The following is a 121,896-nucleotide window of genomic DNA, read 5'->3' as shown; positions in this document are numbered from 1 at the left end:
GCTGCAAGATTCAGCTATAGAACTACAGAAAGCAGGGGGTTGAGGCTGGCAGGAAACTTTTGGGGTTTGTGAACTGCTTTGGAACTTTTTGTGGTCAAACAAGTGCTACAAACACATTTCTGGTGCTGCCTCTGCAGAGATCTTAGAGGGCAGGAAATCAGCAGGAAAGGTGGCAAGAAAGAGAGAGAGAGAGAGAGAGAGAGAGAGAGAAAGGAGAGAGAAGTGAAGAAATCTTTGATCTTCTTGTCTGCAGTTCTGTCTCTGTCTAAACAGTTAATGTGGATTAACTCTGTAGTGTGATGAGGAAGACCTTTCCCTCCCTTTCAAATTGTGGGAACCAAGGAGAAACTGGTTTCTTCCACCCCAACTAAAAGTAAGTAATGGAGAAGAACTGAGAGAAGGCTGACTTCCAGACCCAAGAGTAGGGCAGGGCAACTGTCAGGGTTCCGACGGATGCCCTAATTAAATCATGGTTTAATTAGGGCATTGGTCACAACCCTGACAGCAACTATGGCCTCTTTATGTGGCTTTCAACTTCCAGAATTCCCCAGCCAGCAAGAAGAAGGTTACCCGTTCTTTGGCTCTTTGGGTGGGATTTTCTCCCAAGGGATCACCTCCAGATGTTCTTCTCACGTTTTGTTCTTTGGGAGTTGTAGGTGATATTTGAGGACTGACATTTGCTTGGGCTGTAAGTGAATGTTATTATTGTTTACATATCTTTTTTGTTGGTTGGTTTCTAAGGATTCAATTTAACACCGACTCTCTAGAAGTTATAGTTAAACGTGTAGTTTAACTACTAATGATAATTAACTGATTTGTAAACAAGAAGTAGAAGATGTTATGACTGCAATCTTTGTCCCAAATATGCTTTCTTTCAAAAGGCAGCTGGACAGAAGAAAGTCCTTTGGGACAACCATCACCTGGATGACTAAGAATCTCCATAGACTGCAATCTTTTTTTTCTCTATTTTTAAATTAAGGAGATATATACAAAGTGTGTTAAGTGAACGAGGGAGAGATACTAACGATCTTCAGGCATTTGTTCAATTTATATCTTTTGTTTGGGTTGAATTTTCAAGGCATCTTATGGCATCAAGCGTGCAATCAACACAAGAGAAGATAGGATCATGGCAAACAGGCCCATCCATAACATACCGTAAAATATACATGAGCAATAAAACAAAATGCTTGTTTGTAGAAATGTTATGAAGTAAATCTTAATGGGAAAACAATAAATGCAATTTAGTGACAGCAAAAAAAGACATATGAGAAATACAAGGGGTACAGGAAGCATTCAGGACTTCAAGGAAATGAATTTAGACATTACATGAAATGTTAGAATGTTAGTTGTCTCCTAAATGTGTTGAGCTTCAATTGCTTTCAAAATCCTGCCAATTTGTTGGGGAAGGGAGGTACTTACAACCATTCACTTGACAACTGTTCAAAGCTAAAATGACCCTGAAAAAGTGACATACAAGTGGTCCTCACACTTATGACCATCATAGCATTCCCACGGTCACATGATCAAAATTCAGGCAGTGGGCAAGTGGCATGTATATACAATGGTTGTAGGATCCTGGTCATGTGATCACCATTCTGGGACCTTCCCAGATGGCTTCCGACAAACAAAGTTAATGGCAGAATCCGAAGTGGTGCTAACAACCACTTGATTCCCTTTAAAACTGTCGTCATTTGCATAACAAACATAGCAAGAAAGATTATACTGCTGGATGCAACTCACATAAGAACCACTTTGTTCAGCAACAGAAACTCTGGTCCCAATTGTGTTTGTAAATCAAGGACTATGTCTAACAATTTAGTTTCAAATTAGCAATATCTGGCAGTTACATAGCAATGTAGGATACCGTACATTTCTAAAAATCAATGTCTCTGAATTTGTGGGGGGTAGCCAACTTTGGGTCTGTTATTCTCTCCAAGCCTAGCAATTTACCTGTGAAAATTACGGTATTATCAAGAAAATGTCATAGACTTGTCCGGACAGTTGCCTGGGATCAAGACTGACCTGAAGGCACACACCAATAAAACCTTGCTCTGGGCCCTGTACTGATCCTGCCAGGTTATCTTTGTTCACTTTAAGGACAATCTCATTCTCTTTGGATTGGTCAGAAATACATCCCAAAGTGAGTAAGGTAAGGGTGAGAATTCAACAGAGCTCTTTTTGGAAGCTGCATCGATGTGGATCATTTGGATTTATGCTCCTTAAGCCATTGTTAAAAATGCAGGATTATTATCAAGAAAAAAAGGTGTTATCTGGCACACTTGTTAGAGGTTGGGGCCATTTTGTTTATTTTGTACAGTAGGTCTCTAAAATGTTCTTCCAGGAAGTGCTACAGGCAGTCCTTCTTTAGAATCTATTTCAGAATGACACGTTTGGAAGGGGTCATTTAGACCATGGCTTACACACACACACACACACACATACATACACAAACACACCAGTCGGTTAAGATATTGTATTGCAAAGCTGTCAGAAGTCCAAAAACTTTAGCCTGCTTTCTGACATTAAAAAAATACAGAATATTTGAATGAAGACTACTTCATTACAGACAAACCAATAAAACTGGGGTATCCTATTAACAAAGGCAGTTTCTGTTTTTTTAACCTTGGTTTTTTTCACCCCACCTTGGTTGACTATAATTTGCTGCCCCCAACACTATATTGTGATGGAACTATTTTTTAAAAAATTATTTTTTACAAATGATCTCCAGCTCAGTCTTCAGTGTTTCCAAGTACAGTTGGAAGTCCTTGTCATCTAAACTTTGCAAAGCTACTGCTTTGTCATGACATGGAGCAAATGGACAGGGAGAAAGTTCTTTTTGACCCCTAGAACCAAGATCATCTAGTGCAGCTAATCCACAGAAGATTTAGAAAAGACAAAAGAAAGCACTGTCTTAAGAGTACACGATTGGCCTGTGGAATTCATTACATGATGTGGTGATGGGCATAAAGTCAGATGGTTTTAAAAGGGAGATAAATTCAAAAGGGAGACAAATTAGACAAATTCAAGGAAGACTTCCAAGGTCTCTTCTAACTTTGTTGTTCTGTTATTCTGTTAAGGAAGATAGCAATAGCAATAAGACTTGTATAACCCTTCACAGCCCTCTCTAGGCAATTTACAGAGTCAGCATATTGTCCCCAACAATCTGGGTCTTCATTTTACCGACCTTGGAAGGATGGAAGGCTGAATCAACCTTGAGCCAGTGAGAATCAAACTGCTGGCAGTCAGCAGAATTAGCCTGCAATACTGCATTCTAACCACTGTGCCACTATGGCTCTTCGTCTGTCAGACAAATGTCTAAATGTCTATTAAGGACAAATGGTCTTAAATAATCAATGCTACTTTGGGGATGGGACATGGAGCTCACAAGTACCAGATTAAGGGGACGATCCAGGAGAAAAGGTTTCCTCAGATATAGCTGGGTAGCCATTGTAAGAAACATATCCTAGGCTAAGATAGGTCCTAGCTTGGTCCATGAAGGCTTTCCTTGAGTTCTTATGAACCTGACTTGAGTAATATGTATACAAGTAGTCCTTGACTTATGACTGTAATGGAGCTTGGAATTTCCATTGTAAGTCATAACTGTTGTGGCCCGCCAGCAGCCTGTGCAGATCGTGGCTGATCCCGACGACGAGGAGGCTGGTATGGGGTCGCGCCAGCAGCCTGCGCAGCCGGCGCTCGCGTCGGACAGTGAGGAGGCTGAAGAGGATGTGGTGCCAGAGGCAGAGACTCAGCCACGGCCTTCAGAACCTCCAGAGGCTCCTTCAAGTGGAGAGAGCAAAGTGGAGGAGCTCTCCTCAATGCTCGAGCACGCAGGGCTGCCAAAAGGCAGGAGTGGCTACTCAGGAGGAGGAGGTCTCCTTGAGAGTAAAGCTTGAGGATACTTGGCCACTCCCTTAGCCTATTTAAGTCACACACAGTTAGTAAGTTTCTTGCTGGAAACAACTTGTAATTATCATTAGAGCATTTTTGGAAAAGTTTTATCGTATCTTGTTTTCTGGGCTAGTTGCCAACCTTTGCCGGACTTTGGTTTATTCTTGCTACTTAATAAATTTGATAAGGACCGTTGGTGTGTGTCAATATCCTCGGGAATCTGGAGCTGGGGCAGAACAATAACAATCATAAATCAAGGCACCCATTTGACTGATCTGATTTTATGACATTTTTTTGCAATAGTTGTTAAGTGAATGCTGCAATCGTAAAGTGAGTCACTGTATTGCTATGTTTTTTGCTAGTTTTTTGCTAGTTTCCAGAAAAAAAATCATAAATCATGTCACACGACTGGCTATAAAGGCAAGCCAGTTGCCAAATGCCCATAAAGTGGTCACAGGAAGGTCTGTCTGTAATTTTGAATGGTTGCTAAGCATGGTCATAAGTCAAGGACTGCCTATATTAAATCCTTTCTTTATATGAAGCACTTTCCAATGGAGAGCTGCTGCTCAAGATTCAAAGGACTAACAATGACCACTGTACCTTAGGCTGTGGATGAGAGTTATTCACTGTATAAATGCTGGAGAAGTAGAGTTGACAAGAGGGCAATGCATTGTTGCTAAGCAATTCCATTCTTTTTTTTTTAATTTAAAATTTTTATTTCTCATAAACACATTTACATGTACAGTCATTTGTCCATCATTTTTCATTCATCTTTTCTTTTAATTTTAATTTTTACTTTTTCGGGGCTGCTCTTTTACCCTTTACCTTTACTCCAACCTTTCTTCTTCTCCTCCCCTTCTCTTCCTTCCTCTTTTTCCTCCTACTTCCTTCATTCTTCCTCTCCTTCTCTTTCCTACTTCCCCTTCTCTTCCCCCACTCCTCTCTTCTTCCCCCCTTCTAACCTTCTCTTCTACTCCTCTTTCCCCTCCCTTTTCTTCCTCTCCTTTTCCCTTTCTTCTTTCTCCTCTCCTCTTCTCCCTTCCTCTCTCTCTACTCCTTCCCCTCTCTCCTGTTGTTTCCCTTTTCAGTTAAATCTAAAGTGGTATTAGAGCAGCCCCGATTTTCTAATTATCTTTATTCTCATTTCAATTTCTTATTCCATTATTATTTATTTTTATTTCATCATTTGCGTACATTTTTATAAACTCTCACTTTTTCCCTTTTACCCCCCTCCCCTTTCTCCTTTTACTTGGCATCCTCTGGGTTTCTATTTTTCTAATTGTTTTCTCCCATCTATTCTCTTTCTATTTTGTCTCTATATCCTTATTCATATTTCCTTTCTAACCAATCATAACATTTATCCCATGTCTTGAAATACATCGACTCCTCTTTATCTTTTATTCTCAATGTTAATCTATTCATTTCTGCACATTATAAAATTTTCTTTATAATTTCTCCTTCCAGCAGGATTTTATCTGCTTTCCAGTTTTGTGCAAATACAATTCTAGCTGCTTGAAGGCTCCAGTTTCTGCCTATGTCCTTGTCTGGGGCCCTGGAAAAAAAATAAATCTTTTTCTGCTCACCAATCTGTTGAGGGAAGCAGATATGGAAGTTCTTCCTTATTTCTGAGAGAAATGACATTGTGGTGCAGAAGTGGAGGTACTAATTTAGGATTGGGAGACCAGAATACTGGTTCTCCATCAGCCATGGAAGTTCCTTGAATGACTTTTGAGGTTCATCACTCTCTTTCATATAACCTCCTGGGGCGATTGATGTGGGGAAAAATAGGAACAAGGAGTGCTATGAAGCCTATAAGAAAGGTGGGATATATAATCCATCAATCAATTGCTCTATTCTTCTCACTGTTGTATTAATATGCAATTGTTGACAACAAAAATGTTAGCATAATTTGTGCTTTTTTCCAATGGCTAATCATAATGTGCCTCAGCAATGAGGTTTGCATGTAGCCAGTCCATTCAGCTTGACCATGGGACAATTTTAGGGCAGCATTTGATAGATTTTCCCACTAGGCATCACTAACAGGAAAGACATCCACCAATGATGGAAAGTGTGATGTAGTGTGGCTGGGGGCTTAGGATGGAGGGCAGGTGCAGATGCTCCTTGCCAGCAACCTATATCTCAGGCTATTTCTGAATATGAGTTTATTGATCTTCTAGGAAACTGGTAAACCTATGTCCAAAAGTAGTCCACCTAATAGGTTGGTGGGGCAGAAGAGGAGTCTGAGCTGATGTGGGAGGCAGTTTGCATAGCACTTAGAGAGCATTCCGTGATTCCTTTATATCTCACCAACTTTCAGTTAAGGTCAGAGGTGGGTTTCAGCAGGTTCTGACGAGTTCTGGAGAACCGGTAGCGGAAATTTTGAGTAGTTTGGAGAACCGGTAGTAAAAATTCTGGCTGGCCCCACCCCCATCTATTCTCTGCCTCCCAAGTCCCAGCTGATCAGGAAGGAATGGAGATTTTACAGTATCTTTCCCCTGGAGTGGAGTGGGAATGGAGATTTTACAGTATCCTTCTCTTGCCACACCCACCAAGCCACACCCACCAAGCCACGCCATGCCCACCAAGCCACACCCACAGAACCGGTAGTAAAAACATTTGAAACCCACCACTGGTTAGGGTATATTTGGACACAGGTTTACTGGTCTTCCTATCACTTGGGGTGGAGTTGAAAATTAGCCAGACTTTTACCAATTTCTCAACAGCTTCCAAATTGCTGAGGAGTTGGTACCACTTGGTTGTGGTTTTCAGCACCCAGAAGTATCTCATGGACTATGTATCAACTTTCTTCTTTTTCATTTGTTGTAAACATTTCTAAAGCCCTTTCTATATTTTGCTTATTTCATTCTCCTCTATTGCTTTGAAGATCTTGACAATTTAATATAAAGCAGTGCATTTTATACTTGCTTGATATAAAAAAATGATTAAGGTTATAAAGAGAGGAGAAGAGGAAGAGGACTCCAGACTTCAAATGGCCCAGTGCCTGTTCAGAAAGTGCTTTTCCAAGTACGGCAAAATGTAAAATGTTCTTTCAGCCTCCTATAATTTAGTGCTATACAGGTAGTCTTTGACTTACAACGGTGCTGAAAAAAGTGACTTATGGTTGTTTTTCACACTTATGACCGTTGCAGCATCCCCGTGGTCATGTGATCGAAGTCCGGATGCTTCACAACTGATGGTTGTAGTGTCTCGGGGTCATGTGATCATCTTTTGTGACCTTCTGACAAGCAAAGTCAATGGGGAAGCCAGATTCACTCAACAACTGCATGATTCCTTTAACAACTGTGGTTACTTACTTAACAACTGTGGCAAGAAGGGTCATAAAACAACTGTCTTGCTGAGCAACAGAAATTTGGGACTCAATTGTGGTCGTAAGTTGAGGACTACTTGTACTACCTCTTGAGGGATATCAGAATTGGTTGATCCTGGGAAAATGTGATTTCCAAGAATTGCCCCTGTTTTACCAACTTAGTGTACCCACTATGATACAACCTGCTCTAGGCAAGTGATTGTATTGCAGTAGTTGCGAATATCTGTAGCTCTGGTGTAGGGTGAGAGTGAAGGTTCGTTCTCCGAGCTTGTGGGTTGGTTTCTGGACATTTCGTTACTACTAGTAAGATGTTACTAGGAAACATCTTCAGTGGAGTTTAGGGGATATCAGTGTCGGTGTTCTGTCTATATATTTATATTTCTGGAATATAAAGTTAATTCCCAGAAATATCTAGTTAATTCCCAGAAATATAATGAATGATGGGCAATCTATTTTGTTGCAAATTCATTTCATTTTGCATTTATTTATTTATTTATTTATTTATTTATTTATTTATTTATTTATTTTCATTTCTAATTTCATGCGATTTGCTGAAGATCTTAGATGTTTGGAGTTTTGAACCTGGGCTCATGACTCAGTCTCCTCTCCTGTCTTTGCAGACATTATGGGTTGCTGCTACAGTTTAGACTATGATGATGACTGGGCTATAGATGCTGAGATTTGTGAGGTGTGTCACTATCCTATTGATCCAGCCACCAAGCCGCAGGTGAGAAATCTCATTTATTGCTCTGGTATGCTCATCCCATAACTCCTTTTTGAAAACAGGTTGGGGACCTATTGAATGTATGGTATACTTTATTGTCCTGTATAACGCCATGTTTCCCAACCTTGGCAGTTTTAAGGTGCCCATTTTAAAACTGCCAAGGTTGGAAATACTGGTATAAAGTCTCACCCCAAAGCAGTGGTGAAATCCAAAATTTTTTACTATCAGTTCTGTGGGCGTGGCTTGATGGGCATGGTGTGGCTTGGTGGGCATGGCTTGGTGGGTGTGGCAGGGGAAGGATACTGCAAAATCCCCATTCCCTCCCCACTCCTGGGAGAAGGATATTGCAAAGTCCCCATTCCCACCCCACTCTGGGGCCAGCCAGAGGTGGTATTTGCCGGTTCTCCAAACTGCTCAAAATTTCCACTATCAGTTCTCCAGAACCTGACAGAACCTGCTGGATTTCACCTCTGCCCCAAAGGTTCTCCACCCAGATTTATGTATTCCAACTTTTCTTTCAAATACGTGTTTGGTCTCTGGCCAAGTTTTATACCTGATTTCACAGCGGACAGGATCAATTTTCATTTTAGCCAGATCAGGAAATATGGAGCATCATAAGATTATCTAATAATAATAATAATAATAATAATAATAATAATAATAATAATAATAATAATAATAATAATAATAATAATAATAATAATAATAATTTCATTTGGGTGAGGAAGAAGCATTTTAATTCCGGCTTTCTTCCATCACATTTGAAAATGGTTCTATCTCACTTTTCACCTCTCTTGCAATTAAAGCATCTTTGATTTCAGTTAGCATTGTTTCTCCTGCAGAGACCCACTTTAAATGGTTCTGAGTTGCACACTCCTCTGTTGCCAGCCGAAGGGATTCCTCCTCCTAGTTCACCCCTTCAAGGTAAGTGTTTTATTTTTCCTTTCAACTTTGGATGTTGGCCAAGGCTGTGCAAAGACTATCTGGATTTCTTAGCAATGCAATAAATCTGTGGCATTTTAGGATTGGTTGGCAAGTCGAGGGGATGGGGCAGTGATGAAATCCAAATTTTTTACTACTGGTTCTGTGGGCATGGCTTGGTGGGTGTGGTATGGCTTGATGGGCGTGGCAGGGGAAGGATCCTGCAAAATCCCCATTCCCTCCCCACTCTGGGGCCAGCCAGAGGTGGTATTTGCTGGTTCTCCGAACTACTCAAAATTTCCGCTACCAGTTCCCTAAACTGCTCAAAATTTCTGCTACCGGTTCTTCGAATTACTCAAAATTTCTGCTACCAGTTCTCTAAACTGCTCAAAATTTCTGCTACCGGTTCTCCGAACTGCTCAAAATTTCCACTACTGGTTCTCCAGAACCTGTCAGAACCTGCTGGATTTCACCCCTGGGTTGGGGGCAAACGTAGGGCAGAGAACAAAATAAGGGGACCGCATCAACAGGTGGGAGAGATTGCAGAAGTGTGGGCCACATCTTATGAAAATTGTTGGTCAAACTTGTTGCTCAAATATATTCAGAAGAATATTCAGATGAATCTCTCCTATGCTCCATTCCTCTAACCATACCCCATTGTTTCAGTGTTTCAGTTGGGTCAATTTTTGCTTTTTTAGTGGCTCTTGGGTGTGTTTGAAAATGTTGAAAAAACATGGGTGCCCTGTTAAAATGGCTGCCAGGGGAACAAAAGCAATTCCCAAGCAGAACACTTTTGGCCCTTGCTTAGGTCTCCCTCCACTAATACGGGTCTCTATTAATATAATTCTTTGGCATGTCAAAAGTCAGACTGGGCAAGAAGTCTGATGCTCATAGAGGTGTCTGTGACATATTGACACTCATTGCACCACACTGGGGACCTCAAGGACAATTCTGTCCTTTTTTATTTGCAAGCATACTCAAAAAGCTTATTACTTTTCCAAGCATTAATAAAATAAGGATAATTTCAGAATAAGCTTAAAAGATTCTAGAATAAAGCTGGGAAAAACAAAGATAAGCACACTTTCTATATACAAATTTTGCCTTGAACTCAAAGGCAAAAACTTTACCTTTGCCAAATTCTAATAGACTACCAGCAAGATAAAAGCCAAGCTAAATCTCCCATTCCTTACTATAGTAGAACTGTGGCTAATCCTTGAGTCTGAACAAGGTGTGTGTGCATCAGTGGTGGGTTCCTCCCGGTTCGGCCCGGTTCTGCCGAGCCAGTAGTGGTGACGATATGACGTCACCAAACCGGTTCTCTTTGTTTGGGAGCTGGGCCCTCCTGCCGGCCCCTGAATTATTCTTACCTTTTATTTGGCCCCGCCCCCAATCTATTCACTGCCTCCCGAGTCCCAGCTGATCGGCTAGAAGGAAAAAAACTGTTTAAACTCTTGCCCTGGGGCTTCAAAGGGCCGCCCTACGGCTGATCAGTGTTAGAAGGCAGTGTGGTGGTAGACCAGGATGCTCCAAGAACAAATGGGTAGACCGGTACAGCTCTGCAAGCAGTTAAAAGCCTGGTAGACCAGTACCTCTGCTAAATCCTAAAGAATTGTCACATGACCATCAAACCACGCCCACAAAATAAGCCACACCCATAGAACCGGTAGTAAAAATTTTTAGAATCTACCCCTGATGTGCATGCATGTGCGTGCATTCCTTCAGGTCAATTTTTGACTTCTGGTGACCACCTGGACAAGTCTCTGTAGTTTTTTTAGCCATTTTTTTTCAGAAGTGGTTTGCCATTGCCTCCTTCCTAGGGCTGAGAGAGGTTGACTGGCCCAAGGTCACCCAGATGGCTTCGTGCCTGAGGAGGGACTGGAACATATAGTTTTCTGGTTTCTAAAATAGTGCCTTAAAACTACATCAAACTAACTGCCTTTGCTGATAACCCCAACCAGTGGTGGGTTTCAAAATTTTTTACTACAGGTTCTGTGGTTGGTGGGCGTGGCATAGACTGGTGGGCGTGGTTTTGTGGGTGTGGCAGGGAAAGGATACTATAAAATCTCCATTCCCACCCCACTCCAGGGGAAGGATACTGCAAAATCCCCATTTCCTCCCGACCAGCTGGGACTTGGGAGGCAGAGAATAGATGGGGGCGGGGCCAGTCAGAATTTTTACAACCGGTTCTCTGAACTACTCAAAATTTCCGCTACCGGTTCTCCAGAACTGGTCAGAACCTGCTGAAACCACCTCTGAACTCAACTCTTATTTGTAAGACTAAGTGGACAGTAGCAGGCTAATTTGCTGTTATTTTTTCTTCTTTCAGCAAACTTTCATTCCTTGATATAAATGACATATTATTCCCAACTTTTCAAAAGCATGTCTTTTCAACAAATATTTTACTAGGGGCAATAAATGCATGTACTTCCTTTAATTGTTCACCATTTATGTATAATTCTTTGCAATTCTTTGCTCTCCTGTTAGACACACATACCTTGACATCTGATAGATTAATTTCGGATTCAGATTCCTTCCTACATCAGAATAATCTTTACAACTGTTGCTGCAATAATCTGTAGTCTGTCAACAATATAGCATTGTTTACATGCCTACACATTTGTCTGCAACCAATACACGTCTTATGTCACAAACAGCATTTTAGAAAATATTTTCCATAAACTCATTCAAAAGCAAAAATGACAATATGATTTATTCCTTGCTCAAATATTAACTACCGTATTTTTGAAGTATAAGACGCACCTTTTTCCCCACTAAAAGAGGCTGAAAATTTGGGTCCGTCTTATACTCCAAATGTAGCTTTTTTGAAGCTTTTTTTCATGAGGTTTTTTTTAATGAGGCGCTAACGAGACAATAGCCATAGCCAGAGATCTTCCCAGCTTTGCCTGCTCCCTTGACTCTCTGCTGGGCTTTAACCAGGCACTGGCAGTGAAGCGATCTCCATGCTTTGCTCCGACTCAGCTGTTCTTTAGAAGCTTTTTTTCAGCCCTAATTAGGTGCTAGCCGAGTGAAGCGATCTCCCCTCTCCCTTTGCCTGCTTTTCTCATTGCTGCTTCCTCTCAGCTGTGCCTTAGAAGCTGTTTTTTAACCCCAAGCAGGGGATAAAAAAACCAGCAAACTAATGTGCTGAAGTTGACCAGACTAAGGACGCTAGCCAGATTAATAGGTAGGCAGTTTTTCCCCCCCTATTTTCCTCCCCAAAAACTAAGCTGCATCTTATACTCCAGTGCGTTTTATACTCCGAAAAATACTAAGCATTTAAGTGATTCTCATACTCTTTGCTTCTGTCATATACCACTCTTATTGTTTTCAGCAGTCAACCAATTCCACATTCCATAACTATTTGCTTTAGGATACACTTTCTCTAAACCAACAAATTAATGATAAACTTCCTCACATTCATACATGCTTTGATGACCTGCTGAAAAGGACACATCTGTTCCACCCTGCCTAGCATAAAGTCACACTGCACTTTCTCAATTTTGATGATTGGGATGGGGAAGAAATGGTGGTAGTGACAGATTTTATTTTCCTGGGCTCCAGGATCACCACAGATGGGGACTACAGCCAAGAAATTAAAAGACGCTTGCTCCTGGGTGGAAAGCTATGGCAAATATAGATAGCATACTAGCAATAGCAATAGCACTTAGCCTTATATACCGCTTCATAGTGCTTTACAGCCTCTCTAACTGGTTTTACAGAGTCAGCATATTGCACCCAACAATCTGGGTCCTCATTTTTTTTTAAACACATTTTTTCTTTTCTTTTAATACAAAACATTCCATCATTCATGAAACACTGTGTTGTCTGGGTACAATTTTTTTGTGTCATAACAATTAAATCTTACCACCATGTTAATTATTTATATCTACTCTGATTTTAATATTAATGCTTAATACTTAACATATCTATTATTATAACATTTCTCTTCTTAACTTATTTAACTTTATTATACATTTTATATTTATTCTCTAACCATTGATAAAATAAATTGTAATAATCAGATTCTTCCTTTCCCTTAATTGCAAGTGTTAATCTATTCATTTCTGCACATTCCAATATTTTCTTAATCACGTTTTCATCTACAGGTATCCCTTTATCTTTCCAATTCTGTGCAAATACAATTCTAGCCACAGTTATTACATGAATAATCAAGTATACATTTTCTTTACTATAATTCCCTGGTAAAATCCCGAACAGGAATATCTCAGGTTTTAAATCAATATGCTGCTTCGTCATCTTCTCCAACTACATACGAATTCTTGCCCAGTATTTTTTTTGCTTCTACACACATCCACTGCATATGAAAATACGATCTCGGTGTCTGATGGTATTTCCAACATTTATCTTTATCTTGATTTATCTTTAAACATTTTTGCCAGTCTTTCAGGTGAAAAATGCCATCTATAAAACATCTTGTACAGATTCTCCTTGTATGCGGTTGATATAGTTAACTTATAATTCCTATCCCATAATTGCTGCCATTTATCTAGCTCTATCATATGTCCAATATTTTTTGCCCTTGCTATCGTTGTTTCTTTAACTTGTTCTTCTTCTAATTTGATACTCAATAAATAACTATACAATTTTCTTATTACTCCCTCATCTGTTCCTGTTAATATCTTGTCTAATTCTGTCAATTCCATATAAAAGCCATATAATTTTGCATCTTTTTCATATCTAGATTGTATTTTTATTTATTTATTTGTCAAGAACGTATTAGGTAATTTATATATGTATAAGCATGAATTGAATATATAAAATAGATACAAATAGAGGAAACATTAGGACAGGGACGGTAAGCAGGCTGGTGCTCTTATGCACACCCCTTACAGATCTCTTAGGAATGGGGTGAGGTCAACAGTAGACAGTCTTAGGTTAAAATTTTGCGGGTTTGGGGATGAAACCACAGAGTCAGGTAGTGTATTCCAGGCATTGACCACTCTGTTGCTAAAGTCATATTCTCTGCAATCGAATTTGGAGCGGTTCACTTTAAGTTTGTATCTATTGTGTGCTCATGTATTGTTGTGGTTGAAGCTGAAGTAATCATTGACAGGTAGGACATTGTAGCAGATAATTTTATGAGCTACGCTTAGGTCAGACCGAAGATGGCGTAGTTCTAAGTTTTCTAGGCCCAGAATTTCAAGTCTGGTGGCATAAGGTATTTTGTTGCGAGCAGAGGAGTGGAGGACTCTTCTTGTGAAATATTTCTGGACAAGTTCAATTGTATTAATGTCCGATATGCAGTGCGGGTTCCAGACAGATGAGGTGTATTCGAGAATTGGTCTAGCAAATGTTTTGTATGCTCTTGTTAGTAGTGTGATATTACCGGAGAAGAAGCTATGCAAGATTAGGTTTACAACTCTTTTTGATGATGTTGTTACAGTGGGCTTTGGCACTTAGTTCATTAGATATGAGTACTCCAAGGTCCTTGACAGAGTGAGAGTCATCTACAAGGTCGTGTCTACACAGCTTGTATTTTGTGTTCTAATTCTTTTTGCCAATGTGTAAGACAGAGTATTTGTTGGTTGAGATTTGGAGTTGCCAATTGTTTGACCATTCCGACACAAAGTCAAGGACTTTTTGAAGGGTAGCAGCATTGTTGATTGTATTAAATATTTTGACATCATTGGCAAAGAGAATGCAGTTGCTTATAATATGATCGCAAAAATCATTTAGGTATAGTATGAAAAGTGTTGGTCCTAGAACGCTGCCTTGGGGGACACCGCTATTAACAGGTGCATGATTTGATAGGGCGCTCCCTATTTTGACCACTTGTTGTCTGTTTGACAGGAACACAGCTATCCAATTATGTAGGGGTCCGGAGATGCCATAGGATTTTAGTTTTAGAAGTAGTTTGTCATGTACCACTGAATCAAAGGTTTTACAGAAGTCTATGTAAATTGCTTTGCCCTGATCGAGATTTATAGTCCATAAATTTTTCCAGTGTAGGAGTTGTAGATTACAGGATAATTTTTTTCTGAAACCAAATTGTTTATTAGAGAGTAGATTGTTTGTTTCTAGATGGAGGGTAATGGATTGGTTAATGATTGATTCCATGACTTTGCAGGTGATGCAGCATAAAGAGATTGGTCTGTAATTTTCAACTAGGCTAGGGTCTCCTTTTTTCAAAGGATTTTTCAAAGATTATGCTTAGGGGTTCTGCTATAGCAGTGGAAAGCTTTTTTAAGAAGTATGCACATAGTCCATCAGGTGCAATAGAGATGGTTTTAGTCTATGTGGTGCCTTTTCAGCATTATCTTCTGTGAAATCTAATTGTGTTAGCTCGTAGTTATTTGTGGTACAACTAGGGAATGTTGAGCATGAGCCACTGCTGTTTACAAAGAGTGAGCCGAAGAATGTGTTGAAGAGGCTTGCTTTAACTGCTTCAACATTGCATTCTTTACTGTTAGGTCCTTTTAGGGGCGGGATGGATCTCAAGTCTTTAAGTTTGTTGTTTACAAAATTATAGAAGGTGCGGTTTGATCTCGTGTGCAGGAGGTTCTCTTCTTGTTTGGTGTGGTAATTGGTGCTTTCAGTCTTTATTTGGTGGCATATATTTTTGTAGTGGCTTTTAAAGTTAGCTACATAGCCAGTTTTGTTTTTTCACCAGAGGAATTTTTTTTGGGGATTGGAGCTTTCTTATTGATATGGATAATTTGTTTTTCCTGGTTTTGATGGTGATTAGTGGTACATATGGTTTAATAATTATTGATTTTGAACAAGAAAATGTTATAATGGTCTTCAGCAGTGTTACAGCCAGAGAATAGAATTTGCCAATCAAGAGATGAGAGGTGGAAGTCTATGAGATCATAGTTGGCTTTTTTGAAGTTGTAGTTTTGTGTTTTTGAAGTTGTAGTTGTAGTTTGCAGTTGTGTATACCACACCATATCAATGCCCTGTTTTTCCAAATCTTGTTTCATTTTAAGTTTCCCCTTTTCTGACAAAATGTCCTTATATCTAACAATATTTACCATATTAATAATATTTGGATGTACAAGTGCTTCCATTGTCGAAAGCCAAACTGGTATCTTCAAATAATGTTGTTCTCTAATTTTCTCCCATACTACTAATAAAGCATTTCTTATATAATGTCTTTAAAAGTAACCATGTATCTTATTTTTCCCATACCATAAAAAGGCATGCCAACTCAATTGCAAGTCATGTCCCTCCAATGTCAATAATCTTGTATTTCTCAATACAATCCATTCTTTCATCCATGTTAACACTGCTGCCTGGTAGTATAGTTCCCAGTTTGGTAGTCCAAATCCTCCTCTGTTTCTCGCATCTTGTAACAGTTTTAAGTTGATTCTCGCCTTCTTCCCCTGCCATATAAATTTCACTATTATTTTGTTCAAATTTTCAAAATATTTTTTCTCCATTTTTTTCGGAATTTTTTGGAATAAAAACAATGGCCTTGGTAGTATGTTCATCTTAATTGTTGCTATTCTTCCTATTAACAATAATTGCAAATTTTTCTATCTCTCCAAATCTGTCTCAATTTGTTTTATTTATTATAATTATCTTCCTTAATCATAACACATCTTGCTGTTGGTTGAATCCCTAAGTATCTTACTTTTTAATCTGAATATCTAACTTCTGCATTAACTCCCTTTTCTGTTTCTCTGTAGCGTTTTTCACTATCTTAGTTTTCTCTTTATTAATTTTCAATCCTGCCACCTCACCATATTCTTCTATTCTTTCTAATAGTTTTGGCCCTGTTTCTTGTGGATTTTCTAAAATAAACACCAAATTGTCTGCAAATGCCTGTAGTTTATATGCCTCTTTTTTTAATTTCCATACCTTTTATCTCTTTATCCTGTCTTATATTTCTATTTAATACTTCCAGTGTCAGTACAAATAATAGTGGAGATAGAGGACATCCCTGTCTTGTACCTTTCATAATAGTCAATTATGAAAGTCAACCTTGAGCCTGGTGAGATTTGATCTGCCAAACTGCTGGCAGCCGGTGATCAGCAGAAGTAGCCTGCAGTTCTGCACTCTAACCACTGCGCCACCGTGGCTCAATACTAAAAAGCAGAGACATCACCCTGCCAACAAAAGTGCGTATAGTCAAGGCGATGGTTTTCCCAGTTGCAATGTATGGCTGTGAAAGTTGGACCATAAGGAAGGCTGAGCGCCAAAGAATTGAGGCCTTTGAACTCTGGTGCTGGAGAAGATTCCTGCGAGCCCCTTGGACTGCAAGGCGATCCAACCGGTCAGTCTTGGGGGAGTTAAACCCTGACTGCTCTTTAGAAGGCCAGATCCTGAAGATGAAACTCAAATACTTTGGCCACCTACTGAGAAGGAAGGACTCACTGGAGAAGAGCCGAATGCTGGGAAAGATTGAGAGCAAAAGAAGAAGGAGATGGCAGAGAACGAGGTGGCTGGATAGAGTCACTGAAGCAGTCGGCGTGAGCTTAAATGGACTCCAGAAGATGGTAGAAGACAGGAAGGCCTGGAGGAACGCTGTCCATGGGGTCGCAATGGGTTGGACACGACTTCACGACTAACAACAACCATCTTTTATACTCATTCAGTTTGGCATTACCTTCCAAGGCCGAGTAATGCCCATGTAGTTTTGCAAATTTCTTACTCCTATCCCTGGATATAAGAATAATAGCAGGGTTTTTACAGTCACAGACACAGTCATCACATGTGTGTTAAATACATTGCACAGATGATTCATAAGCATATTTTAACACTTCTCCAGTTATATTGCCTACACCTGTAGCCTTATTTTTGACATACTCACAACATTCATGGCTTCCTTTTCCTTCTTTTTGAATATTGATTGCATTTCTTTTGATTCCATTCTTCAATGTACCGCTATCTTTCCCATATAAATATTTAAAATACTCCTTTCAGGTTTCCCTCTCTTCAATTAACTCCAGGTGATTTCACCACTTACAGTTTTTTAAATTGTTTCACTGTATTGCAGGCTTCTGACCTAGCTCTCTTCACCCACTGAAAACAACATTTTGTGTAGAAGATGACCAGGCTGAGTCCCAGGGAGGGGGTCAAACATGTCATAAGACACGAGTCCCTGCTTGTCCGCAAGAGATTCAAGTCCAGCGCCCCTTGAATCCCTCTCTTATCTCCTGTTCATTTCCCTTAACTGCCAGGTGGTCAGATTCTTGTAGAGAGCTTAAGGTTGCAATAAATCTTTATAATCATATGAATCTACCTGAATTGCCTGAAAATTTTATATATATGTATGTATGTGTATGTAAATATATATGTGTGTGTGTAAATATATATATATATATATATAAATACTTATACATACATACATATATATGTGTGTGTATGTGTATGTATGTATGTGTATATATATGTATGTGTATATGTGTGTGTGTGTATAAAGGTAAAGGTAAAAGTTCCCCTTGCACATATGTGCTAGTCGTTCCTGACTCTAGGGGGCGATGCTCATCTCCGTTTCAAAGCCGAAGAGCCAGCACTGTCCAAAGACGTCTCCGTGGTCATGTGGCTGGCATGACTAAACGCCAAAGTCGCACGGAATGCTGTTACCTTCCCACCAAAGGTGGTCCCTATTTTTATTTTTCTACTTGCATTTTTTACATGCTTTTGAACTGCTAGGTTGGCAGAAGCTGGGACAAGTAATGGGAACCCACCCCATTATGCGGCACTAGGGATTTGAACCGCTGAACTGCCGAACTTTCGATTGACAAGCTCAGCATCTTAGCCACTGAGCCACTGCATCCCTTATACACACACACACACACACACACACAAACACACACACACACACATATATACATATACACACAGAGACACATACATACATGTGTGTGTGTGTGTGTGTGTGTGTGTGTATTTCTTGACTCATTTGTTCCAGCAGCCATTCTCTTCAATATACCTCCTTTTATTCTCAGCCTCTTTTATGTCTGCATTCTCACCATATCCTTCCCCATGGTCTTCACACATGCCCATAGTCTTCTGCAATGTAACTCATTTCCTTCTATTCCTAGCAGCCTTTACTCAGAAACCTGTTTTGTGTTTATGCCCTTTTTTAGATAAACTGGTGGTTGCCCTCTATGATTATGAATCAACTCATGAAGGAGATCTGCTACTTCGGACAGGAGAACAGCTGAGGATAGTAGAAGAGTAAGCTGGTTCCCACTGTGGGGCACAATGTGATTCATCAGCAAAAGGAATTAACTGTCTGAAAAGAGCTAAGTTGCATTGAAGGCTTGCATTCCACTAGGAAGTGCAGCTTCTAATCACGTTATTATCAGTAATATTGGCCAATGAGGATTTAGACATACATTTATACTGTGAAAGGTTTCTAAGTGGGCTCTGAGAGCTCAAGATTAATTCAGCTCAACTGATATAAAACTGCAAAGCCTTGTAAGTATGTATGTGTACACACACATGCAAACACATACAAACATGAACCAAAACGATGTGAGAATTCCATGTTTTTGTCATGGTTGAATTCAGTCCCTGAGTATGGATTTTCTACCAAGGCACACAAATTCATTTACTGCCTCTAACCGTTCGTATATGCATAAGTTGTGAAGTGTATTAAAAAAAGCACGATTGGCAGGCTGCAATAGCCATCTTGATCTATTGGACCCCCTGCTCTCCCCAGTGGATTCTCTGGTGTTGGAGTACATCCCACCCAAGTTCACTGCCCTGAGTGGAGGGATGGTAGTGAGGTTCCTTTTGATAAAACACAAAAATTCATTATGCAAAAATTATACTGTGATAATGGGAAGGACTACTGCCTGGTGTCCAGCTGACATGGCTAAAGGAACACAAGCTGGAAGAAGGAGGAATAAGGGTTGTCCAAACCTCCATTGGGTTCATTCTCTGCCTTTGTCTCTTGGGTAGGGATGGGGTTGAAGAATAAGGAGATGGACAGACAACTCTTCTCTCTTTTAGGACAGGGGAATGGTGGAAAGCTCAGTCTCTCACCACAGGACAAGTGGGCTACATACCATGCAACTTTGTCGCCAAGTTGAACACACTGGAGCAAGAGCCGTGAGTAGGAAGAATTGTTCTTCTCCATGCCCGTTAGCCACAAACAGGTTGTATTTTTAAGGGTATCAAAACAGGTAGTCCTTGAGTTACAACCATTCATTTAGTGACTGTTCAAAGTTACGATGGTGCTGAAAAATGTGACAGCTGGTCCTTGAACTGTAGTCATGTGATCATCCTTTGCGACCTTCGTAGCCAGCTTTTGACAAGCAAGGTCAATAGGGAGCCAGTGCAAGCTGCACTGGCTCCTTATTGGTCTCCGGTCACAACTCAAGGTGTTGGTTATTACCTACATGGCTCAGAGCCAGGTTATCTTCAAGACCGCCTTCTGCCGCATAGCTCCCAGTGACCGGTAAGATCCCACAGAGTTGGTCTCCTCCGGGTCCCATCAACTAAACAATGCCGTCTGGTGGGCCCGTGGGGGAGGGCCTTCTCTGTGGCTGCCCCAGCTCTCTGGAACCAGTTACCTCCTGAGGTCCGGACCATCCCCACCCTATTGGCCTTCCGAAAAGCGGTGAAGACCTGGCTTTTCCGGCAGGCCTGGGGCCGTTGATCTCACTCTTGTGATCTGGTGAGATCCGGCCAGGAATGGCGTGAATGAGTTTTTAATGTTCTTAATGTTTTTAATTTTTAAATGTTTTTTATAATGATTTTTTAAAATGTATTGTGAGCTGCCCTGAGTCTTCGGAGAGGGGCGGCATATAAATTGAATTAATTAAATTAAATTAAATTAAAGGTCATGATTCCATGGCACCTTACTTAACAACCATGGCAAAACAGGTTATGAAATCAGATGTGATCACCTGATGCTTCATTTAACTATCACCACTTAACAACAAATCTTTTGCTTCTAATTATGATTGTAAATCAAGGACTGAATGTAATGATAAGGGCTTAAACTTCAGGCCAAATCCTGCTTATTCAAGTTCAGGCTATTGGTAAATGAATGTATTGATAAATCTGTCTAACTGTTGGTTGCATTAAGAAAGTTTCATTTTTATTGTTTTAACAGAATGCAAATGTTACTTTTGCAGGTAAACTACTAAAGAAATGCATGTGTTTTTGTATGTTTTATATATTTTTCTGTGGAATGAAAATTAGTGTTTTTATTGTACTTTTTTAAAAAAATGTAGCCACTCACACAAATACAGTTAGTCCTTGACTTACAACAGCACTGAAAAAAGTGACTTATGACCATTTTTCACACTTATGACTGTTGTAACATCCCCATGATCCTGTGATTTACATCCAGATGCTTGACAATTGACTCATATTTTTGACAGTTGCAGTGTCACAGGCTCATGTAATCAATCACCTTTTTGCAACCTCCTGACAAGCAAAGTCAATGGGGAAACCAGATTCACTTAACAATAATGTCACTAATTTAACAATTGCAGTGATTCACTTAACAAATTTCTCACTTACCAATATAAATTTTGAGCTCAATTGTGGTCATAAGTTGAGGACTTTCTGTATATTCAATTGCTAAAGCTGAGTCCTTCTCTGTCAGCTCAGCTCCTCTTCTCCAACCATAAGTATAAACCCAATAAAAGGAGTTAGATGTCCACATTCCTAATGTGTGGTCCAACAATCTCAATCTCAGCAACTATGGACTTCAGCTCCTAGAAATGGGAATTCTAGAACCAACTATAAGAGGTGGTCTTACAGCTTTAGAAGGCACCAGGTTAGAGAAGACTGAGCCAGGGAGACCAAGGAAGAAGATAATGCTATCACAGACTATTTCATTGATCCTACAAATTTCTATTGTGAAACAAAACAAATGAATAGCAAATCTGAGTAGAACTCACAAAAGGTGCAGAAATTTGCATATATCACAAGAACATGTGAACAAATGGATCCAGGAAACTAGAAACCGGTCAGCCTGATATCAATATCTGGGAAGTTTCTGGAAAAGATAATCAAGCAACGAATCACCAAACACCTAGAGGCAAACGAAGTCATAACCAAAAGCCATCATGGGTTTGTCAAAAACAGATCATGCCAGACTAATCTTATTGCATTCTTTGACAAAGTGACAAAATTACTGGACCAGAGAAATGCTGTGGATATAATTTACTTGGACTTTAGTAAGGCATTTGATAAAGTAGACCACGGGTGTCAAACTTGATCATGTCAAGGGCTGCATCATGACGTATTGCAACGTTTTTTGCCTTTACGGAGCCAGGGTGGGCGTGGCATGCAAGTGATGTATCCGGCCTGCGGGCCGTCAGTTTGACAAGCCTGAAGTAAACCGTAACCTACTACTTGATAAGATAGAAAAAGGTGGATTAGACAGCATCACCACCACATGGATTCATAACAGGCTGACCAACTGCACTTAACATGTAGTCCTCAATGGAACTGCATCTACATGGAGGGAAGTATGCAGTGGGGTACCCCAAGACTCTGTCTTAGGCCCAGTACACTTCAATATCTTAATCAATGATTTAGATGAGGATATAGATGGGAAACTTATCAAATTTGCAGACAACACCAAGCTGGCAGGAATAGCCAACACTCCAGAAGATAGGCTTAAGATACAGGAGGATCTTGACAGACTTGAACAATGGGCCCTATCTAACAAAATAAAATTCAATGGTGAAAAAGTAAGGTTCTACATTTAGGCAAGAAAAACCAAATGCACAGGAATAGTATAGGCAGTGCCTGGTTCAATAGCAGTAATTATGAGAGGGATCTTGGAGTTCTGGTGGACAATCACTTAAACATGAGCCAGCAGTGTGCTACAAGCTGCCAAAAACCACAGTGCGATCCTAGGTTGCATTAACAGAGGGATCGTATCAAGATCACATAAAATGTTAATACCACTTTATAATGCCTTGGTAAGACAATACTTGGAATGCTGCATTCAGTTTTGGTCGCCACAATGTAAAAAAGATGTGGAGACTCCAGAAAGAGTGCAGAGAAGAGCAACAAAAATGATTAGGGGACTGGAGGCTAAAACATATGAGGAACGGTTGCAGGAACTGGGCATGTCTAGTTTAATGAAAAGAAAGACCTGGGGTGACATGATAGCAATGTTCCAATATCTCAGGGCTTGCCACAAAGAAGAGGGAGTCAACCCATTATCCAAAGCACCTGAAGGCAGAACAAGAAGCAGTGGGTGGAAACTAATCAAGGAGAGAAGCAACCTAAAACTAAGGAGAAATTTCCTGACAGAACAATTAATCGGTGGAATAGCTTGCCTCCAGAAATTGTGAATGCTCCAACACAGGACATTTTAAAGAAAAGATTGAACAACCATTTGTCTGAAATGGTATAGGGCTTCCTGTCTGAGTCGGGGGCGGGGGGAGGTTGGACTAGAATACCTCCAATATCCCTTCCACCTCTGTTATTCTCTTATTCTGTTATGTTTAGCCTCACACCAAATTCATCAACCATTTACTTTCTCAGCCCTTCAAGGTAGGCCAGGTCAAGAAACAGACCCCATAACACACTTTTGCTATGGGGTATGATAAAAGTATCTTGAAAGACTGACCAAGATTCTCTTACATCCAAGAGAGTCAAGACAGGATTAACTTGAGTTTCTTCTTCATGCCCAGCTCTGTTTGAGGTTAAGCTGACATTTTTCTTCTTCAAGATCATCCTCATACTTTTCTACCCCACGGAAGTAGATGGCTCCTTTTTTTTACCAAAAGACATCCATCTGCTTGAATCATTTTGGCTGATGAGATTTGAGGGTGTGCTGTGGACACCACAAGGGACGTAGTCACAGGGATTTTGGACATTGTGGTACCACACTGGTGGCTTGACTGCAAGATGTTCCTCAGAAGCTATACTTGGAGAGTATTTAAAGGTTACACAAAAAACACAACATCCATCTTGATCCATCAGGATCGTGGTCTAGTCCTCACTGACAAGTACAATTCCTTGGGGTGCTTACTTTCTGTGCTCTAAAGGTGAGGAAGATTTTTCTCAGGGTAAAATGGTCCCAACCTAATTCTTGTGTTTTATCTTTCACCACTTAATTGAGTCCTTCCACCTTGTTGTTGCTTGTCCTTTTCATCTCCTTTCTTCCATCTTTCCCAACAGTCTGGACTTTCTTTCTTTTTTCCCCCCCAAAGGTTTATTGGATTTTTATTTTTAAACATATATCAACATCAATACATGAACAGTGTGGCCTCTGAGTACGGTTCATATTAATACAAATAACAACAGTCAATTTTTACATTAATCAAATTTATATAATCCTAATATTAATGTACTTGATTATTTTAAAGTAGTTATTCAATATTTCAGTGTTCCATTCTAATGTCAATGATCTTGAACATACATAGTAATACCATCTTTCAAACTCCCAACTTTCCATCTAATTATTACTTATTTTCAATTTATATAGAAATTATAACTTAATATTCCCCCTAATTCTTATTTCTACCTCTATTCTGGCTTCTAGTCAGGTCACTCTTACTAATCCTAATGTTAAAACACATATTTATGTTAATACATAGTTCGTCACATAAAGGTGTAAACCCTAATCCAACAGTCTGGACTTCAAAGGGAGCTGGGTATTCACCTAATATGTCAAAACATAATAATTAAAACTAATCCTTTGTGCCTCAACCAAGGAGTCTCCCCTTCAACATCAACATTTTAAGGTGTTGGTGCTTTCTTTCTTCAAAGTCCAATGTTCACTTTCACAGAGGGTCACAAGGAGCACTTTTGCTTGCACAATTCTGATCTTTGTAGTATAGACACATAGCTCTTTAATTCAACAGTAGGAAAAGAGGGACAAAATGTAGGGGTTGAAAAGATCTTTACTTGGCAAATGGTAAATGTTTTTGTTCTTAAGGCAGATGGGCTAATTTGGAAATGGTTTTGCAAGGAACAAAATATTTTGCCCTTTATATTTTTGGATTGTGTGACACTACAGTTCTCTTTTCTCTACTTTGTTCTTGTGGATAAATATAAATATATGGATCTTTTTTTTTTTTAAAAAAAGTATATTTTATAGGCTATAGTGGAAATATTTACTGTATGCAATTCTGGGAGTATTCATTTTGCAGAGCGGCCAAAAAAAAGGTTTCAAATTAAAATGTAAATGTGGCCTTTTCTTCTGTAATGAGAAATATCCTCACCTTGTTTCATTTTAAGTCAGAATAGCTGCGGTTGCTTACGTAAAACTATAGAATGCACAATGGGCTGTGGATAGAACTCTGTAATCAACAATGTGTTGTTTTTTGCAGTTGGTTTTTCAAAGCCCTGAGCAGGAAGGATGCTGAGCGCTGCCTTCTCGCTGCTGGTAATACACATGGTGCTTTCCTCATTCGAGAGAGTGAATCCACCAAAGGTAATTTGAACAGGCTCTGATCATCATTTCCTCTGTATTAGGAAAATGACAAAAATATTGGAGAGGGAAACTTAAAAACAGCTTTGGAAAAGTATAATTGGGTGCCTTACACGATAGCAGTCTTCCAATATTTGAGGGGCTGTCACAGAGAAGAGGGCAGGACAAGAACTAGTAACTAGTGGAAGCTTATCAAAGTGGAATGGGGCAACTCGCCACAACTAACTTGCTACAGCCAACTTGCCCTGGTACCCTCACTTTGTCCAATTTGCCCAGTCAACTCACCACAGGACAACTCACCACGGACAATTCACCATGGCCAACTTGCCATGGGACAACTTGCTGCAGGATAATTCAACAATTCAATTTAATTACCGTATTTTTCGGAGTATAAGACGCACCTTTTCTCCCACAAAAAGAGGGTGAAAATCTGGGTGCATCTTATACTCTGTATGTATAAGACGCACCTGGAATGTAGCCCTGCCCAGCTTCTCAAATGGAGGTTTCAGAGGCTGAAAAAAGCATCAGAAACAAAGCTTCAGAAAAGAAGTCCCCAAACAGAGCTTCAGAGGCTTTTTTTCTGAAGCTCTGTTTTGGAGGCTTTCAGAGGCATGAAAAAAAGTTTTTTCTGAAATGGAAAAAAGACACAGAGCTCACAACCAAGGAAACTGCTGCTAAAATTCATTTCTGGGAACAGCTGATTGGGGGTATTCTGGGAGGCCGATTCACCTGCCAATCAGCTTTTTTCTTATTTTCCTTCCCAAAAACTAAGGTGTGTCTTATACTCTGAAAAATACGGTATTTAAAATAATTAAAAATTATTTTAATTTTTGTCATTCACATTTCATTTTCTCCCTCCTTTGGCATCCTTTCTTTAATGATTCTATTCCACTATTTCTTCGATATTAGTATAATTCTTGTCCCACGATGAGTTGTTCTGCAGTGAGTTGGCCACGGTGAGTTGGCTGTGGCGAGCTGGCCGCAGCAAGTTGACTGTGCCGAGTTGTGGTAGACCCTACCAAAGGGAGATCCAACCTAGAATTGAGAAGAAATTTCCTTCTCAATGAGAAAAATTAATCAGTGGAACGGCTTGCCTCCAGATTTCATGGGTGCTCCATTGCTGGAGGTTTTTAAGAAGAGGTTGGACAGCCATTTGTCTGAAATGGTACAGGGCCTTCTGCTTGGGCAGGGGATTGGACTAGGAGACTTCTAAGGCTCCTTCCATCTCTCTTATTCTGTATATCCCACCAGCCCCTCTGCCAACAAACATGGGATTCCCTACACCAGAACAATCCCCCACTTTTCTCAAGAAAGTCTTTAATTCCAACACAAAAGAATATTTGCACCTATGGAGCCCCTGATGCTGTCTGAGCTTGGTTGTTAGCTTGCAGAGACATTTAATTACCCAACTAGGTTAGATGTTCAGTGTGAGGAAGAGTGGAATTTGTTTCCTTATCCTTCATGTGTTGGTAGGTGAGTGTGGTTTTCTCATTGCTAGTTCCTTGATTGGAGTATCATTTTATGCTAGAAAGCATTAAAGCTTCTCGTTAATTCCTTTATTAGCATTTTATTGGCATATTGATCATTTATGGAAAAAATTTATTTGCCTTTTAATGACTTATCCTGTATCCCAGCCACTCCCTCTGTGTTCTGCTGGGAGTGGGGGCAAGGTTGAGAACCACTTCCTTATCAGCTTCAAGGGCTTCCAGTCATGCTTACTGCTGCACAATTAGTCTGCTTTCTTGTCACCCTGTTGGCAGCCTTCCATGGGGGGGGGGGAAGAAAAAGGAGGGAGGAGAGATACTTTTGATTGACAACATGGGTGACTTCTTCTTGGAAGCAGCCAGAATCAAGACTGGCTCTATTGTTGAGCAAAGGGAAGCTGCTGGCAAGAAGAACCATGAGAGGGTTATTTAGTTTTGTTGGAAATATCAGCACCCTACTTTTCTTGCCACAAGAAAGCAACTCAACTGACAAAAAGAAGTGTGGGCTAGCCAGCTGCTGCCTCCAGGTGCATTGGAGAAGATGGTGCCCCTTTGCGGTTGCAAATGGAAGATTCGGTGGCTGCTTTAGTTTACTTTCTGATATGGAAGCTGGCATAAAATTTATGGCATACAAATAAATAAAGAAACAAATATGGGAAAGAGAGTAACCTTGAGAGCCAGTTTAGTCTAGTGCAGTGTTTCTCAAACATGGACACTTGAAGATGGGTGGACTTCAACTCCCAGAATTCCCCAGCCAGCATGCGCTGGGGTGGATAATTTTGGGAGTTGAAATCCACCCATCTTCAAGCTACCATGATTGAGAAACACGGCATTAACGTCGATATCACTTTATCCACAGGCCTCCCCCTGCCTCTGTCTGATGGCTGGCAAATCCAGACTGAGAATTTTGTTCAGTGAAATTGCAGCCTCTTGTTTGCTCTTGCACAATCTGACCTAACTCCATACTCTCTGTAACATAATTATCAATAATTGTATGTTGTTAAGCTGTGAGCTTTGTCCCTAAATGCTTTTCCCCATCCAGTTTCAGTAGCAACTTTTCAAACTGACCTATTTCATCAAAAGACAGCTTTTGTGAGCAAAAATGAGAAAAATTATTACAGCCTGCCCCTCTGAATGTTAGCTTGTATAGATTGATGTAGCTCTCTTCCTACAGTACACACTAGATTGAACCCCTCCTCATTCCCAAGTCCTTTCTTAACTGTCCCCCAAATCTCATATCCTGGCGGCTGCTTTGCAGATATCAGTAAAGTTTTCCAGGGGTGAAATGCTTCCGGTTCGGATCAGATCGCCCGATCTGGTAGTGATGGAGGCGGGTGGTTCGGAGAACCGGTAACAAAAATCCCTGCGCCCCACCCCCACCCATGCCCACTGAGCTGCACCACCTCTTCAGCCGAAAAATGCTTTTAAAAGTAAAAAAAAAAAGCCTCTGATGATCGCGCGGCTCAGCTGGGATCATCAAAGGCTTTTAAAAGCATTTTTTCTTCAACCTCTTCGGCGAAGAGGTTGTAAAAAAATGCTTTCAAAGGGCTCTGACGATCCCAGCTGAGTTGCCTGATTGTCAGAGGCTTTTAAAAGAAAAAATGCCTCTGCCGATCAGGCAACTCAGTTGGGATCATCAGAGCCTTTTGAAAGCATTTTTTTACAACCTCTTTGCCGAATTTTTTAAAAATGGTTTTAAAATTAAAAAAAAAATTGGCCACGCCCACCCAGTCATATTACCCCCACCCCCACCCCCAAGCCATGCCCACAGAACTGGTAGTAACAAATTTTAGATTTCACCACTGAAGTTTTCCATTCTTTTACTGGGAAGCTGGAGCTGGTGCTATTAAAAACTCTGTCACCAGCTTCTCTCTATCGAAGACTTGAACATGTTGGGATGAAAAGATGCAATAGTAGAGATATCAAATGCTGAGCCTCAAACTAGCAGAACTATGGGTAGTCGTCAATTTACAACCATTTGTTTAGAGACTTTCAAAGTTACAACAGCACTGAAAAAGTGATTTATAATTGGTCCTCACACTTATGACCATTGTAGCATTCCCACCAACATGTGATCAACATTTGGGTGCTTGGCAACCTGCATGTATTTACCATAGTTGCAGCATCCTAGGATTATGGGATGGGCAGCTTCTGACACGTAAAGTCAATGGGGGAAGACAGATTTGCTTAACAACTGCACAACTCACTTAAAAACTGCAGTGATTTGCTTAACAGCCATGGCAAAAAAAAAGTCATAACATTGGGGGCAACTCACTTAACAACCATCTTGCTTAGCAATGGAAATTCTGGTTGTAACTGTGGTTGTAAATCAATGACTCCTTATAAATGTATGCCTTGGGCAACTGCTCAAAAAAAGTCAAGAAGGCAGCCACAACAAAAAGAGGAAAGACTTGCCCCATTTAATCCCATAAAAGGAATGGGGGCTTTAATTGCTTCAGTGTGGCTGCCATTTGACTTTTTTGACCGCTTCCCTGTGTACACCAACTTATTTCATCAAAAGGCAGAAGCTCTTGTGAGCAAAAATGAAAAAAAAAAAAGTTAAAATGTGTCTCTCTGAACGTTAGCTTCTATAGATTGACGTAGCTCTCTTCTTACAATGCACATCTAGCTTGGATCCCTCTTCACTCCCAAGTCCTTTCTTAACTGTCCCAGCCAAGCAAGGAAGCATTTTGGAGCAAGGAAAACGATGCCTGCCTCTCTCTCTGAGAAAGGGACAGAAAAGTAACCCTGTTCTGTTTCTCCCCAGGTTCCTTCTCCCTCTCTGTGCGAGATTTTGACCAGAATCGAGGAGAAGTTGTGAAGCATTATAAGATACGAAATATGGACAACGGCGGGTTCTACATCTCTCCTCGTATCACCTTTGACAGCTTGCACAGCCTGGTAGAACATTATACCAGTAAGGCTAAAGACCCTGCTGGAGAGCCTCTTTTGGGTGGGACTGGGCTGTCTGCTTTTCTCCTACAGAAAGACTTTGGATCTCCCAATGCCGGAGATACTAATGTAGGGGCTGTCGAGTACCACATGCTTTCTGTGGTTTTAGCACCTAATGCACTAATGTAGTTGCTGTCCTGGAATTTGTACCATCCAGGGCAGTGTTTCTCAACCTCAGCAACTTTAAGAAGTGTGGACTTCAGCTCCCAGCTCCCAGCTCCCAGCTGAAGTCCACACTTCTTGAAGTTGTCAAGGTTGAGAAAGGCTATTCTAGAAGATGCTTTTTATTTGTAAAAATGGCTACACGTATAAGAAGTTGCCCTTTCTGAGGAGATTCTGGACGGCCTTCTTCCATGCCTCTCCTTGTGAAGCTTCAATGCCAGCTGCAGACGTGGTCCAGTGCCATCCCTTTGGCCTTCCTCTGATCTACTTACTCTTCTCCTTTGCCTCATCCCTTTTCATAGGTAACGCTGATGGGCTCTGCACCCGCCTTACCAAGTCCTGCCAAACTCAGAAGCCACAGAAGCCCTGGTGGCAAGATGAGTGGGAAGTGCCCAGGGAGAGCCTGAAGCTGGTGGAGAAACTGGGAGCAGGGCAGTTTGGTGAAGTTTGGATGGGTAAGTGGGGTGTGGATTCATGCATACTCTGTTCAGCCATGACCTTCAGCAACTCAATAAGCTATACTTTTATTAGAAAAGGCTTTCGTTGTTGTTGTTGTTATCCCCTCTTTATTCTTTGTATATCCTTCTATGTAATCCTTCTTCCTCCTAATTTCCCCGTAACAACAACCCTGTAAAGTGGTTTGGATTGAGAGAGAGTCACTGGTGCAAAGTCACTCAGCCGGTTTTCATACCTAAAACATTGTCTTCTGTTGATTGGCCCAAAGTCTCCCAGCCAGGGGTGAAATGCTCTCGGTTCGGACCGGATCAGGTGATCCGGTAGCGATTGTGGCAGGTGGTTCAGAGAACCAGTAGCAATGGCGGTGCGAGGCTCCGCCCACCCACCCAGGTGTCATTACTTCCTGCTTTTAAAAGGTTAAAAAAAAGGCTCTGACGATCGCACGCCACAGCTGTGATCGTCAGAGCCTTTTTTTAATCTTTTAAAAGCATTTTTTTACAACCTATTCTCCTGAATAGGTTGTAAAAAATGCTTTAAAAAAGTAAAAAAAAAAAAAGTTGGCCATGCCCACCCAGTCATATTACACCCCCCCCCCACCCGAGCCACACCCACAGAACCGGTAGTAACAAATTTTACATTTCACCACTGCTCCCAGCTGTCATTGTCTTAATTGCCTGCTATTTAAAAATTACTGAAGTAATTTTACATAATTTAAATAATTTGTTTGATGAAGTAGGATTTTCAGTTTAGACCAACTGTGCTGCTGAACTTTTAATTTAGTTTCTATTAAATTTTTTGTGGCAGGATGTGACTGCTGAAAAAACAACAGCTGTGTTGGTATCACAATGTCAACCAGATTAGTTGCAAACTTGGAGGCTACATTTGCAGAAAATGCTATGCTTGGTTAGATTCAATGTCAGTTAGCTTCTTTATGGCTTGTGTGAATCCAGCTCCTTTGATTATTGGACGTTACAAGACATTGTGCAGATTCAGGAAGTGAGTTAATTTCATATCCAAGTGAAGTATGTTGTATGAACGTAACATTTGGGTTCAAAGAGGCATGAAGGGCTCAAGGCTTGTGTCATCTGAATAGAGGCATCCTCGTGTTTGTATGCTGAAAAAGTTAAGATGGCAGTCACAATCACACAACTGAAGTCCTACTCTGTTTTTACATGGACTACGTGATACATGAAGAAAAATGCATGGCTTCAGTTGTGTGGTCCTGGCCATCATCATGACCTACGTGACCCCCTTCCCCCACAAATAGGCCTGCTGTTAGATCAAAATGGTGGAGAGGCTGTTTTGATGACCAGAAGAGCTTCCCCTTCAACGGTTGATTTATGTCCAGTAATGGGGAATTCAGGCTTAGCCCTGGACCTATATCTTCCCTCTCTCCTTCCGCAGGCTACTATAATGGCCATACAAAAGTTGCCATCAAGAGTTTGAAACAAGGCAGCATGTCACCTGAAGCCTTCCTGGCTGAAGCCAACCTGATGAAGAAACTGCGCCATGCACGCCTGGTGAGGCTCTATGCAGTGGTAACTCAAAGGCCCATGTTCATCATTACAGAGTATATGGAAAATGGTGAGCTTCTGAGAATGTTTCCTCCCATTTCACATGGATGAAGTTTGGTTCTGACTTGGAAGTGGGAAATTTTGCAGGTTCATTCTGATTCTATTAGGTATTGTTTTCTAAATGTGCTTTCCCCATTTCATATTTTTCTAGGGATAGTCTCCTCTCCTCTCCTTTCCCCTCCCTCCCTTCCCCCTCCTTTCTCTTTTCTTTTCTTTTCTTTTCTTTTCTTTTCTTTTCTTTTCTTTTCTTTTCTTCTCTTCTCTTCTCTTCTCTTCTCTTCTCTTCTCTTCTCTTCTCTTCCCTTCCCTTCTCTTCAGTGGAGCAATCCATTCAAAGATCATAAAAAGTGTTACTTTCTGATATCTCTTCTTCAACAAGCATTTTACCAGCATTGAAGTGATAAGGTGACTGGGTGGGAGAGAGCGAAGGCTAGCTTGATCATAGGGAATATATAAGATACATGTATATAAGATACATAAGGAATATATAAAAGGAAATTATTAGTGCAAAGTGCAGCAATTTATATCCATTTCAGCATATGAAAGGTCTTCCTAATGGTAAGAGCTCCACGACAATGGAGCAGTCTTCCTAGAGTCTATGGATTCTCCATCTCTAGTGGCTTTTAAGAAGCTGGAGATCCATCTGCATTGGATGGCTTAAATGGTTTTCCTATACAGTGCAGAGGGTTGGACCAAATAATACTCGGAGAGCCTTTCTGCTCTATGGTTCTTTCACATCAGAGTCTTTGGATGGAAAGCAGGAGATAATTGCAGACTTCAGATTAGCTTGTCTGGGGATGTAATGGTTACACACTTCTGGACCCATCATCTAGGGCAGCATTTGTCAACGTGTGCACTTAAGCTGTTGTGGGCTTCAATTCCCAGAATTCCTCAGACAGTATGCTGGCTGGGGAATTCTGGGAGTTGAAGTCCAGACACCTTAAAGTTGCTCTAAAGGGTTTTCCTTCATGGCTGAGTTATGGTGTTTGCCACCAGTCCTTGAGTTGACCATATATATATATATATATTTAATTTGATTTATATGCCGCCCTTCTCCGGAGACTCAGGGCGACTTACAATGCGTTAAGCAATAGCCTTCATACTTTTGTATATTTATACAAAGTCAGCTTATTGCCCCCACAAACTGGGTCCTCATTTTACCTACCTTAGAAAGGATGGAAGGCTGAGTCAACCTTGAGCCTGGTGAGATTCGAACTTGCAGAAATTGCAGGCAGCTGTGTTAATAACAGGGTGCATTAAACCACTGTACTACCAAGGCTCTATATTACTCTATATATTATATTACTATAATATATAGTACATACATAAAATTTATTTCCCCAAGTGCTGATTCTTATCCTGCTGAAGCTACCAAATGGCAGTGTCTTTATTTACTGTCTGCAGCTTTTTAAGAAAGGAGATTGGTAGACTCTCCCTTCCTTATTACCTTTCTCTCCCACCAAATATGGAAGCTAAGATGAAAATATTCCTCCAATTACTTTCCTTCACTAAGGTTGCAGCCATAGAGTAAACCAGTTTGACAGATGCATAGATAAATCTGGAAATCTAAATCTTGCTTGGAGTAGTCACACGTGTTTTGTGGAAGCTTTAAACCCAAGTGTAGGTCCTGTCTGGAGAAGTACTAAACCTAAACCCAATTCTTTTTAAGTATCCTTCAGGAGGAACACTAAACCTGTGTTCAAAACCAGTCTGGATTTTACCATGAGGTATTGTTCAGGTTGATCCAAATCTTCAAGTGGAGATTGGTTTGGAGATGAGTGGAAAACTGGTTTGAAACAACTGGACAGTCCTCGGCCTAAAATTATGTCCAGCATCCAGAATTTGGAAAGGAAGATGTAGGTTTCCATCAGCCTAAAATGCTATGTTTCCCCAAAAATAAGACCTTGTCTTATATTTTTTTGCCACCAAAAAAAGGCACTAGGTCTTATTTTTTAGGGGGGGATGTCGTCCACTGACTCACCTCACTTGCGTGTGTCATCCCTGGCCTCCTTTTTGCTGTCAGATGCCTTCAGGAACTTCTTCAGCTTCACATGGTTGCAATCAGGCCGCATAAGGCAGCTCCACCACCCCCATCCCCACCATAGTTTAATTTTTACCCGTGCACCCTGGAGTGGGCAGGGTCTTAATTGGGGCTTATTTTGGGGGTAGGGCTTATATTGGCCACATGTGTAAAAACCAAGTTAGGACTTACTTTCTGGGTAGGTCATATTTTCAGGGAAACACAGGTAGATAACAGGGATCCTTGTTGATTCTTGTTAGTACTTTCTAGGGGTCAACAGATACTTCCTAGGGATCACTTCACTGTGTACCAATGGTACACAGTGATGGCTTTGGGCTACCTGAGGAAACCATAGCTAACACAGAGCAATCAAGGATAATGTTACGTTTCTTCAGTTGTGGGTTGGGGACAAATGAAGGCATCCTGGCGACTTGGCAAAAAAGAAAAGGGGGGTGGAGATTTTGCTAGTTATGAACATCTGAACTCTAATTAGATGCAAATGGAGAAAGGTTCTAGAATTCCCATTCTGCCCCCATTTTTGATAACATAAAAATCATCTGCTCCATGGTGAAACATGGAAATTCTATGAAACTATTTCTTAGGCATTTTACAAAGATTCATTCAAATCTATTTTCCTCTTGAGTACCTGCTTAGTTATCTTGGATAAAATGGCAGTACTGAGATATTTTTCTCCAGGTTAAATGTATAGGTATACCTGTCTTCTTTTTCCTGGCTCATTTTGAGAATTGTATGAAGCACCAGCATCTTTGAGTGTTTGGTTACATCCTCAGCTATGAATTCTAGAAGCCAGTGTATGGGATCTGTTGGAGGGAAGGCCTCTCCTTTTGTGTATGTCAATTCCTAGATAACTTTTATTACAATATATACCCATTAGAAATAAAGTACAGTAAAGAATATTTCATTTTTACTCTCAGTTTTAGGAAACTCCTGTCTCCACTCCAAAGATCACCCAAATTAGGGCCCTATCAAAATTTGGCCCAGTTTGGTGGTAGAAGATTTGCAATCTTGGCTGATCTTGGAAAACTGATCAGGATTGGCCCTAATTAGGAATTGGCTGGGAGATAGCTAGGAAATCCTGGGACTGTAGCCTAAATGGGAAGTTGAAATATAGCCATAGAAGATAAGACAATGGGAAACTATTTCTGTAACATTTCCAAGAAAAAGACATGCATATTTCCATGAAATTCTCAGTAACTGGTCTTGAATGACCTTAAACAAAACTGGTGAACATTTCAAGGGATCATTGCCAAGCATTTGTCTTCTCCCAGATAAACGGAATAGAACACTGCAGAGAAGGTTTTTTTTATACTGTCACCTACTAGTATAGGTAATTCTCGACAATCGAGCCCAAAATTTAAATTGCTAAGCAAGATAGTTGTAGAGTTATTTTTGTCTGGTTTTACGACCTTTCTTGCCACAGTTGTTAAGTGAATTGCTGCAGTTTTTAAGTGAAATGTGGTTATTAAATAAATCTGGTGTCCCCACTGACTTTGCTTATCAAAAAGTCGCAAAAGGTGATCATATGGCTGGGGACATTGCAACTGACATGCCAGTTGCCAAGTGTCTGAGTTTTTATCATGTGACCACGGGAATGTTGCAACAGTCATAAGTCAAGGACTACCTGTAATACCAAGCAGGTCACCCCAGAGTAAAGTACAACTACCTGGAAATCTGCACTGAATGAAGTTCGGTAGCTGCTTATTTATATCTGTCTGTCTTGTCCATCCATCCATCCATCCATCCATCCATCCATCCATCCATCCATCCCTATCTATCTATCTATCTATCTATCTATCTATCTATCTATCTATCTATCTATCTATCTATCTCTACCTATCTATCATCATTTCTCTCTCTCTTTCTCCCTCTCTCTTTCTCCCTCCCTCCCTCCTGCCCCCTCTCTTATCTATCTATCTATCTATCTATCTATCTATCTATCTATCTATCTATCTATCTATCTATCTATTTATCTATCTACCTATCATAATCATTTCCCACCCTCATTATTATACCTCACCAGCCATCCACCTATAGTTTATCTGACCAACCATGGTAATCAAAACCAGGCCCATGTGTGAACTAAACTGATAACTGCATTCATGATGCTGACATGATGCTGATAACATGATGCTAAACCAAGGTTTTCTTAAAATAATGGGTTGCTAAGTAAACCATAATGGAAAGGTTCACACATACAAAGTCAAAACTAAATGTCTTTGGGGTGCCTTTGCCTTGCTGATACTTTAGCCTGGGACAGGATAGAGAGCAACAAAACCAGGCCAAGAATGGTGATAATGACCAATGGCAAACAGAGGGTACCACGTTGGCTCTTCCAGCAGTTTGTCCCTGCCCCTTGCTGGGGATATACAGGTAGTTCTTTACTTACAACCACAACTGAACCCAAAATTTGTGTTGCTAAGTGAGACAGTTATTAAGTGAATTTTGACCCATTTTACAACCTTCCTTGCAACACTTGTTAAGTGAATCACTGCCATTGTTAAGTTGGTAATATGGTTGTTAAGTGAATTTGGCTTCCCCATTGACTTCGCTTGTCAGAAAGTCGCAGACCGTGAACACATGACCCTGGGACACTGCAACAGTCATAAGTATGAGTCAGTTTCCAAGTGGCCTAATTTTGATCACATGATCATGGGGAATGCTACAATGGTCATAAGTGTGAAAAATGGCTTTTGTTCACTGCCATTGTAACTTTGAATGGTCACTAAATGAACTGTTGTAAGTCAAGAACCATCTGTATTCTATAATTCCCCCTGTTCTTTCAGAGCCAACCAAGTTATTTTGCACAGTTCCCTTTGCTCTAGATAGTCTGGCTTGGAAGAGATCTTGCAGGATTTGGCACAAGGCAATGGAGAAAAGGAAGGAAATGAAAGGGTCTTGCAATTTAGCTATCTACAAAAGGAGCAAAGCCTGCCAGGATACCAAAATAGCTGGGGGATCTGGGAGGGGTTTCCTGCCAGCTATTCTCTCCGTCTTCAGAAGGCTGCTGCAAGGCTAGGCTCTCTCCAGCTCTGAATTAGCCATCAGGCAGAATAACAACATGCTTAAGGGAAGGGGGTGCCACAAAGTACCACCCCTCTAGCTATCCTGCTGTTAACTCTCTCCTGGCCACAGTTTGCATTCAGCCTCCATGGAGTCTTAATGCCTTTTGTCAGTTAAGCCATGAAATAGCCAAAGGGCATCACTACTTGAGGTACCAGTTGACCTTCATCCAACTCTGGGCTCTTCTCTTTATGAATTAGACTCCTGGTGGGCTCTTGTATTTGAACTTTATAGTCCACCAAGAGTAGCCAGTTCCCTGCTGCATCCCAAAGCCAAAGGGTCAGAGCAGTGGTGGGTTCCTCCTGGTTCGCACCGGTTCGCAAGAACCGGTAATAAAAATGTTTAGTAGTTCGGAGAACCGGTAATAACATTGGCTGGCCACACCCCCAACCAGTCCCCAGCCCAGTCGCCACTCGCCCACCTCATTAGAGGCTTTTTTTTTATTATTTTATTTTTAAAAGCATTTTTTCTACAACCTCTTTGGCTGAAAAAATGCTTTTAAAAGTTTTTTAAAAAGCCTCTGATGATCGCGTGGCTCAGCTGGGGTCGTCAGAGGCTTCTGAAAACATTTTTTCTGCAACCTCTTCAGCTGAAGAGGTTGTAGGAAAAAAAATCCCTTTAAAAGCCTCTGGCGATCCCAGCAGATCTGCCTGATTGTCAGAAGCTTCTAAAAGCATTTTTTTCTGCAACCTCTTAGATTGTAGAAAAAATGCTTTTAAAAGTAAAAAAAAAAAAAGTTGGCCACGCCCACCCAGTCACATTACCCCCCCCCCACAAGCCATGCCCACAGAACCGGTAGTAAAAAATTTTAGAACCCACCCCTGGGTCAGAAGTTCTGCATGTTTGACACCAAACCTGCAACCCAGAGATTGATACACAGAACGGTAGGCAGAATCCACATGGAGGATCTCTCTGTACAGGCAGCCCTGAAATGACAAATCTTTTCCAAAATCCACTGGGCATGAGGCGGATGATAAAGGGGACAGCAGAACCCATAATTATCTTCCCTGTTAAGCTTAAAATGCACACATCCAAACTGCAGGAGGGCAGATGTGTGAACAGATTTTTTGGCTACCGATAGACTTGTGGGTGTGTGCTCTGGTTGTTAACTGGGTTGATATATTTCAGTTTAACTTTCTGTTCCTGAACGTGCATTGGGCCAAACCTTCATCATTGTGCAGCATAGTTTTTCTTTTCTTAAAGAAAAGAAAGAGAAGAGAAACAGAAACAGTCCATCAGCTTGGCTCTTGGACTTTCTGTGGTCACTTTCACCACCTGCCTGTTTTATCCCATTTAGTTAATTTCATCACCCCTCCTGATCATTTCACCAAGCTCATAGAAAGCTCCCACATTTGATTTGCCACTGGGATCTAGGATCCTTGCCCCATGTAGGTAGTCCTCATTTAGGGACTTTTCACAGGTATGATGGTGATGAAAAAGTTACTTTACAAACATTTACAACCTTCATGAGCCTGTAAAGCAAAGGACAGCTGAAATCAGATAATAAGCAAAGTTAAAGTTTCACTTAGTGACCATTTTGCTTTACCACCAAGTTGCTGGTTCCAATTATGGTTGCTAAACAAGGACTATCTGCATCCTAGAGTGCCAAAGTGATGGTGACTAGTGCCCAACAAATCTCTTGTGACAAAGAGTGTGAAAAAAAGTCTGCAGAGGACAGGGGGTCAAGAAAGTCAAGATGGCAGCCACGCTTTAATGATAGACCCTCCATACCTTTATGTGAGTTGCACGAACGTTAAAAAGGGACAAGGTTTTCACTGTGCAGCTGCAGAATTTCTTTTGACTTTTTAAATCATATCTGCGAATGCCAACAAATGATAGTAGTAACTGTTGCAGCATATGCTATCAGCTTTTACAGTGATAGAATAAAATGCCCATATCTTAAAACTGGCCATCTGGGATGCCCACAGACGTAGCCAAGCATTGGGACTAACATATGAGGCCTGGCTAATCTGACTCTCAGCAGCCATGTGCAGCAAATCAGCCGCGATGAAAAACTTTACTCTGCCTGCTATTTGACCCTCCAGTGTTGTGGAATGTGGAATTCTTGCTGATTTATCACCCTGATAAGCTAGGTCAGGGGTCTCCAACCTTGGCAACTTTAAGACTTGTGGACTTCAACTCCTAGAATTCCTCTGGGAGTTGGAGTCCACAAGTCTTAAAGTTGCCAAGGTTGGAGACCCCTGACTCCTGAGCTAGGTGATATACTAACTGATTTCCATCTCTCGCTTTGGGCTGCCAGAGTTTTAAACACATCAATGAGAACGATTTCACTCTCCACTCAGCTCAAGAGCAGGCAACTGGACAAGGGCAGGTGGCAAAATATTTTGGCTCTTGTCTGTCCAAGGGACCATCTAGCTTTTCCGCTGCTGCACTTTATTTCTGGAGTTTGAAAAGAAAACCAGAGATTTTCACTCTGGTTTAAGGCATCTGGAACATGGTCACATTTTTTTTTCCTGTGAGATTTTGCTGTCCCAGCAGAAGAAATTGGCTTTGAATCAGAACTGAGAAGAGAAGGCTAGAGGAGGGGAACACACGTGTATGTGCATACACATGTACACATCTGCTTCTCCAAATGAAGGGGTATTTTGGTCTTTTCCTAGGTTGGCAGAATACATAAAAGGAAATGGAAGGATTTTTAGTACCCCGAAAATGTGGCTTCTAAATCTGAGATGCAAATTTCTACATGATCATTAGATAGCAGCAGAGGGATACATGGCTCGCTCTATTGACCATCCTGAATTTTGCATCCTAGTGCTAATTCAGCTATAGTTTGATTATCTCTAAAAGGGATTTGGTAGAAATAACGGAGCTATACCTTCTCTAGACCTTACCTGCCACTTGCAAAGAAATAATGCTTCAAGGATATTTTAAAAAAAAACCTTATAAGCCATCTTTCCCCAGTAGATTTCCACCAGATGTGTTGGCTTGGCATTATGGGAACTGTGGTTATTACATTTGGGGAGCATCTTATAGGGATAATTTGGCATACAGCATAATGTAAAAACAGGTTTTTTTTTTTTAAAGGGTGATACACAAAGTCATTTCACTGTAGCAAAATGAAGAAATGACATTCTACCCCAATGCTGGATTAGATCTCCCCCCTCTACTGGGAATAGCAATAGTAATAGCACTTAGACTTATATACCAATTCACAGTGCTTTATAGCTCTCTCTAAACAGTTTACAGAGTCAGTTTATTTCCCCCAACAATCTGGGTCCTCATTTTACCAACCTCAGAAGGAGGGGGGCTGAGTCAACCTTGAGCTGGTGAGAATCGAACTGACGAACTGCTGGCAACCAGCAGTCAGCAGAAGTAGCCTGCAGTACTGCATTCTAACCACTAAGCCACCAATGGTGACCAGAAGATTTTTTTCCCCCTGAACCATTTTAGAATCATGGCTTCTCCAGAGACAGAACCTTCCCTCATAGCAAAAGTCTTCCATTGCTCTGGAAAGCACCATCAAGCTTTCAGCAGGCATCTTCTCCAACTTTTGTTCTCCAGATATGTTGGACTACAACTCCTAGACTCCATAGCCAGCACAGTCCTTGTCAGTCCTTGCAGTCTGGGAATCCTGGGCACTGTTGTCAGGAACAAGAGTGTTAACAGGCTATGGTAAAAAAAAAAAAAAATCAAGATGGCTGTCACAACACTGAGCCAAGCAATGTCGGCTGGCGGACCCCAGGGGGAGAGCCTTCTCTGTGGGGGCACCCGCTCTGTGGAATGAGCTACCTCCTGAAATACGACTGATCCCGGACCTCCGCACTTTCCGCAAGGCCCTGAAGACTTATTTATTCCAACAAGCTGGCCTAGCTTAAATGGTTTTAATGGGGATTTTTAATCTTTTAATTTTATTTGTTTTTTGGGTTTTAAATTGGGAATTTTTTGATTTTGTAGATTTGGGATTTTAAATTGGTAATGCCGCTGATTTAATCTATTTTAGTTTTTTCTTAACTTTTGTACTATATGTGTTTTAATTTCTGGCTGTCCACCGCCCTGAGTCCCCCTGGGGAGAAGGGCGGTATATAAGTTTAAATAAATAAATAAATAAATAATCACTACAATTGAAGCTCTTATCAACTTTTTAAACCAGAAACACCTCTGATCGAGAGCCAAATTGTCAGGTGGATGTCTTCAATTATTTCATAGATGGGAAGAGTCACTTTGCTATGTTACCAGAGAAATTGTCTAGAATAGGGATGTCCAATCTTGGCAACTTTATGGACTTCAACTTTCAGAATTCTTCAGCCCGCCACACTAAAGACTCAATAAGACATTGCAGAGTGCTCCATTGGATCTAACTGTGTAATATTTGCATGTAGCTTAGTTGATATTTGTAAATTTAAACCACCATGCAATTCACCACATCCTGTTCCAGATACTTCTCGGAGTGAAAGGGATTTATATTCACTTATATGAAAATGATTTTCAAGCCATGTCTCTTGGAACAGAAGTATATCGAATTCAGCAATGTAATTTATAAAAGCAGAATCTTGGAATTTAGCACTCCAACCTGCAGTATTCCATGAGAGAATGATTAGGGGTTTAAGGGTATCCAAGTGTCAATCTGAGTTCCCAACAGTAGCCATTATTAGAGGCCCTTCTGAAGAACTTTGGGAGTATAGGTTGTGTCATGCTGTTTGTTGCTAAGGTCAACTACTGAAGAGGCAAGCACATTCTGAGAATCGGAGACGAGAACATCAGTGTCAAAGAAGATAGCTCCAGAAATGGCATGGGACTCAAAGTCAGGCTTTTGGCTCTGCCAAGTGCTGGAATGAGGAGGGTTCATCCCTTTTACCAATTTGATCTTCAGCATCCCCATCTATCCCCCATAAGGAATTTGCAAACATTTTGTTGGGGGAATGCAATTGAGGAACCGTACTGTAGTTAAATGTTGGAAGCACATCTAAGTTCAAAGAAAGCATCGAGTGAACTTTTCCTTCAGGGAGTGGAGGAGGCTTTGTGCTTAGAATTCTTTAATTGTTGCAACAATTTTAAGAGGGCAAGAAATCTAAGGAGTTTCTTCAACATAGAACAACACGGATGAAAGAGTCTGGAACACTCACATCTGAGGAAGGAAGGGAGGGAGGGAGAGAGGGGATCAACCTTGGGAATTCTGGGAATTGAAGTCCACAAGTCTTAAAATTGCCAGGCTTCTGGATACCCCTGGTCTAGAATACAGAAAGGCTCTTCAGATTTATGTTCTAAATGTGAATAACACAAAGGAACATTTTATCATCTTTGGTGGAGATGTAAAAAAAGTTAGAACATTTCAGGTAAAACTATATATACCAATTCCAAGGATTTTAAAGATTAATATACAATTGAAATTGGAGATTTTTCTTTTGGGATTGATGGATATGATATGTACAAAAGAAGAAAGATTTGGCACAACCCACAATGGAGGAATGGTTGGTGAAGATGATGAAGCTTGCAAAGATGGCTTCATTAGAGAAAAAAAATCTACATTTATGGCTGACAAGAAATCCCTTATAGATTTTTTGTGGGAAACAAAAAAATAAATTTACAAGTTATGATTTTGATTATTAGAAAAAACGATAATAGAAAATAGAGCTTGCAGCTCTTGTAAGCATAGACTAATTTTGTATTTGTGTACTTACAACTGTGAAGAGGCACTAAGCATCTTCTGACTGGTTTTTTCCCCTTCTTCCTTTTAGGCAATCTGGTAGATTTTCTCAAAGCTGCGGAAGGCACTAAATTAACAATTTATAAGCTGCTAGACATGTCAGCACAGGTATGAACAAAATAATATAATGGGGTGAGAAGATATAAGCAGACAGAAGGCTGAGAAGAGAAAACAGTGGAAACAACCTTTATTGGTGTGTGTGGGGGGGATTGTTAATGGGTAGAAAACTTATTTTTAGGGATGAAAAGAAATGGAAGAAACAGCTTTTGCTGAACCTGGAAATTTAGTTGGCTGTAGCTTGAATCTTTCCAGAACAACAGTCCCACAAGATCCTTAAAAAGAGATCCAACCTAGAAATAAGGAGAAATGTTTTGACAGTGAAAACAATTAATCAATGGAACAGCTTGCCTCCAAAACGTGGGGTGCTCTATCACTGGAAGTTTCTAAGAGGAGATTGAACAGCCATTTGACTGGGATGGTATGAGCCCCTGCCTTGAGCAGGAGATTGGACTAGAAAGCCCCTGAAGACTTATCATCCAGCCTTATGATTCTGTGTTCTATGGTGTGTACATTATTCCATTCCATTTCTGGGTTGACCGAAAGCCTTGATTTTTCCAGGAGTGTTTGCTCCTTAAGTACAAGGCAAGCATCTCCACTTGGTAATCCCCAGGCTGAATTATCAAATTCAGTTTGTTAATTGAAGAAATCAGCCAAACCTATTGTCTAGACCAGTGTTTTTCAACCTTGGCTATCTGAAGATGCGTGGACTTCAACTCCTCTGCTGGCTGGGGGATTCTGGGTGTTGGAAGTCCACGCATCTTCAGATGGCCAAGGTTGAAAAACACTGGTCTAGAACAAGAGCATCCTGAGAGTCAGAAAGGCTGCAGGTTAAAACAGGCTCTGCGCATGAATGTGTCATGCTTCACTGTCTACCTTGGCTCAGGAGGATTCTTAAAAAGTGATTCCTGTTTTCTTCTTCATAACCCTATGAAAAGAGCAGGAATAGGACATTCACTGATTTGGGGCAGCCATTTGGGAGCAAAAGGAGGAGGATCCGAGAGGGCCGTAAATAAATAAATAAATAAGTAAATAAAGGCTAAGAGGTCGTTTCAGTCCGATTTATAGCAGGAGGGTTGTGAGGATACATGGGAAAGGAAGGGAGTGACACTTGACCTGGGTGCTTGGGCGGAAAGCTGGGGTGGAAATGCAGCACAAAAGTATGTGATGTGTATCTCCTCTTTGTCCACAAAGATAGCAGAAGGAATGGCCTTCCTGGAGAAGAAAAACTACATCCATCGTGACCTGCGGGCTGCCAATATCCTGGTGTCTGAAAGCCTCTGCTGCAAGATTGCAGATTTTGGGTTGGCCCGCATTATGCAGGACGATGAATACACTGCTCAAGAGGGTGGGTTTCTTCTGCCCCTTTGGCCTTGCAAAACTTCTTTGGCAGGGGGGTGTCAAAGAATTCAAAATGGTAGCTTCAAACACCCAATCCATTTTTAGGTGTATTGCATGTGGAAAGGAGGAGGGCTTTGATTATGCAGTCACGCTTTCTCAATCTTTTGTTAACTCCCCTTAGAAACCCTCCTGCTAAGACCTCATTCTTCTGAATGGGCAGATTAGGGTCCACAAATTATTCTGAACATGGAATTGGGGTGAGGGTGGGAGGGAAGGAGTTAGGACAGATGACCTTATGCACATATACTATGCACACCGATTCCAAAAGTGTTTCTCAACCTTAGCCACTTTAAACTGGATGGACCTCAGCTCCCAGAATTCTGGAATTGAAGTCCACACAGCTTAAAGAGGTCAAGGATGAGAAACACTGGACCAGAGTGGATTTTTAGAATGCAGGTGTGTGATGCACGCCCTTTGATGCTTGGTCAAAGGGTCAGAATCAGGGGTGAAATGCTCCCCGTTCAGACTGGTTTAGCCGAAACGGTAGCAATGGTTGCCGGTGGTTCGGAGAACCGGTAGCGATGGCAGTGCGAGGCTCTACCTGCCCACCCACCCGGTAGTCATTACTTCCTGGTTTTAACCAGGAAGTAACCTGTTTTTTACCCTCTGTGCATGCGCAGAGGGTCCGCGCAGCGTGTGCACTTCCGAACCGGTTGGGAAGGTAAGTAGATTTCACCCCTGGTCAGAATCCTTTCTCCTGATAGGAAAACTGCCCCACTGTTTTAGAGCTGCAGCTGGCTGGCTTTGAGTTGGTGTCACAGCCTGTCTCCTGAGAAAGTTGTAGCCCACCGGCTCTGCATTGTGCATCAGCCAGGAAAGCTAGCGAGAGAAAGCTCTTTGCAACCCCGATACAATGAAATATGTGATTTCGAATGCAGCTCTCTGAAGAGATCCTTGCATACTGTGAGCAAGTAAGGCTCAACCTCAGCAACTTTTAAGAGATGCAGACTTGAATTCTAAGAATTTTAAAGTATTTTAAAGACTGCAGTGATCCTGTGGGATTCTGGGGCATGTTATTTATGTAATTTGTATCCCGCCTTTATTATTTTTACAAATAATTCAAAGCAGTGCACATATCCACTATACCAGTGTTGGTGAACCTTTTCGGCACCAAGTCCCGAAACGGGAGCACATGCATGCAAGTTCCAGAAGCTGGAAGAGCAGCCGAAGATGATCTTCTGGTTTCCAGCTGGCCACCTGGTTTTCCTGTTTCTGGCGCACATGCGCGCACAAAGACCAGCTGGCCAATGTGCATGCACACACCAGAAACCAGAAGTGTCAATATTCAAATGTCAAAATTTGCCCGGGTCATGGGGGTTATGGGTGGTGGGGGGCACCGGAGCTGTCAGCAGTGGGGGAGGGAGAAGCCCCATGTGAGGGGACTCTCTGCCTGCTCCGCCTGGCCTTTCAGGGGTCCTTGCTCCTTCCTGCCCACCCCCCCCGGTCTCCGTCGGGGTGGCGGGACATCCCCACTGACGACTCGGTTCTGCAGCCCTGGACAGGGAGAAAAAGTTGGGCGGGGAATGCCGCCTCCCTCCACTGGAGAGCCAGAGCCCCTTCCTGGCCTTGGAGGGAAGGGCGTCAGCTGTCCTGGGGCTCAGGTTGGGGAGCCAGCAGACAGGAGAGCTTCACCCCAACTCTGGCCAGGATGAAACGCACCCCCCAGCCTGCCATCGTGAAAAAGCCAGCTCAGCCCCCCCTCCCATCACTTCTGCCAAGGGAGCGCAACTGCTTCCCAGTAGGCGAGCCTCTTCCCTGGCACCGGACAATGTGCCTCCTGCATGGACTCAGTTCCTGTGCCACCCCGCCACCCCAGAAGAGCAGCAGCAATGGCGGCAGCTGCAGGGTGGGGGCAGGAGTGACTGGCTGGCCCCCGCAGCCATTCCCCTGCTGATGAGCTGGACTTTCGGCGGTGTCTCCATGCATGAGGAGCTGTGTTCTCCTCCGCCATTCTTGGGGCAGCTTGGGGCAGCTTGCCTCCCCAACGGCGGCTCTTCCTCCTCCTGGCTGTTCCAGCATCCCGGCCGGGAAGCAGCAGCACAAGAATCGCTGCCGTTCCCTTGCCTCTGGCAATAGCAGGACAGCAGGCAGGACAACTGGCTGCCCAGCCAGCAAATGCTGCCCTGCTGCCCCGTGCGCCTGACCCAGCCAGGTACTCCGGACTACAGACGTGCCTTGGTGCTGCAGGCTGGAGGGCTGTGGCCGCGTATGAAGCCCGCTTGGGCAGGGAGGGAGGGAAGCCCTGGCCCACCCATCCTGGCCAGCAGCTCTGCTGCAGTGGTGGGTTGCCCCCGGTTCGGACCGGTTCTATAGAACCAGTAGTAAAACTGGCAGGAGGCTCCGCCCACTGACCCCAACAGCATCAGGAAGCTGTGCATGCGCAGAAGCGCGAGCGTGTGCACGAGCAAAGTTGCGAACTGGTAGTAAAGGTAAGTAGAACCCCCCCCTGCTCTGCTCCCCTTGGAAACGACCGTGGGGATCCCCACTCCGTGGCTTTCTGTGCTGCTCTCACTGCAATTCGCCTGCCAGGTAGGCTGCCCTGGGACCGGCATTTGTGGGGGTCGTGTGAACAGACACCCTTGCACTGGGGGACTTCTTATGTAGAGCCATTTCTCTGGGCACGCGAGCCATTGCCCATTCCTCTTCCGGGTTCCAGTGCGCCAGCCAGCTGGTATTTGCGCATGCATGCCCGCTAGAAACTGGAAGACCAGGTGGCCGGCACACATGCGTGTGCTGGAAACCAGAAGATCATTTTCCTGGCACACGCATGTGCATCAGGCGGCTGCTTTTCCGGTTTCTGCTGCTCCCATGTGCGTGAAAACCAGCTGGCAGATGCGCTGGAACCAGGAAGAGCAACGGGCAACGGTTTGCGTGCCGGGAGAGATGGCTCTGCGTGCCACTTCTGGCACGTGTGCCATAGGTTCGCCATCACTGCACTATACCTTCCTCCTCCTATGTTCCCCACAACAACCCTATTGGATGAGTTGGGCTGAGAGAGAGAGAGAGAGTAGACTGGCCCAAAGTCAGATATATAAAGATGACTGAAGGTCCAGGAACGGGAAAATTCTCTCTAGTGTGCTGATCATCAACAAAACTCTGATTTTATAGATGAGGAACATTTTTAATGATGATCAAGGACATGTGGCATAAAATGCTGGCATTCCACAGTGTGCAGCTCCTTCTTGTGGCCGATGCAATGAAATCTACCAGTTTTCCTTCTGGGAAAAATTAGTATTTCTTTTCCAGCCTTCCAACTCTCCTGATTGGCTGGAGCTCAGTTCCTGAATTCGCAAGCCATAGAGCTAAGGGAATTCTGGGAATTGAAGTACAGAGGGAAACAAGTAGGTCTACTCTGCACCAAGATATCATTCTTACTCTCTTAAGATTTCTTCCTTCAGGAGCAAAGTTCCCAATTAAATGGACAGCCCCGGAGGCCATCAATTATGGAATATTCACCATTAAATCAGATGTCTGGTCATTTGGGATTCTACTGACTGAGATAATCACTTATGGCCGGATCCCTTACCCAGGTCAGTAAGTAGCGAACTATTTCCATTTGTGATCTATATGAAATAAGTTTGCCTTTGTCTAAGGCAGGGTTTCTCAAACTTGGGCAGCTTTAAGATTTAGGGATTTCATCTCCCAGAATTCCCTAGCCAGTCATGGAATTCTGCAAGCTGAAGTCCACACACATCTTAGTTGCTGAGTTAAGAAACTCTGCTGTAAGGTAGAAATTCTGGAGGAAGCATCACCACACCTTTTTGGGTGTAGGAAGAAATATCCTTCAGGGTTCAGCTCCAAGTGGGGAAAAAGACACTGGAAACATGGAGACTGCTTGGAAAGATGGTTTAATGGTGGACAGGATCACATGGTTTGAGTTCCTGAACAGAAAAAAGGGTCGAGATGCAGCGAGTCCCCGGGTTTTATGTCCTCTCTGGCTTTGAACTTCCTGGGGCCCAGAAAGAGTATCCTGATTGGTTGTCAGACTCCCAGTGGGTGGGGGTCTTAGCTAGCCTTGCTGGCTGATGTAATCTTCCCAGGTGCCATGTGGTGAGTTTCTGTTGTTAGATGGGTCCTATTGTGTTGCAGATGATGGTCCATTGATAAAGACTGGGTTTCTGCCTCTGGCCCATTGACAAAAGGGGGGGGAGGCAGGAAGGTGGGAGCTGCTTCGTCTTTAAAACATGCTTCTCCATTTCTCATACAGGGAAACATAATATTCTGCCTTTTTAATATTTCCTAAAATATTTCATTCTTCTAGGAAAGGGGTGGGTGCTAACTTCCTACATGGGGATGCTTTATGATGTGTTGGCTTTGTGGGGGGAATCGCCCTACCTGGACCCCATCCCCATTCTCATTTGCTGCCTCTCTTACGACTCCAGGAATGAGCAATCCAGAAGTCATCCAAAACCTGGAAAAAGGGTACCGGATGCCACATCCGGACAACTGCCCAGAAGAGCTGTACAAACTGATGTTGCAGTGTTGGAGAGATAACCCAAAGCAACGCCCGACTTTTGAGTTCCTGAAAGGGGTCCTGGAGGATTTCTTCACTGCCACGGAAGTACAATATGAGCAGCAGGTGTGAAGATGCTTCAAGCCGAGATCCATGGGACACTATTCTCACAAACCAGCAGAAAAGACACTCTTGAAGACTTTGCCTTGCATCCAAGATGGCGGGGAGGGGGGGGTACGATGGAGAAGAAGGGCTTATTCGGATCCCAATGACTTCCTGAGGAGTTCATGGCTAATCTCATGGCAAACTTCCCCCTTTTTTTCAAAAGGAAAAGAAAACTAATGTTCAAAGGTGCCCAGAGGAACTGAGACAGAGTTCTTGCACCTGCTCAGCAAGCAGAAGCGAGCTTTTTTTATTACTACTTTTCGCGTCAGCTGCTCTGTAGGAGGCACGTGCACCTGGTATAGGTAGTCCTCGACTTATGACCGTGCTGAACCTGGCAATTCCGGTTGTAAGTTGTGACAGTCGCAAAGCAAAATCACCCACGTGACCAGACCTGTTTTTTTTTATGGCCATTTTGCGGTCATAAAGCAAAAGCTGTGGTCATTAAGCGAGTCCATTTTTGCTAGTTTTTTCCCCAGAAATTTAAAGTGAATGCTGGTTTTCAGCAAAACCGTTGTACATGGCAATCATGTGATTGTGGGGGAGGGGCAACATCAAAACTTCAAATCTACCAGTAGGTTATAAGTAGTTTTTTTATTTTTATTATATATATATATATATAAATTTGATTTATATGCCGCCCTTCTCCGGAGACTCAGGGCGGCTTACAAAGCGTTAAGCAATAGCCTTCATACTTTTGTATATTTTTACAAAGTCAGCTTATTGCCCCCACAAACTGGGTCCTCAATTTACCTACCTTAGAAAGGATGGAAGGCTGAGTCAACCTTGAGCCTATAATTTGATCTTTTCTAAATGCACACGTGCTTAATACATTGTAAGTTATACATGCAAAAGTCTGCGCTTTCAATTGTATACGATCGGTTTTGATTTAAGTTTTAAAATTCCTCATGAGTTTTTTTTTTCAAAAGAACAGAAGGTGCAGTAAATTTAAATAGAATATGTCCCAGAAAAAACAGCTCATAGAGCAGGGGAAGCTTAAAAAAAGGAAGGGCAAATCGTCTAAAGCAGTGTTATAATATTATAATAATATATATAATATTATATATATAATACTATATATATATATATATATAATATTATATATATAATACTATATATATATATATATATATATATATATATATATATATATATATATATATATATATATATATATATATATATATATATGTTTTCTCAGGTTTTCGCGGGTGTTTGTATGTAGGTCTTTGGTTATTCGGGTCTTCTCCCACGTAAAATTGGAAGTGTCTTGGCGACGTTTCGACGAAGTCTCATTCGTCATCTTCAGGCTGGTGTTCTCGGCTTCGTGCTTCCAAGAGCAATTGCTCCTGGAAGCACGAAGCCGAGAACACCAGCCTGAAGATGACGAATGAGACTTCGTCGAAACGTCGCCAAGACACTTCCAATTTTACGTAGGAGAAGACCCGAATAACCAAAGACCTACATATATATATATTATATTATAATTATATAATATATAATATAATAATATATATTATTATATATATATTATATATTATAATATATATTATATATAATGTTTCCCCGCTACAGGCTTGAAAATCAAAGATTATTTGCTGGAGGGCGGGGGGGGGGGCGTCCGCCGCTTCGCAGGGGATATAACCAGAGGAATGTCTCCCCCTCCTGTGAAAAATGGTACTAGTTCATCCTAAAGACACCCCTCTATTTCTCCTGCCACAGTGGTACAATCCGAGCAACTCCTCGCTTGCTCGATCTAACTTCTTGTCGCCAAACGCCCCGCCCTTCCAGGCTTCCCATTGGCCGTGAGCGGGATGCCTCCACTTGTGATAGGCTAGTGGGCGGGGAAGGGTTGTCTGAGGGCCGCCCTCTCTTCCCTGCCCAGGCGGGCTCGGTTGCGTGGCGGGACTCTGGTCTGGACTGAGGCGCCGTCGGGACGCGGCGGCGGCGGCGGCGGAAAATGGCGCTGACTCAGGGGACCAAGCGGAAAGTCTGCTACTATTACGACGGTGAGTGAGGGGCTCCGCGTTGGGAGGGCGGGGCTTAGGGAGGAAGAGGAGGGGCCAGGGAGGGGGGAGGGGGCGGTGGTAGAAGGGGGACTACACCTCCCATCATCCACAGCGCTCCCGGGGACCGCCTGCTGCATCCCCTCATCGACCATCGGAGCTTTCTGGCTGCTTCGGGAGTTGTAATCAATCTTCCCCGAGCGGGCGATCCTTCCTTGGGTGCCTGGACTCCATCTCCCATGCTTCCCAGCCGGAGGCGGATCGGGGCCGGGGGGGGAGGGGCAGGGGCGAGGAAAGCCCGGTTTTTTTTTAGGGGGGGGTATGGGCACGTGGGTGAAGGTGGGGAAGCCTGATGGAGGCGGAAAAGGGCTTCCGCTCTCGGCACAACAGCCCTGAGAGGTGGGACAGGCTGAGCGTCGGAGGGAGGGAGGGAGGGAGGGAGGGACTCCAGGGGAGGTGGGGGGAGCAGTGACCCCCAATTAATTATGGGGTGGGGGGGGAAGGACCTGGTTGGCAAAAGCCTCGTGAAGCCGGCCCGGATTTGCACCCTCGCATGGCAGGGGAAAGGGGGCCCCGCTGGGAACGGGGTGGGGTGGGGTGCCTGTGTGCGTGTGGACCGTGCAGGGCCTGGGGGCGAAGGCTGGCCCTGGGCTGCCAGGAGAGTTCAGATGAACAGTGTGGGAAGGGACCTTGGAGGTCATCTAGTCCAGCCCCCCACCCCCTCACCCACCCAAGCAGGAGATCCTACACCAGCGATGGCTAACCTTTTTGTTGTCGCGTGCCAAAAGTGGGGCTCCAAAAGGAGGGAGGGATTCACGTGTGTGTGTGTGCCCACACCCATAATTCAATGCCCCCCCTGCACATGCACGCGCAGCCCCTCCACGGCCCCCGCTTTTGGCACACAACGGCAAAAAGGTTACCGGTGGGCCCAGTAGGCCCATTTTTCGCCCTCCCAAGGCTCCAGAGGCTTTCTTGGAGCCTGGGGAGGGCAAAAACAGCCTTCCCCACCTCCCCGGAGGCCGGAAACGGCCCGTTTCCTGACTTCCAGTGGGCGCAGAAGGCCCGAAAATTAGCTGGCCAGCACGCGCATGCGAGCTGGAGCTGAGCTAGGACAACGCTCGCGTGCCCATAAATATGGCTTTGCATGCCACCTGTGGCACGCGTGCCATAGGTTCGCCATCACAGTCCTACACCATTCCTGACAAATGGCAGTCCGGTCTCTTCTTGAAAGCCTCCAGTGATGAAGCTCCCACAACTTCCGAAGGCAACTTCTGTTCCATTGGTTGATTGTTTTTACTGTCAGAAAATTTCTTTTTATTTCTAAGTTGAATCTCTCCTTGGTCAGTTTCCATCCATTATTCCTTTTCTAGCCTTTAGGTGCTTTGGAAAACAGCTTGGGGGGTCCCTTCTTTGTGGCAGCCCCTCAAATATTGGAAGACTGCTACCGTGTCTCCCCTGGTCCTTCTCTGCACTAGACTAGCCAGGCCCAGTTCTGCAAGAGCCTCTCTGCCCTTTGCACGTGGAAAGGGAACTAGGGTCAGGCAGGGATGTCGGGAGGGTGGAGGGGAAGGAAGAGAGCCTTGGGGCAGCGTGGGAGAAGCCATCAAGGCGACGGACCCCCCAAAGGGACCCCTGATGTAAGGCTGGGGGCTGCCCGGTTGCAGGGAGGGCTTTGATCAGAAGAAAAACATCCCCTAACAGTGGCTAGTGCTTAGTGGCAGGCCCGTTTGGGGTTTTCTGCCGCCATGAAGGAAGACGATTTTAAGCCTAGGGAATTCCTGTCCTAGCTTTGTCTGGGCTCTGTCCTTCTCCACCACTAGCAGCAACCTTGTAGGTCATGGATGTTCCAAATTTTCTCAGGATTATTCTCTGGGCACCTGATGAAGTATATCCATAAACACTTATACGAGAAGAAATGACTTGGCATGTAATATACGGCTCACAATAGCCTTGGTGGGTAGGCCAGGTCCGAAATGAGAGAGCCTAGTGGCCCCAAGTAACTTCCACGACTGATTTGAAGAGAGGCTCCCAGTTCTGATCCAACACCGACTGCAACACTGGAAAGAGTTTACCGAGCTGACTGGAGGAGTCTTTCTACTCGCTGTAAGCATGTAGGATCAAGCTCAGGATGTGAAGAAGGAGAAGAGCCAGGGCAGCCATTGAGAGAAGGAGCGCTGGATGGGATGTTTCAAGAAGCCAAGGGGCAGCTGGTAGCACGTTGGTAGGGAATGAGATGGAATAGTGCTGTCCAACTGTATTGGAAAACCATCTGGAGATTTAGCAGAGCTGAAAAAGAGGAGAGAGCTGGGTGTGGACAGAGGAGGAAGTTGGTGGAAAATGAAGGAAAGGTGGTTGGTTTTACTATTGTGGCATTGGCCATGAGCGGGATGCACCTCCTTTTAAGTTCCATTGTCCTACGCCAAAGCAGCTCTTGGGCCTGCAATGGTTGCAAGGGAGAAGGGGGAACAGCTTTGTGTCCTGTGTTTTCTGGATGAGGATAGGTCTGAATTGGACTCTAGGGCTTCCCCGGCTTCTTAAGCTAAATTCTGACTTGAGTGATCTCCATTTCTATGCCCTGTCTTCTCTGGCCTCGGAGCTGAAGATGTTTATCCTTGGAAGAGGCTCCTGGTTCTTTCTCAGGCCACATATTTCCTGTTGTCACAAAAGCAATCCCTGTTTCCCATGTTAGCCTGGGAAATTAGGCCTGCTTCTAGAAGGGGAATTGGTTTGCTGGGAATCACTTCTTCATCTCAGCCTCCATGGATGGTGTTTTCAAAGAAATGCTAGGGCCTTGTTTGCCAGGAAGGCAGGCCATTTTTTTTTTTTATTTGATTTATATGCCGCCCTTCTCCGGAGACTCAGGGCGGCTTACAATGCGCTAAGCAATTTTCCAGGGCAAATATGCACAACTGATGTTTGCTTCAGGCCATGTGCTTCTTGGGATCCGAAGCAGCTTGCAACTTTCCTGTGTCTCCAGGAGGATGTTCTCAATTGGACCAAAGGTCCATCTAGAGTAGGGATAGTCATCTTGTAGAGCAGGGCTGTCAAACTCCTGGCCCCTGGGCCGGATGCGTCGCGTGCTGGCCATGCCCACGCCCTGTTTAGCAAAGGGGGAAAAAGTCCCGATGCGGCACGTGATGCCGCCATGACAATGTGAGTTTGACACCCCTGTTGTAGAGGTTTAAAAGTAATCAGTAGTTTTCTGGCTTTTGGGCAGGAAATGTTTGAAAATGATAATGCAAACTCTAAAATAGGCTCTGTGTTTGTCTGTGTGTATGAATGCATAAATAAATACCTGTAAGAGTAAGGAAAAGAGCATTCCCAAAGCTCTCTTCAAAAACACTACATTGTGGTTCCATCTATGATTATGAGATAGCCCTGTACTACTATAACAGTAATACAGGTAGTCCTCAGCTTATGACCGTAATGGAGCCTGCCCATTATTTATTGTGATGCCCATCACATGACCAGAGCCATTTTTATGACCTTTTTTGCAGCAATTGTTAAGTGAACCTATTTTTTGTTATCAACTGGTTTTGCAGAAAATGAGAAGTCAATGCCTATTATTGGCAAAATGTCATAAAACATGATCACAGGACTGCAGGGCGCTAAATGTGGGCCATTTGCCAAGTGCCCCAGATGTGGTCATGAGGCTGGGGATTGGTCACCATACTTTTGAAACTAGGTCCTAATTACTCCATGGTATGAAACTAAGCGACTGGTCATAATTTGACCACTTTCTGGACCGGGACGCCCTGCGCACGGTCACTCACGCCCTTGTTACCTCCCGGTTGGACTATTGTAATGCTCTCTACATGGGGCTCCCCTTGAAGAGCACTCGGAGGCTCCAACTGGTCCAGAATGCGGCCGCGCGGGTGGTTATGGGTGTAACCCGTTGCGCCCACGTGACACCTCTCCTGCGTGAGCTGCACTGGCTCCCAGTGGTCTTCCGGGTGCAATTCAAGGTGTTGGTCACCATCTTTAAAGCACTCCATGGCACAGGACCCGGGTACCTTCGAGACCGTCTTCTGCCACCAATAGCCTCCCACCGGCCAGTCCGCTCCCACAGAGAGGGTCTCCTCAGGGTGCCATCGGCCAAGTCATGTCGGCTGGCGACACCCAGGGGGAGGGCCTTCTCTGTGGGAGCCCCAGCCCTGTGGAATGAACTGCCCCCGGAAATTCGTAAGATTTCTGACCTCTGGGTGTTTCGCTGCGCACTCAAGACCCTATTGTTCCGCCAGGCTGGGTTAGCAACATAATTTTAAATTGGATGTTTTAAATTTTGGGGGTTTTAAATTAAGCCAAATTTATTTAATATTTTTAAATTATTTTAAATTGATGTCTATTCTGTTTTTAAATAGGCTGTACACCGCCCTGAGTCCTTCGGGAGAAGGACGGTATAGAAATAAAATTATTATTATTATTATTATTATTATTATTATTATTATTATTATTATTATTATTATTTATTGGTTAATCTTTAGTGGGATTCACAGCCTTTGAGGCTGGTTAATAGCTCAGCAGCTCGAGTCCTAACCAAGGACCTAGGAACTGTTAAGGTATCGTCGGAGGATGTAAGCTGTTCCGAGTAAGGTGGTTTTTTGTAGAGTCAAAATGTTCAAGTCCGGCAAATTTAGAATTTCTAAATAGCGGGGTAGCCCTTTGGGTATTGCTCCAAGGGCTCCAATTACAATCGGGACAACACACGATTTCTTTTTCCACAGTCGCTCAACTTCAATTTGTAAGTCCCGGTACTTTGTGATTTTTTCTTGCTGCTTATCTTCAATTCGTGCATCACCAGGTATTGCAATGTCAATGAACCATTATTATTATTATTATTATTATTATTATTATTATTATTATTATTATTATTATTATTATGTGCTACATGTAAATCAAGTAATCCAGGCATTTACTGTATATGGTGGCCCAGTCCAGGCTTAAAGGCTTTTTCATGTAAGAACTCCATGCCAGTTTGAAAACGTCTCTAGACCAGTATGATCCACATCACCCCTGTTCATCAGCAGAACTGATTTATTTTTGGCTTGGCAGCATTCTACTTGAAACCACAGATGAATGCTGTTTACTTGCTTATGGAAGTACTGTGACTTAATGAAACTCAATGGTGGATTTCCCCATTAGGAGGAGCTCTTGCCTCACCCTTTCCCTGCTCCTGGTCCTGGCAGGGCAGAGTTGGCTTAGTGGCTTCACAAGTCCCTTGCCTTCAGGATCCCTTTGGAGTTTTTGCCCTTGACCCAGAGGTATGCAAAGCCTGTTCAATAAGGATGTGTGTGTCTGTGTGTATTAATTGATTTTATTTTCCTTTCTCTTTAGTGGCCTCAGGGATTTTGTTGCTGTAGGAGCAGTATGTTGATTTTTTTCCCCTCCTTGTTCTGAATGTTGTGAGGCAAATAGCAGTGAGGAGAGTCACAGAGGGCTTTTGATTGCCCCTTGAAAGATTAGGGCAGTCTTTCTCAAACTTGGCAACTTTAAGATGTGTGGACTTCAACACCCACACAATCGATGGCTGGCTAGGGAATTCTGGGAGTTGAAGTGCACACAACTTGAAGTTATCAAGTTTGAAAAATACTAAATTAGAATGTGAAAGTGGTCCTATAGTCGGCCTACCCATCTATCCTTGGCACAGAGGGCTTTGCTTAGCTTACTTAGCACTCTTTTATAGGTAATAATCAATTTACAACCATTTGCTTAACAGTCAAAGTCACAACAGCAACTGAGAAAAATTGCTTATAATCAGTCCCTGCGCTTATGATTGGTCCTTGCAGCATCCCTGCTGTCACATGAGTGCCACTTACAAGCTTCCCAGGGGGTTTCTGACAAGCAAAGTCCGTGGGGGAAGACAGATTCGCTTAATGACTGCACAAGTTGCATAATGATCACTGCCAAAAAAGGTTGTAAAATCGAATGCGGCTTATTTAATAAGTGCATCGCTTTGCAGCAGAAATTCCAGTCCCAATTGTAGTTGTAAGTTGAGGACTAACTGTACCCTCTTCCACTCAGAAGCACATTGCTAACCCAGTTCTCCAACTGAAGGACTCTTGAGAGCTGTGAACTTCTTCCAAGATTCTCAGCAATGGCTGTATTGGCTGGGGAATTTTGGATGTTGGGCTCCATGGTCTTTAAAAAATATTCTGTGTGTTTCATTTGGACTGTCTCTTTTGGAGTGAAGTGAGGTTTTCTTATAAAGTGAGGCAGGATTGGATCTGCTTAGTATTTTGACGGAGATATCCAAGGCTTATAGGTTCCAGTGGGGAGGTCAAAAGAGATTCCTTGAAAGAAACATTGGCAAATGACTTCTGTTGTTGCCAAGAAAACAATGTGGAGGTTTCCATGAAATTCAGTAGGAGCTGAGAATTCCTTCCAGCTTAAGGAATTCTTTACCTGTTTATAGCTGCAAGGGGAAGCTGCTGCAGGCGGCTGCTTATTATTGACAAAGTCATATTGTATGGAGGTGTTGCATTTTGGGGTCCATCCCAATCCTCTTGCCAAATTCTTATATTCTGAAGCACTTTTCTGAAACAGCTGTCTGTTCTCTGAGGCTGCTGAGGAAGGCCTTTTCTTCCCTCGCTTTCTGTAAAAGAGAGCTGGGACAACTTGGAGCAGTTGGTAGTTGAACCCTGTCCCTTAGCTGAGAAAGGCTGAATCAGCAGGGTCTCAACATGCTTTAAGGGGGCCTGATTGACGCTTTGGGCCACAGCATGAGTTCTGCCTGATATATTGAATAAAGCAAAGTTCACAACAACACAGAAATCAAAACAGAGCTCATTGTATTACAATTTATGTTTATTCATTTGAATAACATAAACATTTTGAGGAACACTACTTGGGGATATTCATCACTTTGCTTCTGCTTTTTGTATGATGGTGGTTGCTTGGTGATGTTGTAGGAAGTTAGCACCCACCCCTCTCCTGGAAGAGTGAAATATTTTAGGAAATATGAAAAAGGCAGAATATTATATTTCCCTGGGAGAAGCATGTTTTGAAGCAGCTCCCATCTTCCTGCCCCCACCCTTTGTCAATGGGCCATTAAGGCCTGGGCCAGTCTATTCTACATAACAAAGATCTACCTCCTTCAGGCAGAGCCATAGTAGGAATTGCCAAAGATCCAACAAAGATAGGATTAGCCCTCTACACAATAGCAGCAGAAACTCACCACATGTGACCTGGGAAGCACATGTGACCATCAGCCAGCAAGGCCCCCACCCCCTGGGAGTCTGACAACCAATCAGGAAACTCTTTCTGGGCCCCAAGAAATGCAGAGCCAGAGAGAGCATAAAAACCCGAAGATTTACTGTATCTGCCCTTTTCTGTTCAGGAACTCAAGCCATGTGATCCTGTCCACCATTAAACCATCTTTCCAAGCAGTCTCCATGTTTCCAGTGTCTGTTTCCCCACTTGGAGCAGAACCCAGAAGGATGTTTCTTCCAACAATGTTTTGGAATTGTCTGCTGCCCTGGTGGGAAATTGCTTTTATTGAATTGAATTGTGCAAGTTTTGGGCACGGTTGAAAAGATTTTTTACTTGTACTGGATTCTACAAACGAAATTGTGAGTTGATTCAGAACACCTGCTACCATGCAGTCAATGTCTCTGTAAAATGTGATGGCACCTCTGTCATGAACAAAGGGTACGTGCATGTGGGCTTCAGAATTCCTCCGCTCTGCAGTTCTCCTTTTGAAGGATGGTTTGGGGAGCTAGCTCACATCCCATTTTCATCTCACTTGCAGCAGAATTCAGAAGAGTTAAGAAGCTGCCCTGCCGATTACCTACACTCAAGGTCTGGGAGTTGAAGTCCAAACTTCATAAAGTTGACTAGGTTGAAAAAAACACTGCTCAGGGAAATAGTCCTTCCTCAGGAAACCTATTAAACTGAGGACTGAAGCTGTATTTGTACACAGGACAGTTCTTGCTTTGATGATGTTACCTACTTAAGTTATGAAATGACTGCAAGAAAACAAGCTCAGAGAGCACCAAGAGTTCCACAGTTCAACCCTGAACTCTTCTATTGGAACAGATCTTTTAACTCAAAACTCCTGTATTCCTCTCCACCCCCCCTTGTTATGCTGATGGCCATTCTTAAATTCCTTTCTAACATTTCATTAGGTTCACATTGTCATGATAATGTTGTACTCCCCTCCTCCCCTCTTTTCTTTGCCTCTTAGGGGACATTGGAAACTATTACTATGGTCAAGGTCACCCCATGAAGCCTCACAGGATCAGGATGACTCACAACCTTCTTCTCAACTATGGTCTTTACAGAAAAATGGAAATTTACGTAAGTTTTTTTTAAAACTGAACATTAAATTCTTCACCCACTGTTACTGACTGGGGCTTGTGGCTCAGAAAGAAGGAGAGCTACTACAAGGGAGTGTCCCCCATCACCCCACCTGGAGGCAGCGATCAAGAAGGACCAGTGGAAATTGATCCCATCTAGGGCTGAATCCTGACTGGAAGGGATCCTGGTCATCTCTTTATTTGAGGCTTTTTGTGGCTGCTCAAGCGCCCCTTTTTCAAGAACCTCAATACAGTCAGAGGTATGCTTGAACAATGTTCAGAAGTGACAGCCTTACCAAGTTCTCCTCCTCCTTTCTCTGTCATTTCAGCGACCTTACAAAGCAAGTGCCGAGGAGATGACCAAATATCACAGTGATGATTACATTAAATTTCTGCGGTCAATTCGCCCAGATAACATGTCCGAATACAGCAAGCAGATGCAGCGATGTGAGTGAAAGTGGACGGTGTTTTATATTTGCTTGGAAATCCTCAGACATGCTTGGCTAAAAACGGGCCCCTCGGTGGGTTTTTTTTGGGGGGGGGAAGGGTTAATGCGCTGATAAGGCTTATAGCAGCAAGGATGGATGATATCGCCACTGTAAAAATCCATTTGCAATATCTTATCCATCAGCCCTTAAACGAGGCTTCTGATCCCAGTTGGGAAAAGCCTGGCCTGACATAGAATGTGTGGTGCTTTCAGGTGGGATGACAAACTGGCAAGCCTTTGGTGTTGCTGGGACCCCACCACCTCTTTGTGGATGAGAAGAGAAAATGAGCAATTCCCTTGTTTTCAATACATTTGCCCTTCCTTCGGAGGGTGACTTGTTAATATCCACTGTTTGTGTGCCAGGGAAAGTTTGGTCAGTCATGCAAAAAAACAGGTTTAGGCTTAAGAAGGCATAGATCCTTCTTGGAACGTTTTGTTGCTTGGGTTGAGTTAAAGCTTGAGAAATGGTGTGCAGTGCAAATATTCATCCTTCTACCCAAGGTGGGATTTCTTAACCACAGCAACTTTAACTTATGTGGACTTTAACTCCCAGAATTCCCCAGCCGGCACTTTGGATGACCCTACTTCCCTGTGGTCCTCCTTCCCTGCCTAAGTACTAACCATCTTGAAGCTCCAGAGTGGAGTTCCGCCAAGCTCTTAAAGCTGTCAGTTGGCTAGAGCTCCAGCAGGTGGCGCCACCTCCTAGCATTGTTAAATGCCAATGGACAGCTTGAACAAAATCTGATATCTCACTTTCATTAATGAGCAGCTTGTGTGGGGTTTTTTTTCCCTGTAAGCAAGATATCTCAATGCAGTTGCTCAGTTTTTGCCTCATGTTCCTAGATCACTTGGACTCCAGTGGAAGGACAGCTTTATTGCACTGGTTCACAAATTATATATTTATGTTTATCAAATTTAGAGGCTGTCCATCTCACTCACAGAGCAGCTCTGGGTGATGTACAGTTAAATCTCTCCTTCCTTGTCCTCCTTTATCAGTTTTCCAAACATAAAAGGTACAAAGGCAAAGGTTCCCTTCCCACATATACGCCAGTCGTTCCCGACTCTAGGGGGCGGTGCTCATCTCCGTTTCAAAGCCAAAGAGCCAGCCCTGTCCAAAGACATCTCCGTGGTCATGTGGCTGGCATGACTAAATGCCAAAGGCGCACGGAACGCTGTTCCCTTCCCACCAAAGGTGGTCCTTATTTTTCTACTTGCATTTTTTACCTGCTTTCGAACTGCTAGGTTGGCAGAAGCTGGGAAAAGTCACGGAAGCTCACCCCGTTATGCGGCACTAGGGATTTGAATTGTTGAACTGCTGACCTTTCAATCTACAAGTTCAGTGTCTTAGCCACTGAGCCACCACGTCCCTTTTCCAAACATATTCCCACACAAATCTCTATTGTTCTGGGGGGTTTTGTTTTTGTTTTCAAATTCCGATATTTCTATTTCTCTTTTTGGCTGAAATCATTGATGTGTTTTGATTAAACAAGGACTTCTCCTGTTGCTTTCTTTTTCAAGTCAATGTTGGAGAAGATTGCCCTGTGTTTGATGGACTGTTTGAATTCTGTCAACTTTCTACAGGAGGGTCTGTTGGTAAGAAGCAATCGCAATTTTAAAAATAAAAACCTCAAAGGATGTACCCTACTAACTGCGCTGCTTGTTTTACTGAGGACCTCACTTTCATTATGGAATTGCAGACTGTGTGTTCTGACATCTGATTCCTGCTCCTTTTAGGCCAGGCGATGATGTGCAAAGTTGCTCTGAATTTAAAATGTCCCTTTGAATGCAAAGTATTTCAGACATTTTGGAAAAATGTCAGGATATTAATACAGGTACTCTCAACTTAGAACCACAATGGGGCCTTGTTCTGTTGCTGAACAAGGTGGTCATTAAGTGAGTCAGGTCCAATTTTATAACTTTTTTTGCCATAGTTAAGCAAATCTCTGCAGCTAAATGAATCACATGGTTATTAAGCCAATCTGGCTTTCCCCATTGGCTTCGCTTGTGGGAAGCCAACTGGAAAGGTTGAAAATGGTGATCACATGATTTGGGATGCTAAACCATCATAAATATATGCCTGTTGCCAAGCCCCCAAATTTTGATCATGTGATCATGATGATGGTGCAAGGACTAGTCATAAGTTACTTTTTTCAGTGTCATTGTAACTGAACAATTGATTGTAAGTCAAAGACAGCCTGTTGTCCTCTCAAGCTCACAAAAGCTTATGCCTTTTAAGAAAATTTGTTAAGATGGAAAAGAGGCTATCAGAATCCTGATTTTTTAAACTCCTCCTATTAAGCATTTTGCTAAAGCAGCTGTTTTGAGCTTGAGACATTCTGTTTCATGCTCAGATCACTTTCAAAATGCTCAAAACAGCTGTTTCCACACAGAAATGAAGTGTTTTGGATTCAGAATAACTCTCATCAAAATGTTTTGTACATTTCACATGATAAATTCACGGATGAATGTTTCTAGAGAATGTTTTCTCTCATGCTTCCATGGATAGTAATCTCAGAATAGTATTTGTACAGATCTGGATAAATATTTAGGGATTTATGCATCCCCGAATCCAGAGCAAATTCCCTTGGTGTCTGCCAGCTTCTCTGCCTTCTCTGATTTTGATCTTTTTAGATTATTTTAATTAAAAAATAATCTGGAAAATAATAGCAAGCCAGAGCATAAAGTATAATGATGTCTTCTGGTATCATTGTAATTTGTAAAAACACCTGTGATCCACATACTTGTTCCAGGGGTGAAATCCAAAATTTTTCCCTACTGTGGGATTGGCTTGGTGGATGTGGCAAATATTGCAAAATCTCCATTTCCACCCCACTCCAGAGAAAGGATACTGCAAAATCCCCATTCCCTCTCCACTCCTGGGGGAAGGATATTGCAAAATTTCCATTTCCACCCCACTCTGGGGCCAGCCAGAGGTGGCATTTGCCAGTTCTCCGAACTGCTCAAAATTTCCGCTACTGGTTCTCCAGAACCTGTTAGAACCTGCTGGATTTCACCCCTGACTTGTTCTCTGAGCAGACTTAGAATTTAAAAATGGCTGAGGCAGCTGTCATGCTAGTCTCTAAAAGTATGTCCCCCTGCTGGGAAAAAAATCAATTTGAATCACTTGGAGCAATAAAGACCATACTGGCTGGCTAAATAAGGGAGGAGCAATCAGCGTTTTCCCCTTGGGTCTCCTTGGTGTCCATTTTGTGAGAGCGTCTACAGCTGTTCTCAAGTTGCACGCTTGCCCACCTGCCCAAAAGAATTGCCCACTTTTGCCCAGATCTTAAATGATTCTCAAAACAGGGAGAACTGGAAAGATCGGTCTTTTGACATTTTGTTGTTGCTCAGTCGCTAAGTTGTGTCAGACTCTTTGTGACCCCATGGACTACAGCAAGCCAACCCCACCCCACCTCACTGTCCTGGAATCTGCCCAAACTCACGACTACTGTGTTGATGACCCTGTCTAACCATCCCATCCTCTGCCGTCTCCTTTTTTTTACCCATTCCTTATATAACGTCTCATGTTTCATGAACATGAATGACATTGTTGGCCTGAAGTGGGGAAGGTAGCGTGGGATGTGCCCCTCCTATCCCCTGACCTGCATAACAAGGCCTGACCAGGAGTGTTCCTTGTGTCTGCTTAGAACAGTGTTTCTCAACCTTGGTAGCTTGAAGCAGCGCTGGCTGGGGGATTCTGGGAGTTGAAGTCCACCCATCTTCAAGTTCCAAGGTTGAGAAACACTGGCTTAGAAGAAAGGAAAATCCTCAGCATTGGGAATCTTGTTTCATCTAGCCTGTAGCTCTCTGTCAGAACTTAATACTCCGAAAAATCAGGGTTTGGAGAGGATTGTGACCAACACGGCTGATCCTGCCTCAGTAGCACACTTTGAGAACATATGAGCTGAGGAGACTGACTCAGGAGGATAGACTGCATATGCCTTTAGACGGGTGCATGATTCTCAAATAAATGGGTGTAAAGAGGTCATAGTTCCAGGCTTTGTAATTTGCACATCTGTTTTGGAGAGTAGCATTTTATCATGAGTTAGATAGTTACGACAGTTGTACCCCAGCACAGCACTTGGAAATAAGTGGTTGAAATCTTGGGGCCAAGTAACACAGGAGGGCATGTATTGTGAGAATGTCCATTCTTACTTACTGAAACCTAATACTATCCATCTGACTTCAGAAGCCGAGGGCATCACTCTGTGAGACCCATATTCTGGGTTCTTGTAAGTGTATACAGTCAGTTGCTTAATGACTGTTTGAAGTTACGATCAACCCCCAAAAAGGGATGTCCAGAGTTTGAAGTTCTGATGGCTATCCTTCCCGCCATGGTCACGTGATTTTGTGGGTGCTCGGCAACCAGCTTGCATTTACAACTGATCATGATTTACAACTTTTTTTCCACAGAAACTGAGGTTTACTTCTAGTTTCCAGCAAAAAAAAACAAAAAACCTCCTAATGACTTTGGTGCTTGTTTAATGACTGCTGCAAAAAAAAATATATCGTAAAATCAGATATAGTCACATGATAACCCACTTAACGATCAGCATGTCTTACAATTGTATTCTGGGCTCACTGACGATTCTAACTCAAGGACTACCAGTTGCATAGTTTCTGTTGATTGTCAATCCTGGGCATCTTGTGCCAAGCCAAAAGATCTCCAACTGTTGAAATGGCAGCCTCCCCTTTGTCCTTAATAGTGGGGAGTCTGCAGATCTCTAAATCAGGGGTAGGCAACTGTGGCCTTTTTACAACCTGTGGACTTCAACTCCCAGAATTCCTGAGCCAGCTTGGCTGTCTCAGGAATTCTGGGAGTTGAAGTCCACTGGTTGTAAAAGGGCCACAGTTGCCTACCCCTGCTCTAAATGGTACCAATAGAGGAGAATATTTGTAGTTTGGGGTCCTTGGTGCTCTCTTGATGGTTTTCTTAACAGATGTTTCATTACCAAACTAGATAACATCATCAGTACACTCTGAATGGGTCTGGTTGTGATGGCTGCTTTGTCATCTCTGCTCTCTCACTTGTTTGAAATTCTCTCCCCAGCAAGTGCAGTGAAACTAAACAAGCAACAGACAGACATCGCGGTGAACTGGGCTGGAGGCTTGCATCATGCCAAGAAGTCAGAGGCTTCTGGCTTCTGTTACGTCAATGATATCGTCCTGGCTATCTTAGAATTGCTAAAGTATGTGAAACTGCCACTTTATATTCTGGACATAAATGAGATCGTCATCTTTATGGGACACTTTAGGATGTGTGGACTTCAACTCCCAGCATTCTCCAGCCAAGCATGCTGGCTGGGAAATTTTGGGAGTTGAAGTGCACACAATGGCCAAGGTTGAGAAACAGTGCTTTATATTCTGGATCTGAATGAAATCCTCACCTTGTCAAAAATACCATATTCATCCTGTTCAGGATAAGCTGCTCGGATAGGGAAATCTCTGAGATGCTTTGCTCTCGTTTTAACCATCATGAAGGGAATTTATGTAGGAGACAGCCACAGGCCACAGATTTGAATGGGCAAGTCCAAGAAGGATTATTTGGTCCAAGAATGGCTTTCAGTGGGCATTTAGAGGAATCCCTGGAGTTTTGCAGAATCTGAGCCCAGCATGAAGCTGAGTCTTGATGGATAGAGATGGATGCTTTGTGATGCAGTTTTGCTCTCCACTCATTCTGATGGCCAAAAGGGACGCTTCCAATTGTGTTTCAGGAATGCATCCTTTTAAAAGGACCCACCCTGACACTCAAAACAGCCTGGGTGCGGAATGTGGAAACAAGATCCTTGGCAGCTACTCAGCTTCCCTAAGAGGCGGATTGATGACAGTAATTATTTCTGGAAATGAAGGAAGAGGAAACATCTCCCCCATATAGGATTCAAACGCATAGAACATATTCATCACCCTGGCTGTGTAATTTTCAGCAGTTAAGGGTGCCCTTAGGTCTCTGGCAGCTGTTTCCACCTTTCCTGGCCCCTTGGTATTATTTCGGGATGACCGTTTGAAACCTCACCAGGCTGTCAATCACGCAAGCTTTTAAAGCCTAGTGTGGCTTTGGGGACTGAATTTTAAAACGTGATAATTTTGGGTTTACTTTTGGGGGGTGGGGGGGGGGAATGTCTATGTTCCTCATGGCTGAACTTTGTTTTTGAGGTGCCAGCCTGACATCCCTTTGCAACCTCAGGTACCACCAGAGAGTGTTGTATGTTGACATCGACATCCACCATGGTGATGGTGTGGAGGAAGCCTTCTACACCACAGACCGTGTCATGACAGCGTCCTTCCATAAGTATGGGGAATATTTCCCAGGAACTGGGGATCTGCGGGTGAGAATGGGAACATGAGATGCATCTTCCTGGGCATCCAGCTCGCACACTTTCCAGGCCCTGTTAGTAACAGAGCTTTGCATGACCCTCTCTCCTTCTAAAACAAGATGATTCACGTTCTCTGGGTCAGTGGTACTAACACCTATTCCCAAATTGAAAAGTTTAATGCAACAGAAATTATGTCACAAATGTTAGTGAATGGAAGAAAGAGAGTAATCTCATTAGTTTTATTGACTGAAATAAGCTCCGATGATAACATCTGGCTGATGTTGTTTCAACTCAAAAGCTAGGTCAATTAGACCCTCAAATCCCAGATCTGTGCTCTAGATTGAAAGACATCCCAGAAATTTTCCAAAAATTACATGAGCATCTCCATTAATCCTCAGGAGTCGTCTTTGACTTGAAAAGGACAACAGCTTGTTTAAAGAACTTGTCTTTCTCATTTCCTTCTTAGAGTGCAGCCTTCTGTATACTAGGGAGAGCATGGCCTTTGTCCTAGAAAAAACTGTGTATGCCTCCAGGGGTGTGCAAAATGTTTTTAGATTAAAATTTATTTATTCTATGACTGCCTTTCCCAGCCAAGTGACTCTGGGCAGCTTACAATTCTAAAACAATAAAACAACGGAAATACAGCCTTGTTGAGTTTGAAACAGATCAGACATTTCTGGGAGAGTTGAGATGCTCCATTCCTCTTCCTGTGTATTTATTGATTATTAGATTCAAGGTCACCTCTTTAAAGATGGGCTCTGACTCGGGTCTCCCTTAGGATAGTCTGACACCTTAACCCAGTGTTTCTCAAACTTGACAATTTTAAGATGTGTGGACTTTAATTCCCAGAATTCTTCAGCCAGCATGTTGTGTTAAAGTTCACACGTTAGCGTTGGCTGGGGAATTCTGGGAGTTAAAGTCTATGCATCTTAAAGTTGCTAAGGTTGAAGAAACATTGCCTTAATTACTACACTAAACAGGCTTTCCTTTCTATGAAAAACTAAATTACCTGAGAAATACATTGTTTTGGCTTAAGAAATTGAGGGAACCCTGCAAGCATAATGTGAGTCGTAGAGTGCTCATCTCTGTCAAGATATCACCCCCTCCCTCCGGGAAATAGCTTGCTCTTACAGCTCTAAGGGAGCCAAAGAAGCTTGTGGACCAGTGGTGGGTTGCTCCCGGTTCAGCCCGGTTCAGCTGAGCCGATAGCGGTGACGCTATTACGTCACTGAACCAGTTCTCTTTCTTCGGGAGCTGGGCCCTCCTGCCCACCCCTGCGTTATTCCAACCTTATATTTCTTCTTTTTTCGCCCAGCTGAGAGGTGCGGCAGAGTGGATTGCTGCACCTCAGCTGGGCAGATTCGCAACGTGCTTGCACAAACCGAAGAGGCGATTGCGCGCAAAGCACGTGCACCAAGAGAACCGGTAGTAAAGCTGGTTAGAATCCACCCCTGTTGTGGACAATCCCTTTAGGATGTTCTGGGTGACATGATAAGGGTGTGCCATTGTTGGGCTGCAGGGCCTCTGCGAGCATCAGAATACCAACAGTCCCTGACTTGGGCATCCTCTGAAAGTGGCCCCAGCTAGTATTTCAAAAGCCGTCTTTTCTTCTTCCTAAGGATATTGGTGCGGGTAAAGGAAAATATTATGCTGTCAACTATCCTCTCCGGGATGGGATCGATGATGAGTCTTATGAAGCCATTTTCAAGCCGGTAAATGTCTTAGTCCTTGAATGCTTCTAGTTCATTTTGCAGGTGCTGCAGTTGCCTTGCTCAACTTTGCAGGCTTTGCAGATTGTGGAGGAAGTTGTAACTTCTAGCAGTGGGGATCAAAGGATCTTTGATGTCCTCTCCAACCTAGAAGAGCGGGGAAGGGGTGGGAGAACCCAATTTTTCAGGGATGAAAGAGCAAGTTTCAGACTACCTGTTCAGCACCTGGTCTTCTTCAGGTCCTGTTGGTGGGAGGAGATGGGAGGCTTGTCCCTGATCTGCATGGAAGCATAACGTGAGATTGGAGCTCCAGGTGGCTTCCATTGGGGAATAGGCTCTGTCGAAGGCATTGGGCTGGCTTTTCCACCTCTGCCAGAGGTTGTGGTGAAAAGAAAGGGGTCCTGATGGTGACTCTTCAGGTTCTATGCATTTGCTACATTATTACCACACTCAGGTGTTTGTTTTTACTGGCTAGGTGATGTCTAAAGTGATGGAGACGTTCCAGCCGAGTGCCGTTGCACTGCAGTGTGGCTCAGATTCTTTATCAGGGGACAGGTTGGGTTGTTTTAATCTGACCATTAAAGGTAAGAGGGGTTTCTTGGAAGGGGGCGAGTGGTGACTTATTCAGGGCGTCCTCAGGATGCTTTGCTGGTCAAAATCAACTGTGTGTCCTCTGAGGGGCCTCTCAATGTTTTGCAGGAGTGCAAGGAGCATCTTTGAAGGTTGGATATTTGTGTTTTATGGCACAATGAGAATCAAGGGTTCTCTTTGACACAAGGTGCTCTGAAATGCATCTCTTCCCATTGTTTCGTGGCTCACTTGGGTTGTTTCGCTCCATCATCATTCTGCTGATTTGTTGCTAAATGGAAGCTCACTTCCAACAGACTGATGCTCTTCCTTCCCCCAGGTCATGCCAAATGTGTGGAGTTCATCAAAAGCTTTAATTTGCCCACGCTGATGCTGGGAGGTGGCGGCTACACGATCCGTAATGTGGCCCGGTGTTGGACGTACGAGACGGCTGTGGCGTTGAACACAGAGATCCCGAATGGTATGGGGGAGCCTTGTTTAGCTCACCTGGGGAGGGGGGCATGGTCAGGTCCTCAGGGAATCCCAGCAGCCAGGTGAATCAGGGCAGCTGCTGAGCTGCTTGAGACTTACAGAGCCAAGCATCAGAAAACCAGCCAGCCCTGGGACTTGGGGTGAGTCTCTGGTAAAGATCAGAGTTACACTTAGAAGATGAGTTTAAGGCTTGCCCAGCATCAATATTTGTGGTGGAATCTGGCGCTGAGTTGCAGGAGGAGAGGGGTCTTTCACAAGGAGCTAAGGGACAAATCAGCCTTGAATCCTTGGTATGCAGAAAGAGGCCCTGGAAGGATCCTCTCTAAAACGTCAGGAGTTATCTGATAATTCTGCGGAGTAGAATTCTCTGCACAATTCTGTGTTTTGGTCTGGTCTGGCAAGATTCCTGTCTATGAGCGAACAGCAATAAAGAAACTATTCTGAGCAATTCGTTGTGTCGGTTTTCTGGTTCCTTGTGCCTGAGTCTTGATGCTAAGGGAACTGTGATACTACTTAAGAAATGCGTGGTAATTGCCAGTGGACATCGTTTTAGGTTTATTTGTTAATTTTACAGGAGCCAAAGTGCATTTTGCGTAATCTCCAGTTTTCTGGCAGCATCAGTCTTCTGCTTTGGTTGGGCTAGAAAGGCATGCCAGTCCCCAAAGAACCTTTTATGATCCCGTGATTATTTGATTCTGCACTTTCTTCAGTGCCATTTTGAGGCCGTGGATGCCGCCTTTGTGGCTTCCCTCCATGTTCCTTTGAATTGTCCTGATGCAGGTTTAACACCCTAACCTCCATGCTTTGAACGCTTCCACAGAGCTTCCTTACAATGATTACTTTGAATACTTTGGCCCGGATTTCAAACTCCACATCAGCCCTTCCAACATGACCAACCAAAACACCAACGAATACCTGGAAAAAATAAAGTAAGCGCGTGCATTTATTTTGGGGGCAAGGGGGTAGATTTCTGCTGAAGGGCCTCTGCTTGAATCTGATTACTCGGTTGCAGGCAACGTCTCTTTGAAAACCTGAGGATGCTCCCCCATGCCCCTGGTGTGCAGATGCAGCCAATTCCAGAGGATGCCGTGCCGGAAGAGAGTGGCGATGAAGAGGAGGAAGATCCTGACAAACGGATTTCCAGTGAGTGCCAAGCCCAGAGGGCTCTTTTCTTTCAGCTGAGGGATTTTAGAAAGATGCCTCTCAAATAAATGCTGAATATCGCTTACTCTTTTTCTTCCATCATCTTGCACCACCTTCCTCTGCTCCATCTGTATTGAGTGTATTTAGATCTTGCGGGAAGAGATTTGAAAATTGGACTGTTTTTTTACTAACTTCTAGGCTAGGATTTCTCAAGCTTGGGAACTTTAAGATGTGTGGACTTCAACTCCCAGAATTCCCCAACCAGCAAGTCCATGCATCTTAGTTGTCAAGGTTAACTTTCCTTTCCTTTCCTTTCCTCCTTTCCTTTCCTTTCCTTTCCTTTCCTTTCCTTTCCTTTCCTTTCCTTTCCTTTCCTTTCCTTTCCTTTCCTTTCCTTTCCTTTCCTTTCCTTTCCTTTCCTTTCCTTTCCTTTCCTTTCCTTTCCTTTCCTTCTTTCCTTTCCTTTCCTTTCCTTTCCTTTCCTTTCGAAAATCAATCTTGTTTTCTTTGTCCTTGATTATTCCTGGTGCCCTGTTTCATGGTCAGGGCACTCAGTATCATCATTTTACTGGTGATTGGTCATTTATGATCTTTGATGACTGGAGAGGGCCCACCACAACACAGTGTCTTCTAGTGCTTCATCACGGATACCCTTCAATGTCCATGTTCCATGCTTCAAGTGGCTAAGTTTTATTTGATGAATACTAATAGGACTGGCTGTTTCTGGCAGAGCAGACTGCAGCCTTATTGATTTATGTCTCTGTTGTTTCATGCTTCAATTACGGTAATCGTCTACTGGCTTGCAGTCCTGATTCCTCCTTGGCCCTGAGGGGTGCCATTTGGGACCCTCCACACTTCTCTTGCACTGCCCTGACACCGCCAGGCTCTTCACTGGATCTGCACTTTGATCCAAAGCCCAGATTCAATTGAAGGGGTGGAGTTTTAGCCCTCTGATTACAGTCTTCTCTTCTGCCCCATTTCTCCCACCACTGTCTTGTTCGCTCCCTATGTTCCCTTAGCAGTTTTATTGTTAGCTTAATGGCTTTTCAAAGGGATTTAATATATAGTAGTATAGCCTTTATTGTCATTGTACATCATGTATACAACGAAATTGGTTTTAGCCTCACTGGGGCAATCCATGACAAAAAATACAAACAACATAAAGAATATAAAGAATAATCCCTATGCAAGTAATCAAGGGGAAAAAAAAGAAAAAGAAAGAAAAAGAAAAACTAGTCATACGTTTCCGCGTGGAGAGATTGTGGTTGTGTTTAAGAGTCTGAAAGACCTTTTTATTTGACTGAGAAGTTACTCTGGAGTCTGTTTATCTCACCCTGTTCTTGTTAATGGTGGCAATTCCCAGGCTGGTACCTGTTTTAGTCTAATTGCAGTGGCATATGTACTCGAGATCCTGTAGGAATTTGCTTTAAATCGGTATGGGGGTTGTGTTTGGATTTATTTTACCTGTGAATAGTTGCTTCATTGGATTTTTTTGTTCGGGGATTATTTATCCTGGATGGAATTTTTGTGATTACTGAGTCATTTTGACTTGCACTGCACCTTGGGAAAACTGTGTAACCAATAAAAATAATAATAGTCATTTTTATTTTTGAAATCAGCGTTTTAAAATGTTATGCCTTATAAAACACAGTCTCTATGGATGGTCAGTATTATTACTGGTGGTGTTATCCTGCCTTTTTATTTTTATCCAGCTATCTCATGGTGACAAACATACCTAACACTTCTTCCTCCTTCTATTTTCCTCACAACAACAACCTGAGCCTGGTGGTGCAGTGGACTAAGTGCTGTTAAAGTAGCATTTAAGTTGCCAGCTGCCTGCAATTACTGCAAATTCAAATCTCACCAGGCTCAAGGTTGACTCAGCCTTCCATCCTTTCGAGGTAGGTAAAATGAGGACCCGGATTGTGGGGGCAATAAGCTGACTTTGTATAAAAAAGAACACCGCTTGGGGGGGCCCGAAAGCCCTACTAAGCACATATATACAAAAGTATGAAGGCTATTGCTTAACGCATAAGCCGTTATAAGCCGCCCTGAGTCTCCGGAGAAGGGCGGCTTATAAATCTAACTAACTAACTAATAAATAAATAAATAAATAAACCCTGTAAAGTGGGTTAGGCTGAGAGAGAGGGACTGGCCAGAGTCACACAGCTGGCTTTCATGCCAAAGCAGGGCTAGAACTCAGAGTCTTCAGGTGATTGGCCCAAAGTCACTCAGCCAGCTTTCATGCCCATGAGAACTGTAGGAATCTTCTGGTTTTTAGGCCTTCATTACTACACTAAACTGACTCTTAGTTTAGGGTTTAAATTAGGGTTTTTAATCTCAGCGTCCTTGTGTGTTGACTCCCATCTTTCCTTGTGGAAAAGTCAGTTTTTGTCAATGCACTAATGGATGGATGTCTAAGGACGAAGACTTAACTTCTTGAAGAAAAAATAGAATAATTCTAGCCTTCCTCCTGCTCTGTATGAAACCTAAAGCCACTAACGTCCTTTTCTGCTTCTCTCTCCCCACAGTCCGCTCTTCGGACAAGAGAATCGCCTGCGAGGAGGAATTCTCGGACTCGGAGGACGAAGGGGAAGGGGGTCGCAAAAACGTTGCCAATTTCAAGAAGGCTAAACGGTCAAAAACAGAAGAAGAGGAGAAGGAGGAGGAGGAGAAGAAAGGTAGCTATTTATTTGTGGGGCAGTACTTTTCATCCTGCCTGATTGGTAGAATGTGCTTATTACAGGGAGGAACACCACCCCCACCCCCACCCCCACCCCCCACCCCCAGAAATTAGTGGCACAGCTGACTTTTCCAGCAAGACCTCTAATTTCCCATCCAGTGAGAACTAGCTCCGCTTTGCCCTTGCAGAAATTCCATGCTGAGCCTCAATGTTTGTTTTGACCTTCTGGACTAAAACTCTGTGGTTGTACTATCTGAGTAGGTGCAGATTGTTTGTTTTTAAGCAGTGACAAGTTATCACCTCTATATTTTAACTTTTGGCTTGTATCCTGTTAGGAGTACAAGTAATTTTTTATTTTATGACCGTAATGGAGGCTGCCCAGACATCTGCCCCAAAATAATACATTTATGAGAAAGCTTCAAGGTACAAACCTCATTATGAAAATGAAGCAGTTTCCTCCTATTTATATTACCATTTAAGGTAGTATGCACTATTTACTTGTTAGGTTAGAGTTCTAATGTAATCTCTTCAATCATCATTGGCTTTCCAGTTAGTCTTTGATATCTCCTGGTGCCCACATGAATTCCACAGCTAAGATTGTTCACTTTCACAAGGAAAAAAATACAGATCAACTAGCCAAATTGTTGTCCTTCTGCCCTCAGTGTCCATAATAGCCTTAGAAAATGATTAGGGAGGATGGTCAATTTTGGGTTTGGTGCACAAGGAATAGGAATAGGAATTGAATCGAATCGAATCAGAGTTGGAAGTCTTCTAGTCAAACCCCCTGCTCAGGCAAGAAACCATACATTATTTCAGGCAAATTGAGCTACACAGTTGTGAAAACTCAAGCTGAGCTGGGCCACCTGTCTCCCCGTGCCTTCTCTCTCTTTCAAATATGATTTGTTGTGGTCCGCCGGCAGCCTGCGGAGCTGGCAGCAGAGTCGGACAGTGAGGAGGCTGGGGAGGACAATGGGCCAGTCCTGGTCAGGGGAAGGCTCGGATGAGGGCTCTGCATTGGAGGCAGAGATGGGGCCAGGGCCATCTGGGAGTTATGTGCTGCCTCAAGCCTCCAGAGTTGGACATCAGCGAGGCAGAGGAACAGGGGGAGCCTGTTCCCAGTGCGTGCAGGCGCAGAGCTGCCAGAAGGCAAGAATAATTAAAACAAAAGGGACGACTCAGGAGTAGGGCTTGGAGATGATTGGCCCCTCCCATAAGACATAAAGGAGGAGCAAAGGCACATGAGCCTTTGCAGGAAGCAACTTTGCTCATGCTGGTCGGTTTAAATTCTGAAGCTCCATTTTGGCCTTGCTCCGTGTGGCCTTGCAAAGCTAATTGCCAATTAGGTCTTTGGCAGCGTGTCAAGGGAGATAAAGGTGGGTGCTTATCAGCCTTATCCAGCCTTATCCTGAAGGACTGTGGCAGATTTCTGTCTCTTTAGCAACTCTTTGTGACTCATTACGGGCTGTGAATGAGCAATAATTCACAGCCGTTGAAATAAAAAGAGAGTTTTTGGGATTAACCGTGTCCTTTTTACTGTCTCAGGAAGCCTAGGTCAGAACATGACTGGTACTTTTTCCAAAAGTCGACTGGACCCTCTTGGGGTTTTTTCCCCCTTTGAAAACATTTTTTCCCCTTTGAAAACATTTCCTTTCTCATCCAAAAAGCTGCCTCGGTTCTTCTTCATTTTTTAGTTCTTCTTCAGTTCAAAACCGAGGAAGCTTCTTGGATGACAAGGGAAATGTTTTCAAAGGACACCCACAGCATGTTAAAGGATGCCTCTGTGTGTGTGTGTCCATCCTATAACTGAGAGAAACAGGGTTATGTGTTCCTTCCTACAGAAGTACACGAGGAAGAGAAGAGAAAAGAAGAACCCACAGAGGCCAAAAGGTGAGAGATCCTGGGACGCAGTTAGGTGTCACCTCTGGAAATGTCTTTCTGTAGCCTCCAGACCTGGTTCCTCCTCCTCCTCCTCTAATGGAAGCCTTGTCCCATGTGCATGAAAGTGCTCCCTTCCCTATAGCCAGGCTGTCACTGTTCATGCAAAAAGGAAGCTGGAAATTTGGGGAGGCAGCTTCTCTGGGGCTGGTTTGGGCATTGCAAAAGACAAGGATCCATTCCTGATGTTAGTAGAGATGAAAAGTTTGCTCAGTAAATTTAGAAATGAGAATTGGCTTTCCCCCCCATGACACTTCCTAAGCTTATATTTTGGCCCGTTTATTTTTCCAACAGCATAAAGGAAGAGGTGAAATCCACCTAAGAAACGTTGGACAGCTGGGGAACACCACACTTCCCTGGTTCTCTGATTCAGCACTCTGGTCCCCTCCCTATACCACAAGATTTGTATTTTATATGTTTGTGTTGATTATTTCTGTAAATCTATGGGGGACTTGAGAGAGACCTGGCTGCCCTCCCCTAGGTGAGCTGCCAGGAAGGCCCGGAACCTGCTTATCCAAGGGAGTGCCATTTACGAGATTCCTACTTCTCACGTCCCCCTTGCTTTTGCATTGGGGAGATTTGTGTGTTTTCTTTTGGAAAGCAAACCCCAAACTTCCCTTTGCTTTGTCCTTGCTTGTGTTTTTAAAGGATGATTCTCTTCTTGGAGAAGTTAATTTTTCAGGGGAAAGCTAGTCATCCACTCTCCTTTTCTTTTACTAGTTTTATGAGGTATGGATACAGCCATAAAACTCTGGAAGAGTTGGGGGGGTGGGGGGGGGGAGGTGGAGCCCAGAATTCTAAGCCATTTTACCCGTTTGTAAACCTTGGAAGGGTTGATCCCTTTTGAGGAACCATGAATGTAAACCATGGTTTATTTCCCCAACACCTCTTGACAAGTCCCTCTAGGGGTATCAGCTCTGGAGTTGCAGGGGAGGCTCTGATCTCATCCTGCTTGTAGTAGGAAAAATCCAGGGGTTCCCCCTTTGGAGCCAGGAGCGTATCTAGATGTCTCCGTTAGCGATGCCATTTGAGTTTTGTGATCCCCGATCCCCTTTTTAAAAATTGCCTTGGGGCTTTTGCTTATGAGCGAACACGAGCCTCGAGGGGCCCTTAGGAAAAACCACCCTGTGGCAGGATGGTTCTATAGAAGGGCACCTTCCTAAAACAAAGAAACCAGCCCAAGCCTGCTCCCTGTTCCTGAATTGCGTATTTCCATATTGGAGCATTGGCTCCAATAGGCTTGCAGGTAGGGCGAGGTTTCCAGGGAACCAAGGAAGTGGGAGATAGAACAGAATGTCACTGTTTGGGGTTGACCCCAGCAATGCTGCTAATTTGCCATGTCACTCAGTGGTGGAGGGGGGGAAGAGGTGGGGTTTTATTTTTTTAAGCCTTTTTTTTAGTTGCTTGGATGCAAATGCCCTCCAGTTGTTCTTACTCTTTGATACTTGTATTGGTGAAATAAAAGATCATTGTATTTGTGTGTTTTGGGGGTGGGGGGTGGGAATATATATATATATATATATATACATACAGATATATATACATATATACATATATACATATATATATATATATATATATATATATATATACACACACACACACATATTTATATTATATATATATATATATATATATATATATAGTTTTTTTTAAATAAAAGCTTTTATTTTCATTTTTGCAGGGAAAAAAATCTTTGTAATAAAATGGATCTGTTTTTCTGTTTTTGGCGGTGAATTCTTGCAGGCAGGGAAGTATATCACCACTGGAGCAGCAGCACATTTGAATATCCTCCAAGATTTCTTTTGCTCTGGGATACCCAGCCTCAGTGGGGTAAAGAATTGCTGCACAGGGCACATGGTTCACATGAAACAGATTCATTTTCTAGGCTTTTTCCCCTTTCTCACCCCGGAAAAGTCCTGCCTTATTTATTTGTCCAATTTATATGCCGCCCTTCTCCATAGACTCAGGGCGGCCTACAATGCATTATAGCAATAGCCTGCATACTTTTATGTATATACCTGCTTATTAGGGCTTTTGCCCACCCCCTAAGGAGTGTTGTTCTATACAAAGCTGGCTTATTGCCCCCACAATCAATTTACCTACCTCGAAAGAATGGAAGGCTGAGTCAACCTTGAGCCTGGTGAAATTTGAACTCGCACTAATTGCAGGCAGCTGGCAGCTAAGTGCTAGCACTTAATAGGACTTAGTTTGCTGCACCGAGGCTCTTTTATCATCCTTGAGGAGGATGCAGCCTAGAATTTGGTACATGTATCCAGGGAGGGCACAGGAGATGGTGGGAATCATTAAGATGGAATGATCTATGGAAGTAATGTGCGGACAACATGGAAGTGCAGCTGGTAATAGTATGGGCTCCCTCCCTTTAGGGGAGAAAAGGGTTACTGACAACAGATGCTACTTGCTTCTAGACCAGTTTCTCAACCTTGGTAGCTTGAAGATGGGTAGACTTCAACTCCCAGAATCCCCCAGCCAGCGCTGCTGGCTGGGGGATTCTGGGAGTTGAAGTCTACCCATCTTCAAGCTACCAAGGTTGAGAAACACTGGTCTAGACCAAGGCTGTCAAACCCCTGGCCCATGGGCCAGATGCGTCAGGCGCTGGTCACGCCCACACTATTTAGCGAAGGGAAAAGTCCCAATAAGTCACGTGATGCCGCTGTGACATGAGTTTGACACCCCCATTCTAGACACAAATCCGTAAAACAGCTGGGAGGTTCTGGGTTCTAGCAAACTTGGGGAACTGTAGTGGCCTTCTCAGGTGTGGCACATTCTGAAACACTCTAAAGAGGCAGCGCAGTATACCAATTGTGCCAAACTATGGTTTACTTAAAAAGCAGCTTGCATATACATGTTACTTTGCACCTAAATGGGGGTGTGCGTGTCTGCCCACAGCCTTACGTGCAGAATGCCACTCCCCCAGCTTTTCAATACCTCCAACTTTTGATGTTTCCCATGCGCTGCTTGCCACACTGAAGCATTTCAGCAGTGTTGTGTATCATCAATTTTGCTTCTGGGACATGGTGGTTTGAAAGGTGCTCAAGAGCCAGGCATTTTCCAGTTTCTGTTGTGAAATTGACCAGATTGGGGCAGGGAAATTGACTACACTGAGGAGAGCACTCAGGAAATCAAGAGGATAAATGGGCACCTGTTTTTTTGTTTCTCTGGAGGAAACAATGGTGCACACTTGTCTGTGCTGGCAGAGCAGCTGAAACTGGATTAAAAATGTGCAAAAGTGGTATGAACACGGGGACCAGGATGTGTGCCCACAAAAATTCAATATATTGGTAATCTCCCATGCTCCTGCAGCTGTGCCCAACACACCCCATTTAAGCTTTTGTTCTGGCTGCTTAGTGGCTGCTGCATCTACAGTAATTTTTTTTTAATGCAGAGTATTCAGAACATTTAGATCAAGTATGGCTAAGAAGCTGAACTAGGAGGAGAGAACTCGGGTTCAAGTCAAGATGCACCCTAGTAACTTGGGTTAGTCAACAGGTTTGATGTGAGACAGAATGGGGGTGGGTGGGTGAAGGTAGAAGTCCAATTCAAGATTCTTCTTGTGTCTTCAACTTCTGAGGAAAAGGTGGGATAGGAATCTAGCAAGTCTCTGGTACTTATCATTTGAAGCCAATTTCCTTCAGATTCTCCATCAACATCTCTACTGGAAGGAACAAGGAAATGGGTTTTTTTTTGTCTGTAGTTTCCACCCAAGAACTCTTTATCACAAGGCTGGTGCTTCTCAACTTGCCTAAAGAGCAAACCAGCTGGGAAGAATGAGCTAAAAACACTTTTAGCACTTACATCACCATTTTACTTGAATCCCGGAAGAATTGGTGGCCTAATAAACAACTGTTTGCCAACCATTATGGCCTATTCTCTGAAGACCAGGAATTGTTTTGTTAGAGGACAGCATTGCAGCTGCTTCTCACAGCAGGTAACTAAAGGCCAAAATACTTCACCAAATTCACCCATGTCCTGCTTGTACCCCAAATTGCCAGCACAGTAGGAGCGTCCAGATTCCTTAAGGTTGATCAAAGACCCTGAATGGCTTTTGAAAACTCATCTGCCACCAGCATGTGAGTTGCAAGGTTTAGTTGTAACCATTAAAAAAAAGAACATTTTGGGCGTGGCAAGTTGCTTTATTCAAAAAAACCAAGCCCCAAAAACAAACTTCCTGATTTCGTTGGTGGCTGCTGGAGTTGGAAGAATTAGCATGATTAGTCCTCCATAGTCCGATGTACTCCTGAAACATTGCACTACACCTCCTATCACCCTCAGCCAACACATGCTATAGCTTGTCTTATCATGCTTTCTAAGGGCACACGAGTGCTGATCAGCAAAATATTCTCTTCCCACTTGCTCACTGGCTCTTCCCCGAAGTCGGAAGGTTTGCAAGAATTAAGGCAAGAAGCCAATATATAAATAGACAAATCTATGATGAAATACACAAGAATGCTTAGCCATTCCTGTCCCCAAACAAGACCTGGCAAGCCAATTAGAATAGGTGCTGAGCTGAAGACTTACCAAAATAACCAATTTACTTTGATGCTGCTTGATAACCTATCTTGCTTTCTAGAATCTCCCACCCCACCCCCAATAGCCTAGAAGGCTAATCTTCCATCCAAGAGGACCACCCTTTGTACCAAAAACATCCTCAGAGAATTTCTCAGCCCCATGACCTGTGCAGTGGGCAGTTAAAACCATATACCAACACATTCCTTTGGCACTTTTATCTGTCTCCCACCACTATTGCAGGAAGCCTACAACCAGTGACAATTTGAGAGTAGGTTGGTTCCTACAGCTGCAACTCCCTGCTTCCCTCCATCTTAGGCAGGAGAAACTAGGACTGCTGCCTCATATGGTGATTAGCAGGCACCTAAAATGAGTTAAAATGGCTGCCAGACCACATTCCAGCTCTAGCTTCACTGTCAGAAATGCTGCTCTTATTCGCCCCAACCCAGCTGCAGTTCTGAAAATCCACTTAAGTGCTTTCAACATCTGGAGCCATTTGCATGCAGCACAAAACACCCTATGAAGCCCATCATATAATCCCCCTGGAGATTCCAACAAGATTTACTGGTATCCATTCAGACCTACAGAGCCAACGTTTACGCTACCTGCTAACTAAGGTTGGAGAAGATAGTTCTGCCTGAAGAGAAGCATGCAGAGTTAAGAAATGTGGGCTCCCTTGCTTGAAAAGGCGGATAGCTGCAGAAAAAGCCATCTCTGCTGCATTGATTGAGCACACAGATCAAGGAAATGAGAAATACCCTATGAATGCAACTAGTTAGATTTGTGTCTTGCATGAATCCATACTCCTTTCAAGAGCATCCTGGAGTGCTCCCCAACAAGCCTCTTAATAGCCTATGAAAGAAAGTGGCATGCATGATTAAGACTCCACCCAGATCTGTCCTGAAGCTTAGGGCTTCTAAGAAAATTTGTCGGGGAAGGTTCTGCCCGTCTCCCGATATGTAGCTTGAATGCATTAATGGAGTACTGTGATGAGCGTAAGCCATTTCTTCTTGGCCTCAATTCTGGGGAATACAAGTGCCCTCCAAATACAGGAGTTCAACTTTCATTGAAGAATTGGAGAATACAAGAAAGAGAAACCAGCATTCCAAGGGAAAGGATATCTGAGAAAACATGAAGCTACCCAATTATTGGCCGCTTGGCCAACTACTAGAGAAAAGGACCCAACTCCAATCCATAAAGGGGTCACCATTTATTCTTTTCAAATGTTACAATAAGACCCATACGACTTTTGTTTAGGAGTTAGAAAACTGCAGATCAGAAGTAGGGTCATTAAAAAATTATTTACAAAGACAAGGAAATGAAAATTTAGTCACATCATACAGCCAGCCCTCACCCTCAACCCTCTCCCACCCACTCCCTAAGGGTTTCCCCCATCCCTAAATAAACCCGAAGTAGTTCTCCCTCTGATGTCAAATTAAACACAGTGGACTTACACGCTTTATGGTTTAAAGCCAAGAGCAAGACATTATAAAAAAAACTAACCAGATTAGCTTTTTAAATGGTTGTTCCTATAAAAAGCACAAAATATTTTTAAATGAAGTCAGAACCAGGAATGTAAACCAAGAGAGAGAGAATATCAGTTTTGAAAAACGGGTCAGTTGTTGCTGGTTTGTTGGACTTTTTGGAGAAAAAAGAAAAGCTGCTTTTGAAGATTAGTAGAAACAGAAGATCTGAGGAAAAAGGAACTTGGTGTTAATAGCTGGAGTCTCATTTCATGGAGCAATTTCCAGTTTCTGTCCAGGATCTCTCCATATAGTTTTATATAGTTTTAAGAGGGGCTTTAGAACTCCTGCTTGAGGGACAGTGGGGCCAAGTCAGGTTTTTTTTCCCTTCACTGTGTGTGTGTGTGTGGGGGGGGGGACACTGTGAAGAGACAAAGCTTGCCGGCTCAATGCAGAAGGCCTGTGTGTGTGACGGGCATGTGTGGCATGTGGTCAAGGCAGCAGTTCTGTGGGGTTGGTGGGATTGGAAGGATGGCACAGATAAGTCTCTTTCCGATGGGCAGGAGGTGGGCAGCTAAGTCAGCTCTATTCTTCTTTCTGCTCAACAGCTGCAGCAGCGTCAGCCACAGTGGTCGGCTCCGCTTCCGCAGATTTTGAGGTCTCATCTGGCTTTACATCCCCCTGACTCTCACTGGAAGGCAGCTGCTGCGGCTGTTCCTCCTCTTTTGCTGGCCCCTCGCTGCCATCTTGCCGCTTGGCCACCGGTTCATTGTCGGGAGCAGAGGCGGTGGCGGGGGTTTCCTCCGTGGCCGCAGTCTCCTCTTGGGGCACACTGGCCGGCTCCCCCTCCTCTGTGGCAGCAGTGGCTGACTGGTCCTCAGCCTCCACTGCTTCGGCCTTCCCCTGCTGCTCCTCGCTGGGAGAGGAGGCGGCCGAGGCGTCTCCGGCTTCCTTTTTGGCTTTCCGGAAGGAAATGCCGCTCAGCTTGAAGGATTTTTTGAATGAGAACCGTTTCTTCTTCTTGGGGGTCTGCTTGGAAGCGTTGGCCGAAGCAGCTCCGTCGGGTTTGGCTTCACCCTCAGCCACGGGGGCTGGCTCTATGGCATCTCCGCTGCCCATCTCGGCCTTGGCAAGCTCCTTGGGGGCCTCTGCTGAGCCACTGCCATTCAGGGAGCTCACCTCCCCATCGGCTTTAGGGGACACGTCCCCATTGACTTTCACATGGCCGTTTTCCTGGAGGAGAAAAGAAAAGTTAAGAGTTACAGCTCTGAAAAAGCAGCTCAGCATCAGTGCATCCCATTCAGCTGCCCCCACCCCCACTTGCATGAGGGGAAACCCCACGTCCCCTAGTCCAAGGCATAAACACCGGCAATAGCACAACCTCGACTGCCCTCACGCAACACTCGACTACTGAATTAATGCGTTTTTCTGGGCTTGCACCCAGCAGTCAACCCACCCATTCAAATCACCTGGGGTTTACCCAGTATATCGAGCAGCAGAAAAACGGCTGAAGGTCTACTGGATTTATTTTTCCAGCCCTTTGGGTTTTCCTTCCATCCCCGTGTGCCACACTACAACTCCCATCCTCCAACTCCCACAGCGAGACGACGCGCGCTGTTCAGACCGGAGGAGGGTGGGGGTGTCACACGCTACTTGGCCGCGGCTGAGCCAGGCTTTTTCAGGGTTCGCGCTCGGCTCAGAGGCTTTGCCCCCCGAATCCCGCTTCGGGTCTCCTTTCCTGGGAGGCGGCTGAAGCGCCTCTCCCCAAGAAAGCGAACGTGCCGCGGCGCCGCCGCTGGGGGGCGCCACCTTCCCGCCGAGGCCCACCCGGGTTGCAGCGCCAAGGCTGCGCTCCCGGGAGCAGGAGGCGAAGGAGCAGGAGCGCCGCCGCCGGGAATCCCCGCTCTGGCCGAAAAGGCGGGGAGGGGGGGGGCTGCTTTCTCTCCCGATGCAAAGCCTCGCCGTTGGGCCGCTGGGTCCGGCGGCGCTGGGGGGGGAGGGACGCCAGGCGAGGCAGGGAGGGCCACGTTAGCAGCCCCGCCTCCCGCCCGCCGGTCCCTTCGAGGCTGAAGCGCCCCGCCCCGCCCCTCTCGGGGTTCGGGGCTCCGTGCAGAAGGGAGGAAATGGGGGGGGGATGCAGGCAGCGCCGCCCCCGCCCGGGAGCGCCCGCAATGCAGCGGGGGGACCGAGCGCGGCGGGCCCTCCTTTGTTCCCCGTCGGGCGGGGGACGCGCTCCGTCTGCAAGGCTCGGCGTCGAACAAAGGAGCGCCATGCCGCGTCTGGCGGGCTTCAGGCGACCGTCCCGAGAGGCTGCCGCGCCCAAGGCGGGTCCGGCCGGGCGGGCTGGCCGCGGAACAATGGGCGCCCCAGACCCACCTGGCCGTTGGACTTGGAGGGCGAGGCGTCTCCGGCGGCGTCCTGGGCCATCACGTCCCCCTTGGCGGCCTTGGAGCTGTGGCTGCCCATGGCGGCGGCGGCGGCGGCGGCGGCGCGGCTGCTGGCGAGACGGGCAGCGCGGCGGAGGCGGCGAGGCGCAGGCGGCGATCCCGGCAGGGCAAGGCGGACGGAGCCCCGAGGGCCGCCTCAAGGGACGCTGCGCGGGGAAGCCAGCCCAGGAGGCGCCGCCGGCTCGCTCGGATCCCGGCCTCTCAGCCGTTGCAGCCTCCGCGCAAAGCCTCGCGCGCGCTCCGCTTGCACTGAGCCCGGTGCGCAAAAGCGGCGGCTAATAAGGCTGCCGCACGCGCGGGGGCGGAGCCGGCCGCCCAAGTCCCGCCCGGGGGAGGCGCGCAGGGGCGGGGGGCTTCTCTCGCGGCTCGCCGGGGCGGGGGCGCTGCAGGGCGCGGCTGTGGCGAGCCCCGGAGACCCTCGCCCGGCACCGCCTCGCGTCTCCGGAAAGGAGGCAGCGCTTGCGCCGGTGCGCTTGAACATGTGCAGAGTGCGCTTCTGGGGGTCTCAGTTCTGGTGCAGCTCTTGGTAACCCAAGATGGGTGGGCGCCCCCTGCCCCTCGCTCCCTCTTAGGATCCCGCTCCCCCTTCGCTGGGGATGGGAAAACCCCTATGGGCACCCACCGCCCCCTCCCCCCCACCTCTCCAAGTTGACGCTGCTGCGAAGATGCTGGTCAGCTTTGCTTAACGTGGTTGAGCGAAAGAATCACGATCCGCTTGGCTTGACGGAACAGGTTGAAGTGTCAATTATTGACAACTCACGACGGTGGTTGACTCTGGATAGTAGCATCCTGAACTGAACACGTGTAAAGTATAGGATGGCTTAGCTCAGGGGTCTTCAAACTTGGCAACTTTAAGACTTGTGGACTTCAACTCCCAGAATTCTCCAGCCAGCAGGCAGGCTGAGAATTCTGGGAGTCGAAGTCCAGAAGCCTTAAAGTTGCCAAGTTTGAAGACCCCTGGCTTAGCGTGATGATTGCATCTTACTTCCTTAAGGGCCAAAACTGCCCTTTTTCAATGTGTGTTTTGCTTATTTTGCTTCCTGGCTTAAATTTGAAGGTTCTGCATTCAAGTAAGCGTTGAGCTGCTGTTAGGACTTTATTTTTAGGATTTCACAAAACGCCAGTTTGGTAGCACAGAAGGTGGGATATAAATTTGTACTGGCTGGTTTTAATTGGTATACTTCCATTGAGTGTGCATGATGCCTGACTTTTTGGATCAGATCTTTTTCCTTGAAGTGCTGCTGAGGTTCATCCCTTCAAAATAAATGGGCGAGATTAGATCTTTCATGGATATTTGCCACCACAATAGTAATAATGAGCTGAATAAGCTGGAAGAAGTTAAGTTTAAGGTAGTGGATATAGTTAGGAATAATGTGTGTGTTGTGTTTTCCTTTATGTGCACCTGTTGGCTAATCTGGCCACATCCACACACATAGAGTGCTACTTTAGTAATCAACTGCTTTGAAACTCATCGAATTTGGTACTCAACTCATTTTGACACGAAAATTTTGTCCTGGTATTCACCGTTCGTTTGATACTCAACACACATGCTAGAACTTGTTGGAGTCTGCTCTCTTGTGTGATTCACTATTTTATTCCTTAATGGGAAAATTGTTTGGTACTCATCATTTTTGCCACTCATCGTGCCTCCCAGAACCAAATGACCAAGTACCAAGTGCCACTGTACTTTTTTCCTGACTCCCACCCTGTGGATACCCTTTAACCATTGCAAAAATGACAACATATTAAAAATTTAAAACATTTAAAGGATGCCTTCAAACCTGCTGTTGATATTATTTGATTGTTTCTGCTTGCAAGAGAGGAAGAGATCTTTTTCCCTTGAAAAAGCCAGAGAGAAGATTTGAGTGGGTGTAGCTTTCAAGTGTTAATTAAGGGAACTTCCTACAGCAGAGGCAGTAATCTCAGGGCTGAAATGCTCCCGGTTCGGACCGGATCGCTAGATCCAGTAGTGATGGCAGTGGGTGGTTTGGAGAACCTGTAGCAGAAATCCCTGCCCAGCTGAGCCGTACGATCATCAGAGGCTTTTTTTTTTTTTTTTTTACTTTTAAAAGCATTTTTTTCTGCAACCTCTTTGGCAGAAGAGGTTGTAGAAAAAATGCTTTTAAAAGTAAAAAAAAAAAGTTGGCCACACCCACCCAGTCACTTTACCCCCCCCCCCACCAAGCCACGCCCACAGAACCGGTAGTAACAAATTTTACATTTCACCACTGCCTAATCTTCATTTGTGAGCTTCCTGGGGGACGTATGGTTGGTTGTGCTTGGAAGTGGGAATTTTTGCTTTCTTGATGCAGCTGTTCCTGGGCCTTTGTACAGTATTTACTCTCAGGTTGTAAAATATGGTACCGCTTTCACTTGGAGTTGTTGTCAGTTTTCTAAGAATTTACTTGTCTGCACACAATACACGAAGCCTCTTGGCCAGGCTGTCCTGTTTTCTTTTTTGCCCTGGAGCTGGGTAGGAAATGGGGTGGGGGTGGGGGGTTTAAGGAAGGGCTTAAGACTAGGTGAAGGTGAGAGAACATGACCTCATGGTGATTTAATTGATTAGATTACCAGTGGAAACTGATTAACTTCCACTTCAAGGACAGGCTTGCAAAACAGACCCCCTTTTTCCCCCCCTGCAGAGGGGCACCTTAGGGCACAGGAGAGCCATGGAGTGAGCTGGCCATTTGTGGGTCTGACCCCTTTCTCTCTCCTGCTGCTGGGACCTAGGCTGCCAGGGCAGAGAGCAGCTTCACCAGATGAAGGCCAGCTCCCAGAGCCCCAAACAATAGAGGGCCTTTTATTGTTCTCACTCAGGTTGTGTCTTGGGCTGGGAGAGAACTAAGCGGATTGAATTGCTTCCCTTGGTTGGGGTCCTTTCCATTGGAGGCCTTGGAGGTCCAAGAGAAGAGGCAACTCCAGGGACCTTCTGGCTTTCGGGAGATGAAAGATGCTGGGGTTGAGCTTCAGTATCTTTCACAAGCTTTCTCCCTCCCTAAAAAAAAAAAAATTGGTTTCAAGGGACATCCATGGTGGTGGGGGGGAGGGCTCAGAAAAAGTTGAGGTAGTGATCATACCGGGGCAATCAAAGCCGTGGCCCCTTCGCTGTGCAAACCATGTGAAAAAGGAGGGTTTTGAGTGTGCGATTGTAGCCACCATCTTGATGTTTCTGACACACCCTGGAGATAATGTTTTTTTTTTTTTATAATTGTATTAAAAGGTTTTTTTAAAGATAAAAACTAATATGAGGGGAGGGAGGGAGGGAGGGAGGAAGTTAAAATGCAAGAAAGAAAGTAAAAGAAAAATAGAAATAAGATACAAAGAAGAGGTTTCTGATATTTACAGCAGTTATGACTACAATTATAAATTTACCCATTTCACTATGTTTACAACATATCTCTCTTCTGTCTGTCATCTGTCCTATCTGTTCATAAAAACCATAAATCATACGCTCATTTTTAATTTTTTTGTTAAAACGCCATAGGGCCATGATGGCGAACCTATGGCATGCGTGCCACAGGCGGCACGCGGAGTTTCTGCAGGCATGCGAGCTGTCGCCGTAGATCAGTTCCACTGCGCATGCACATGCGCCTCCCATTGGCCAGCTGATTTTCAGGGCTCTGCCGTGCATGTGGGAGACGCGAGCGCATGCCCATGCCGCCCCTCCCCTCCCAGGAGTCTCCATGCAGCCCGTTTTGGATGCCAAGTAAGAACAGGGCTTGTTTGGAGGCTCTGGGAGGGCGAAAAACGGGCATACCGGAAATCCAGAAACAGGCCATTTCCGTCCTCCGGAGGGCTGGGGGAGACCGCTTTCACCCTCCTGGAGGCTCCAGGAAAGCCTCCTGACCCTCCGGAGGGCGAAAAACGAGCCTACTGGAAGTCCGGAAACAGGCCATTTCTGGCCTCCGGAGGCTTCAGGGAGGCCTGCTAGGCCCAAAATGGGGGAGGGAGGTTGTCGTGTGCACATGTGCAGGGGAAGGGGCATGCATTGGGGGCATTGGATTATGGGTGTGGGCACGCACGTGTGTGCTATCGGGCACACACATGCGTTTTTGGCACCCAGGAAAAAAAGGTTAGCCGTCACTGCCATAGGGGGTTTCCAGTCAGCACTCAAGAGACCAATTTTTCAATATAACTGCATCATGATGTCATTGCACAAATGGCCAAATTGCCATTCCTTGTGTATTGATGTAAGAGGCAGATGATGTCATGGCTTTTAACAGACCCCATTGGTATGTCTAATAACAAAGTATGCAATACTTTGTTCTCAACCTTTTCTTCATTACGGACCCCTTTTAAATACCTTTTGTCGCCACAGACCCCCAAGATTTAAATCATAACATTTCCTCAAGCCTTTGCGGACCCCCTATGATGACATCAAACCCCACCTCCCCCCGGGGTCTGCAAACTACAGGTTGAGAACCACTGCAATACATCATACATACAGTACACATCAGTGTTTCTCAACCTTAGCAACTTTAAAATTGGTACATTTCACCTCCCAGAATTCCCCAGCCAGCATCGCAGTTGAAGTCCACCCATCTTAAAGTTGCCAAGGTTGAGAAACACTGCTATCCATGGTAAAGGGGTGGTGATAGATGACGAAGGCACGGCCCAAATGTCAGATGCTGTCAGACCTGCATACACAGAAGAGGACACCATAAGCAAACTTCAACAAAGTGTGAACAACAGCAGCAGCAACACAACCTGCCAATGGGTTGAGCACATGTGCCTTTCTATCTCCCTCAAGGACAGCCTGGATTAAGTGCAGGAACAACAAACCATCAAGCCAGAAATTAAATGAAAATGACAAAACCACAAGCAGATGAAAAAAGAGAGAATTTTGGAAGTGTGGGCATATGGATATGTATTCATATATTTTATGGAGAAATAACAAGTGAAACATCAATATTCCTATTCAGAATGTCATTTCCACAGGAGGAGGATTTTAAGAGAAGCATTATCTCTCTGGATAAAATGGGAGACCAGATTTCAATACGTTTATTCTTGTCAGACCTTACAAAGTTGTTTGCGGTTTTTTGCCAAAATAATTTCCCATATTTAGTTTGCCACTAAACAGCAGTTGAAAACAAGAAGAGAATTGACAAGAAGATTCTTGGATGATTTTGCCTAATTTCTTTAAATCCATTTGATCCCCAAAGAAGGGCAGATTAGGCGTTGCAAGAGTACCCACAAAATCCAGACAGCCGAATGGTATATAAAAGTTTGTATTTAGTGAGTTGGCTTGGTGCAAACTTTGGATCAGCTTTAGGGTCAGTCCTTGAGACAGCTGTGCAATTCAACCTTGGCTACCTTAAGATGTGCAAACTCCCCAGCCGATATTAAAAACTCTAATCCCAGAACTGTCTAATAGCAATCATTTCTGCAGAGTAGTATGCGAAATGTCTCTGTGTTTGACTGACACAAGAGTAGTCATGATTTAAGCCATATTTTTCAACCTTATTAAGATGCATGGACATCAACTCCCAGAATTCCCCAGCAGACAAGCTGGGTAATCCTGCATACTGGGTGGGGAATTCTGGGAACTGAAGTCCACCCATTTTCAAGTTGCCAAGGTTGAGAAACACTTGTAGATCCCTAAGAGAGCTGTGGTACCTGGTAGTCAAACATCTGGTGTCTCTGGCCTCCTGATTTCTGCCACTCTCTAAATAACTTGTATTTTCAGTCCGAAGTGGGGAAGGGAGGGAGAGCACCAACTTTGGGTAGTTGATAGAAGGAGAAGCTAAAGCCTCAAAGCGTCCGTGCCCTGCCTTGTTGATTTATCGATAGAGCCTAAGCAACTCCTCCAACGTCTGGCAGCCTGGCATTTTGACTACGTTTCCAAAGAGGAATGAGAGCTGGCAAACAAATAAAAGAGGTTTTCAGTGTCATTTTAAAAATAGCAACGGAATTAGCTAATTAGACCTCGTAAAGGAGCAAATTCCAGCCCATTGAAGCTGCAGGTCTCCCAAGAGGAGGGGGGGGCAAGGAAACAAAGTCCAGCAAGGCTGGAGGTGGAGAAACACAATGGCTCCTCCCAACTGTTCTCTCTCTTGGCCTACCCCCAAATCTGGTTTGATTTTGGATTAAAAGCTTCTAAGGCTCTCCTTAGCTAATGATCTTTTGCAAAGTCCTTCCTGCTGAGTGTGAGAAATACAATTTATCTTGCCCTTCATCATACTAAAACCATTCCACCTGGATTTTTTTATCAGCCAGTCCCAATTCTTACCATGCTTAGGCTGGCATTGTGGAGTAAAGAGGCATCGTTTAATTCTGAATTCCCTTTGAGATGAGATACTGCCAGGTTCTCATGTTCAAGGACAGTGGTGGTCTGCAAGGGGTGGCCAAAAAGGGGTTTAAATGGTGGTCAAAGGGCTTAAAAAACAAGTAGAGCTTCAATTACACCATCATGGCTGCCATCTTGACCTTTTTGCCTCCACCCTGTGGTTACTCCTGTTTAGAACTACCCTGGAGGTCGCATGGAAAGATACCTTTTTAAAGCCTTTCATCATGATTTCTTGTTCCTAAAATTCCTTTCTCTTCCTTTTTCCTAGTTTTGGCTAACTTTGCAGGAGGCTTCTCACTCAGCTACTTGAATTTGCCAATTGGTGGCATTCCCACAATATACTGAACAATCTAGTTCAGGGATGCCCAACCCTGGCAACTTTAAGACCTATAGACTTCAACTCCCAGAATTCTCCAGCCATCTATGTCAGAATTGAAGAAACGTCTTGGATGAAAAGCAAAATGTTGTCAAGGAAACAAACCAAGAAAAGTTATCTTTTGGAAAAACACTTTTCGGATTCCCAACGCAAGTTCTGAGGAATTTCTGGAACATTAGTAGGGTTGGGACCAATTTCACTTCAGGCGGGATGATACTCTACAGCAGGGGTGTCAAACTTGCATCGTCATGGCTTCGTCACGTGACATATCAGGACGTTTTTCCCCTTCACTAAACTGGGCGTGGCCAGCACATGATGCATCTGGCCCATGGGATGGGAGTTTGACAGTCCTGCTCTATAGGATATTTAATGCCTCGCTGTGCTAGATCGGTTTGGTCAATTTAACTGACCAGAATCAGGGATCATCTAGCTAGCCCAATCCTTCCTAACGGGTGTCTTCCAGGTGGGCTGAAATGGCTAGAAAGCTATGCTTGGCGATGCCTCATGGAAGACAAGCAGCTCAGCCCTTTTCAATTTTTCCCCCAAGCCTGAAAAACAGTGTGGCTGCTTTTAAGAGTTGGACTCCCTTTGATGAGTAAGCTCTTTAAAGCAGCAGCATCTTTTTTTTAACCCCAGGATCTTCCAGAACCCTGAAAAAAAGTTGGGTGATCTCAGTTAAGGCTTGAAGAGGGTCCAAAGCAGGTCTTCTTAATCTTTTTCAAAGCAGGCAGCGTTTTATTATTCAGAGCCATTAGTAGTCCTTTCTGGCAAATTTCCAAATAGATCTTTCCTCTTGCCCTTGGGATGATGTATTTCAAGAGCATTTGGCAAGGCCGTAACTTCTCCTGTCTGTGCCTGGAGCAGGGCAGACTCCCCACCCACCCACGCTGTCTAGAAGCCGATATTGGGCTGTTAAGAATAGATGTGAAATAGGAAAGAGAACCTCGGTGGAGATTTCCATTTTTTGTAGATCAAAGAATCTGCTTTCATTCCAAAACCTTTGAGCATTTCTCAGGCATTGCTTCTCGCTATCTGGTGGAAGTCGAATTAAAGCAGCTATTCCACACAATCCCTAAAATAGCCCCGTCCCCAGCAGTGCCTGGCTTCATCACCAAGAGCCTTCTGTCCTTTGTACTTGCAGGTCAGTGTGGTTCAGTGAAGCTCCCTTTGCAAGATTAATTAGTAGCTTCCTCCTGGCTACTTTGGCCCTTTTTACTGCTTCCGTTGGGGCAGCAGGCGGAATGGTGAACAATTTGATAATTGCCCCTTAACTAACTTCTCTTAATGCTCTTTTTAAGTCAGGTCTCCCTCCTGGAGAGGAGAGAGCTTAATGTTCTTTTTCCCCCTCTTACTGCTTCTTTTTAAATGTTATATTATAATTGCACTTGGAAAGAGTTTCCTTTTTATTAAAGGTACAGTAGACCTCCAGGAAATTCCAAGGTTGTTTCCCAGTCTACACCAAAAGAGACTACAGATAGTCCTTGACTTACAACCAGTTGCTTAGTGAACACTTGAAGTTATTTAGCAACCCCACAAGCTACTTATGACCTGGTTTCAAAATTCTGACATCGCCCCACCACCCACATGTGGTCAGGTATCTGCATTTTGGTCACTCAGCAACTGGCCCACAAATCAGTTGTGGTCTGTGGTCATGTGACTGTCAGAAACGGGAATTTCCTTCTGGTTTCTAGCAAAAACCAGCACATGATAAACAATGGGTTTGCGTAACAGCCACAGCATTTGCTTAACTGCAATGTTCACTTAATTAATGACTACCTCAGAAAAGGGTGCAAAAACAGGTACCATCACATAGTGACCCTCTTTATGACCCACACAAATTACAAATAGGTTCAAGTCCTAGTAATTACCTGTACTGTAATAGAAAATAACTCAACATGGAGGAGAAGAGGTGGAGAAACCAATAAAAGCCAGCACAGTAGCAGTCGCTTCCAAACTAAACTTCTACATCAAAAGCTAAGGTGGGCTGCTCTGGCACTCACGTTTTTTAATGCATTTGTGCAAGTGACACACCAGCAAATGCTCCATCATGTATGGCTGCCGAAACAGTCTCAGTGCCTGAAAATGTCCTGAATTAGGACACAGGGTAGAATTCAGAACACGGTTGGGACATTCTACATGTATGTCCCTCACCCTCCAGTCAGAGGCGATCTGGCAGATACACCAATTCCCCCCCCCCCCGTTCTCTTTTTATTTGTGAGTATCGGACAGAGATAAGAAATCAGAGGGTAAAGAAAAGAAGCTAGATGTTTTAATGTACCACAGGTAGTCCTTGTTTTGTGACTATTTATTTAGTGACCATTGAAGTTATGGCACTGAAAAAAGTGACTTATGACCAGTTCTCGCAGTTACAATTATTGCGATGTCCCTGCAGTCATGTGGTTGTGATTTGGGGGCATAGCAACTGGTATGAATTTACTTTTTCAAACTATTTATATCCCACTTTTATTTTATTTATTATTTTTATTTTATTTATTTTTATAAATAACTCAAGGCAGCAAACATATCCCACACACTTTCCTCCTCCTCTTTACCACACAACTATAACCCTGGAAAATGAGTTGGGTTGAGAAATAATGACTGGTCCAAAACCACCCAGCTGGCTTTTATGACTAACGTAGAACTTGAACTCACAGTCTCCTGCTTTCTAACCTGGTGCCTTAACCACTAGACCAGGGGTCTCCAACCTTGGCAACTTTAAGCCTGGTGGACTTCAACTCAAAGCTGGTTTAAAGACTTCAACTTTAAGCCTGGTGGACTTCAACAGCAAAGCTGGCTGGGGAATTCTGGGAGTTGAAGTCCACCAGGCTTAAAGTTGCCAAGGTTGGAGACTTCTGCACTAGACCAAACCCTGCATGCAGCATCTTGGGGTGACGTGATCACTATTTGCAACCTCTGGCTGACTTCTGGCAAGCAAAGTTAATGTGGGAAGCTGGATTCAATAACGACCGTGTGATTCACTTAATTTCTGTAGCAAAAAGGTTGTAAAATTGGGCATGTTTCACTTAATGACTGCATCACTTAGCAATAGAAGTTCCAGTTCCAATTGTGCTCATAAGTCAAGGACTACCTGTGCTTTAAATATAGTCTCAAGGCAAAAAAAAAAGTGACAATGTCCCATTCACCATGGAGATTAAGCCCAACTAGATCAAATTCAGACCCACTGGTATCTAGTAGCTACAGGTAACCACACAGAATTTGAACTTTGAAGAAATTAGGTCCTTGTGGAGTTCAGCTCACTATAGCAGCTGAAACAGGAACCCTTCTTGTCCAATTATTTGCGTTTTAGCTGACGGGAGAACCTTTGTGAAAGCTGGTTGTTTTCTCTGCTGAATGTAAGCAGACTCAAGTCAGCAGGATGGAACTCAATGGAGCCTGCTCTCAAAGCAGCCCATAAAGCTGCCCTATAAAATTAATTGTGAGGTTTTATTAGGGATCTGTTTGTTTTGGTTGTCTGTGCTTTATGGTGGCATTTTTAACTGGTGCTCCACTCCTTTGAATATACATGAGGAAAAAGCAAGATCCTTTTCTCTCTCTCTACCTCCCTCCCTCCCTCCCTCCTTCTCTCTCTCTTCCTCCCCTACCACCCAACTTTGGGCATTAGGGGGCTGGCAAAATCATGTCTTCTGCTTCAACGTTTATTACGGAACCATCAGGAAAGGGCCACTGGAAGATGCAAAGGTCATTTTTGGAACGAACAACCATATCCAGCTTGCAAAGCCTTGAATGATGCTAGAGGGCAGCAAAGAACATTTCCTGTTAAGCTTTGCTGCCATCTTGTGGTCATTTGGATTGTTGCAGTCCAGATATGGTAGCCTCATCTGTCCCACTGAGCCTCTAAAATCCAGGCTGTTGGCCTTTTTGTATGAGTGAGTACATTCAAAACTTAGTACATTGGACCGGGGGGGGGGGGAATTAAATTTGATTTAATTTCATCTGCATTGAAATGTCATTAACATTTGCTATAGCTTATAGAATTACTTTCCAGTCTAAGCAATTGAAGGCTTCACCCTGAAAAGGGCAAATACATTCTTCTGTAGGTGAATTTCCTGCTGGGCCCAAGGAATCTGCTTTGCTTTGTGGTCCTGGGATCCTTGGGGAAGTGTGTAATAGAGCACCAGCTTTTGTGTGTACAATAGAGCAGGAATCTCCAACCGTGGCAACTTTAAGACTTGTGGACTTGAACTCTGGGAGTTGAAGTCCACAAGTCTTAAAGTTGCCAAGGTTGGAGACCCCTGCAATAGAGCACCAGTTTTTCAAGCCTGAAGTCCCAGACTGAATGTTGCATATATCCTGAGAAGGTTGGGAAATAATCCTATGCCTTGAAAACCCAGGGAGCTGCTATCTATGTAAGCAGATCAGTCTTTCTTCAGGTTAGTGCCTCATGTTCATTTAGGGTTGCAACTCCCAAGAGTTCCCAGCCCAAATCCATAGATGCTGCTTATTGGGGGAGTTGCAGTTCCACTATATCTAGATCAGGGGTCAGCAACCTGCAGCTCTGGAGCCACATGTGGCTCTTTCATCCCTCTGCTGCGGCTCCCTGTTGCTGATCAGCTCCATAATTGATAGGGCTTTCGGTTAGGACAGGTAGAGAAAAAAGGATGCTGTGCTAGGAGGAGACTCTACGGTGGGGGAACTGGACTTCTGGTCAGCAGAAGAAAAAGGACATCGCGCTAGGAGGAGACTATGATGCGAGAACCGGATTTCCGGTCGGCTCCGGAATTAAACAGCAGCTTCCTGTTAGGACTTTTGTGGCTCCTTGAGTGTTGAGGTTGCTGACTCCTGATCTAGATGAAGGGGTTTGAGAAGTTGGTGGGGATGATATAAAGGAGAAGGAGAAGGAGAAGAAGACTGGGATGACTTCAGAGATATTTGAGGCATGGAAAATGAAAGCTGGCTACCTTCCCTCTGTCCTTCATTATTCAGAAGATGAAAGCAATCTTTTTATCCAGCATTGATGCCAATGGATGTACCGTCCAAAAGACACAATTGATGGCCAGCTCAAAGGAAGGGAGGGAGGGAAGGAGTGAGGACGCAGGTGGGCCATAAAGGCTCTGACTTCTCTGTTGCCAAAGGTTATAACTACAAAGAGTAGCTTGTCCAGGACACCCGGGAGAGGTGGGAAGGAGGGGAGAGCAGTGCTGCTTCAGGATGCTTCATTTCTCTTCAAGGCTTCCTAAGGAGGACACAGCTTTTCAAAGCAGCTTCCAATGTGTGTGTAGTCCTTCCTTGTTTGTCATAACCATTAGGTTGATCAGTCCGGCAATGCATATTTGCAAATCTGTCATGCGCTCCAGTGATCTTCACAATTATTATTAGTCGAGGACTACAAAATGATGATGACATGATACGGTTCATGACATCATGACACAAATGTCACAGGTTAATTAAGCAGCCCTTTGAAACAGAAGTGCCATAATAGGGGAAGTGCCTGAAGGGCAGAATAAATCCTTCCAAAAGATCCCAAATATTTCTGGAAAAAACCCTATTTGAAGTAGCTGTTTTTTACGATATCTTTTTTTTTAAAGTTATATGCTGTCTGACTCCTAATGAGTCTGGACAGTTCACAGGTTCAAAACATTTAAAAGAAGATCTAATTAATCTATAATAGTAAAAGAAGAATAAAAGAGGGTGAGTATGAAAAAAAAGATTTGTTATGAACAAACAACCCTTGCAATCTAAGAGAGGTTCACTCATTCTTGCCAAGGGCCTTTTTGATGTCTCCTGCTTGGAATTAAAATATTTCATCAACAAGAGGTGGATGAAAATAGAGGGCACTTTATCTTGCAATGAACACATTACACAAGAAACAGGTACATGAACATTATTAGCATTGGACTACATTGTACAGACAGGAGACTTTAGGGAAGGAAGAACAATAGACCATTAGCAAGGTGTGTCAATGAAACCAATCCCTTTTCATGTATTTTCCAAAGGAAACAAAGTTATGGAAGGAGGGGGGGTATCAAGAAACAGAGAAGAAAAAGGGGAAAGAATAGAAAAAGAATAGATAAAAAAAACAATGAAGGAAGACAATCAAGGAATTAATTCCCTTCCTGGTTTAGAACAGAGTTTCTCAATCGCAGCAATCTGAAGATGTGTGGAAGTGGAACTCAACTCCCAGAATTCCCCAGGCAGCTGATGGATTGAGAAATTTTAAATCATGACGTCCTTTACATCCACTGAACAGAGAGCCATTTTGTGCAGAAACCATTATTATTAGCCTATTGTGGCTTCAGAGTTTTTAATGGTGGCTGGAGAATTCTGGGAGTTGAAGTCCACTCATCTTAAAGTTGAGAAAAGGAGGTCTAGAGGGTCATTTTAAGAAAGCAGGGCACATTCTGCAGCTTTTTTGTTGGGGGTCAGCAGGGCAGGATGGGCCTTGGTGCAAACAACCCCAAGCTGGGAGCAGGAGGAGGCTGAGTGTTGTCTTTTATCTCAAGCTTTTATCCCAGGATTTGGACTCACTGGGTTGCCAATGGACTTGCCTTCCCATAACCGGATGGCTGCCAGCCCTGAGAAACAGAGAGAGAAAGAAGGAGAGAGAGAGAAAGAAAGAACAAGACACAAAGAAAGAAAGAGGAAGAGGGAGCGAGAAAGAAAGAGAAAGAAAGAGAAAGAAAGAAAAAGAAAGAAGAAAGGGAGAGAGATAAAAAGAAAGTGTGTGCGTGTATGAGAGAGAGAGAGAGAGAGAGAGAGAGAGAGAGAGACTGACTTCTAGCTGGCAGCCAAAGGGAAGGGAAGTCAGGTCAAGAGGGCATTAGACTCTCTTGGCCTTTGGCCACTGGCCCTCTCCCCCCTCCCCCCCCCCCCAGAAGTCTGTGGCTGAGGCTGCACAGTCAGCTTTTGGCAGGCACAGAGCAGAAGATGGAGTTAGTTTCAGAAAAACGGACAAGGAAAACAAAAGGCGTTTCAGGCCAAATGGCACTTTTCCCACCAGGGCTCTGGCACAGCTGCCACACAAGGGCCTCTTTGGTGCATCTCCTGCAGCATGGCCATTAATCCCGTCCTTTCTATGGGGTGGATGATTCTTGGGCCTCACAGCAATGCCCGTCGTTTAGAAGAAGGCAGAGGAAAGTCGCTCAGCCGGACATGGCCCACCAGCCCTTCTCTGGGTACCTTTGGAGTGGTAGATTCAGGCACTGAAGCTGACAATCCCTTTCTGGAAGCCAGAGCTGGATTTGGCTACAGAAGGTCATCAGATCATAACAGATTAACTCAGTTGGAAAGGACCTTATAGGTCATCTAGTCCAACCCCCAGCTCAAACAGGAGACCCTACACCGTTTCTGACAGATGGCAGTCCATGTTTTGGTATCCTATTTTGATGCTTTGCTGTGAGATTCACACCACCTACTTACTGGGTCGAAATGAATCCACTTTCTGGCTTTGCAAGAAACCCTGAGCTATAAGATAACCAAATGACCTGAGTACCACCTACTACCACATAAAAAGCAACTACTGCTAACCAGGATTAGTGCTGCCCAAGCTTTCCATGGTGTGCAGCTGCAGAGCGTAGATTTTCTTTTAAAGGGGATCTGCTAAGAGTGCAGCTGGTGGGTGGGCTTCCCAGTTGCTGTGGGGCAAGATTGTGTCATCTCTTTCAGATTTGACCACACTTGACCTTCTAACGGCATGCAGTGGCCACACTCCAAACAGTGAGCGTGACCAGGAGAAAAATCAAAGTTAATCTAGTTTAATTAAAAGTTGATCTGGTTAATTAAATACAATTGCTAAAATTATTCTCCATTTATTCAATAATTTTCCTCCCTCGCTCAACCTGCCCAGTCTCTGCTCTGCAGCTTGCCTGCCTGAAGCGCTGTGCTCCAACTGAGCAGCCCTGATCTGCCTGCCAGGTAAACCTGCGAGTCGCGGCCTACCTAGCTGCCCATGCTCCCACCCACCACCGTCCCAGCCTGCCTCCCCTACTCCATTCCCCGCGGCCAGCAGCCCTGCCATGCTTCCCTGCCTTCCATGCGGCCTTCCCAGCGGTCCCCGTGGCCAGCTTGCAAAAGCAGGCAAGTGGGCCTGGCCATGGGGAGCACTGGGAACGCCGTGGAGAAGGCAGGGCTGTGGGGAAGGGAGTAGGCTGCTATCTCCGTTCCCCGTGGTTGGGCGGTCCCAACGTGCTTGCCTGTCTTCCACATGGCCTTCCCGGCGTCCCCGTGGCCAACTTGCGAAGACAGGCAAGTAGAAGATCGCATGGAAGGCAGGCAAGCATGTCGGGGCCACCTGGCTGTGGGGAATGGAGCTAGCAGCCTACTCCCTTCCCCGCAGCCCTGCCATGCTTGCCTGCCTTCCACGCAGCCTTCCTGGCGGTCCCCCACACCTGCTTGCCTTCTGAGGTCGGCGTCCAGCCCGGCCTGCCCACGCCCACCAAGCCACGCCCACCAAGCCACGCCCAAGAACTGGTAGGGAAAATTTTTGGATTTCACCACTGCCAAGGATCCTAAAATTCCTCACCTTCCACTTCTGAAAACAATAAAGGATTTTGAGGGGCTCCAAATCTCTGCACTCTAGTCATTTTGGACAACATTTTTTTGGGGATTGCTAAGCCATTAGCTGTTAGCAAAACATGTGACAACTTTTGTCTGATAATCCTGAATTTGTGCACTGATCTGTTTTCTCTTCCTCCTAGAAAATTCCTCAAAAAAACCAGCGCAACACCAAGGAGAGGCAGATGGTGTTTTGTTGAGGATCTCTGGGGAGAGATGTGTGATACTTAGTACATTTAATAACGAACACAGAGAGAGAGCTCACCATTGCCTATCAAATGATATCACATGGCATGGAACTCTTGTGGGTTGCCAGCCTTGATGGGCTTCAGTGTCACCTTAAGTGACCAAGAAGTGCTTGGATCAGACTTGATGGTTTCCAGTAGTGTACATCTCAGTAGGACACATTGTACCAACCATGGCAACTTTTGGGAGTTGATGTTCACACATCTTAAAATTCCCAAGGTTGGGAAACCCTGCAGTAGGAGATCAGAGGCAGTGGGCCAGCTAAGGTCCAGAAACAAAATATCTAGACAACCAAAGCAATGAGTAAACTCCAAAATTAGAACCTTCTGGTGAACGTCTTGAAGAAGCTTTGCCCCCCCCCCTCCGAAAATATATTGGAAGTCACCAGTTATCTCTGAAGACAGATGCAGAGCAATGTTTGGGCGAAAAGGAAGGATTTGTGCCATATTACCAGACACGATTCTTGTCTTCAGCTCTGACTTAGAGAAAAGTCTCAACTACCAGTGAAATCAAGAAGCTAGATGCCCCTTAGTTCTAAACATTGACATCCCCTGATGTGGTCATTCTGGCCTGCAGACAATATCCATGGTTTTGCAAAGGCACCAAGTTGATGTTCTCCACTTGTTTCAGCTCTGAATCTCAACTGTGAAAAGGCTGTTGTGTCACAACCCTCCTCTGCCCATTAGATCTAAAATGGCCATGAAGAGGAGGCAGTGTGCCCACAGCAGTCAGTAGGAACTAGCAAATTTTTGTCCCTTCCTGCATCATCCACAAAAGTGCGTTGGGAGAAAATAAAAAAATACCACTTGAAAATTAAACTTCTAAAAAGATGACTAAATTGTCTTGCTGTGACCTGAGGCTGAGAGTGGGCCACATCCCATGGTCAGAAGAGAAAGATATTGCCTTGGGATACCATCATGCTGTGCCCAGGGGGAGTGAGGGACAACCCTAACTGTCTTCTCAGATTAAGCTGTACCAGCTGCACCAGTTGTGTGCGCATTCTAAATCCAGATTAGCAAACAGTTACTGTCTTCACAGGGGACGCAGTGGCTCAGTGGCTAAGATGCTGAGCTTGTTGATCGAAAAGTTGGCAGTTCAGCGGTTCAAATCCCTAGTGCCACGTAACAGGGTGAGCTCCCGTTACTTGTCCCAGCTCTGCCAACCTAGCAGTTTGAAAGCACGTAAAAAATGCAAGTAGAAAAATAGGGACCACTTTGGTGAGAAGGTAACAGCGTTCCGTGTGCCTTTGGCGTTGAGTCATGCCGGCCACATGACCATGGAGACGTCTTCGGACAACGCTGGCTCTTCGGCTTTGAAACGGAGATGAGCACCGCCCCCTAGAGTCGGGAACGACTAGCACATATGTGCGAGGGGAACCTTTACCTTTACCTTTATTGTCTTCACATGACATGTACCAAAGAACCCACTCCTATCATGGTTTAACCTGGTAGCCTGGTTCACAGAACATATCAATCCCACCCCCCCTACCCCCAATCTCATTTCAGTCCACACTGGCAAGTTATGTGAACTCGGTTAAAATGGCAGCCTCTGTTTTTATCCCATTGGGGATCACTCATCCAGGAAAACAGGAGGATGTTTCCAGTGATCCGGCTCTGAGCATCTGCGGCCAGAGAAAATAATCCTCTGATGTTCTGTCCACCAAGACAGGCCTCTCCTCCCCATCCCCCCATCCCAAATGTGACACTACAATCTATGGGACCCTTTCTCCCTCTGAGTCAATGTGTCTTTTTGTTGCCCTACTGGAGTTTGAAGCCTGTGCTCCAGCAGAGACAATGCCCACCATTGTTTCTTTTCAGCAGCATCTGATGGCCCCAGATGAAGAAGGGGGGTGGGTGGGGGAGAGAGAAAGCTGGCCTTTGCTGAGAAAGGAGGATGTGGGGGAGAGGAGAGGAAAGGCAGAGATAGAGTCCTCCCACTAAGGGTGGTACATGCTGTGAACACAGAGGCAAGGAAGGGAGCAGGTAGCCAGGTCTGGGTCCTTTTTGGGAAACCAGGCAGGAGGATGAATGAGCCATCTCAGAAGCAGCTTTCAAGGCAATTGTCTGTGAAAGACTTCCTTCCTTCCTTCCTTCCTTCCTTCCTTCCTTCCTTCCTTCCTTCCTTCCTTCCTTCCTTCCTTCCTTCCTTCCTCCCTCCCTCCTTCCCTTCCCTTCCCTTCCCTTCCCTTCCCTTCCCTTCCCTTCTTCCCTTCTTCCCTTCCCTCCGTCCCTTTCTTTTCCTTTCTTTATTCCACATTTAGTCCTCCCTCCTTCCCTCCCCCCCCGCCTATTTGAAAATGCAGATCCACATATTTTATGTATTTGCTAGGTTGATATCTGCCCTCCAATTTCTCCCCACAACTGTCCTCACAATAGCTTCTGCCTTTTAACTCAACATGCTAAAGAGAAAGGTGCTGCCAAACTCCCATCCTTCTGGCAGCTTTTGTGGCTGAGGATGAAGATGGCTATCCATAAGAATCTTACTATTATACGCCCTGGAACCATCAGGCAACACAAAAAGAAATAACCACAAGATTTGGACAACAGGGGCTTAAGCATATTGTCCTTTCTTAAGGAGACCTCTAGAAGAATCCATGCTGAAAGAAAATACTGAGAGTTTAGGGCTGGAAGGGTCTCTCAGTGCTTACCATAAATGATGATAAGACTTCATCCTGGAGAAGCATAAGATCAGAGTACCAGCATGATGGACCAAGTCCCAACCAGCCCAGTCTGCTCTTTTGCACTGGATCAGCCCCAGAAATGGGCCAGGAAGCACCTTGATTTAGCCAAAGTTCTTGAGATCTTTTTCTGAACTGACTCCCTTCCAAAGAGTTGGGACTTGCAGTCCCAGGTCTCCTCGCTGACATTGATATTGGCAGAGGTGCCAAGTCAGGGAAGCTTCATTCCTGGCTTTGGTGTGTCACCTGCCTCTCTTGCCTTGTTCAAAGCCAGCCACCTTTACTGCTGTGAGCAATTCTAGAACTCCTGAGAAAAGGGGGGGAGGGGCAGTCACATTCTTGCGTTGCATCATGTCAGTGCAATGCACGAAATCTGGCTGCATTGAGCCGATGGTGTTCAGTGGGAGTTGGTTCTGTTCCTCCTTGAATCAGATTATGGTACTCTGATCAGTGTCACATCTGCTCCTACCTGCACATCAACTGCTGGTGGTGATGCAGCAAAGGTTAGTATTAGTATTACTCTTGAGTATTCAGGACTCCTCCACAACCCTTTTGTGGATCCCCCTTGTGAAGATTATTTTTTATAAACTGCCTAGAATCACTGACAGTGAATGGGCGGGCATATAAATCCTCTAAATAAATAGATAAGATATGCACCATGGAAAAGACCTAGATGCTGTACTTTCCTTTGCTAAACCCTCCTGGCTCAGATGGTAGGAAAAGTCAGGATGCAGGCCGTGCTTTTGCTGAGGCAAAGCTGGAACCAGCAGAAATGCCTCTGCCCCACATTTCCCCCCACCAGATTACCACATTTCATGGTAATGGACTGTTAATTTTAAAGCCTAATTAGTTGGGCTGCTGGTGTCAAAGTCGTTAACCTTTGCACTGCTGCTTCTCAAACCCAAACACACATTTTTCTTTTTTTCTTTTACCCTCACAGTTTAGTACTCCAAAAATTGGCATTCTGGTTCCACTTTAGCTATGAGCGCAAAGCAGGGGTGGGTTCTAAAATTTTTTACTACTGGTTCTGTGGGTGTGGCTTATTTTGTGGGCGTGGCTTGGTGAGGAGTAATGTGATGGTGGGTGTGGCCAACTTTTTTTTTTTTTACTTTTAAAAGCATTTTTTTCTACAACCTTAAGAGGTTGCAGAAAAAAATGCTTTTAGAAGCCTCTGACGATCAGGCAACTCAGCTGGGATCACCAGAGGCTTTTAAAGGCATTTTTTTCCCCTACAACCTTAAAGGAAAAAATGCCTTTAAAAGCCTCTGACGATCCTAGCTGAGCCGCGCAATCATCAGAGGCTTTTTTTTTTACTTTTAAAAGCATTTTTTCGGCCAAAGAGGTTGTAGAAAAAATGCTTTAAAAAAAAAAAAAAAGCCTTTGATGAGGTGGGCGGGGTAAGCAAGCGGTGACCGGGCCGGGGACCCAGTTTGGGGGCGTGGCCAGCCAATGTTACTACCAATTTTCCGAACTACTACAAATTTTTACTACCGGTTCTTGCAAAGGGTTGTTTGTTTGTTTTTTGCTTTTTCAGGGGAGGGGGGGTTTCATAAAAGTCAAAATGGCAGATGCAGCCATCTGTTTGAAGCCCCACCTCTTTTTATGTACAATGCATATGAAAAGGGGTAGACATCATCCCCCTGTAGACACTGCGAGCTTCCGGATTATCAATTTTGAGGTGGTGTGAAATCCTGATTTTTCTTTAGAAAGAAAGAAGAGAGCCACTGAGCATATGCAGAGTGCAGTTTCCTCACTCAAATAGCTATAGTTGGCCTCCTGGGATTTAGAGAAAGAAATGGGGAGGATGAAAAAAAAATGGACTTTTTGACTCACAGCCTTTAGGCCAGGTTTTCCAAAACTTGGCGATTTTAAGATGCATGGACTTCAACTCCTAGAATTTCCCAGCCAGCATAGTCTTTAAGATTTAGAAACCCTGTTTTATACTGTTCCAGGAATTGCACAGACTTCAGACTGAGACTCTGTGTTGCTTATAACTTTCCAACTGAAATTTCTCCTGACCAGAAATTAAAATCCCCCTTCACAAAACAAAACTGAAAGTCCTCTGTGAAGTCATCAGTTGCTAGTTTAGAAAGGAGGGACTTTTTGAGAGATTGAGGCAGGGGTGAAATGCAGCAGGTTCTGACAGGTTCTGGAGAACCAGTAGCAGAAATTTTGAGCAGTTCGGAGAACTGGCAAATGCCACCTCTGGCTGGCCCCAGAGTGGGGAGGGAATGGGGATTTTGCAGTATCCTTCCCCTGGAGTGGGGTGGGAATGGAGATTTTGCAGTATCCTTCCCCCAGGAGTGGGGAGGGAATGGGGATTTTGCAGTATCCTTCCCCTGGAGTTGGGTGGGAATGGAGATTTTGCAGTATCCTTCCCCTGCCATGCCCACCAAGCCACGCCCACAGAACCGGTAGTAAAAACATTTGGATTTCACCACTGGATTGAGGGTACGTCTTCTGTTTTTCTGGAAAGAAGACATTTCAAGCTGGAAGAAAACACACTTTTGCTGAATTTGGCAGGAGAGCAAAGTCTTCTATGGATATTATTCTCCCACTTTAGTTAGTTTTGTAGGGGAGCTGTCCCAGTGAGCCCCAGGTCAAGCTAATACAGGTAGTCCTTGACTTACAACCATAATGGAGCCCAGAATTTCTGTTGCTAAGCAAGGTAGTTGTTAAGTGAGTTTTGGTCCATTTTACAACATTTCTTGCCATGGTTGTTAAGTGAACAATTTGTTAGTAACATAGTTGTTAAGTGAATCTGGCTTCCCCATTGATTTGGCTTGACAGAAGGTCACAAAAGGTGAACACGTGACCCCGGGGCACTGCAACCAACATGTCAATTCCCAAGCATCTGAATTTTGATCACATGACCACAGGGATGCTGCAATGGTCATAAGTGTGAAAAATTGTCATAAGTATTTTTTTTTCATTAAATGAAAGGTTGTAAATGAAGGACTACCAAGAGAGAGAGGAAGAGAGAGGGAGAGAGAGTGGGAAGGAGAGAGGGAGGGAGGGAGAGAGAGAGAGAGGGAGAGAAAGACAGAGAGAGAAAGACTGAGCCAATAAGCAAGAAAGAGTATAGATAGTCCTTGATTGATGACCTGTCACTTAGTGACTGCTCAAAGTTATGACACACAATCTTCATGATTGCAAAGGCAAGATACTCTGCAGAAGATGCTATCCTTCAGTCTAGCTACCCTCAACCAAGAGATGTCTTGGATACTGCACCTCCCTGACTTGGACCCACCCCAAAGTGTCTTTGGGTGATCTGTGTGGACTTCCATCACGTGGTCATGGCCACGTGGCTTCTTTTGACACCCACTACAGCCACGCCCAGAACATTCCTGCTGCAAGGTATAAAAATAGGCTAGGCAACTATAAAAATGGGCGAAAATAGCCAAGATTAGTGAAAAATTGGGGAGACAAAAACTCCCCATTTTTAAAACAAGTCAGAACCAAATATTGCCACTGTGTGTGTGGGTCTCCATGAAAATGCAGCCTCCAAACACTCATTATACAGACCTCACCAGTATCCGCTTCTTGGGCTGGGTCTACATTAGCTGAATCAAAGCGGCTTCCAGAAACCCCAGGCCATTTTCCTTAGTCTGATCTGGACTTAAGAACGGTGCACCAGTCATGGGCTTACAAACCCACGGTTGAACCTGGGCTTTACCTTGATCTCAGAGAACCTGTCCCTCTAGATTGCAATTCCCATCATCCTTGAAATGGGTTTTATGAAGGATGAGGCTATTGGGCTTTCAGTCTTAAATTGGAGATCTGGTTGACCGAGGGCTTCTTATGAGCCCTGGTGGCGCAGCAGACTAAAGCACTGTTATTAACATCAGCTGCCTGCAATTACTACAAGTTCAAATCTCTCCAAGGCTCAAGGTTGACTCAGCCTTCCATTCTTTCTAAGGTAGGTAAAATGAGGACCCGGATTGTGGGGGCAATAAGCTGACTTTGTATAAATATACAAAAGGATGAAGACTATTGCTTAACGCATTGTAAGCCGCCCCGAGTCTTCGGAGAAGGGCGGCATATAAATCAAATAATAATAATAAAAAAGATAATATGGAGATGAGAAATGTCCACTCCTTAAGAGCTGCTTTCCTGAGTGAAGCTCCTTCCAAGACATACTTTCATCCAGATGTCTGCAAGATTCAGTCTAAAAATTTTTTTGAACATTTATGTTTATTTGTCTAGGACAGGGATTTCTTTGAGGGCTGGATCTCCTCCGCAGGCCGGCTGGTGGGGTGGGGGGAGATGAGATGGGATGGCCTCCACTTTGTCAGGCAAAACAGGGCATGGCTGGGTGCAGACGGGCCCCCCTGTGCCCCGTTTTGGCTGCCAGAGGCACCGTGGGCTGGTCCTTTGCTATTTCCAGACCAGTCCTGAGGGCCAGATTTAACCACCCCATGGGCCTAATCCGGCCCACAGGCCTTGAGTTTGACACCCCTGGTCTATGAGGAGGGCCTTCTCTTGCTGTTGCCCTGCCCTTTGGATCACCTTATTCCCAGAAATGAGGTAAGATTCCCCTCTTCTGGTTTTCTGGAAGGTAGTTAAGATCTAGCTCTGCCAATTTACATGGGGGCTAAGAGTATGATGCAACCCTGGGGATGGCTGGTAGTTTGAGGGCATTCCTCCTGCCTAGGTGCCTTTTTTAGCTTTCTGAACTTTTCATTTTGACTTTGACTTTAACTTCTAGCTTACGTTTTAACATGTTTTTAACCTGTGCTTTTAGTCAGGTGTTTCTATTTTATTACCCTCTTGTAAACTGCCCAGAGTCCTTTCAGTGAGATGGGTGGTGTGGAAATTTAATAAACAAATATAATGTGCAAATAAAGGACAGATGGTGCACCATTATCCTGGCTTTTTTTGACCACACCCTATGGACACCTCTGCACTCATTCCAAAGCTTTCCCCCACTCCCTTTCTAGAATGTTTCTTGCCAAGTTTTTCTTTATTAGTTTTCTGAACAGGGAGGCTGATTTCCCCAGAAAGTCCCATGTGCTGTGGTTATTTTAGTTTCTACGAATAATGTTCTTGGAAAGAAAGATTACGCTGAAAACCGATGCTTCCCTTTACAGCTGGGCAGCTTCTTGTTTAGTGCTTGGTTTTGTTTTGTTTTGTTTTTTAAAAAAAGAACCTAAAACAAATATCTAGACATTTAAATTAGGTGGAGACTGGGAGGCACCAGAAATGTTTCTGCAGACTTGCGAGAGATCTGGGCACCACGTTGAGTTCCTCTGCCAGAAGATTCTTGTACAAACAACACCTCTTCCCAAGGCAGTCTGCCCGTCTTGGCCAATTCAAGGAATGAAAAAGTGTCTCAAGCAGGTTCCTATTTTAGCAAGCAGTTTGCTTCACTCCCCCTATCAATTGCGCCATGCAATTATGAGCCGGGGATTAACCTAGTTCAGAGTGATCCGTTTTAAGGCGATGAGGCAGGTAAAATAGTAGATCATTGTCTGAGTCACTTTGAAAGCTTCCTGCTGCCTCACGAGAGGCAGCCCTGGATTTCATTTCAGAGGCTGTCACCTTCAGGTAATACATTTCGAGTTGTGGGGTTAATCTCATTGTTTGTGTCAAAGCCCAAAGCACAAGGCCAGATTTGCTTTTCAGGACAACAACGGTGCTGTTTCCCAACACGCTTCTCCCACCAGTGAGTTTTTTCCCACCCATTCAGCTTGGAAGATAATGTTAACTCTGCTCTGGTTTGGGAGATAGAAATGTTGAACAAGGTTTCATTTGAGGAAAGATAAGTTTCAAGGGCGACGTGATTCAAAGGAGTGGCATGACGCTCTGCAAAAAAGCACAACAAATACATCTTCAGTTTCCCTGCCAGAATCCCCTGAAAAGTGGCTTGATCCCTGCCAGGATCCCCTCAGAAAGGGGGCTCAGAATCTGTAAGGTGGCATCATAAGAGAAGCCTGCCCCTTTTGTACATGTGTCATCGTGTTGTTCCACCCACTGTCTTACAGATTTTGATTCATCTGCATGGATTCCCCTGTATCGATTCAACAATGAAGCTCATACAGTTTTATTTTTTATTTATTAGTCAAGCATATATAAGATAACAGGTAAAAGTATAAACATGATTATGAATATATGAAATGGATACGAATAAAAGGGAACATTAGGACGGGAACGGTAGGCTCGCTGGTGCACTTATGCACGCCCCTTACAGACCTCTTAGGAATGGGGTGAGGTCAACAGTAGACAATCTAAGGTTAAAGTTTTGGGGGTTTTGGGGAAGAAACCACAGAGTCAGGTAGTGCATTCCAGGCATTGACCACTCTGTTGCTGAAGTCCTATTTTCTGCAATCGAGTTTGGAGCGGTTTACCTTGAGTTTGTATCTATTGTGTGCTCATATATTGTTGTGGTTGAAGCTGAAGTAGTCATTGACAGGTAGGATGTTTTAGCAGACAATTTTGTGTACTACACTTAGGTCAGACCGTAGGCGGCTAAGTTCTAGGTTTTCCAATCCCAAAATTTCAAGCCTAGTGGCATAAGGTATTCTGTTGTGAGCAGAGGAGTGGAGGACTCTTCTCGTGAAATATCTCTGGACTCGCTCAATTGTATTAATGTCCGATATGCAGTGCGGGTTCCAGACAGATGAGCTGTATTCAAGAATTGGTCTAGCAAATATTTTGTGTGCTCTAGTTAGTAGTACAACATTACCAGAGAAGAAGCTACGCAAGATTAGGTTAACAACTCTTAATGCCTTTTTGGCAATGTTGTTACAGTGGGCTTTGATACTTAGATCTTTAGAGATGAGTACTCCAAGGTCGTTATGTCTATCTAGCTTGTATTTTATGTTCTGATTTTTTTTTGCCAATGTGCAAGACAGAGCATTTGTTGGTTGAGATTTGAAGTTGCCACTTGTTTGACCAATCTGACACATAGTCAAGGTCTTTTTGAAGGGTAGCAGCATTGTCTGTGGTGTTGAATAGTTTTACTTCATCAGCGAAGATGATGTGAAGCCATTTCACAACTCCAGGGGAGGAAAACCTTAAAACTGAAATGCCTGAAATTTTACATGTGCAAAACTCCATTCTTTCATAGGGGTCCCGATCTAATATTGCCCATGTGAAGAGCAGCAGTGGTGGGTTGGGAAGTCCCTGGTTTTCAGAGCTCGGCTCCCAATTTGCTTTAAGGAATCTCTTAGTCCATCCCCATCCCACCCACCCCGCCCCCGGCTTGGCCGCTCTTGAATTTCACAGCAAACCTCGCTGCAGCCCTGCTAATGAAACCCAAAGCCAACGTGGCTATATTAATCCCAGACCCCTCTCCTTTTGCAGCACCCACCGCCATTCCCAGCCTGTTCCGCCAACGGCAATGACATGGCCATCTTGGCCAAGATGCGTGACTGTAGCCATGGCAACAGCTGCTGCTCGTACCCTGGGATGGTAAAAGACGAAAGAAAAAGAGCAAAGTTGGCTAAGGAAGGGAAGAAGTAAGTTATGTTGCCATCCCATAACTTCAGGTAAAATGGATGTCATTTAGGAGACAGAAGGAAAGGCTTTGACCCAAAAAAGATAATCAAAGCCACCAGCATCAAATACGAGTTTCAGAAGCTAACTTTTTTTCCAGGAAGCCTTGATGGATGAATTTTTATGAGAGCTAAGATGGTTCATTCCATTTATTTCTTTTTTCAACCTCCCATCTGCAGTATGATGCCTCTGGCCATCCGTATGCCTGGGAATCATCCCCTCAGTGACCCGCCAGCATTTTTGAAAACTTGCTCACAAAGATGAATTTGAATTTAAGTCTCAATTAAATGCTGGCATTTATGCAAAGCGAAGGGACTTACCCCCCCCTTCCCAGAAGATTTCTGGGCCCCCAAGTATGCTTAGAACAAAATGCAATGCAACTGAAGCTTTGTCTGAATGTTACAGGGAGCATCCTGTAAGGCTGGAAAGGTTACCAGAAAACATATTCTGTAGGATGCCTCCTGGTAAACACACATATGACTGGTGATCTGGCAGCTATTATGGGATCAGGCCTCCAAGAAAGCCTTTTGAAGAGATGTCCTACAAAGGGCTCTCAGAATGAGGCTCCTGAAACCAAGCATTGAGACTCTTTTTCCTTTCTCCTCTCTCCACATCTAGTAGTAGCTGGAAGAGTGTGAGTTACTTGCAGTGATGGTTTTCAAAAAATTTTATTACCGGTTCTGTGGGTGTGGCTTGGTGGGCGTGGCTTGACTTGGTGGGCATGGCAGGAGAAGCAAAATCTCCATTTCCTCCTGATCAGCTGGGACTCGGGAGACAGAGAATAGATGAGGGTGGGGCCAGTCAGAATTTTCACTACCGGTTCTCTGAACTACTCAAAATTTCCACTACCGGTTCTCCAGAACTGGTCAGAACCTGCTGAAACCCACCTCTGTCTATTCCCCAGCAAAACTGATGAGACCTCTGGTGTAGGAAAGTAAGACCCCTGGGCTTGGGATAAATTCTAGGTTCAGCCTCTCTGAGAGTTAAAAATCAAACCTGTACAAGGCAACCAATATTGTCGAAAGGCATCTAGTACAACATTCATGACAGCTATGACTTTAGACTGGTGTTTTCCAATCTTGAGCACTTTACAAGATGTGGATCTCCACTTCCAGAATTTCAGGGAGAGAGAGGGCGGGGGGAGGGAGAGAGAGAGGCATCTTCTCCTTTTAGAGTTTCACTTTCAAACTGCTGTGGCTGATGGTACCCATCCCCCAAAGGCACCCATCCTTTAGAGTGTCAGGTGGGGAATGAGACAAAATGCGATGGGGTGGTGGAAGGGAACCAGCAAATTGCTGAAAGTGGGAAAGAGAAATGCTGGTAGGTTTCTTGGAATGGTGGAAGAGAAGGAAAATAGCCTCTAGACCACTGAAGTCTGGTCAGCTGCATCTCTTTGTTCCTTTTATTAGGGCCACAAAGATCCAGTTTGTTTGCTAAAATGCTTGAACCCATCAGCTGCTGTGACAGCATCACATTGTCTGTGCAGCTGAGTTTTAACCCTCAGCATTCTTTCATCATCATCATCATCATCATCATCATCATCATCATCATCATCATCATCTGCTGCTGCTGCTGCTGCTTCTTCTCTGCCTAGGCCCAACTGGAAGAAGGATGTCCAGGCCAAAAGCTCCAATGTGGTGGTAGAAGAGAAGCAGGGCCTGATACCTACCATAGTTCTGCCATCCCAAGGAACCCATCAGGATTGCCTTGTCTTGGGGATTATGTGAAAATCCTGCAAAGCCTCTGAAATGGGAGGCCATCACTAGGTGGGATGAGGGCAAAGCATATTTATTGGGCCAAAGGAGTTATGCCACTATGGCAGTCAACATGGGGGCTCACTGTTTGGGGGACACTGTGGACTGGCGAGCAACTGTCTAGCTACACAGTGGGAGGTTTATGGGCAGCTCAGACGCAGGGACCTCCCCAAAGGGGTGTTAGAAAGTCAAGATGGCGCCCAGGGCTGCACAATTAATGCCTGCAAGGCAGTTCATGGATAACATCTTGACTTTTCTGCCCCCCCCCACTCCATGGACCTTTCTGTTATTCATCAGGGTCCTCCTCTGAAATTGAAAATGCAGGAAGTGTCATTGTGTGTGGATTGAGGATATCAGTGGCAAGAGGCTTGTGTGATTGGCAAGGATCCGTCCCTTAAGAGGTTCCTTCATGCCTAATTTGAAAGCAAAGTTCATTATCTACTGTCCCAGAAGTAAAAAAAAAACCACAATAACCCTATAACCTGGATCTCATTGAGGGCTGTTTCCAGATGGGTATTTCAGGAGGAGGTCAAGGTGAGATCACTAGAATCACTGCAGGTAGCACCAGTGGCATCAAGTGATGCAGTGCCATTTCAGGAAAAACTCACATTTGGAAGCTGTAATGTCAAGGCATTGCTTTGTAAAGGCAATATTCTTCCTTCCTCCCTCTCTCTCTTTCCTATATTTAGCTTTACTGATCAGGCTACATAAAATAAATGGGTTTCTTTAATTGTTACTTCTGGGGCTCTCTGTTCATTTATTTATTAGTCATATTTGTAGACTGCCCACTCAGAATGAGTTTGAGGTACACAGATTGAAAACATAAAGTGTCAAAACACAATAAGGAGATAGCTTAGGACTGTCCTCTGGTGCAGAATTTAGAATCTCTGGATAACTGATTCTGCAAACACAAGTTTTAATCTGTGAAAACTCCAGTATTTGGGTGTTGGTGGTAGATGTGGAATTTTGAACAAACATTATTATAAATGTCTCTGGAGATTCTCCCAGGTCATGGTTGTCTCAAAGGTGCTTCTTTTCAAGAGGCAACTGGACTTCGTTGGTTTTTTTTTTAAGATGTTTCGCTTCTCATCCAAGCAGCTTCTTCAGCTCTGACTGGATTGTGGGGAATGGAAGGATTTATACTCCTTGCAGACAGCTGGACATTTGCATTCTTTTAGTGGGTGGGTCGTTAAGGTTAAGATCAAAACACAACAATTGGAAGCATTCACCAAATATATCAACTCTGTGGACAGATACATCAAATTCACACGGGAAGATGTTAAGGAAAATAGTCTAGCCTTCTTGGACTGTGCAGTACACATCAAGGAAGATAGAAGCCTTAACATGGAAGTTTACAGAAAACCCACTCACTCAGATCAATATTTAGATTTTGATTCCCACCACCCACTGGAGCACAAAATGGGAGTCATCTGAACTTTACATCACCGAGCTGAAGGCCTGCCTACCAGCAAAGATGGGGAAGAAAAAGAACATAAACACATCAAGGAAGCCCTCAGAACATGTGCTATCCCAAGTGGGCCTTCATCAAATCTCAAAAAAGAGGAGCTCCTCCGTAACAAACAATGATGAAAACAATAAACATCATTCTGTACGTTGTAGGCATATTGGAAAAACTCAGGAGGATCTTCAACCAACATAACACACGTGCACACTTGAAACCCAAGAAACCAGACACAAACTGAGCAACATCGTATATGCAGTACATTGCAGTGAGCCATGTGAAGATCTGTACATTGGGGAAACAAAACAACCACTTCATAAACACATGGCACAACATAGGAGAACAAACACATCAGGACTAGATTCAGCAGTCCATCTGCGTTTAAAAGACACAGGCTACTCTATTGAAGACAACAAAGTCCATATTTTGGACAGAGAGGATCACTGGTTTGAAAGAAGGGTTAAAGAGGCCATCTATGTCAAAATTGAACAGCCCTCTCTCAACAGAGGGGGAGGAATACAACATCATCTAACTCCAATCTACAACACAGTCCTTTCAGTAGTTCCAAGAAGGCTCCACACCAATTTGCACCACTCAGGTGATTTTGATGATACAGATAAACCTCCAGATGACTTTCAGGACCCACTAAAAGAATGCAAAGGTCCAGCCGTCTGCAAGGAGTATAAATCCTTCCATTCCCCACCATCCAGTCAGGGCTGAAGAAGCTTCTTGGATGAGTAGTGAAATGTCTTCAAAGAAAAACCAGAAAGTCCAGTTGCCTCTTGAAAAGAAGCACCTTCGGGACAAACATTATTATGCCTCTGTTCTTACAAAACTGCACCCATGCTAAACTCATAACCAGACACAGAATACCCAAAACCTTCCCAAGGAGTCAAATATAAGTAATGCAAAAGGAGTTTCAGAAACAAAATACAATTCTTTGAAAAGTAATTGTTTCCTTGATGCCATATCCCGGTACAGAAAAGAAGGCACGTTACTGCTTTGCGTTTTGCCAACTTCTCAGTATGTATGTATGCATATGTTTGTTTATACTGATGAACTAAGGACTTATGGTGGTTTACAACTCTACAGACAAACAGCCATACGATTAAAACATTCACAGCAAAAAATAAAAAATAAAAATAAGGAATGAATAATTACAGAAAATATAAAATCACCACCACCACCACTAATAATTAATTTACACAGCTAAATTAGAAACCCAAACCAATCAAATAATTTGGAAATAAAAACAGGATAAGATGGCAGCACAACTAATTTCCAAACATTCAATAGAAAAAAATCAGTTTTAACCAACTTCAGGAATTCTAAGATGATGTGACATAGAGGGCAGAGGAACTTTTCAGTATTTGTCCGTGTGCGTGAAACTGAAATAACAAAAAATCTGGAGGGGCTGGAAACTTTGCAAGCACCAAAGAAGCTGCCAACAGATGTGTTGGGGCTCCAGATATGTCTGGAGATCTCAGTTTGAAGCTCATGGTCTCAGCACGGCTGGAAGGCCTCAGTTGGAGAAAACCAAGGGAGGGAAATATGGTTTTCTCTCACTAATCTGTTCATATTTTTAAATCCCCAGTGAATTTCTGGTCCCTTGTTCTGCCCAGGGCAGTTCAGCTGTTCAGAGCCTGTGTGTGCTGCGTCCAAGTACCTGGGAAGACTCTGACCCTCATTACATGGAAGTTCTACCTGGTGTATAGGTTGCCACCGGCATATCCGTTTTTGCAACATTCCTGATTCAAAGCATGAACCTGGTACTTAAAAAAATAGGACGCTTTGCCCAGGAACTGTTGGCACTGTTGTGTTTATTGTGCAGCTGAGTGCCTGAGGCAGTAATTCCGGGGGACACCCTTGTTTTGTATACTAATTACTAGACATTTATCTGCAAGCAGATATTTGTACAAGTGGAGATAACTAAGCACTTCCCGTCTTCCTCTTGGAAAGGGGGCAGCACTCAGGGTGTATCATTTGCTTGTGTAAGCACTTTGCACACTCGTGTGAACTCACCGTTCTGGGGATGGGGTGCCTATTTCAGAGGCTTGTTCCTGTCCCTTCCTTGTGGAAGTGCAACTTAGGTATACATCGTCCAGAGTATCTGGATCCCCCCCCCATCTGTGCCCATCCCTTGCAAACCCAGGATCCTTCAAAGAAAAGGGTTAATTCCAATCTTTTATTCTGCAGTTTTCCTTGTTCCTCTCTGCCTTGCAGAATGGGGCTCCCAGGATTCCTGAGCCTGGAAAAAGGAAAGGAGGCTGCTCAGCTTTGCCTGCTATTCTTGGAAAAGCTTGGAGGGATGTGTGTTGGGCAGCTGATGCCTTCTCCCTGTTCCCAGTTCCTGCCTTGCTTCCTTCCGGCCCTGCCTGCCTGCCCCTCCTCCCTGCCGGCTGCATCTGCTGGTGGGAAAGGCTGCCTGGTGTTGGGAGGCTTTGGCAGCACAGCAGCTCAGCTGAAGAGGAAGCCTGCAGCACTCCAGTGACCCACTAACCTTCTTCTTCCCAGAAGAGCCTGCAACAAAGCAGCCAGCCTGTGAGGGCTCTCTCTCTCTCTCTCTTACTGATCGCCTCCCTCGGGCACACATTCCCTTGCACGCCTGCCTCAGCTTGCAAATCCCTGGTTCACATTGGCATCCCGTGGGGGCTTCCCTCCTTTGCTCACATGTGAGGATATGTGCACACTGCCAAGGCCTCCCCTGCCCCACCAAAAGGCCCTTCCCTTGCACATCCCTTATGGTCAGGCAGATCCCCCCCCCCCAACCTCTCTCTCTCTTTCACATACACACCAACACTCATTGACGCATGCAAATGGCACCAAGGCAAAGCGGCTGGGCGGAGAGACAGCTGGGTGACCTGGGTTCACAATGGATGACTTGGCTAAACTTTGTACATCTGAAATGGTTGAGGATTTTGTGGGCCTTGCTGGGGACGCAATGCTCTTTTGTTCTTAAGCTCACCAGATGTCTCCTACTTTGCAGGGAGCTTTGTGAAAATCTTGCAACCGCTAAACTTAGATAAGTTAAAGTTTCCTGAGCATCTGATTGTAGTTCACAAATGTCTTAATCAACCTCCGTTGTTCTGCTTTCTTTCCAGGTATTTGCTTGCTCACAAACCTATCTTTATTTCTGACAGAGGAGTGCCTTCCTTCTGTCACTTATTCATGTCCTTACTTGCACACTTAACCTCCTTCTAGTTTGCTCATACACAAACACACACAACATATCTCAGTCTAAAACGTTCGGACAGTTCTCTTGAAAGGGAGCCCTCCAAACCATAATGTCTATCAGCTTGCTGGCAGTTTATCTCTCTTGTTTATGGGGGAAGGGAGGTCAACAAGGAGTCAGCAGCTCCCTTGTCTTTGGAGCCTTCACCTCCTATTACAGCCGGTATCTTGGCTGATCTGTAGTTCAGCGGCCCTCAGATTCAAACTGGGCTTGTAGCCACCTCAGCTCCATTCCTGGCTGGCTGGGTTGACTTCTCAGCAGCTTAGAAGGCAGCACCCCAAGGATCTCCCTCTTTCAAGCTGGAGGGATGACCACCTATCTCCTCATGGTTTTGAATCAGCGGGATGTCCAGTCACCCCCCACCATGTTGCTTCACCCCATGTTTAAGGGGTTGACATCTGGGACAGAATGGGATGCTAAGGGTGACCTTCAGGGGGTTTCAGAAACCCAGCCCACCAACCTGCAGTACAGCAGGGAGTGACAGCTCATAAGAAACTGGAAAGCCTTCCTCAAGCTTATGTCTTGGTGTCTTCCTGGAAACATCCATCATGTTTTCTCAGCCACAAATGGAAGCGATTAGCTCTTGTATTCTGCAGATTTGTTTTCCTGCTTCCCAACCTAGCCTTCAGCTTGGGGATTTCCTTGGCCAGGATGATCCCCCATCTGGCCTCTTGAGCTTTCTGAGATCAGTTAAAGTTGGCCAGGTGCTATTCCCCAGGTGGTGTAACAGATTTCTTTCGCTAAGCTTGACTCCTGCTAAGTCCATGTACACATCCAGGTAGTTTTCTTGGTGGACCACTTAGCCAAGCTGAAAAGATCTCCAGGAACTACAGATAAGGCCCATTTACCAAAGAAAGTCGGAAGCCCCCACTCCACCCTCGTGAAATAAATAAGCCCTCTGTAGTGAAATCTTGTTCAGATCCTCTTACGTTCAGGTTTCCTAACAGACTGATTGATCTCCTTTGAGTGGGCTGGTCTGTCTCCACCTAACCATTGTTGATCCAACAACAAATTTGACTAAAAGAATTAGACTGCTATAATATTGTCTTTCATAGATTGTGCAAGAATCAGCGCTCACATTTGGCAACAGCATGGAAGGTGGGGTCCTTGGTACTCTCTGAGCTTGGTTGTTTTCTTACAGACGTTTCATTATCCAACTAAGTAACATCTGGCTGATGATGTTACCTAGTTGGGTAATGAAATGTCTACAAGCAAACAACCAAGCTCGAAGAGCACTAAGGGCTCCATAGTTCAACCCTGAGCTACAAATATTATTTTCTATTGGTAATATGGAAAGGATTTGCCACTGCCAACTTCTGGGGTGTTTTTCAAATTCCCCAGCTAGTCTCCTATCCTCAGATTCTTGCAGTTCTCCTATACAAGTTATACTTAGGCCTGACAATTACCTTTTGCCTTGCTGGTTAGTTCTAACATGAAGTTGTGGGCTGCCAGTGACAGATGTCTGCTTGACTCTTGTTGGAAGAAATGTCCATCTGGGTTCAGTTCCAAGTGGGAAGAAAGACACTGTCAGGGTTCCAAGGAACACCCCCAATGAAAGAAGACTCTGAGACTTGAGTTTCCTCAAAGTTCCATTTTATTAGAGGTGTCATATTGGCACATCTGGGAAAACCCGAATCTGAAAGCTTCCAGGTTTTCCCCAGCCAAAGGAAAGTGGGGAAGACCCTGCCCAGCACCCACATGTCCATTACATGGTCCAATCAAAGCACCGTCCCAACTGGAGAGGCCTCATACTCACAGCCTTGGCTGCGGGATGGGAATTCCCATTCTCTGGAGTGTTTGTGGCACAAGTGGTCCAGCATTCTCCATTCAAAGGTTAGGATCTATTCTGCTCCACTTCCACCCATTTGTGGTTCCGATAGCACTGCCCTGGCAGCTTTACCCCACAGGGTTAGATCCGGTTTCACGGCTTGCTCAGGTGCCGGCTCTTTGGGCCGGGCACCTAGCTGGCATTCTCTTTCTGCAGCTTCCTCTGCTTCCACCATGACAGGAGTCGCCGAGCCAGTCCCCATGGTTCCCTCCGTGGCTTTCTTGTCTTCCTCCATTTTCCCTGAGTCTTCACGCTGCCCGATTTTGGGTGACATTCAAGGCTCAGGACCCCGGACAGCACCCCCAGTATTCAGGGAGCTTGTTGAATTTTAAATCTTATTCGGGTTAATGTCAGGCTTCCAAGTAACACCCCCAATGAAAGAAAATTCCGAGGCTTGAGTTTCCTCAAAGTTCCATTTTATTGGAGATGTCATATTGGCACATCTGGGAAAACCCGAATCTGAAAACTTCCAGGTTTTCTCCACCCAAAGAAAAGTTCAAGTCCCTGCCCAATACTCACAAGTCCATCACATGGTCCAATCCAAACACTGTCCCAGCTGGAGATGCCTCCCAGTTCCAGCCGTCCAGGTGCAGGGCAAGATGTCCTTGACTTTCTGAGAAAGGAAAGTTATTATGACTATATATCACCCATGCTCCATACAATCCTCCCTCCCGGTTTCCCACAGTAGTAAATGTGGCAGGCCTGAAGATCCAATGAAAAAGATGGCTTTTAGGCCTGACAGACATTGGAAACATGGAGGCTGCTTGGAAGGATGGTTTAATGGTGAAGCAGAACCACCAAGCACATGTGATTCTGGGTAGATGACCACATGGAATGGAAAGTGAGATATACCCTCTCTTGGGCCATGCAAGAAAGGTATCCTATTGGCTATCAGACTCCCAGGGGGCTATGCAGGAGTCCAGCTAACCTTGTAGGCTGTCTGTGTCCCAGGCTTGGTTGAATCTTGCTGGATGATGATGTAATGAAGAGGGTTGTATTCTGAAAGGATGTTGGGCAATTCCTATTATGGCTTAATGGCAGTTTTTCCCAAACTGACACCCTCCAATTGTGTTGGATTCCAACTTCCATATTTCCCAAATGGGATGCTGGAATCAAGGTGTTGAAATCCAACAGATCAAGTGCAGTATGGATGATTTAGGGCAAGCTTCCTCCTTCATCCAGGCTGCCTGGCCAAAGGTGAAAGTTGTGATGCTTGACCCAGTAAATCTCCAATGGTTCTGCAGGGTCACCCTCCTTGCTTTTCCACAGCATAGAACAATGTTATCTATGCCTCCTTTTAAGCAGTGGATTGTTCTGTGGGTTAAACATTACAGAAGGAGAACAAATTTGGAATTTTCTTTGTTGCTCTGACCAAAGAAATCTTCAGCGGAGTCACAGCTGATGATGTTCCTTGCCAGAAAGGGAGTGAGAAGATGGTCTGTAGGTATGCTTAGCAGCCTATCAAACATATTTGTCCAGCTCGTTGTCCCCTTTTGGGATAACAATGTGCAGTGTGGAAAAAAAATAAGTTAAAAAGAGTACAGGTCAGGGGTGAAATGCTCCTGGTTCGGACCGGATCACCTGATCCGGTAGCAATGGAGTCGGGTGGTTCGGAGAACCGGTAGCAAAAATCCCTGCCCCCCTCCCCCATGCCCAGCTGAGCCGCACAATCATCAGAGGCTTTTTTTTTACTTTTAAAAGCATTTTTTCTACAACCTCTTCGGCCGAAAAAATGCTTTTAAAAGTGAAAGAAAAAAGCCTCTGATGATTGCGCGGCTCAGCTGGGATCGTCAAAGGTTTTTAAAAGAAAAAAAAACCCTTTTTTTCTTTTAAATGCCTCTGACGATCCAAGCTGAGTTGCCTGATTGGCAGAGACTTTTTTTCTTTTAAATGCCTCTAACGATCAGGCAACTCAGCTTGGATCGTCAGAGGCATTTAAAAGAAAAAAGTCTCTGCCATCAGGCAACTCAGCTGGGATCGTCAGAGGCTTTTGAAAGCATACTTTTAAAATGGTTTTAAAAGTAAAAAAAAAAAAAAATGGCCACCCCCACCCAGTCACATTACCCACCACCACACCAAGCCACGCCCACAGAACCGGTAGTAACAAATTTTAGATTTCATCACTGGTACAGGTAGTTCTTGACTTACGACAGTAATTAAGCCCGTCAATTATGGTTGTAAAGCATCACAAGACTGACCCAATTTTACTTTTTTTGGGGTGGTCATTAAGCGAACACCACAGTTGTTAATCGAACCCATTGTTCGAGTTTCCAGCAAAACCATAATAAATCATAGACACATGACCACCAAGTGCTGCAAACTCTGAAAATGTGGGCCAGCTGCTGAGTGCCCAAAATGTGGCCATGTGGTTGTGCAGGTGGTGGGTGGTGATATCAGAACTTTGAAATTGAGTTATAAGTAGGTTTTCGGTGGTCCATCACAACTGGAACTTGAACGGTCATAAGTTGAGGACTATCTGCAAGCCAAACAAATGAAAGGCACAAGAAATTAAAAAGAAAGGGTAGATTATACCAACACGCTTCATTATACCACTCCATACTTTTTTGGAAGATTGAAAAGAAAGTTGAGGCTGGACAGATTTGATGAGATCCTGAAAAAAGAGAAAAGTGACAATTTTAAAGAACAAAGGACAATGCATTTCATTTTCTCTACTGAACACAATTAGCTTGGTCTGATGCATTAATTTTCAGATCCTTACTCTGACTCATACTATCTGTTCACCATTTGCTGCAAATAATTTGGGATTTAAATCAATAACATGGTATCATCTGCCTAAAAGACTACATATTCATTCATTTCTTCACTAACCGGCCTCTAACATTGCAAGCGTTCTTCATGCTTTTGTCCATAAATACGGTATCAAACATCCTTGTCTTACACCCTGCTCAGGGTTGACCTATTCTCCAAGCGTGCCATTTATGCTCAGACATGTTTTAATTCCATCATTTATTGCTCCTATCACATTAGGCGACCAACCTTCAACTTCATATTTGCGTCAAAAAATTCTATAAGTCAATGTGATTCACTTCATCAGATGCTTCTTCTAAATCCACTACAATAAATGGTCTTTCTCATATTCATATATTTCTCAAGGCTGTGCTGAAAAAAAATCAGGCCTGCTCCCCCCTTGCCCATTTTTTCTCACTGTCAACTTTTGTACCTTTCCAATCAGAATTCTGCCAAATAGTTTTCCAGATGCAATTGCCAAACTATAACCATAAGAACTTCATATCAGGGGTGAAATCCAGCAGGTTCTGACAGGTTCTGGAGAATCGGTAGCAGAAATTTTGAGCAGTTCGGAGAACTGGCAAATACCACCTGTGACTAGCCCCAGAGTGGGATGGAAATAGAGATTTTGCAATAACCTTCCCCCTGGAGTGGGGAGGGAATGGGGATTTTGCAGTATCCTTCCCCTGCCACACCCACCAAGCTATGTCCACCAAGCCACACCACGCCCACCAAGCCACGGCCAAAGAACCGGTAGTAAAAAAAAATTGGATTTTACTACTGCTTCATATCTTCTTACATTTTACTTTAGTTCTCTTATTCTTTTTTTCTTCCAGGACTGACCTATATTTTGACTCCATTCATAATTTAATTTAAAATTCATTAGTGATAGTTTAATCAAATTAATTTAATCAAACACTTTTGCTTCTTTTCATATATTTTGGACTTGATGCCTCCAAGTCAGTGTTGACTCCTGGCAGCTACCTCTGGACTAGTCTCTGCAGTTTTCTTGGTGTTTCAGAAGACCCTACGTCCTAGGATTGAGCAAAAGTGACTGGCCCAAGGTCAATCAGCCGGATTCACGTTCAAGGTGAGACTAGAAATAACTTTCATCTACAAGATCAGGTCAGCTTCATTCAAGTCTATGACATTCCTCCTTTTTCTCTTAGTTTGATGGGCAACCAACTTATCTATTTTTTAAATTTCATGTCTCTCATTAATACATGCTCTTTACCATTTTGTCCTCTTGCTTTCCAAGTCCTATGACTACACAGCACAATCATCACCAGAAAATGATCTCAAACACTCATCCTGACTTGGATCAACTGACACTTCCCCATCATGATTTTGCATAAAAATGAGAAATGTTCTATATTTCTGTAAAATAGAAAACATTGGCAGTCTTATGTCTATGGAGATTTTCAGTCATCCAGGTCATGGTTATCCCAAAGATGCTTTTCTCAAGAGGCAACTAGACTTTCTTGTTTTTCTTTCTCATCCAAGAAGCTTCTTCAGCTCTGATTGGATGGTGGGGAATGGAAGGATTTATATTCCTTGCAGACAGCTGGTCATTTGCATCCTTTTTAGAGAGTCATTGAGGCCACTTGGAGGTTTATCTGTGTCCTCAGGGTCACCTGAGTAGTGCAAATAGATGCGGAGCCTTCTGAGAACTGCTGGAGGGACTGTGTTGTAGACTGGAGATAGATTTTATTTATTTATTTTTATTTAGAAAATTTATATTGCTGCCTTCTCGCACATGGCGACTCAAGATGATGTCATATCTATATCTGCCACTCTTGAAGGCAGCAAAGTCCACATTTTGGACAGAGAGGACCCCTGGTTTGAAAGAGGGATCAAAGAGGCCATCTATGTCAAAGTTGCACAGCCCTCTCTCAACAGAGGGGGAGGGGGGGATATGACATCATCTATCTCCAGTTTACAGCACAGTCCTTTCAGCAGTTCCAAGTAGGCTCCACACCCATTTGCACTACTCAGGTGACCCTGAGGACACAGGTAAACATCCAGGTGACCTTAATGACTCTCTAAAAGGATGCAAATGACCAGCTGTCTGCAAGGGCTATAAATCCTTCCATTCCCCACCATCCAGCCAGAGCTGAAGATGCTTCTTGAATGAGAAGTGAAATGTCTTCAAAGAAAAACAAGATTGCCCTGTTGCCTCTTGAGAAAAGCACCTTGGGGACATTGGCAGTCTTACCTATACTTGTGCCATGTCCTATATAGTTTGGATCCAAGGTCCAGGCTGTGGCTTTTGTGTCTTTCTGATGAATTGCCCAAACATTGGATGTTGTAGGAACTGGGGGATAAAGGAATAGATGAACCAGCACCAGGGACCTTCGTATCTTCTTTATTTATTTATTCAATTTCTATAAGCTGCCCATCTCAGTCAATGAGTCTGGGAGGTTTAAAATTCGAAAAATATGCAGTTAGAACAATAAAAGCATTTAGAAAAGGTATAGAAAACTAAATAAACATATTTAGCCAAAATAAATAGGTACAGCAGCTGAGATACTTGGCCAGTTAAGCCAGTGTTTCT

General features: G+C 44.1%; 3 protein-coding genes across 5 annotated transcripts; 2 read left to right on the top strand and 1 right to left on the bottom strand.

Moving 5' to 3' along the window:
* Positions 1-236: 236 nt before the first annotated feature.
* Positions 237-49,150, top strand: LCK (LCK proto-oncogene, Src family tyrosine kinase). Its single transcript, XM_034413326.3, has 13 exons — positions 237-373; positions 7,840-7,946; positions 8,786-8,867; positions 18,920-19,010; positions 19,791-19,889; positions 25,091-25,194; positions 29,443-29,592; positions 30,092-30,244; positions 31,650-31,829; positions 42,617-42,693; positions 43,837-43,990; positions 47,442-47,573; positions 48,426-49,150. The coding sequence occupies exons 2-13, from the start codon at positions 7,845-7,847 to the stop codon at positions 48,626-48,628; spliced, it is 1,527 nt and encodes a 508-aa protein (XP_034269217.1). The 5' UTR covers positions 237-373; positions 7,840-7,844; the 3' UTR covers positions 48,629-49,150.
* A 1,236-nt stretch (positions 49,151-50,386) lies between these two features.
* HDAC1 (histone deacetylase 1) lies at positions 50,387-74,699 on the top strand. Of its 2 annotated transcripts, none has more exons than XM_034413327.3 (14): positions 50,387-50,667; positions 58,847-58,959; positions 59,288-59,405; positions 60,964-61,038; positions 64,496-64,634; positions 65,630-65,771; positions 67,379-67,471; positions 67,944-68,052; positions 68,376-68,516; positions 69,348-69,456; positions 69,540-69,670; positions 72,202-72,351; positions 74,192-74,240; positions 74,583-74,699. In XM_034413327.3, exons 1-14 carry the CDS (start codon positions 50,619-50,621, stop codon positions 74,608-74,610), a joined length of 1,446 nt encoding a protein of 481 aa, XP_034269218.1. In that variant the 5' UTR covers positions 50,387-50,618; the 3' UTR covers positions 74,611-74,699. The 2 variants fall into 2 exon arrangements, with proteins under 2 accessions (XP_034269218.1, XP_087733020.1); XM_087876894.1 differs by lacking the exon at positions 50,387-50,667 and adding an exon at positions 55,812-55,925.
* A 5,311-nt stretch (positions 74,700-80,010) lies between these two features.
* MARCKSL1 (MARCKS like 1) lies at positions 80,011-82,889 on the bottom strand. 2 transcript variants are annotated; one of them, XM_087876893.1, is made up of 3 exons: positions 82,794-82,889; positions 82,655-82,757; positions 80,011-81,511 (listed from the first exon to the last, which is right to left on the bottom strand). In XM_087876893.1, exons 2-3 carry the CDS (start codon positions 82,742-82,744, stop codon positions 80,864-80,866), a joined length of 738 nt encoding a protein of 245 aa, XP_087733019.1. In that variant the 5' UTR covers positions 82,745-82,757; positions 82,794-82,889; the 3' UTR covers positions 80,011-80,863. The 2 variants fall into 2 exon arrangements, with proteins under 2 accessions (XP_087733019.1, XP_034269220.2); XM_034413329.3 differs by having other exon boundaries at positions 82,655-82,889.
* Positions 82,890-121,896: the final 39,007 nt, after the last annotated feature.

The sequence above is a fragment of the Pantherophis guttatus genome, chromosome 10 (genome assembly GCF_059756535.1).
Source record: "Pantherophis guttatus breed Tessera chromosome 10, ASM5975653v1, whole genome shotgun sequence".
Taxonomy (NCBI): domain Eukaryota; kingdom Metazoa; phylum Chordata; class Lepidosauria; order Squamata; family Colubridae; genus Pantherophis; species Pantherophis guttatus.
Note: the sequence above shows the minus strand (reverse complement) of the source record. Positions and strands in the feature narration are given on the sequence as shown.

Coding starts and splice junctions, on each gene's coding strand:
- HDAC1 (XM_034413327.3), top strand. CDS start 50,619: ATGGCGCTGACTCAGGGGACCAAGCGGAAAGTCTGCTACTATTACGAC. Junction 69,671..72,201: donor TCCTGACAAACGGATTTCCA/GTGAGTGCCAAG, acceptor CTCTCCCCACAG/TCCGCTCTTCGGACAAGAGA. Junction 74,241..74,582: donor GAACCCACAGAGGCCAAAAG/GTGAGAGATCCT, acceptor TTTTTCCAACAG/CATAAAGGAAGAGGTGAAAT.
- LCK (XM_034413326.3), top strand. CDS start 7,845: ATGGGTTGCTGCTACAGTTTAGACTATGATGATGACTGGGCTATAGAT. Junction 19,890..25,090: donor AACACACTGGAGCAAGAGCC/GTGAGTAGGAAG, acceptor TGTTTTTTGCAG/TTGGTTTTTCAAAGCCCTGA. Junction 29,593..30,091: donor CCTGGTAGAACATTATACCA/GTAAGGCTAAAG, acceptor CCCTTTTCATAG/GTAACGCTGATGGGCTCTGC.
- MARCKSL1 (XM_034413329.3), bottom strand. CDS start 82,744: ATGGGCAGCCACAGCTCCAAGGCCGCCAAGGGGGACGTGATGGCCCAG. Junction 81,512..82,654: donor CCTCCAAGTCCAACGGCCAG/GTGGGTCTGGGG, acceptor TTTCTCCTCCAG/GAAAACGGCCATGTGAAAGT.